The sequence below is a fragment of the Lycium ferocissimum genome, unplaced genomic scaffold (assembly GCF_029784015.1).
Source record: "Lycium ferocissimum isolate CSIRO_LF1 unplaced genomic scaffold, AGI_CSIRO_Lferr_CH_V1 ctg32, whole genome shotgun sequence".
Taxonomy (NCBI): Eukaryota; Viridiplantae; Streptophyta; class Magnoliopsida; order Solanales; family Solanaceae; genus Lycium; species Lycium ferocissimum.
This window is the reverse complement of record NW_026725363.1, coordinates 172,249-316,427: the sequence shown is the minus strand read 5'-3', so window position 1 is coordinate 316,427 and position 144,179 is coordinate 172,249. Positions and strand designations below refer to the sequence as shown.

The 144,179-nt window shown below is 34.5% G+C and overlaps 11 protein-coding genes across 19 annotated transcripts in view; 4 read left to right on the top strand and 7 right to left on the bottom strand.

Annotated features, from left to right (window-relative positions):
- The window catches only part of LOC132043992 (WUSCHEL-related homeobox 1), a gene marked incomplete at its 5' end in the record, with an annotated part of 2,208 nt that extends 500 nt beyond the window's left edge, over window positions 1-1,708 (top strand). Inside the window, 2 exons of the mRNA XM_059434473.1 lie at window positions 328-404; window positions 973-1,708. Of these exons, the coding sequence (XP_059290456.1) occupies window positions 328-404; window positions 973-1,521 (626 nt within the window). The remainder of the gene's footprint in view (window positions 1-327; window positions 405-972) is intronic.
- A 16,367-nt stretch (window positions 1,709-18,075) lies between these two features.
- Window positions 18,076-21,079, top strand: LOC132043987 (tubulin beta chain-like). Its single transcript, XM_059434468.1, has 3 exons — window positions 18,076-18,745; window positions 19,413-19,682; window positions 20,155-21,079. Exons 1-3 carry the CDS (start codon window positions 18,352-18,354, stop codon window positions 20,820-20,822), a joined length of 1,332 nt encoding a protein of 443 aa, XP_059290451.1. The 5' UTR covers window positions 18,076-18,351; the 3' UTR covers window positions 20,823-21,079.
- Window positions 21,080-21,255: 176 nt separating this feature from the next.
- On the bottom strand, window positions 21,256-27,949 carry LOC132043986 (phosphoethanolamine N-methyltransferase 3-like). Of its 2 annotated transcripts, XM_059434466.1 has the most exons (12): window positions 27,599-27,949; window positions 26,986-27,101; window positions 25,649-25,786; window positions 25,306-25,443; window positions 24,329-24,472; window positions 23,676-23,786; window positions 23,443-23,584; window positions 22,562-22,842; window positions 22,018-22,179; window positions 21,862-21,915; window positions 21,700-21,774; window positions 21,256-21,611 (listed from the first exon to the last, which is right to left on the bottom strand). In XM_059434466.1, the coding sequence occupies exons 1-12, from the start codon at window positions 27,612-27,614 to the stop codon at window positions 21,513-21,515; spliced, it is 1,476 nt and encodes a 491-aa protein (XP_059290449.1). In that variant the 5' UTR covers window positions 27,615-27,949; the 3' UTR covers window positions 21,256-21,512. The 2 variants fall into 2 exon arrangements, with proteins under 2 accessions (XP_059290449.1, XP_059290450.1); XM_059434467.1 differs by lacking the exons at window positions 26,986-27,101; window positions 27,599-27,949 and adding an exon at window positions 26,473-26,695.
- Window positions 27,950-37,389: 9,440 nt separating this feature from the next.
- On the bottom strand, window positions 37,390-38,275 carry LOC132043973 (uncharacterized). Its single transcript, XM_059434448.1, has 2 exons — window positions 38,125-38,275; window positions 37,390-37,804 (listed from the first exon to the last, which is right to left on the bottom strand). The coding sequence occupies exons 1-2, from the start codon at window positions 38,223-38,225 to the stop codon at window positions 37,642-37,644; spliced, it is 264 nt and encodes an 87-aa protein (XP_059290431.1). The 5' UTR covers window positions 38,226-38,275; the 3' UTR covers window positions 37,390-37,641.
- Window positions 38,276-44,536: 6,261 nt separating this feature from the next.
- Window positions 44,537-56,536, bottom strand: LOC132043963 (uncharacterized). Of its 5 annotated transcripts, none has more exons than XM_059434433.1 (19): window positions 56,384-56,478; window positions 54,787-54,832; window positions 54,566-54,651; window positions 54,345-54,434; window positions 54,156-54,267; window positions 53,926-53,953; window positions 53,080-53,178; window positions 52,915-52,984; window positions 52,793-52,827; window positions 52,619-52,693; window positions 52,444-52,539; window positions 50,450-50,513; window positions 49,895-49,948; window positions 47,015-47,100; window positions 46,866-46,926; window positions 46,725-46,789; window positions 46,471-46,576; window positions 45,267-45,355; window positions 44,537-44,946 (listed from the first exon to the last, which is right to left on the bottom strand). In XM_059434433.1, exons 3-19 carry the CDS (start codon window positions 54,629-54,631, stop codon window positions 44,784-44,786), a joined length of 1,359 nt encoding a protein of 452 aa, XP_059290416.1. In that variant the 5' UTR covers window positions 54,632-54,651; window positions 54,787-54,832; window positions 56,384-56,478; the 3' UTR covers window positions 44,537-44,783. The 5 variants fall into 5 exon arrangements, with proteins under 5 accessions (XP_059290416.1, XP_059290415.1, XP_059290413.1 ...); XM_059434432.1 differs by having other exon boundaries at window positions 54,566-54,645; XM_059434430.1 differs by lacking the exon at window positions 54,787-54,832 and having other exon boundaries at window positions 54,566-54,645; window positions 56,384-56,536.
- Window positions 56,537-72,660: 16,124 nt separating this feature from the next.
- On the bottom strand, window positions 72,661-77,310 carry LOC132043966 (probable auxin efflux carrier component 1c). The gene is made up of 6 exons (XM_059434435.1): window positions 75,617-77,310; window positions 75,159-75,384; window positions 74,984-75,069; window positions 73,991-74,148; window positions 73,196-73,272; window positions 72,661-73,082 (listed from the first exon to the last, which is right to left on the bottom strand). The coding sequence occupies exons 1-6, from the start codon at window positions 76,791-76,793 to the stop codon at window positions 73,016-73,018; spliced, it is 1,791 nt and encodes a 596-aa protein (XP_059290418.1). The 5' UTR covers window positions 76,794-77,310; the 3' UTR covers window positions 72,661-73,015.
- A 6,459-nt stretch (window positions 77,311-83,769) lies between these two features.
- On the bottom strand, window positions 83,770-86,744 carry LOC132043974 (protein C2-DOMAIN ABA-RELATED 4-like). The gene is made up of 3 exons (XM_059434449.1): window positions 86,562-86,744; window positions 84,491-84,586; window positions 83,770-84,342 (listed from the first exon to the last, which is right to left on the bottom strand). Exons 1-3 carry the CDS (start codon window positions 86,670-86,672, stop codon window positions 84,052-84,054), a joined length of 498 nt encoding a protein of 165 aa, XP_059290432.1. The 5' UTR covers window positions 86,673-86,744; the 3' UTR covers window positions 83,770-84,051.
- A 2,829-nt stretch (window positions 86,745-89,573) lies between these two features.
- On the top strand, window positions 89,574-94,053 carry LOC132043981 (uncharacterized). Its single transcript, XM_059434460.1, has 7 exons — window positions 89,574-90,143; window positions 90,414-90,490; window positions 91,521-91,583; window positions 91,663-91,764; window positions 92,030-92,095; window positions 93,242-93,320; window positions 93,455-94,053. The coding sequence occupies exons 1-7, from the start codon at window positions 89,747-89,749 to the stop codon at window positions 93,958-93,960; spliced, it is 1,290 nt and encodes a 429-aa protein (XP_059290443.1). The 5' UTR covers window positions 89,574-89,746; the 3' UTR covers window positions 93,961-94,053.
- An 860-nt stretch (window positions 94,054-94,913) lies between these two features.
- Window positions 94,914-110,016, bottom strand: LOC132043980 (outer envelope protein 64, chloroplastic). Of its 2 annotated transcripts, none has more exons than XM_059434458.1 (13): window positions 109,646-110,016; window positions 108,075-108,227; window positions 107,717-107,841; window positions 107,307-107,432; window positions 105,463-105,645; window positions 105,263-105,389; window positions 104,705-104,873; window positions 103,691-103,825; window positions 103,360-103,560; window positions 102,470-102,597; window positions 102,329-102,380; window positions 101,792-101,861; window positions 94,914-95,360 (listed from the first exon to the last, which is right to left on the bottom strand). In XM_059434458.1, exons 1-13 carry the CDS (start codon window positions 109,846-109,848, stop codon window positions 95,278-95,280), a joined length of 1,755 nt encoding a protein of 584 aa, XP_059290441.1. In that variant the 5' UTR covers window positions 109,849-110,016; the 3' UTR covers window positions 94,914-95,277. The 2 variants fall into 2 exon arrangements, with proteins under 2 accessions (XP_059290441.1, XP_059290442.1); XM_059434459.1 differs by lacking the exon at window positions 94,914-95,360 and adding an exon at window positions 101,015-101,474.
- Window positions 110,017-116,068: 6,052 nt separating this feature from the next.
- On the top strand, window positions 116,069-121,078 carry LOC132043971 (zinc finger protein VAR3, chloroplastic). Its single transcript, XM_059434447.1, has 7 exons — window positions 116,069-116,467; window positions 117,539-117,656; window positions 117,801-118,144; window positions 118,919-118,975; window positions 119,742-119,861; window positions 120,408-120,506; window positions 120,583-121,078. Exons 1-7 carry the CDS (start codon window positions 116,100-116,102, stop codon window positions 120,698-120,700), a joined length of 1,224 nt encoding a protein of 407 aa, XP_059290430.1. The 5' UTR covers window positions 116,069-116,099; the 3' UTR covers window positions 120,701-121,078.
- A 1,007-nt stretch (window positions 121,079-122,085) lies between these two features.
- LOC132043983 (ERAD-associated E3 ubiquitin-protein ligase component HRD3A) lies at window positions 122,086-131,888 on the bottom strand. 3 transcript variants are annotated; one of them, XM_059434462.1, is made up of 6 exons: window positions 131,340-131,888; window positions 127,227-127,715; window positions 126,688-126,903; window positions 123,720-124,043; window positions 123,271-123,513; window positions 122,086-122,614 (listed from the first exon to the last, which is right to left on the bottom strand). In XM_059434462.1, the coding sequence occupies exons 1-6, from the start codon at window positions 131,874-131,876 to the stop codon at window positions 122,396-122,398; spliced, it is 2,028 nt and encodes a 675-aa protein (XP_059290445.1). In that variant the 5' UTR covers window positions 131,877-131,888; the 3' UTR covers window positions 122,086-122,395. The 3 variants fall into 3 exon arrangements, with proteins under 3 accessions (XP_059290445.1, XP_059290447.1, XP_059290446.1); XM_059434463.1 differs by lacking the exon at window positions 122,086-122,614 and adding an exon at window positions 122,646-123,023; XM_059434464.1 differs by lacking the exon at window positions 126,688-126,903.
- Window positions 131,889-144,179: the final 12,291 nt, after the last annotated feature.

The window sequence follows — 144,179 nt, the reverse complement described above, 5'->3', positions numbered from 1 at the left end:
ATTACTAGTATGTTTTGATTTTTTTTTGGTTTTTTGTTTTTGTTTGAGGAATTCATCAGAACATGAGCATGCAAGTTAACAAAAGACGACATGGGATGAGAATGATGCAAGAAAGAAAGAAATTTGTTTGATAGCGTGTCCTGATACACTAAATATTCTCTTTTTTGCTTTCATGCCCACTCGTTTTTTGTTTGTTGTTATTTAAGATATTGTAAAGTTGCATTCTGTGTGTTTGGATTTGATATGCTTTTTCTTCCATTCCGATTGTTGCTTATTGAGATGTAAAAGTTTCTTTACTCTTTTTTGTTTTTGTGTTTGTCCGCACAGGAGCAAATAGAACAGTTTTTGAAATTGAACAGACCAAGCACTGGCCTTCCCCAACAACCTGCAGTACTCTTTCAGAGGTCCTCTCTCTCTCTCCTTAGACTCTTCAATCTCTTTTTCATAACCAAAAAGTAATTAAAATTCCTTAAACATGTCATTATGTCCTTATGATTTGCAAAATATAATCTAAGATGAAAAAAAAAGAAGCAAAAAAGCATTATTTCTTGGAAAATATAAAAGCGTCTAAAAGCTGTGGTTCTTCCTTTCTGTTGTGTATATATAAGTAGGTGTAAGAGATAGAATAGGGTTTTGGGATTTTGTGCTTTAGATTTCATTAGAAAAGTGATGGATATGGGCACAGGGCACCCATGATCCGATCCTCTGTAGTCTTATCACGAAAAGACATTTGCCGAACCTCTTCAGTGAAATTTGACTTTCCATTTAGACGTAGGTATATGCTCTATCAAATCAGGAAGTCATCACAATGTAGAGAAGCTATACGATTTTGCTGTGCCTATATGAACAACGGTCAAACTAGGGTTGTTACTTTTCACTAGACGTAAACAAAATGAAAATAAAACTTGCATGGAATAGTGTTAAAAAGGACGTTGATAATCTTTTTGAAATATTGCAATAAATATGATGCAGAAAACTGTAGCAACAACAAAGGCAGGAGTGGCAGAATGTAGAGGAGCAGAAAGATGGATACCATTCGATGAAGGAGAACAAAGAAGGACCCTATTAACAGAAAGCAATGCCCCGTGGCAGATGATGCATTTATCTTGTTCACCCCCCACCAACACCAACACCACCCATCTCATGAATGACAATTCTACAACAATTAGTAGTAATACTATTACTACTAATATTCCGTTAATAAGCAGCTGTCCATCAACACCAAGAACAATGGATCATCATCAGCCAAAGCGACTCCTAAAAGCCAAAGATCATCTTAACATCTTTATAGCACCTTTCGGAGTGGATGATCATAAGCACGAAAATATCGAAAACATTCTTGGAGATGAAGTCCATGGTGAATCACAGACACTAGAACTGTTTCCTCTCCGCAGCAGCAACGACAACAGCAACGAAAATAATTTTTCAGAGAAGGACGAAATAGAGGCCGCTGCAAATTCTAACAACAACTTTAGCGGTACTAATTACCAGTTTTTTGAGTTCCTTCCACTCAAGAACTAAGGAATTAGTTATGGTTGTTTGGCTATTTATGTAACTTAAAATTAATGATGGGATTTTTTCCCTATTAGTAATTAATGATGTGGTTAATTCAATAATGTATCGTTTCGCGAAATGAGAGATTAACTTAAAATGCATTTGGACCATGTTATTTGCATCCATGAAATCAATGTTTTACTCCCTCGGTTCATTTTTGCTTATCCACTACTAAAAATGAATGTGCACTTTTACTTGTCCAATTTGAAAATTGAATACAAAATTTATCACTTGATTTCTAATTTATCCTCATTATTAAATTTAATCATTTTCCAATGCATTTCCCAAAATATTGAATTTATTATATTCAAAGAGTTATATAGTAGTAAACTTATCATTTTATTAAAGGTTAAGGTTAAAAAGCACACCTTAAGTATCATCTTTTTTTGAGTTTCCTACCTAAACAATCACGAACTAGTTTGCAAAACACACCTCAACTATTACTTTTTCACTTTTTCTACCTGAACTGAACTATCACCAACTAGTTTGCAAAACACACCTCAACTATCAGTTTTGAGATGTGTTTTAAAAACTAGAGTTTCCTACCTAAATGAGACCAACTAGTTTTTAAAACACATCTCAAAACTAATAGTTGAGGTGTGTTTTGCAAACTAATTAGTGATAGTTTAGGTAGGAAACTCAAAAAAAGTTAATACTTGAGGTGTGTTTTGTCCATTATCTCTTTTATTAATTACTTATGTAAGTATCAAGTCCAAACATGTAAGTTAAAAGTGTTTGATTTATGGAGTACTAGTTATTTTTTATCAGTGGTAAGTAACAATCAGAAGAAAATCAGATGTTGAGAGCAGTTGGCCTCTTGTTTAGCCAGAAATGTCACTGCTCCGTCAAATTAATATTCTTTCAAATACGACTCTTATATAAGAAAAAAAAATATACAACTCTTATAAAGTTGATCTCTTTGTTGAAAGAAGATGAGTTTGACAATGACAAGAGGGCTCAAAAATGTTGAAAATTGAAATATGGATGAGAGATTAGGATGTTGATCGATGAAGTGACTCGGACATTAATAGTAACATTTTCACTTCACTCCTCCCCAGTATTTTTGACATACTTGTATATGGAATATACAGGATATGTTGAGTGTACATTCTATTCATGAATTACAAAGAAACAAATGACTTTATGCTTCAGTTTGTAAAGAAATGTGACTATGTGAACGAATCTTTTCTTAGCTTAACTCGAGATCGACCAATTAAGCAGAAGATGCAAGTCAATTTAACGCATTTAGATTATTTTTAATTAGACCAGTATCGGTGATCATTAATATGTGGCCTTACCAAAAGTTAATTAATGTGAAGATATTGAGATATATTCTTGCTTTTTCAAGCTAGGACCATTCAGCAGTTATGTGCGTAAAACCATTGGTCTCTCAAATTTGACATTGGATATAAATGAAAGTAGTTAGATAAAAAGTACCACCATATTTATAGAAGGAATGTACTATAGTCTCATATGATTTTTGACCACCCTTAATTATCGCACATAAGATAGCTTTGTTGAGTTAGGCATAAAGTTTCATTTTTTTAGATGATAAATTACTAGACACATCCTACTCTTTACTAATTTCCCCAATATTGGCTCAAATATTAAAATATTCAGGCTATATTGGGTGAGCGGAATGGTTGAAGAGATAATTATGCAAATAAAAATTTACTCTCTTTTGTAGTTAAAGTTTTAAATGATATGATTGCACAATTTAACATGGTTTTAGAGTAGAAAATTAGTTATTGACTGTTGTCCCTTATGTGTTCTTGAACAATTTTCACGGATGAGTTAACTTCTCAAAGTTAATGAAAAAAAAAAAAAAAAAAGTTAAACTTTTGAAGTCAAGTTAGTTACATACAAATTCATTATTTCAATAGAAATTACGAATTTCCACGTATCCTTTGAAAGCTAGCGCATGGAAGTACCATAGTTTCCAATAAATAGGTGCAGTTGCTTTCTAGACAAAGTTAGAAATGGCAGCACAAGGGTAATTAAGAAGAAGTTGACACGTCCATGCTGAGCTTGTACATGCAGATTCATTATTCGTGTCTTAAAGAAATCAGATGGGGCATTACACTTTGACAAAAGGAATTATACAATCAGAATGAGAGAAAAACTTTAGAATTAAACTCAAACTGAACTTGGTGAAGAAAAAGGCAAAATTTAAAGCCTGTGGGTTTGTTCCAGCTAGGGTTTTTTTTTTTTTTCCTTGCGGTCCTCGTTTTCTTTGGTCGTACAATTTTATCTTTGGCAGTGGTTAGCGCCTTTTTGTTGTCTAAGACAATTCGTGAATCTCCTTGGAAACTAAAGGAGACAACACTGTGGATTTCTAACCTCCGCTGAATTTTTTTTTTTTGTAAAATAACTTTTTTGACTTTTTCTACGTAAAGGATCAGGCATGACGGATAGATAGTACTTAGTAGTGTGGTTTTCAGAGTGTTTATAGCTTATGAACTCTTGTACTATCATGTATTCCACAACACCATGCTTTCAGATTTCATATACTATGCATGTCCTTTTTTGAGTTCAGCATCTTCACTGTTTTCCTATTCTTGGTTGTTTTGGGAGTTGGTAATAGCTTTTATCTGTTGTTTATTGTACTTGTTAATTTTGATGTTAGTCTTAACGAAGATAATATTTCAGTTAACAGTTCGTACATAGTTTCTTTCCTGTAGACTATAGTCCAGCTTAGGCGGCTTCACTTTTATTTTCTTGGGTCTTTGTCACTATTGTGATAATCAAGTAATCAACCAACCACTACTTTCTTTTTTTATTAAACAATTTATAATGAATTTTGCGAATGCATATTTCTTATACTTTAGGGGCGGTCAATGGATCGGATAAACTAAATTGGTTAATCAGGTACTCATAAACTAAGCTAGGTAAAGCTTTTTTGGACACAAACTATAGGAAATCAAAATATTTTCCTAAAACAAAGGGATACAATATTATTAGAAATCAATTGAGGCAGCATTTGGGCTTAAATCTTCGATGAATTTCAAGTTTGAGGATCTACGTACCAAGAGAAGCAAAGGAATATGCCTAATTTAAGGATCAGACAAGTCAGACAAAACAAAATACATATTTACTCAGAATATATAGATAGAACTTTTTTTTTTTTTTTTTTTTTAAACTCTAATGCAAAAAGAAGGAGTTCTTTCCAAAAAAATTTAATAGCTTACTCAGTTTATGTGTAAGTATGAAGAATCCTCCTAACTAAGGAAATTCAAATGAAGAATCCTCCTAACTAAGGAAATTCATCTTATGCTTATAGTATTATCACGAAAGGTATATTCTCCCCTTTTTAGAGGGAATGAAACATGTCCAATCCTCTCCATCTATGTACTACTCCTTTTTAAGCATTTATTAAAGAGAGGGAGTTACCGCGACCAAAGATATTTAAATATTAATATATGTATAAGCCAATACTTTTTATTTTTTTTATTTAAGCCATCCACCCAGGATATATCTCCCGTGGTAGTGGGCGGTTTGGCTTGGACCCTTACCATGTTAACAACTTAATCGCAAAAGTACAAATCAAGAGGGGGACATGGCAACCTTACCTCTTTTACATTGGCTAAAGCTTAAATGGAGTTATACTTCTTAACTAACTGGTCAAAGACTTAAGGAAGTTGTACATGAAGTACTAAGCAAAAGAAGAGAAACAACCCAAGAACAAAAAGACCAACTCAAACCAGTAGCATCACAAAAAAGTTGCCAGGCAGCCGGCCAAGAAAATTTTCAAGGTGAATTGTAGCACCAAGATGAGTGTTTTTTTTTTTTGATCTTCTCCTAAAGGAGGGGAGTTGCATTTTGTCCATCCGAAGGTACCCAATTGCTTCTCCAGGAAGGTCATTTTCTTGAAGGAAAACTTCTTCTTCGATGGTGGTAGCATATTTTGCAAAAGCATCCGCCACCCCATTACTTTCCCTGTGTGGCAGTGATTTATGTGGATGTTCCTATCATGAATCTTTTGTTGAATATCTTCAATATAGCTTTGTAGTCTCCAAGGAGGTCTGTTGATACCTTTGATCGTGTTGACTATGATTTGGGAATCCAGCTCCACTGTTAAGTCTAGAATGTTATTGTCACAACACCATGATATACCAATTAAAGCAACATGAGCTTCACTGAAGTTGTTATTGAAAAATTAGATTGGATAGGCAAAAGCCATAACCATATCCCCATTTCTGTTCCTAACAATTCCTCCAACCCCTGTCTTGTTTTGGCCTACCATGTAGCTTCCATCAATATTCAATTTCCATGTTCCTTCAGAAGGTTTTTGCTAAGTTATAAGCCACTATACATATATTATACGTCTATCGACTATTTATTTTTGAACGGGCAACGATTAGGTTAATTTTTCTTTATCTTATTAAATATACAAGATATGCATTAGTGTCAAACCCCTCATCACCACAAGATAGAATTTTATAGAGAAAAAATAATAGCAATAAATGTCAAGTTGTGACAAGTACAATATTATGAGTTGATTGACAAATTAATAAAAGTTTGAAGTTTCACTGTCATAATTAATTAGCATTAAATTTTGGAATCGGACGGTCAAAAGAAATCCTATTTAAGGATATAGAAAGTATGGAGGAACCTAATAAGGTTTCTAAAATGCTATCGATGATTACTTCCGTAAACTTAAAGAGATTTGATTCTTTTCGAGTTATATAGAAGAGGGATTGCAGTCGTCACATTATGAGATTTTACCAGATACTGTCGTGATTTCTTCTCTCACTTTTACTTTCTTTTTTGTACTAAATTCTAGGAGACTTATTCATCTTATCTGATCTGCATGCTAATCATAATTCAGGCAAAGCAACAGATCTGCCTATGGAAGCTGTTAGAAGAAAACACAATTACAACTGCAATAAGTAAAAAATAAAAATATAAGAAAGAAAAGAAGGGAAATAAAAGAAGTGTTGCAGGGTGGATGATTATGGAGAATCTTGTCCATGCCAAAGTGTACTTTTTGCCTCCTTGTTACCCTGACTTTTACCTTGACTTGGGAAAAAGGGATCTATCTTTTCTTCATAAAGTGACTTCCAAATCATTTTTGTCCACAAATCGTATAGTTTCTACATTGTTCCACTTAATATTTTGTTGTCTGCATACGTTTAAAAACACGCCTATGATAACGTAACCCACTCCTTTTGCTTTAATTTCTTCGAAATTAAAATGTGCGTACATGTATATGGACTAATCCTTCTTCTATAAATAATTTCCTTAGCCACTATTGTCGATATAGGTTTCATTTTCTGGCACAAAGTTCATCTTCCTAGTCAAGCATTACTTGCTAAAACCCTAAATTTCATGTTTAGTTAAGCACAATAACTATAGATGCCTTAAATTTTCTTTTCAATAAATTACCTAAGCTATAAACACGTTGAATTGAGAAACAAGTTCATGATTTGAACTTTATAAGTTCTAAGTTGCATGATTGGAACTTAGAACTCTAATTTAAAGCCTATTTCTGTCCCCTGGAAAAGTCTACTTGAGAGTTATTCTAATTGGTTTAACATATATTGATAATGTAAAAAAAAAATTTACACTGTTAAATTATTTGAAAGATAATTAAAGCTAACCTGCCATAAAAATATAGTAATTAACAATCTAAAAGAAATGGGAAATTCCCAATTGTAACAAGTTGAATACTCCGATTAATAATGCAAAGAACCTTTGCCCTACTAGTGTATAGAACTTTTACACTACTAGTGTGTAGAACTTTAAATCAATTATTAGACTCCACTTGATAAGTGTAATTAAGTAGCAGTATGACCGAACTAAATTAAAATTTCAAGATGAATAGAGATACTTCCTCTTTCCCAATTTATGTGATCCATGAATTTCGAGAGTCAAACTTATTTATTTTGATCATGAATACGACATGCAATCTTTAAGTTTTTGAAAAATAATTTACATATTTAGAAACTATATAAAAAGTAATATTAACTCATAATAATTAACAATTTAAAATATTTAAAGGGTGTGCGAATAAATCGCGGTAAATTTTTTTCTTGTTTGATTCTCGAAAAATGAAATGCATCACATAAATTGAGCCAAATGAAGTATAAAAATAAAGAATGCAGGAAGAGGATGGAATTGAGAAGAAATAGAAAAAAGAATAGAAAAATGGGGCAATAAATGGAGGAAAGATACAAAACTGGGAAGGAGAGGGACGTAACAAGGGAGGCAACTGGCAAAGGCAAAAATAGGGGCAGGCAAAGGGATGCAGAAGTTTCTCTATTGTAGTTAAAACAAGCGATCATGTCTTGTCTCTCTCTCTCTCAATCTATCATGAGATCATCATGTGAGTACTCATTCTGTCTCTCTCTAAGAAAACCCTAGTAGCTAATAGCTGTAAGAATGTTAAATGAAAGAATGCCACCATGCATACCACATAATCTGAAAACGATAGACCACTGCCAACCCTTGTTTTTATTGTACCACCTCATTCCTTTTGGACCATTCAGGGCCCCTCCTCCCCTTCCTGTTCTTCTCCTTTAATTTTTCACTATTACTCACCTTATTTTATTTTTACTCCCTAATTTATGTGGTACCTTTCTCTTCCCGAGAGTTGATTTGATTAATTTTTGAAGCTAAATTGGATTTGATCAACTTAATGTTTTAAAATCAAAATTAGATATTCAAAAACTATACGAAAAGTACTACAAGTTACAACTTTTCTCATGTCAATATGATGAAAAAACACATGACAAAATGTTGGTCAAAATTTACAATAGTTTGAATCTCGAAAAACGAAAGTGCCACATAAATTGAAACAAAGGGAAAGATAAAAATACACACACATGAAAGTATGCAGAATTTTCTTTAAAATATCGACATGCTATATGGAAATGAAAAAAATAAATATACTAAATGCAATACTTGAAGGAGCTCGAATTCAGAAAGTTGTTTTACGTAATCTATGCAGTCGCGTATTTGAGCCTTCAAAACAAACCACTAATGCTTGCGTTGGGGTAGGCCGTCTACATCACATTCCTTGTGGTGTGACCCTTTCCCGAACTCTGCTAACACGGATGCTCTGTGCACTGTACTGCCCTTTTACTAAATGCAATACTTCTTTCCCAAATTGGAGGAACCTTGGTGCATTGATTTTAGCTAAATGCTAGAAAATGTGTAGAATTCGATTCCACTCGACCTCAATTACTCCCTCTGTTTCAATTTTTTTCTTGTTTTGATTTGACACGGAGTTAGAAAATAAAGAAGACTTTTGAATCTTGTGGTGTTAAATTAAAGATATATAGAATGTACCAAAAACGTCCTTTCATCTTGTGGTCTTAAATATGCCATGTGGAAAATTAAAATTAAAGAGTTTTCAAAAAAATAGAAATAGACATTTTTTTTTAAAACGGACCCAAAAAAAAAAAGTAATACAAATAAACTAAAACATAAGGTATGTTTTTCTTTTAAAATAAGGCTCGCTTTTTCAATTTAATTGACCGAACAGACATCTAAGAGCTTGTGTACAGGTAGCATTTTGGACCACCTCGCTGCTTAATGGACTCTCCTACAAGTGAGGCCCAGTCTAAAGTTGGGAAGGCCCCTACTCACCATATCAGCCAGCTAGAGGTTTCATCACTTTAATTTGGGCCAGAATATTCACAGGCCCCAAAGGAAACGCCTAAAGGCAATAGTCGGGGATTTGGCACCGTGCGGTATCTCATACACAATATTGGCATATATTAGCGGGCAATTCAAATTGCCCTTCTTTTCAAAGTGAGTTTTAAATTTCGCTTCTTCATATTTGGCCTTTAAGTTTCTTGCCGATACGAGGTTGGTTCGAACTCCCACTCGTGGCATAAAATAAAAAAATAATTTCGCACACAGTACTTGGAGTGTATGCCGATCCGAAGATAAAGTCCTTAAGGAAAACTAAAATTATGCCGGAGGGGGCATAACTTTTCCTCAAGGCATAGTCTAGTTATGCCTTATGGGGCAAAAGTTTTCCTTAAGGAACTATGCCTTATGGGGTAGACTTTTAATTAAGGCATAACTAAAAGTATGCCCCATAAGACAGAACTTTTTCTTAAGGCATAGACTTTACGTTATAAGGCAAACTTTTAGTTATGCCTTAAGGAAAAGTTCCGTCTTATGGGGCATACTTTTAGTTATGTCTTATGGGCAAGACATTTTTAGTTAAGGCATCACTAAAAGTATGCCCCATAAGACGAAACTTTTCTTTAAGGCATAACTAAAAGTTTACCTTGAAAAGTAAAAAAATAAAATATATGCCTCAAGGCAAAGTCCGCCCTCCGCATAACTTTAGTTTTTCCTCGAGGATCAGTACGCTGATCCGCATACACTCCCGATACCGCTTCTTGCGAAATTTTTTTTTTTTTTTTTTTGCCTCGAGGGGTTCGAACCCGTAACCTCGGTATCCAAGCGGCTGAAAAACCTAAAGACCACAAATATGAGGGGTAAAATTTAAAAAGCACCCCAAAAGAAGGGCAATTCGTGCAAAAAAATGTATATTAGCCAAGTTTTGAGTAACTGGCATAAAATAGCCCATAATCACATTTTGGGTCAAAAGATTTTGTATCCACGTTCACAAAAATTCTGGAGTAAAAATAGCTCCTTTCTCTCATTCTCTCCACAATTTCTTCCTCTCTCTTCTTTCTTCCCGTAAAATCTCTTCAATGCTTCTCTCTCTTATTCTTTTATCTATACATTATTGTGTATCTGATCTCCTCCACTTGTGGGGTCCAGCCCCTATTTAAAGGAAGTTGTCTTTCTTCCTTTGGTATGTATTTTTCAAAGTTGCGGCTATTGTTGAAAATGGCAAAGTCAAAATCGTTGGTCATTACAGTTAACGTTTGCAAATTGCAAGTAATCAAGAATTCTCATTGGTTGAAGTTTGCAGCATTTTTCCTATAAATAAGAGTCTCAGTTCTCATTTCTAATACACCAGAAAAGAGAGAAAAAATTATAGAGAGCAAGGTATTCTATAGACTGTAAGAAAATAGTCTGTGAAGAAAAATAGAGTGTGAGGGATATTGTAGTGAGGTGAGAAAAATCAAAAGAGTGTTTTTTTCTTTTTGAGTGTGTAGTGGTCTTTGGAGTATTTATACTCGTGACTACACAGTGTAAAATTTCTTACTATAGTGATATCAGCTGCTTCTCTTGTCTGTGATTTTTTCCTTATTCAGAAGGGTTTTCACGTAAAATCTTGGTGTCATTATTGCTGAATTTTTATTCTTGCTGATTTAACCATAACTTAGTGTTCCGCGTTTATCACTAATACCGTGAATATTATTTTTGCGGGTCTATTTTGTTCCCAACAAGTGGTATCAGAGCCAAGGTTCTGTTTGAGTATGCTCTGTGGTTAAGTGATAGTCTGAACTTCTACATCAGAAAAGAATTACTTTGGTCTCCTAATAAATAGTAATTGTATTTGTGATAAACAATGGAAGCCAACACTAGTAGAATGGTTACTTTGAGTGGCGTAAATTATGTCATTTGGAAGAGCAAAATGGAAGATTTGCTCTATGTCAAGAATTTTCATCAACCTGTCTTTGCCACTAAAAAGCCTGATAATAAATCGACGAAGGTGGAATTTGTTACACAAAGTGTTTGCGGCTTTATCGAACAGCCGGGTTGACGATAATGTGTTGAACCATATTTCTCGGGAGACACATGCTCGGACACATGGGAGCATCTTGAAAGTTTGTATGCTCGAAAACCTGAAAACAACAAGATGTTTTTGATAAAGAAAACGGATGTTGGTTTAAAAATACCACGATGGTCTCGTTAATAACGATCATCCGAATATTTTTCGTGGGATCATGAACCGCTTATTCGCCATGGGCATTAATTTTGATGAAGAAATTCAAGGCTTGTTTCTACTTGGTTCCTTACCGTATTCTTGGGAAATTATTAGATCTTCATTATCATCAATCGCTCCGGATGGTGTGATCTACATGGATCTTGCACAAGCGCTCTTTTAAATGAAGAGATGAGAAGAAAATCTCAAGGTTCCTCCTCATCGATGTCCTAGTGACCGACTCACAGGGAGAGCAAGAATCATGGTTTTCAAAATGTAGAGAACATAATGTAAGCAAATCCGATAAAACACTTAAAGATATTGAGTGCTATCATTGCGGGAAGGAAGGGCACACAAAGAAGTTACGCCGGATTTTGAAAAAGGAGAATAGAGATAAGGAGGAAAGAAAGAACATGGCAATCGTGTTGCCGTGTCACTCTGATGAAAGATCTTGTTACCGTCCTTGATGCGGATCTAATAAATATTGCTTGTGATGAGTCAAGTCGGGGTCGTGGACAGTGGTGCCGCATCTCATGTGACATTAAGGAAGGAATTTTTCTCATCCTATACTCCGAGTGACTTTGGAACTTTGAGTATGGGTACGAGACCGTATCTAGGGTGGTCGGTGTTGAACGATTTGTTTGGAAACTAGTATTGGAATTAAACTAGTTTTAAACAATGTAAAGCATGCACCTCGATGTTCGTTTGCACTTGATCTCTTGTTGGTGTTTTGGACGATGAGGGATATGTTAGTACCAATGGTGTGGGAAAGTGGAAGCTCACTAAGGGTTCCGTAATTGTGGCTCGTGGCGAAAAGCGTCGTGGTCTGGGCGGACTACGGCCTCTACCTGTGTTGATACCGTGAATGCAGTTGAGAGCAATAGCTCTTCAACGTTATGCCATAAGAGGCTTAGCCACATTAGCGAGAAAGGACTAAATGTTCTGTCCAAGAAGAAATTGTTGTCAAATTTCGAAAGTGCCAAATTAGAAAAGTGTGAGCACTGCTTGGCTGGAAAATAAAATAGAGTTTCTTTCAAGTCTCATCCTCCTTTAAGAAAGACAGAGTTGCTGAGTTGTGCATTGCATTTATGTGGTCCAAACGAAGACAAGGACTTTCGGTGGTGCGCTTTATTTTGCTACTTTCGTTGATGATTGCTCAAGGAAACTTTGGGTCTACGTCTTGAAGACTAAAGACCATGTGTTCGGTGTCTTTGGGTTTCGGGCTCACGGTTGAAAGAGAAAAGAAGGTTCGTGTATTCGTGCGATAACGGTGGTGAATATTGTGGAACGTTTGACGAATGCGCAACACCGCGACGGTGGTATCGGTACACCAAAAGACTCTTCCGAAGACTCCACAGCTTAATGGCTTGGCGGAGAGGATGAACAGGACCCTAATGGAAAGAGTCGCATGTCACGTTTCTCGGCTGTGTTGCCGAATTCCTTTTGGGGTGAGGCTTTGTTGGCCGTTGCACATGTTATTAACCTATCTCGTGGCGAGCTTACTTTGCAAAGTGATGTTCCAAACGTAGTTTGGTATGGCAAGGATGTTTCCTATGACCAATTGAAAGTGTTTGGTTGTAAAGCTTTTGTACATGTGCCTAAAGATGAAAGGTCAAAACTAGCTGCCAAGACAAAGCAGTGCATCTTCATTGGTTATGGCCTTGATGAGTTTGGTTACAGGCTGTATAATCCAATTGAGAAGAAGGTCGTGAGAAGCCGTGATGTTATCTTCGTAGAGAATCAAACCATTGAAGATATTAACAAAGCGGAGAAGCTAAAATCTTCAAGTTCTGAAGGTTTAGTTAATCTTGATCAAGTCCCTCATACAAATATTGATGACGGACGGGCTCGATGACGATGATGATGCCCGAATCATGTTCCGTATCAAAGATATTGACGATGATAACAATATCGCTATCGAGGAGGTGAGATGCTCCTACCTCTGAAGTCGTGGATGAGTCGGATATTCCACTTAGAAGGTCTACTAGACAAGATGTTCCTTCTTCCCATTATTCACCTAATGAGTATGTATTACTCACCGACGGGGAGAACCCGAATGTTATGAGGAGGCCATGATGATGAGCACAAGGATCAACGGATTAAAGCCACGCAAGACGAGATGATATCTCCGCGAGAACCATACTTATGAGTTGGTGAAATTGCCTAAGGGCACGAGAGTTTTGAAAAACAAGTAGGTGTTCAAAGTTAAAGCCGATGAACACAAACAAGCTCGGATACAAAGCTAGATTGGTTGTTAAGGATTTGGTCAAAGGAAAGGTATTGACTTTGACGAAATATTTTCTCTTGTCGTGAAAATGTCCTTCATTCGGACAGTTCTTGGTTGATGCTAGTCTTGATTTGGAGATCGAGCGTATGGATGTGAAGACTGCTTTTCTTCACGGTGACTTAGAAGAGGAGATTTATATGGAACAACCTGAGGGCTTCAAGGCAAAAGGAAAAGAAAATCTTGTATGCAAACTTAATAAGAGTCTATGTGATCAAGCAAGCTCTAGACAAAGGGTACAAGAAGTTTGAGTCTGTTATGGGGGAGCAAGGCTACAAGAAGACTTCTTCAGATCACTGTGTTTTTGTACAAAGATTTTCTGATGATGACTTTATCATCCTCCTACTATATGTGGATGTTATGTTGATTGTAGGCAGGAATGCTTCCTAGATTGACGAGTTGAAGAAACAGTTGAGTAAGTCTTTTGCAATGAAAGACTTGGGTCATGCTAAACAGATTTTGGGCATGAGGATTACTCGTTCGAGAGACGAAAGGAAGCTTTATTTGTCACATTAAAGGTACATATAACGTGTACTGGAGCGCCTCAATATGAAGAGAGTTAAGTGGGTTAGCACACCTCTTCCTGGTCATCTGAAATTGAGCAAGAAGATATGTCGTACAATAACGGAGGAAAAAGAGAGAATGGCCAAGATTCCTTATTCCTCTACTGTCGGAAGTTTGATATATGCAATGGTATGCACTCGACCAGATATTGCTCAAGCAGTCGGTGTTGTTAGTAGATTTCTTGAAAATCCAGGAAAAGAGCATTGGGAAGCTGTGAAGTGGATACTCAGGTATCTAAGAGGAAGCTCACATGAATGCTTATGTTTTGGAGGATCAAATCCTATCTTGAAGGGCTATACAGATTCTAATATGGCAGGTGACCTTGATAATAGAAAATCCACTACTAGATATTTGTTTACTTTTTCAGGGGGAGCTATATCATGGCAGTTGAAGTTGCAGAAGTGTGTCGCATCGTCTACAATCGAAATGGAGTATATTGCGGGCCATCAAGCAATGCAAAGAGATGATATGGCTCAAGAGATTTCTTCAAGAACTTGGATTGCAACAGATGGAGTATGTCGTCTATTGCGACACTCAGAGTGCAATAGACCTGAGCAAGAACTCCATGTACCATGCGAGAACAAAACACATTGTCGTTAGATATCATTGGATTTGTGAGCAAGTGGAGAACGAATCATTTCAGGTCAAGAAGATACACACAAGTGAAAATCCTCCAGACATGCTGACCAAGGTGGTACCGAGAGACAAGTTCGAATTGTGCAAAGAACTTGTTGGCATGCACTCAAACTAGATGCTCGGTGTACCTTCTTTCAGGTGAATAAGTCTGGAGGGGGAGATTTTATGGGGTCTAGCCCCTATTTAAAGGAAGTTGTTTTTCTTCCTTTGGTATGTATTTTTCAAAGTTGCGGCTATTGTTGAAAATAGCAAAGTCAAAATTGTGAACGTTTGCAAATTGCAAGTAAACAAGAATTCTCTCATTGGTTGAAGTTTGCAGCATTTTTCCTATAAATAAAAGTCTCAGTTCTCATTTTTAATACACCAGAAAAGAGAGAAAAAATTATAGAGAGTAAGGTATTCCATAGACTGTAAGAAAATAGTCTGTAAAGAAAAATAGAGTATGAGGGATATTGTAGTGAGGTGGGAAAAATCAAAAGAGTGTTTTTTCTTTTTGAGTGTGTAGTGGTCTTTGGAGTATTTATACTCGTGACTACACAAAGGTAAAATTCCTTACTATAGCGATATCGTAGTTCCTCTTGTCCGTGGTTTTTCCCTTATTCAGAAGGGTTTCCACGTAAAATCTTGGTGTCATTGTTGCTGCATTTTTATTCTTGCTGATTTAACCATAACTTAGTGTTCCGCGTTTATCACTAATACCGTGAATATTATTTTTGCGGGTCTATTTCATTCCCAACACCACTTTCACACTCTTTCCTTTTTCTTATATTTCTCCAATCAAAATTGACAATCTACCATGATATATTGTGAAGTACCATGTATACATTCTGGGAATTCGATAGTGAAGAAGAGTACCATGTATACATTCTAATATATATATTGTGAAGTATCATGTATACATTCTAGGAATTCGATAGAGAAGAAGAGTACCATGTATACATTCTGGTATATATTGTGAAGTACCATGTATACATTCTGATATATATTTTTGAAGTACCATGTATACATTCTGAGATATATTGTGAAATACCATGTATACATTCTGTTATATATTGTAAAGTATCATGTATACATTCTGATATGCATTGTGAAGTACCATGGTATATATATTGTGAAGTACCATAGTATAATGTGTAATAGACAATAATATAAAGAATTAGTTCTACACAAATCATGATATAATCGTTATAAGTTAAAGATAAAACTTTAATTGACATGAAAAAACTTCAGTTCAGTGATGCTGCAAAAACATGAAATAAGGGAAACAAAACATTTGAATCCCTAAATTGAGGGATATCTCACGTAAAATAAGGGAAAAAAATAAATAGAGTATTTTAAACTAATACTTACTCCAAATAAAAGGGACAACATGAACAATTGGATCCCTAATTTTAGGGATTTCCAGTAACCAAATAAGAAAAAAAAATCCATACACGTTAAATAAGGAATAAAATAGTTACATCCTATTTTTTAGGCACCTCTTTCCTTAAGTTGGCTACTTAGTGCCAACTTTTTGGGGCTAAATTATGCCATCATGTTTTTGGTTAAAATTATGCCAATAATATCTAATAGTTGTATGAAAACATCAATTTCTTTAATTTGGTATCAGAGCTGCTACGATCCTGCTAGAGAATCAAATAGCTTCCGTTGCCGGCGGGCGACACTAACCAATGTGTGTCGCCCGTCTGGCCAAGAATTATGTAGGCAAACGTCATGGCCAATGATTATCTTGGTGCCGCCCGTCTGACCAATGATGATTACGTTGGCAGCGGGGCCAATGATATGCATAAAAGACAATCATGCTGAGAAGTACTGATAACAAGTGCCTAATGAGATCGAGGCTGTAGGTCAGTTTCACACTTTCCCTTCGCCAGTTAAAGGGATAGTCCATAAGAAAGATTTATTAGCAGTAGCAACCACATAGAAATTTCAATTTTCAAACCTGTAATTAAATAATAATCACTACCTAGAATTTCAACTTCTGCAAATGAAATTTTGCGCTAATGATTATTTTTCAAATATAGCGTTAAGAAGTGGCTAGTCCGCACTATTACTATATAGAAAAAACAATTTCTTAAAGGAAGCTCAAAGTTAACAATTTCAGCAATTCATATAAAAATTGTTGATTTTGTAAAAGTTTTGTTACATGATCAATCATTTTAATTTATGTCTATTACATATTACAACTAAACCGCTTATTATCCCACTATACTCCTTTTTGCAAAATCAGCTATTAGATGCAAAAAATCAGATGATGAAAGGGAGAAATGAAATGTTGAATTAAATTGCTGAAGTAGGGCTAAGACGAATAGATATGAATCTAGAAATGTGGTTTCCCCACCTTACCTGTTGCTAGTGTATATTTCTTTAAGCTTTCGTTTTATATTACTTGAATCCGTAAATTAATGATCCCCATTTGATAATTTCCTTTCCATTTGTATGCCTTGCAAGTTCCATCCTCTACTCCTTGTTATATTTCGCCATTAATCTTTTCTTCAAAATGAAGATAGCACACACCATCAAAAACTTTTGCCATAGACATTTTAATATGAATCATTCTTACTGGAGGAAGAAAAAAAAAAGAATCTAAGCGTAATGAATTAGGAAAAACTTCTCCGACAATATAATAATCTTTTAGAAGTTGGAAAAATCCAGTCCAATGACTTGGAAAAAAGAAAAAAGAGAGTTAAATGAACTCACGTCAGTAAAACAAAATTACCTAAGTAGTTAATTCATTCAGGATAAACCTTTTCTTTTCTGTTGCAATATCATCCTCATGAAGAAAAAAAATATCACACTCATGGATCAACTTGCTCATTCGTTGAGCAATAATTTATTCAGTATCTAAACAGTTCCAAGAATAGAGTTAAAGAGTCAGTCTCAAAAAATGATAAAAGAATGACGCGGCATACCTACTTACCTATACTGACATTATTAAATCACCAAAAATAAATTAAACTTTCATTTTAGAAATATGACGAAGTTGACTAACTTTAGCATTATGCAAGATGTGATTGAGATTAAATCATTCCGCCTTTAATTAAAGATTTCGAGTTTGAATCTAGAATTGCAGAACTCTTTAGTAGAAAGCGGAGTGCTTTACTCCTCTAGATGAACCAACTCAGTGCAAATTTGGATTAACCAAATGATTTTGAATCCGAATTTAAATAAAGAAAAAACATTAGGAAAGGACGGCACATCTCAAGAGAAAGAGACACAAATGGCAAACTTTGGTCATGAGAGGCCACCCATAAAATATCCATAGCTATATTTCAACAGGACGGACACTTTTTAACCGTTGGATCAAACTTAATCCTCACCCTTTATCTATCTCCAAGGCCATAAAAAAAAAAAAAAAAGAACTCCAAGGCTATTACTAGTTCAAACCATCATTACTTGTATATATACTTTACATAACCTAAGCAATAAACTCAAGCCCTTGGGAGAGTTACTCAAAGAAGTTGAAAAACTTGTACTTAAAAAAGTTCCTAGCCAACAAAAAGAATCTTGAAAAATGCGTGAGATTCTTCACATTCAAGCAGGACAATGTGGGAATCAAATAGGATCAAAATTCTGGGAAGTAGTATGTGACGAACATGGGATTGATCCAATTGGAAAATACTGTGGAGATTCTGAATTGCAGCTTGAAAGAGTGAATGTTTATTACAATGAAACTGGAAATGGACGTTACGTGCCACGAGCAGTGCTCATGGACCTTGAACCTGGTACTATGGACAGCATCAAAACTAGTCCTTTTGGACAGATTTTTCGGCCTGATAACTATGTTTTCGGACAATCTGGTGCTGGAAACAATTGGGCTAAAGGCCATTACACTGAGGGTGCTGAACTTATTGACTCTGTTCTTGATGTTGTCCGAAAAGAAGTTGAAAATTCTGACTGCTTACAAGGTTAGTGTACTAGTAGTTAATAAGAAAAAGGGTAAAGTCTCAAAAATACTAGTACTGTAATTTACTAAACGAAATATCTTCATTTTATCATCCTTTATATTTGAGGTCATTCATACCCTCATAGTTAGCAGGTCTATTATTTGCCTTTACTCTGAGGGATCTCCAATTCGAAGTATATAACATAAAGTAATTTTAAAGCATATGTAGTAAAAAATAAAAGGGTTAATTTGGATCTTTTCCGAAAGTATATCTTGTTTGGTAGAAATAGTGTTCACTAGCCACTTTTCGGCCCTGTTTTATAGAAGAGCCACTGTCAAACTCCATGATAATGTCCTGAAGTTTCACATGTGGAATTTTGAACCTACATGATAGTGCTTATTTTTCAATTACTGGGAGTGGCTATTTGTCAGTATTTTGACTCGTGGATCCACATAGACCATAGACCATGCTGGAGCTCCGTTAAATTTAAGAACAAACATAAAACAATTTGCTAATGATAAAGATTTGAAATTGCGAATGTTCCTAAAGTACAATATAAAAATAAATCAAGACATTTTGTATAGTAGAGAAGTAAATTTGAACATTTTCTGTACGAAAAAAACTACATTACTTTTTTCAGAGGAATATGTTCATGTTTTATGATAAAGCAAAAAATATCCAAGTGCAGGATTTCAGGTGTGTCACTCACTTGGAGGAGGGACAGGGTCAGGAATGGGGACACTGCTGATATCAAAGATAAGAGAAGAGTATCCAGATAGAATGATGCTTACTTTCTCTGTATTCCCATCTCCAAAGGTTTCGGACACAGTGGTGGAGCCTTACAATGCCACACTTTCAGTCCATCAACTGGTGGAAAATGCTGATGAGTGTATGGTTCTTGACAATGAAGCTCTCTATGACATCTGCTTCAGGACTCTCAAACTCTCCACTCCAAGTTGTAAGAACAAGCAAAACACCTACATAATTCTCTCATCACCATGACTAATCTTCAGTCGTAATTTCACGTATGGTCACTGAACTTAATCCACTATGACAATAAACTATTTTAGTCATAATAAAGTAACTGAACTTTACGACAAAATCTACCAATCAAGGTGACTTCTACTTTTATAGCGGAAAAGGCGACTTTACTATTGTGGATAAAAGTTCAGTTAAATGTGAAAACAAAATGATTTTGTGATTTTCCAAATAGAAACAATGTGGTCTGGCCCTTCTTGATACTCCACGCATATCAGGAACTTCGAGCTACCTTTTTTACTGTTATAGTGGATAAACTTCAGTTATTATTACGTGACAGAAACATAATTTTGTGACTTTTAATGTTATGGTAGAAAAAGTACAACGACATTAGATTAGCCAGTTATAATTTGATTTAAAATCTAATTTATCTGTGTTGTTGTTGTGATCAGTTGGAGACCTGAATCATCTGATTTCAGCAACAATGAGTGGGGTGACTTGTTGCCTGCGATTCCCAGGCCAGCTGAATTCTGATCTTCGTAAACTAGCTGTGAACTTAATCCCTTTCCCACGGCTTCACTTTTTCATGGTGGGATTTGCACCTCTAACATCAAGAGGATCTCAGCAATATCGAGCACTTACTGTCCCTGAACTGACACAACAAATGTGGGATTCAAAGAACATGATGTGTGCTGCTGATCCTCGACACGGTCGGTATCTCACTGCCTCAGCACTGTTTAGAGGCAAAATGAGCACAAAAGAAGTAGATGAACAAATGATGAATGTGCAGAACAAGAATTCTTCGTATTTTGTTGAATGGATTCCAAACAATGTGAAATCCAGTGTTTGTGACATACCACCTAGAGGGCTTTCGATGTCTTCGACATTTATTGGGAATTCAACTTCAATTCAAGAAATGTTTAGGAGAGTGAGTGAGCAGTTCACTGCTATGTTTAGGAGAAAGGCTTTCTTGCATTGGTACACTGGAGAAGGGATGGATGAAATGGAATTTACTGAAGCAGAGAGTAATATGAATGATCTTGTGGCGGAGTATCAGCAGTACCAGGACGCTACGGTTGAGGAAGATGGTGATTTTGAAGATGAAGCTGGAGAAGATTAAAGGTGTTTGACCAATTTGCTATTACGTATGTTAAGTGCTGCAATGAACCTGAACCGCAATTAGTTTTATATTTCTCTGTTTTGTGCTGCATTTATGCATTTCTGATTTTGGAAACCACTTTATCTTTTATGTCATACTGTTTGCCATTACTCCTTTTACAAGGTCTGAATGTCCTTGCCCAGACTTTGTACTAAAAGGATTTTACTCTACTTAGTAGAATCTAATTGCATGGTTACCTGATATATGTTGATACTTCTTATGATTGTGCCATGAATCTCACTGGCGGATGTTAATCCAAAATTAATAGTGAGCAGATAACTTTTCTTCAGAAGTCACCTGAAGTATGAAATTGGATCATATCACATGAACTTTTTCCATCCTCTCTTTCTTAATGGACGTTTAACGGAAGGGGAGGTTGCAACTTGCAACACAATTAAGAGCTTTAAACTGAAATGGTATAAATGTTTTAAGGGGGAAGTTATATTCTCGGATCAAATTGCATCCAAATGACAGCAAATGAAGAACAAATTCGTCCAAGAGGGAAAAAGCATACTAATATTTTTATCCTAACTAAAATCACAGGTACACAACCCGATTATTATGTGGAACATCAAACATAACATAAAATTACAGCATGGAATGTTCATCTTCAAGAACAACGGGAATGGATACACCGCACATTTGGATAAATCAGTTCTTCTTGGCAATGAACAAGCCCCACCTCTGCTCACCAGATGAACTCCTGACTAGCTTGGACTTCCAACCTCCAACTATTTCATTATAGTCTTGCTGTAATATTAAAATAAGAAAAAGTGAGGGAATCAGTCCACATAATTAACAAGAGGAGGCAAAGTGCACCATATAAGGAAGCACTCACTTCAGAGAACTCATGGATAAATGCCTCTCTTTCCTTCTCCACAGTATCTAACTCCTTTTGCAGAACCTCAATGAACTGCAATCCAAGTACAGAAATTAGGTTGTGCCTATATATTTGCTAGCTTTGCACACAAGTTTAAGACAATATTTGTAAAACACGTACCTGTCCAGTACGATCCTCGGCCACAACTTCATGAAAACCCGCATCTCTGAGCATCTATATCATTGGCCCAAAAAGAAAATTCAAAGAAGCTGTGTGTCAAATGATAAATATGAGGCGAAAAAAGAGGGGACCTATTACATGGAATGTAGTACATACCTGCCCGTATGCTTCGACATCATGTAAATCATAACCCCTTTTCTTAATATAACCTGCAAATTCTTCAGATGCTGGTCCTGCTCTTTTGCAGTAATCACTAATAAGGACTTTGCCTCCTGGTCTCAGCCACTTGTAGAAAGATCTGAACAATGCAGGTTTGTCCTGACAACACACCATTAAAACAACAAATAAATAAACCATGAAATAAGACGCTACAAAGAAATTGACTTCAACAGAGAACGATTCAAGGACAAAACCGAGGGATAATTTGGCATGTAAAGCCCATCCATCACTAAAGAGAAAAAACAAATGAGCAAAATACATTGGTTTCAGAGGAGTTGTAAGATGACCAAGAAGACGAGCTGACATGACACTGTGCCTAAGTTAGCGCAGAAGCATACATACAGAAAGGACATCTTACGGAGATTACAATTTACATGGTATAGCAATTGAAGAAGGAACCAAGAGGAATGAAAAAGAAGTAGAAATAAAGAAGATAATTAGTTGATAAAGATTTTGAAGCTCCACATAGAAGGTAAATTACCTGGATGTGAAGGATAGTATCCCGACTGTATATGACATCAAATGTACCATCAGGATATGTTTTCTTGGTGCAATCAGCAACCTCAAATTCAACAGCACACTTGAGACCAATAGCACGCTCAAGGGCAAAAGATATCATGTTGACAGACAAGTCAATGCCAACAACGTGAACGTCATACTTTTCAGCCATGTAGAAGTCACCTCCTCCAATGCCACAACCAACATCAAGTACCTTTTGGCCAGGCTGAAGATCCAACATGGCTACAAATTCTTTTGTAGTTTCTGCTCAAGAATATATACGGCTCAGAGAATATTTTGTAATTTCGGCTTAAGAACAAGTACTGCCCAGAAACTAAATAATTGGAAAAGAATAAAATAGGATTGCATCGAGCGAGAAGACGCTTGCAAGCAGATATCTCCACAGTACCAAGTGCACACTTTGCATAAAGGTTTAAGGTCTGAGGACATTATTGGAGAACCAATAAACTGGAAGGGGTTCATGGAGCCTCTGGACACTGAGGTTGTGATTGGGTTCTCCGATTAGATTTAAATAAATTGCAAAGGCATCTAAGGGAACAAATGCTTGTCCGGTGGCAAACGCATGGTTGGCTTATAGACATATATATAGTCTCTAGTATGATGAATGAAATAACTGGTATTATCTTCCTATGGTAATCATTGTAAATGTCGTATTAACGAACCCTCTATAGTAGACAAGACCAGAGTAAGATATGTAATCTGAAAGGCATACCAAGTCCTCCTGTGTATGATGAATGAAATAACTGGTATTATCTTCCTATGGTAATCATTGTAAATGTCACATTAACGAACCCTCTAATAGTAGACAAGACCAGAGTAAGATATGTAATCTGAAAGGCATACCAAGTCCTCCTGTGCTTACAAAACCTTGTCCAAAGACACGTTCATATCGCAGTATACCACTACATTTGTACTGAACAGTGTCCAAGAAGCGCTGAAATTCCATGTCATTCTCAGAACCAACCTTCTGCCACGTCCAGCAAATCTGCAAGGTGCAAGCAGCAAGAAAAGAGCGATTGGATAGTCAGGTTAATATTTAACTAACAAAAGGGTTGATGAGGTAAGCATAATTCTACCTGATTTTGATTCTTTTTGTTCCTCACATAAGCTCCGATGCACTTGCAACCAGCAAGAGAAAGTTCAAATGATTTTCCATTACCAGCATTTACATGACATTCTCTGAAAACCTGTGTTTGACAACTATGATTTCAGCTCTTACTATGCTTCCAACGAACAGTTAAGAGATGGGGACCAGAAAGGTCCGGTGTTGAGTAGGAAAGAAGAGTCCAGTCCAAGGAGTGATTTTCGGAGTGATAACTGATAAATGCATCAACTCAAGTCTTTTATACTTCCATTGTGTAAAGAAGGGATTTTGATATTATCTGATAGAAACAGTGGTAATCAAGAGTGCACAATAAAGTTTCAAAGCACTTTAATTTTTTTGGGTACGGTAGAGTTTTAGAGCACTTTATGACAGAAATGTAATCACTTTATTGTGCTCTGAAACCCTACCGTACCCAAAAAATGCCTCATCTTGGGCTCACCAAAGCGAACCACTTAAGCGTGAAAAAAAATAAATTAATAGGTGTAGACAAATAGTTAGTAAACACAGTAACATACTTCAGCCACTGTTGAATTGGATTCGAAGGATATAACAATTTTTCTTAAAAGAACGCAGTTCTGAGAACATCATGTGAGACGACAAAACAGTTCACAGTAAAGCTAAGACCTTTGTATAAAAGCTAGGGTCTCGATAGTGGGTTGGGTTGTTCTTTCGCCTGTGGTCTCCTGATTGATGGAAGCATGACTCTCTGAAAAATATGTAACCACCGATTTTCAACCATTTAACCATTCTCTCAGCAAGATCCTGAACCTGCAGCAACGGTAGAAAAAAGTTCGAATGTTAAAGCAGCAAAAAGTTATACGGCAATTCACTCAGACAAAGGTAATAGGTTGATGAGTGAGGAAGATCTAACACAGACATTTTAGCAACAAGCTATACAAAGGGAATTTTCTAATAGCCGTTTTACTAGTAAGCTAACACCCATTGTAGACGCTGATATCTAGTGGTGAATAAGTCATATAAAGTAGGCTCATTGATCGACAAAAGTAAATGCTGAGATTTAGTACTCAGCGTATCGTTCAAAATACGGTTGTTGAAGAAGTGCTCGAATTATAAATTGCCATATAGGGCTGAATGCAATAGTTTCAAGCTGGACCATTGTGGAAATTAAGGTTAAATACGCATGGCATTAAGTACTACTTTTCGGAGTCCGTGCTGTAAACCATGTTCTTGCAAAGAAAATACTTCATTTTGTTGAGGATCTTGGTATGTCACTTGTTGGAGAAAGACAACGATCTACAAATATTTGACCTGACCTCTAAGTGTAAAATCATATTGGTTTAAGCATGTGTAACTAACATTGTTTAACTTTGTGCCTGTATACTTCAAGATTTTCCTAACCGTGATCTCTCCCCACCACCGTTAAAATATATATTTCTAACAAAATTTTTTGGTTTTTGATAAGGGCCAACCAACAGGTTGAATATTAACTAATATCTAGCAACTGTGTCATAGTCATTCCGTCTTGCGTAATTCGATATCCAAGTTTGACACAATTAACTGGCAACCAATTCTTTGAATAGATGCAACTATAGTGGTTTTCTATGTGGAAGATATGGCAAAAAATAAAAGAGAGAATTTACCTCTTCATCAGAAAGATACATCAGTAACCAGTTAGAAAATATCAAGTCCACCGATTCAGGTGAAAAATTCAAATCTGGAGAAGTCACATCAGCACACATGAACTTGACATTCTTACGGTACCCATTTATGCTTTCATTCTGCAAGGAAGCACAATAAAAGATAAGGATATGCACAAACTTATTCAATAAGTTTATCATTACTAATCAATTGTGAAGAAATGACAAATTAATCTTCTAAACTAATCCTTCTTTTTTTCTTCATCCTAGTAACCCTCTTTATTCACAGCACATGTTGGACGGAGACAGAAAATGGAAATATCTAAAGGGTAAAACAGCCACAAACCTTCTTAATGGCGCCTTCAATAAAGTCCAATGCGATAAGCTGCCCAGATTTCTCGGCTAATTCGCCAGTGAAACGGCCAATACCAGCACCCAGTTCCAAGACAGTTTTCCCTTCATATGGCGGAAGCAGAGAGAGCACCTACATAACCATCCAAAAGTTTCAAATTTGGGGAGATATGTAAATCATTGTGCAGGTTATCATGTCCACCCACAAAACAAACCAATTAGAATATGTGGTTCTGAAACACAATTAAGAACTAAAAAAGTGTTCGTTTCCTCTCACAGCAGGAAACAGATTCCATGAACTCAAATAGGTTGGACAGCCAAAGAGGGAGAGGCTGTAAGGCATCAGTCTACATTATGAACAAAACCCCATATACTAGAATTGAACTTGTCCATGTGAGAAGTTTTAGGCCCAATTCTTACCCCTCATTACTGAATTTCATTACCAATTAAGTTACTTACTGAACGCTGGATCAGCAATACAACTTCCCATTAGACTTCACCAAAGACAATATATACATAGAAAGATGCCTGGAAGATGCTGGACAAATTACGAGCTGAAATAACTACAGGGGATAAAGTAGTAAATATTTCAACTATTTAGCCCGTGTGTCAGTCCCAGCTCCATCAGTCACTAAGAACCGATGACACTACTCATCGTGATTATGCTATATTGTCAATAATCCCACAAAAGAATTGCTATTTTTTTTTTTTTTTTTAATAACCAAAGAATTGCTGTTTTTTTCCCATCAGTCTTCAGCAACTACAATCCCTTGTCCCTGCATCTTATTGAAGTATGATGGAGTCTTTTTAAATTTGAACCTGATGTGCTGTGGATTTTAACTCCGCAAGTAAAATGAATATTTGAAAATCAAACAATAAATCCATATTATTGACTTTTCAGATGACAAACAGGGAATCTCAAAGGCTGCTGAGTTGATGAACCACGGCTAACATGTTATAGGGACTAGTTACCAAGTCAAGTTGATTTGTTAGATGGTCACTCAACTAATAGTTATTATCTCAGAAAGTCACTTTCTTTGTTGAAGAAAATTGGAATTAAGAAGAAAGGTGACTTTCTGCGATAATAATTAGTTGACGACCATCCGAAGAATCCACCCTTACCAATTAACATTTCCTAATATCATTCAAAACAAAAATACCAAAAGGGTATATTCCAAAATGGGATATCAGGGAAAATGACTTGGAGAAACAGTAATTCATAATCAAGACGATCTTAAAAAATATTTACTACTTTACTAATTTATATGTCCAAACAAGATAAATCTAATAAAGTAACAGATCATACAAAGAATCATGAAGTTATATATATACCTCAGGCCTCTCTTCTTTGTCGAGATCGGCAGCTTTGGAGTCGAGCATCATGGCCTCCACAGTAAGTTCCGCAGTGTGCTCTATCCAATAACTCTTCTGAACCTCACGCTCTTGTCCTACACACACATCACATTCACTATCAAAACCTTAACAACAGTCAAATTCAAACAAAGTAATCTCTATGTCCTAATTTATGTCACACTTTTCCCTTATCGAGAGGCAGTTTGACTAATTTTCAAAGATAAATTGGATTAAATCAACTCAATATTTTAAAATTAAAATTTAGATATTAAAAAACTATACGAAAAGTAATATAACATGCAATTCTTCTGTACAGATACAATAATATACAATCCAGCATAAAATATTATATCCACGTAGCCATATTTTTTATTTACATCCACATACATAACCAACTTCCTTTTGCAACAATGTTTAAACACACGGTATACAACATTATACACTTACTGGAGACCATTTCGCGTAAATATTTTCTACAAATAGATATAGAGTGTTATTTTCCCTTTTAGTCAAAGTTGACATTAATTTGAATCTCGAAAAGCGAAAGGAATGAAACAGAGGGAGTAAGAGATAAGTGATAGGTCAACATTACCTGAAGCAGCAGCCATAGTTGTTGTGTAATGATAGACGAATTCGATGAGTTTATTTGAATAGTGTGGATTGATTGGGTATTAATTAGTATGGTATGGGAGAGATAGAGAAGCTAAAAACCCTCAATGGCAAGACGAGATCTAGAGAAGCTCCTGGATCTACGGTTATTGTTTCTACCTTTCTGCTGCATCAGCTAGTTGTCAAACAATGGAAATGAAAATGGGGGAAAACAAACAGGCTGTGTATGTCTTTGATGAATGATATTTATTGGGTTATATAGAGAGAGATATTAGATGGCCAAAATGAGAGAATCGGCGACATGGCTGGTGAAGGTGAAGATATAGAATGTATAGACGATTAATGGGACTGTGCCACGTGAAGTTACTCTAGATTCTCCTAGGCAACTGGACAGTTGTCTACTTTGGAACCGCTATTATAATAATAATAATAATAATAATAATAATAATAATAACAATAATAACAATAATAACAATGGCTCCGTCCACTTTTATTTGTACATAGACAGTCCCTAAACTTTTCTACAAATTTCTCGTAGCCATCTAAACTTAGACTTGTTCCGATTGAACACCATTAGTGTTAAAATAGTGTACCTATTAAATACTTTTGGCTGACATGGCAAAAGAAATGTTCTCCAATCTCCTTAAGTGCGTGAAACAAGTCCAAAATGATTTTTTTTCCAACTTATACACCTAAACTAGTGTCATCTGGCCTAGACCAATATTAAAATTCATTTTGTAGATATTTTTTTAAAAAAATTATGCTCTTGGTTCTCTATTTTTTAACATCAGTTTGACACTTTCGAAAGACTTCTAAAATATTAAAGTACAGAAACGTATCTAAAAGTTAATTAAAAATATTTTCTTAATTTATATATTATTTTTTAAATAAAACAATTGAAAGCTCTTCTAATTTCTATTTTACTAAAAAAAATTAAGATTAAAGTCTTGATGATCCAAATCAATCTTTTTATATGTTAACTTAATCTCATTTGTTTCTTCGACTTGACCCATATTTGGCAAACTTATTTTTTACCAAAAGATATTACAGTACCCAATTAATATAAAAAATATTAAATGCGAAAATATTGTCTTATGATGATATCAATAAAGTTAACTTATAAATAAATATAAATAATTAAAAACTTTGATACTGCAAGTACTTTTGTAGATGTTCTTTTCAAATTAAACCACACAAAAAATATTTAAAAGTCAATGAAATTAAGTTTTTTATATTTTAAGCTTTCTTTTTTACTTCCAAAACATGCATGTTAAAAAATAACTTTTTTTTCTCTTTCTTATTTTTAATTAACTATTTTTGGAAATAGTCGAACTTAAATATTTTGTCCTAAATTATACAAAATATTGATTATCCGATATTTTAAAAAATAATTTTATAAGTAAAAAAAAATATACTTTTTGCAATTGTCTAGTTTTATTATTTTGAGATCTAATTCTATTTTCTTTAATTACGAAATTTCTTAAACTTTTTCAAATATATATATATATATATATATATATATATATATATATATATTAAATTATTTTTTTATAGTTCCTCTTTTAATATAGTCATTTATTAGATGAATTTTATGTTAAAAGTGTGCTATCAGACTAATGAACTATCTTTTTCTATTGAGATGGAAGGACTATAATTTGTATGTTTGATACATTTTAAAAGTATTTAACAATTATAAGTTATTTGTGTTTATGTTTTAATTTAATAGTTAATCCTACTTGAAGTGAAATCTTTGTTAATTACTTATGTTTGCTTGCGTAATGGAAATTTAAAAATAAAAAATGATACATTTAATCGGTCAATGAAAATTTAAAATAGAAAATGATAAATGGTAAATAAAATCAATAAATAATATATAATATTATAATTCAATAATTAAGCCTATATTAAGATATAATTTGAATGACATCATAATTCTTTACATGTCTATAATAATTTTTAAGGAAAAACATTAGTTAAAATAAATTAATAATATTTCCACAAAAAGACTCAAATATGTATGAGTGTGGAGACCACTATAATCTTATTAATGCCATCATTTTAGTGGCATTAAAAAGGCCCTTAAAGTTCTTAAAAATTACAAAAATGTGTGAACATTTACAAAATCATAAAAACTTCAATTAAGGATAAAAAAAAAGGTCAAAAAAAATTACTTGAGGACTATAAAAAATGAAAATTCTCCCTTATATATAATAGTAAAATATCTATAATCTAAATAATTTAAAAAAATTAAATAAAAAAAGACGTCTGTACGTCTTCCTCCCCATCTTCTCCATCACATTCTCCTTATCTCTTCTCCATCACATTCTCCTCATCTCTTTTCCATCTCTTATCTCTCTGTCAGCCATTCTTCTTTTTGTTTTTTTAAACATTTCTTTGAATTCATTCAATTTTTAGTGTAGTTCTTTTAGGATTTTTTTTTTTTCCTTCAACTTGTAGCCAGAAAAAATGGAGATCTACTACAGCCACCTTTGCCACACCACTGTCTTTCTCTCTCCCTCCCTCTCTTCTACCAAAATAAATTATATTCAAAATTAAAAAAATCAGATCTAAAAGAAAAACAGAATCAGATCTAAAAAAGAAAAGAAAAAAATTGGCTTTAGATTTTTATTTTTTCAGAGAGGGGCCGTTTTGGGTTTTGTGGGGTATTTAAAAGTGGTGTTTGGACGGAAAAACAGGGCGGTGAGGTGGTTGAGGGGTCTGTTTTGTGGAGGAGATGAACGTGGCGATGGGGTGGTGTTATAGTGGTGTGACCTGATGGTGTGACGGAGGTGGTAACGGGGTGGTTTATGGATGGAGAAAAAATGGTGGTTTTAATTTTTTGTGAAAAGAGGAAGAAGATAAAGATGGAGATGAGGAAGAAGATTGGTGGTGGAGAAAGGATGGGCAATGACGGGTGGAGGAAAGTAATGGGTGTTTTTTTTTGTGGTTGGGCGGCGGTCAGACGGAGGTGGTGGGGGCTGGCTAAAGTTTACATTTTTTTTTATTTTTTTTTTACTTTTAAGTTCTTTTTTTAATAATTTTTTAACCTCTCTGCCGCATGTTATTTTTTAATTGGTTATTTTGCCACGTCACCGTGAGTGTAATACACACATTTTATATTTTTTGCCGATTGTAAAAAAGGTGTTTAAATGGTACAAATTCGAAGGGGTTTAGGTGTTCAATCCGAACAAGTCTAAGTTTAGGTGGCTACGAGAAATTTGTGAAAAAGTTTAGGGGGCTGTCTATGACTTTGGCCTAAAATAAATTTTTATTTTTATGTGTTTACTTTAGCATATCAAGAAGAGAAAGATAATTTTATTTTTCTATTTTACCCTTAATATTAACTATTCATTTCTCAAAATATTTTCCAAGTCCATTGGAACTATACATTATTAATATGGATATTATAGTAAAATAGGCACTTCATTTACTGATTCTTAAGGGTATACAAATTTCATTGTGGACAAGTAAATATGAGTGAAGGGAGTAAAAGTATAGTAAAATGAAAATAAAAAAAACTACTCTGTTTCATGACAAAGGGGTGTAAGGGCCAAACATACCCATGTATTATTGGAAAAGTGTCAAATATATCCCTCGTTATAATTTAAGTTCAAATATACTCTTATCGTTATACTATTGATTCAAATATACCCTTTTTCCATTAAAATCGTCCACCCTGTGATATTCTATCCTACGGAGATAATATTTAATGAATTATGCGCACGGATTACCACTCATCACCCCTCACTCATTTTACTCCTCTCTTCTTTCACCACTAAAAAAATTCACCCCCTCCATCACCATTAAAAAAGCGAAAAAGGACCTAAAATACCACTGACGTTAACCTTAAAAATATTTTCTTAATTTTTTGGGGCCTAAAATATATTATTTTTTTATTTTTAACAATTTCAAGACAATTAATAATTTCATTTATTACGTGGCGGTTTCTATTTTAATAAAATAATGAAGGTAAACAAAGTCTACCTGATTTTTGGATCCCAAAATATCAGTCCCGAATTTTGACTTAAAGAAACTCCTTAAAGCTTTTCAAATGTTTCTTGGATGGAAATTTAAAAAATAACCTAAAATTATTTTTTAAACACCTCCATCATTTAAACCCGACCTCCAACTAAATAATATTCATTTCCCCTTATTCCCCCAATTAAACTTCAAATCTAGAAATAAATACTTAAAATATTTATTTATGATCTGATTATATATAAAGGTTTAAAAACTTATAATTTTGGGATATTTCAAATAATTATTTAAAAACTTTAAGGACGGAGGGGTATTTTTGACTCAAAATAAGTTCGAGGATATTTACTTTTTTCCAAAGTAGAGTATTTTTGACCCTTTTCCCTAAAATAATTAACTTAAAATAATTAATCTCCCATTTAACATGATCCAACTAAAATTAATTAAATCCCCCCTTTTATCTATATCAAATACCTGAACCGAACCCATTCAACTAATAAGCCCGACCTCGAACGGTATTTACATTTGGAAGATTTAACCAATACATGAAACACTAAAATAACACCATGAAAATGTAAATACACTATTTCTATTTTATTTTTAATTCAAACTTTCAAAGAAATTAGTCAAACTTACCCAAAAAGTAATATTTTTTCTACTTTCTTTTTTTGCATTGCTATATATTGCTTATACATTCATGATTCACCAATAAATAACTCAACATAAAAAGGATCAGTTAAATTGATAAACTTTTTCATAAACACTTGAAGACTTGCCGAATTCATGAGGCATACGTTTCTTGTTAAAGCAAAATTAAATACGTAATTTTCAAATCGAAATTACAACCGTTTAAACACTGTAAGAAACAAACCATGAAACAGAAACACACCGTTTCTTTCAGTGTTTCATGTATTGGTTGAATCACCATCCAAATATCTGCACCGTTCGAGGGCCGAGCTTATTACTTGAATGGGTTTGAGGATTTCTTTTATATGGATAAAAGGAATTTAAAAACAAAATTAGTTGATCGTTAAATGGGGATTAATTAGTTTACGTTAATTATTTTATTAACCAACGAGAAGTTACATAATAAATGAAATCGTTAATTGGGTTTTAAAATGGGTCCGTTAAAAAGTAAGGGTATTTTAAAAGGTTAACACAAGGACTATTCTTTACAAGGTCTATAATAATTTTAAATTTAATAGTTCATGGTATTTTAGGGCCCTTTTCGTGAAAAAGAAACAACAACGGTAAGCATTAAGCACTCAAATATGTATGGTTTTTGTCATTTTTGCACTAAATTCGTTGTACTTTCCACCGTATTTTGCAACCCAAAACGTAGGAGAAATAAAAACGGTAAACGTGAAGACCTTCAAGCTAGCTCAAGATCGTTGCCTAGATTGAAAGATTCAACCCTTAAAATGAAGTGAACGTGTTAAAATTGGCAATTGAATCGTTAAAACTGCCGGTTAAGGATTACAAAGTTCCCAAAAAATTTTATACTTGTCTCTAGAGATGGTTCTCAGATGAATTATCTAGATATATCTACAAAATATATAGTTAGCCTTATCTTCTAACACTACTTAGAATATCTTGATTTTTCGTTAAGATAATTATCCAAGATCCTACACTCTATTCTCCTCGATAACATATCTAATTATTTCTTTACCTCCAAAAATCAACTTTACATTCTTCACTCTCTTAAAGTGATTTTTTAAAACTACTCTCTATGTTGTGTATGAACTCAAACCTTTTTGGGAGTTCCTAAGATCTAAGGAAGATTTTGAATCTTTTTCAATTCAACGAATGAAGATTTTATTAATTTGTCGATACATATAACATCTTTTATGCCAATTTCACGTAGTTTTTTTTTCTTAACAATTGTGTTATCCGGAGAAGCAACCGAGTCGGACGATCTCGACCACCTTTCCTTCGAAGCCTCAATACCAAAGATAGAGCCACCACTAGATTTCCTTTCCAACTCCTCGATAAACCTCGCCCTTCGCAGCTTTCAAAAATCATACTACTTGTATCTCCATACTGAATTGAGCTCTTCAAGGTCAACCTCTTCATTTATTTGACCTGATCTTCTCCAATTTGATCCGAGCTAGTGATTGACTCGATACTAAAAAAACCGAAGACTTCAAAACAACTTCAATGCTTTAAATTTACTATATATAGTTTAAGACACCGTTCGTGTTCTACTTCACCATCTTCACATCCGTATTTTATTACCGCCAGGTGTTGATTTCGGAAAAACCTACCACGTCACTAGTCCGGTCTGAACCCACTGCTTTTTTGTTGACGACACCAATGCGTTCTTTCTCCGTGATGGACCGTATTATCTGGAATCCACGCATCCGCTTTTGTCGAAATGGTAGCAGGTTTAAGGCATCTACTACTCGAGTCTCCCGCCAATGCTTGACCTTCCCCGCCATTATATTTCTTGTTTAGCAACTTTCTAACTTCGATCCATATTGAGATTTTTTGTTCGGCAATATCTTTACGTGGTCCTGGATTTTACCACACCTATAACATTTGAGAGTCTTTTTATAGTTATTAGTAGACTCTCCCTTCTTTTTTGGCGAATTGGAAACACTTTGAGATCGAGAGTGTGGTCTATCTCTAAATGTTTTTCCTTTGAAGTTCCTCTTGTCACATTAAGTTCCCCTTCTTTAAAACATACACTAGCCATTTTAGGCCAGCTCCCGTGTATGACAACAAATTCTCAAACTCCTGGATGGTAGTTGAGCCATCCTTCAATTGATGTAACAAAAGGAATATATTCGCTTCAAACCACAATGATATTTCTTCTCACTCGTGCTTGTAGATAGCCTCGTCGGGGTTTAATAAAGAGATCTCGAACATAAATTCTTAATCTTCAAAAAGTACTCTAACAGATAGATTACCTTGAGTCGTAAGAACAAATTCATTCTCTAAGATCTCGTAGTCGCGCTTTATCCTTCTTATTGAACAAACGATCAAGGGTCCTCATATTTCATTTTATTTACGCCTTATAATATGATCAAACAAGTTGTGAGAGATGGACCTCTTCGATGAACTCGCCTTCGCATTAATTTGCTTCCATTTTCTATTTTTCGATCCGTCAATAGAGGACTTGTGTAACTACTCACTAACATCCCACAAATCCTCTCTCACGTATGCTCCCATGTCTTCCATACCTTGTAATTAGGATTCAACAACTCCATCCCACCCATTAACACGGCCAAAATCCATTTAGAGAAACTAGTTGAATCTACCACTAACTCAATCTTGAAATAAAATCCAGAAGCCAACTACGGCTATGGCTCTGATACCATGTAGAGAAATATAGCAGAAGAAACGGTAAATCGGGAAGACCTTCTACTAACCCAAGATCGTTACTAAGATTGGAAGATTCAACTAAAGAAGAGGAAGCTTTGGAAAAGGAAGTGTTTACTTTAATTGGCTTGAATTGCTTTGAAGTGGGTTGTGTTGGGTTAACTTGAAATTACAATGTTCAAGGCCGCCATTATTTATACTTGTCTAGGGATGGTTCTAGATAGAATTATCTAGATATATCTACAAAATATCTAGTTAGCCTTATCTTCTAACACTACTCTAGAATATCTAGATTTTTCTTTAAGATAATTATCCAAGATCCTACACTAGACTATTCTAGATCCTTGATTAAATATCTAGGATTTTTTGTACCTCCAAAAAATCAACTTTACTTCTTCACACAAAACTCCAAGAAAAAAGGTAAGAGATCAGATGTACCCAGAAAAGAAAAGAAATTATAGTAGGAGATATTGTGCACCCATTTTAGAGTTTAGTGTCCAACTCTTTTTTTTTTTTTAGCGGGGGGGGGGGGGGGAGGGGTGAATCTTTCAATAAATGAAATTGTGTCAATTGAACTTCCGACTCTTCATGGTTGAACAAAGATCAAATGTACTTAAAATGACAATTAACGGTGGTAATGGAAAAGGGTGAAATTTTTGGGGGTGAAAATAAGAGTAAAATGATTTAGAGTGTTGAGGTGACACTACCACGTGACATCCACCTCATTAAATGTCACCGCCACGTAGGATAACGTCCAAGTGGACAACTTTAACGGAAGAAGAGTATATTTAAGCCAATAGTTTAACGGTAGATGAATATTTAGATCAAAAGTATAACGGGGGTATATTTCACCTTTTTCCAACAGTACAAAGATATATTTGACCCTTTTCCGTTTTATCTTTCCATAGAGGTGTTTTTATCTATTTATTTTATTTTAAAATAAGTGTGTTTCACTCAATCAAGAAGACATTAATTTTTTCTGTCAATTTTATTTAATTTTTTCTGTCAATTTTACTTTTATTTAAATAAATGTACGTTTACATAATCATAAACTTCCTTCTCATAATATTTGATTAAGGGTAATCTAATAGAAACACTTCTTATTTTCTAGAACAGGCTAAAAAAGCTGTCACTTATTATGAAATGACATTGAAAATGGGAAAAGAGGCACGTGTGTTTGATGAATGATATTTTTGGGTTTGTGTGTTAGATAATTATAGGAGGGTGATTGGCGTTAAGAGATAATCGGGGCACAGAGACGTTAATAATTAGGGGTGGCTGATGGCGATGAATATGATATATCGCCATTAATGGAATTGTGCCACGTGAAGTTACTCAGGATTCTCCTGTGCAAGTGGACAGATAAAGCTATTTTGGAACCACTATTTACACCATAATAAATACAGGAGTATAGTAAAATAAAAATAAAAAACTATACTTGAACATTCCTCCGAAAAAAGCAAAAAGAGTTTCTCATTTTTCTTACTTGAAAGAACTCATTGTTTCATTGAATTGTGTTTGGCACAAACAAAGTCCAAATTATTAATTTAACTTATGTCATATACTGAGGGAATGATCACTTATGGCCACTTACAAATTAAATTAAAAAAATAGCTTTACAATTTTTTTATATGTAAAAATGAAAAACTTTTGTAAAAGAATATAAAATGACAAATAATTTATTAAGGACTACCACCAGGTGAAAGTTTTTCTTATAAAAGAACATCACATAACTATTTAGAATTAAAAAATAGAACCTGAATCTGACTTAAAAAGCTGTGCACACGTGTTAAATAATGTAAATGATGGTACCAATCATTTTAAAATGAAAAGAGTTTCATATCAGCACAAAAAGAATGAATTGTTGTTAGGGACAGACAAAGCTTGAAAGTAGTTATTCCAATGAATGGTAGAATGAATTGTTGTTAGGGACAGACAAAGCTTGAAAGTAGTTATTCCAATGAATGGTGGAGTGGAACAAGAAAGAGTAGCCTCTTGTGATAAAACTTTAAGACAAAGGTTATTAGACAACCTTCTCTTGATATCTTTTTATTATACACATACTTTTTAGTAGTATTTTTTTACAGAAGGGGAAGGAGCTATTGATAAGGTTTGAACACTCCACCTCAACTTTTAAGGTAGAAAGCTCACCAAGTGAGCTTGTGATCTTCTGTGTACTCTAAAAACAGGCAATTGATCATTTATATAAACAAAATAGATTTGGTTACACATTACTCAAAACAAGGGAATATTTATAGTATCCAAGATCATAGACGGGCGGAACCACAATGGTGGCTATAGTTCCAATGTAACCTAAGTATTTTGGTCTCAAACCTCGTATTTGCGTTAAAAAAATCATCTAATATGTACAAATAATCTATCAAGAACCCAATAAGAAAGATAATTGTGATCGAGAACCCATAACCAAACATCGTGGCTCCGCCCTCGACCATGAAGGAAGTAAATATTTCTAAAGAGAACCACATGGAAAATATATGCAATTAACCCGGAAGATGAAGAAAGATTAGAGTAACATAAGTTTAACAGAAGTAACCACCAGTCCACCACTATATCTCGATCGTTGAAATGTAAGACCTTTTCCTCTGATAAAAAAATATACTATCCCATGGGCCTTCCAACAACTGTGAAAATAGGTAATTAATAACTTTCTAAACCGGTTCAAATTTGGCCTAGTTAACATGCATTAGCAGATCAAGACAACCACACTTTTCATTCAGCTTCTGTGATAATTCTTTGCGTCCGCAATGGCTTATTTTGAATGCTTCCTGGGGCACTGTGAGCTTTCCTCCTCTCCTCTCTTCGCCTCTCAGATTCAGTGATCTCACGTATTTGTTTGGTTGCCTTGTAGATTGGTTTTGGCAAGTGCCTGTGTCTGCAAAATCATAACAAAGGGGAATGAAGATAGCCTCTTTTGGGCTCACGGGGAGTCTTATCAGATATCTCCAAAGTAGCAAATATATGTACACAGAATTGACCATGATAATCATCTTCTTCTGAACTTCTCACTTAAGCTTAACCATGCAGCTTTTGTTTAGGCTTGTGAGTTAGAATAATATAGGTCTCAGTGTAACAAGCTTTTCACACTGGGTGAACATGATCTTACATGCCAGTTAGCAAAATGATTAACTATGATTTGCTACCAACGGCCTAAAGGCCCTAAGACAAGAATATTAGTCATAGTTGAACAGTTACCTGACAATGCGCTTGACTTCAGGAAGATGTTTGTAACGATTCTTGACAGCCTCCAAATACTCATGTTTTTTCCGTTCTCTTGGCAAAATCTGCAAGAACATAATTTTCAGCTTTTACATCCAGATTGATGCGAAGAAAAAGAAAAACAGAATTACAGAACAATCAAGGAAGCTTAAATCAAATAGCATTCTCTTTTCCATTTTCTTTCAAAACAATAGTACGATATTCACACTCCAGAAATAGTTGGGCCCAGATTATTTTGTTCATTAATGAAGGCAAAAGTACAGTGATGCACATTAAGAAGCTTCAAAGGGAAAAGGCAGAGATAATTGGCTAGTTGTCCTAAATATTGTCAGAAGCCAAACTTACAAGAAAAGGTTTTGGGACAATCAAAAAGCTATACCTGAACAACTCAATATAAAGGCAACGTATAAGGATCTTATTAGTTATTATTTAGTTGGGTCTTTAAATGATGGAATGTGTTTAAAAAATAATTTTAGGTTATTTTGGGAGATAATTTCGGTCAAGACAAGGGTACATTTGAAAACTTTAAGGATGAGAGGGGTATTTTTGACCCAAAATAAGTTCGGAGGATATTTTTAGCCCTTTTTCCAAAGTAGAGGGGTATTTTTGACCCTTTTCCCTAAAATAATTAACTTAAAATAATTAATCTCCCATTTAACATGATCCAACTAATAAGCCCTACCCGCCCAATTAAATCCCCTTTTATCTATATCAAAAGATACCCTCGAACCCATTCAACTAATAAGCCCGACCCTCGAACGGTGCCGACATTTGGATGGTGATTTAACCAATACATGAAACACTAAAAGAAACGAACCATGAAACAGAAATACACTATTTCTATTTTATTTTAATTCAAACTTTCAAAGTAGAATTAGTCAAACACCACCCAGTAAAAGTAATATTCTTTTCTACTTTCTTTTTTGCATTGCTATATATGTTGCTTCATACATTCATGATTCACCAATAAATAACTCAACATAAAAAGGATCAGTTAAATTGATAAACTTTTTCATTGAAACACTTGAAGACTTGCCAGAATTTGACTACAGGAGATTTCTTGTTAAAGCAAAATTAAATACGTAATTTTCAACTGAAATTACAACCATGAAACACTGTAAGAAACAAACCATGAAACAGAAACACACCGTTTCTTTCAGTGTTTCATGTATTGGTTGAATCACCATCCAAATATCTGCACCGTTCGAGGGCCGAGCTTATTACTTGAATGGGTTTGAGGATTTCTTTTGATATGGATAAAAGGGAATTTAATTGGGCGGATAGGGCTAATTAGTTGGATCGAGTTAAATGGGGGATTAATTAGTTTACGTTAATTATTTTATTAACTAATGAGAAGCTGCCACGAAATAAATGAAATCGTTAATTGAGTTTTGAAATGGATCCGTTAAAAATAAGGGTATTTTAGGCCCCAAAGGTTAACACAAGGACTATTTTAGGCCCCAAAGGTGGATGGAGGGTATTTTTGCTCCAAATTTAATAGTTCAAGGGTATTTTAGGCCCTTTTCGTGAAAAAAGAAACAACAACGGTAAGCATTAAGCAATCTCAGCAATGTTTGTGGGTTTTTGTCATTTTTGCACTAAATTCGTTGTACTTTCTGACCAGATTTTGCATACCCAAAATGTAGAGAAATATAGCAGAAGAAACGGTAAATCGGGAAGACCTTCTGCTAGCTCAAGATCGTTACTAAGATTGAAAGATTCAACTAAAGAAGAGGAAGCTTTGAAAAAGGAAGTGTTTAATTTAATTGGCTTGAATTGCTTTGAAGTGGGTTGTGTTGGGTTAACTTGGTTGATTACAAATGTTCAAGGCCACCCCTATTTATACTTGTCTAGAGATGGTTCTAGATAGAATTATCTAGATATATCTACAAAATATCTAGTTAGCCTTATCTTCTAACACTCTAGAATATCTAGATTTTTCTTTAAGATAATTATCCAAGATCCTACACTAGACTATTCTAGATCCTTGACTAAATATCTAGGATTTTTTGTACCTCCAAAAATCAACTTTACTTCTTCACACTCCCCCCGCAAGTGATTTTTTGAAACTACCCCAGCTTGTTGTGAAGAACTCAAACGAAGCTTTTGGGAGTGCCTTGGTGAAGATCTCAACAGTATTTTCTTGACTCTTTTTTCTTCTTCAAATGATGAAGATTTTTCGTCATTAATTTGTCGACATGAATAATCTCCATGCTGAGTTTCACGTTCTAGAGTTTCCAGACTCCCCCTTTCTCTTAGCTCCTTAACAATTGTGTTATCTGGAGAAGCACCTGAGTCGGTGACGATCTGACCACGAATTTCCTTCGAAGCCTCAATACCAGCATAGGAGCCACCACTAGATTTCCTTTCCAACTCCTCGATAAACTGTTTGGCAGCTTCAGAGCTTTCAAAAATCATACTACTTGTATCTCCATATGAAATTGAGCCTTCAAGGTCAACCTCTTCATTTATTTGACCGTGAGCTTCTCCATCCGCTTTCGCATTTGATCCGAATAGTGATTGACTCTGATACGGTAAATAATTGACCAGAGACTTCAACTTTCACTACAACTCTCTCAATGCTTTCTCCGAAATAGCCACCATTACTATATATAGTTTAAGACACTGCTTGCTCAGGTTCTACTTCACCATCTCTCACATCCAGACTTTTATTACCGAGCTTGGTTTAAAACGATGGGTTTAGTTGATTTCCTCTGCAGTTAAAACGTCTACCACGTCACTAGTCTGAACGTCTTTGGAATCTACTTGCTTTTTGTTGATGACACCAATGCGTTCTTTCTCCAGGTGATGGACTGTATTATCTCCTGAATCCATGATCCAGTCTTTTTCGAAATTGAGGGAAGCTAAGGCATCTACTACTCGAGTCTCAGCTACGAAGCACCTTCCCCAGTCTTCTTCTTGTTTAGCAACTTTCTCAACTTGATCCATATTGCTCTCTTTTGTTCGGCAATATCTTTTTATGTGTCCTATTTTACCACACCTATAACATTTGAGAGTCTTTTTATAGTTATTAGTAGACTCTCCCTTCTTTTTCATACGTTCAATCTAAACACTTTCGAGATCGAGAGCGTGGTCTATCTCTAAATGTTTTTCCTTTGAAGTTCCTCTTGTCGGCTACAAGAGTATTTCCTTCCTTTAAAACATACACTAGCCATCCGTTAGGCTAGTAATCTCCCGTGTCATATGACAACATCATTCTCAAACTCTCCGGACGGTAGTTGAGCCCATCCTTCAATTGATGTAACAAAAGGAATATATTCTGGCTTCAAACCACGAATGATAATTCTTCTCACTCGTGCTTCAGAGATAGCCTCGTCGGGGTTTAATAAAGAGATCTCTGAACATAAATTCTTAATCTTCAAAAAGTACTCAGCAATAGATAGATTACCTTGAGTCATGTTAGCCAATTCATTCTCTAAGATCTGTAGTCGCGCTTTATCCTTCTTATTGAACAAACGATCAAGGGTCCTCTATATTTCCATAAGCATTTACACCTTTATAATAATGATCAAAAGTTAGAGACGGACCTCTTTCTTATGCCTTAACTGGGCAGACTTGGCATTAATTTGCTTCCACTTCTTGTACGCGCTCTGCTATTTTTCTTCCGGAATAGGAGGACTTCAGTAACTACTATTAATAACATCCCACAAATCCTCTCCATACAAGGAATTATACATGTCTTCCATACCTTTCGTAATTATACTGATTCAACAACTCCATCCCCCATTAACACGCCGCTAAATCCATTTAGAGAAACTATTGAATCTACCACTAACTCAATCTTGAAATAAAATCCGAAGCCAACCACGCTACGTATGGCTCGATACCAGCCTGTAGAGAATATTTTTTCAGTAAAACGGGGTAAGAATTGAAGACCTTCTACTAACCCAAGATCGTTACTAAGATTGGCAAGATTCAACTAAAGAAGATAAGCTTTGGAAAAGACCACAAATTTACTTTAATTGGCTTGAATTTAAAGTTTTTGTGTTGGGTTAAGCTTAACTTGGTTGATTACAAATGTTCAAGTGCCACCCCTATTTATACTTGTTGCAGGATGGTTCTAGATAGAATTATCTAGATATATCTACAAAATATCTAGTTAGCCTTATCTTCTAACACTACTCTAGAATATTAGATTTTTCTTTAAGATAATTATCCAAGATCCTACACTGTACTATTCTAGATCCTTGATTAAATATCTCAGGATTTTTGTACCTCCAAAAATCAACTTTACTTCTTCACACAAAACTCCAAGAAAAAAGGTAAGAGATCAGATGTACCCAGAAAAGAAAAGAAATTATAGTAGGAGATATTGTGCACCCATTTTAGAGTTTAGTTGGTCTGCTCCTTTTTTTTTGGCGGGGTTGGGGGGGGTGGGGGGTGGGGGGTGAATGTTTCAGTTGAAATGAAGTTGTGTCAATTGAACTTCCAGCTCTTCATGGTTGGAACAAAGATCAAATGTACTTCTAAAATGACAATTAACGGTGGTAATGGAAGCAACGTGGAGGGGGTGAAATTTTTGGCGGTGAAAAGTGGAAGAGTAAAATGATTTAGGAGTGTTGAGGTGACACTACCACGTGACATCCACCTCATTAAATGTCACTGCCACGTAGGATAGAATGTCCAAGGTGGACAACTTTAACGAAAGAAGAGTATATTTAAGCCAATAGTTTAACGGTAGATGAATATTTAGATCAAAAGTATAACGGGGGTATATTTCACCTTTTTCCAATAGTACAGAGATATATTTGACCCTTTTCCGTTTTATCTTTCCATAGAGGTGTTTTTATCTATTTATTTTATTTTAAAATAAGTGTGTTTCACTCAATCAAGAAGACATTGATTTTTTCTGTCAATTTTATTTTATTTTTTCTATCAATTTTACTTTTATTTAAATAAATGTACGTTTACATAATCATAAACTTCTTTCTCAGAATATTTGATTAAGGGGAATCTAATAGAAACACTTCTTATTTTCTGGAACAGGCTAAAAAAGCCCCCACTTATTATGAAATGACATTGAAAATGGGAAAACAGGCATGTGTGTTTGATGAATGATATTTTTGGGTTTATGTGTTAGATATACATTGGCGTTAAGAGAAAGTCAGCGAGACAACACAGAGACGTTAATAATTAGGGGTGGCTGGTGACGATGAATATGATATATCACCATTAATGGGATTGTGCCACGTGAAGTTACTCAGGATTCTCCTGGGCAAGTGGACAGATAAAGCTATTTTGGAACCACTATTTACACCATAATAAATACAGGAGTATAGCAAAGTAAAAATGAAAAACTGTACTTGAACATTTCTCCGAAAAAAGGAAAAAGAGTTTCTCATTTTTCTTACTTAAAAGAACTCATTGTTTCATTGAATTGTGTTTGGCACAAACAAAGTCCAAAATATTAATTTAACTTATGTCATATACTGAGGGAATGATCACTTATGGCCACGTACAAATTAAATTAAAAAAAGTAGCTTTACAATTTTTTTATATGTAAAAAGGACATAAAATGAAAAATAAATTTATTAAGGACTACCACCAGGTGAAAGTTTTTCTTATAAAAGAACATCACATAACTATTTAGAATTTAAAAATAGAACCTGAATCTGACTTAAAAAGCTGTGCCCACGTGTTAAATAATATAAATGATGGTACCAAACATTTTAAAATGAAAAGAGTTTCATATCAGCACAAAAAGAATGAATTGTTATTAGGGACAGGCAAAGCTTGAAAGTAGTTATTCAATGAATGGTAGAATGAATTGTTATTAGGGACAGGCAAAGCTTGAAAGTAGTTATTCCAATAAATGGTGGAGTGGAACAAAAAAGAGTAGCCTCTTATGATAAAACTTTAAAATAAAGGTTATTAGACGACCTTCTCTTGATATCTTTTTATTATACACATACTTTTTAGTAGTTTTTTTTTTTTTTACAAAGGGGAAGGAGCTATTGATAAGGTTTGAACACTCCACCTCAACATTTTAATTTTTTTTTTTTTTGTTTAAGGTAGAAAGCTCACCAAGTGAGCTTGTGATCTTCTGTGTTCTCTAAAAACAGGCAATTGATCATTTATATAAACAAAATAGATTTTTTTTGGTTACACATAAAAAATAAAAAAACAAGGGAATATTTATAGTATCCAAGATCATAGACGGGCGGAACCACAATGGTGGCTATAGTTCCACAGAACCTAGTACTTTTGGTTCAAACCTTGTATTTGCGTTAAAAAAATCATCTAATATGTACAAATAATCTATCAAGAACCCAATAAGCAAAGATAATTGTGATCCAGAACCCATAACCAAATATCGTGGCTCCGCCTCTGACCATGAAGGAAGTAAATATTTCTAAAGAGAACCACATGGAAAATATATGCAATTAACCCGGAAGATGAAGAAAGATTAGAGTAACATAAGTTTAACAGAAGTAACCACCAGTCCACCACTATATCTCGATCGTTGAAATGTAAGACCTTTTCCCTCTGATAAAAAAATATACTATCCCATGGGCCTTCCAACAACTGTGAAAATAGGTAATTAATAACTTTCTAAACCGGTTCAAATTTGGCCTAGTTAACATGCATTAGCAGATCAAGACAACCACACTTTTTCATTCAGCTTCTGTGATAATTCTTTGCGTCCGCAATGGCTTATTTTGAATGCTTCCTGGGGCACTGTGAGCTTTCCTCCTCTCCTCTCTTCGCCTCTCAGATTCAGTGATCTCACGTATTTGTTTGGTTGCCTTGTAGATTGGTTTTGGCAAGTGCCTGTGTCTGCAAAATCATAACAAAGGGGAATGAAGATAGCCTCTTTTGGGCTCACGGGGAGTCTTATCAGATATCTCCAAAGTAGCAAATATATGTACACAGAATTGACCATGATAATCATCTTCTTCTGAACTTCTCACTTAAGCTTAACCATGCAGCTTTTGTTTAGGCTTGTGAGTTAGAATAATATAGGTCTCAGTGTAACAAGCTTTTCACACTGGGTGAACATGATCTTACATGCCAGTTAGCAAAATGATTAACTATGATTTGCTACCAACGGCCTAAAGGCCCTAAGACAAGAATATTAGTCATAGTTGAACAGTTACCTGACAATGCGCTTGACTTCAGGAAGATGTTTGTAACGATTCTTGACAGCCTCCAAATACTCATGTTTTTTCCGTTCTCTTGGCAAAATCTGCAAGAACATAATTTTCAGCTTTTACATCCAGATTGATGCGAAGAAAAAGAAAAACAGAATTACAGAACAATCAAGGAAGCTTAAATCAAATAGCATTCTCTTTCCATTTTCTTTCAAAACAATAGTACGATATTCACACTCCAGAAATAGTTGGGCCCAGATTATTTTGTTCATTAATGAAGGCAAAAGTACAGTGATGCACATTAAGAAGCTTCAAAGGGAAAAGGCAGAGATAATTGGCTAGTTGTCCTAAATATTGTCAGAAGCCAAACTTACAAGAAAAGGTTTTGGGACAATCAAAAAGCTATACCTGAACAACTCAATATAAAGGCAACAGAATATATCAAAAAGTCCTTTCAAGAGAAGTTCCCAGACAAAATCGAATTTTTTTTGTTTTTGCACAACAGTTCCTGCACACTCAAATGTTAATCATTTCACAGGTTATATCTTTCTCCCCTTTTCCTTTCCAAACTTTTTGTTTACTGGCAAGGATTTATATATCTTCATATTCGGGTGTTTTAAGGATTTATATCTCTTCATGTTTGGGGTGTCTTAAGAATTTCCTTTTCATATATGCACTTACAGCTATATCTCTTCCCGTTCTTTTTCTTCTTCTTTTTTTTTTTTTTTTTTTTTTTTTTTTTTTTTTTTTTTTTACTAATCATACTACTAACTTGTGCAACAATTCTAATGAAGAACCATAAAGTTTTTTCAAGTTTCGGAATCTCCTTTTCATGTACATGCTCACAGCACTCTAATTAACAAACTCTAGTAACTCATTATTCTGTGAGTCTAAGAGTTCTACTGAAGAAATGTAAAGTTTTTCTTTGTTTGTTTCCAAAAACTAAAACCGGAAATCTCTCCACACTAAGCAGCCCAATAAACTAGAACGGATGGAATATAAAAACTTGCGACCTCTTGATCTCATTTTTTTTCAATCATAACCACCGTGTTGAACCCAAATCCACAATTAAAAAGGAACAAGAGAGAGATTAAGAAAAATCTCAGATAGATTCAAACCCATAATGCATCAAAAACAGAAGTGGAACATGTACACACATTCCCAGAAAACAGTATATAAACAAAAAGAATCAAGCAGTGTAGGTACATACAACTCCCAATTGTTCAGATGCTTTTGATTTCCAAAGACGAAGGTTGGTATCATCACTTCCTGAGATAATATAACTTGCATCGCAACTGAACTTGACACAGAATACCCTGAGTTGATGACAGATGTCAGGAAAACACATTCACTTGAAAGTATTGAGCAGCTTTGATAAGCAGCCAAGACGGTCAATTATTATTGGGGATGATAACTAATAATAAAACAGAAAAGATGCTTCCTTATCAAGATATGAAGTGAAACCTCTGCATCCTCTTAGTGTGATACATTTCCCTGCTGTGACCGCCATTATATTGGAAAATTCTCACCTACAAAGTATGGTAATTCGGTCAAAGTGCTTAGGACACTAGACTAGGTGAAAAAATAAACTTGACAGGAACTTACTGATCTATCATAAGATCCAGTCACAAATTCTCGACCGGTTGGTGAATAATCTATATCCATCCTGCAAATAAACCACAAACATTAGCAACAAACCCTGCTTGTCAAATCCCAACGCATAAACTATGGTAAATAAAGAGATGATGCCTTACACTGAAGAGACATGATCTTTATGCACACATTTGGCTTCGTTTAATTTTCTAACATCATAACTGTAGCACTTGCCATCGTCATTAGCCTACATCGACGGGAAAAGTGAGGATTCATTGCAAAGAAAGCACCTAATATATAAAATCCATACTGAAAAGTGAAAACAACCACTAAAGATTAAGAAATCAACACTACGTGAGACTCAAGCCCTTATATTATGCATGCACTCAACCTCCAGAAATACAGCTAAAATGTATTCATTACTAAGTGTTCGCAGCTCCTTAATATCACTATCATGGTAACAAGCAGAATACTGAAGCAAAACAAGTGGTGCACCAGATACACCTCACATTTTGATAGAAGCGAAGTTAAATACAGTTATAGCAACATTTACACAAAGACAGTGAATTATCTCACTAAGAAAAGACCTTCCAAAAAAACATTCCCCTTTTGGTCCTATCTAATTTTGCAAGTTTGCGTTCATATTTAAGATGATTAAATTCTACATTCATATAACAATCAGGGATAAGGTGGGAGTGGCAATGGGAATATTGATGATGATGTCACACATCGTATTGGTGCAGGGTGGATGAAATGGAGGCTCGCTTCAGGAGTGCTGTGTGATAAGAAGGTGCCACCAAAACTTAAAGGCAAGTTCTACAAAGTGGTAGTGAGACCGACTTTGTTGTACGGGACGGAGTGTTAGGCAGTCAAGAACTCTCACGTCCAAAAGATGAAAGTTGTTGCGATGGATGTGTGGGCATACCAGGTGAGATAGGATTAGGAATGAAGATACCCGGGATAAGGTGGGAGTGGCATCGGTGGAGGACAAGATGCAGGAAGGGAGGCAAAGATGGTTTGGGCATGTGAAGAGGAAAGACACAGATGCCCCAGTGCGGAGGTGTGAGAGGTTGGCTATAGACGATTTCAGAAGAGGTAGAAGTAGGCTGAAGAAGTATTGGGGAGAGGTGCTTAGACAGGACATGGCGCAGTTCCGGCTACCAAGGACATGACCTTAGATAGGAGAGTATGGAGGACTCGGATTAGGTTAGAAAGCTAGTAGATAGTCCCGCGTATCCCTTCGTACTAGTAGTCACAGTTTTGATCCGTAGTCTATTGTCCTTTGATTCCTGATACTATATGTTGTTTCTTGTACTTCGATTATCTTATTTACTAGTGGTAGCTACTGCTTCTTTTTCTCAGACTGCTTTATCATGACTTTTTCGCTTTCGTTAATTTCATTTTCATATTGCTTTGAACTGTTTGTGCTTATCTGACCTTTTCTCATAATGTTGTCTCTTGAGCCGAGGGTCTTTCGAAAACAACCTCCCTATCTCGGAAGATAGGGGTAAGGTCTGCATACACTTTACCCTCCCCTGACCCCACATTGTGGGATTTCACTAGGTATGTTGTTGTTGTTGTATTCATATAACAATCAGAATTGTTTTAGCAATCGAAAAAGGACTGGAAGCAGGCTATTATTATCCACCTTACTCCATGTTAAGTTTAAAACATCACCAAAATTTGGGCACATACTTTTCCAAGGTCTATTCTTCAAAGAATTATAACATAATTTGCTAAAAACTTTACAATGGACTATCTAGTTTCTTTTAATTACCTTAACCAAAATTTCTAAATCTTATAAGCGTATATGTTATAGATTTATAAGGGTATATGTTATAGATTTTAGATATAGAAAATCAGGTCTTTCCTTGGCAAACAAAAAATCAGGTCTTATATTTTTTCTCAAAAGAACTTAATCCCCTCCACACCAGAAGTCCTCCCTCAAAGGAAAAATTAGCGCGCACGAGATGTCAACTAGAAGAATCCTTTTTTGTTCTTTCAGACAAACGTCATAGAATCTTTTTAGCTTCCTAGATATGACTTCATAAAGGAGCAGTTCTATTCACGGTCAGCTTCAAGTTTCCAACTCAATTTTAACCAGGACAAAGTAGCCAAACAGTGATCGTGAGCTAATTGGAAAAGAAATCCAGTGATCCAGTAGCTTTCCATAATCTTAGTGGTTATGCCAGGCAGATGTAAATTTCCAACTTAGACTAGAAAATACAGAGTTAAACATTTTTACACATATATCTATACTACGTCTGTAAATTTCCACAAAGAAGTCATGGATGCACCGATACTCTGCATCCATGAATTTCTTCACGTTTCTTTTTAATAAGCATTTAAATCATAACCCTCTTGACTAAGCTCAGGCCCCTGGGAAGACTTCCAGTAGAGACCAATCTCCTTTGATTTTCTTCACATTTGTAGTGTCAAAGTCCAGTTTGGATTAGGACATCATTGTTGTTTTTGTTGTTGTAGCAGTAGTAGCAGTTGTAATAGTAATGTCAAAGTCTGTTTTCAGGCCTATATTTTAGCCAAATTAAGCGGCTTTACTGCTAATCCGTTTCCCAGGAGTCAAAACTCTCATCTTATTGAACCTCTAGCATGACCTACCACTTATTCAGATGACGACATAAGCTACATTTTTTATCATATAATTATCTCAAAAAAGTAACATGCTAACATAAACACGTATTCTTGTCAACTCTATATCAATACGCACGCAAATATCAATTAAAGGGAAATACACAAAATTTAAAGTTGATCATTGACTAACAAGTTGTTCCTCCCATTTCATTTTAGTTCCAGTTAAAATCAAATCTCATAGTACCTTATCCCCCCAAAAAAAAATCAATATTCAAATTCACGTTTAAGTGGCTAAGACCTGCCACCTGTAATCTACATTTAGGTTACAGGTAACAACATAATATAATAACAAAACCATTTCTTGGTAAGAGGAATCAGGAGGTGATGAAGGAACTGAAAGCAAAAGTAAGATACAGGAAACGAGAACAAAGTTCTCATGTTGCACTCACGGCAGTAAAATTCATTGGCTCCATGGGATTCCATGCTATAGCATTAGTTTTTGTCTGCAAAAAAGAGATATTAAGTCAGAAATACATTTTTGAGAAAATACAAAGCAGATATATATTAAAATTGTTATCAAAGATATTTGGCTTAAAGATACGGAGGCTTCCCTTCCCATCCCTAATATGGAAGACTTTTTATCTTTGCTCTAGCAAAAGCTCTCTGTGCAAGTGTCCTAAAATGCGAAAAGCAAGAAAAAATGACAAGGCCACCTGAGCTTGCAGTGAGAAGGGACAAGGTAAGTGCAAGTTTATTAGTTTGCTTATTGAATAGTAACATGGGCTTGTTTTTTACATCAGCTGAATTATTCAAAAGCAGGTCCCAGCAGTTCTTTTAACATGACCACTGAACAAGTCATTCACTAAAAAGATATTCAGTGCCTAAAAGAAATGGATCGCCTCAATCACTCACACATTATCAAAATAAGTAGCTTATGGGCCAGCATTTTACCAAAACGAGACATTCGTTGGCAGTAATTTTTACAAGACAGTTATGCTGCTTACCGTCATAATAACCTTTCTAGCTGGCGTAGAAAGCCGTAAATCATAGATGCTTATGCTACGATCACTGCAAGAAAGATTAAATACGATACAATAAGTAGCTACATGCCAAAAATCGGATAACACTTGGAAATATTGCGAGCATCAATTCTGATGTAGTCACTGAGCAGCCACTGAAGTTACAATAACATTTTAGAATTAACAAGCATGGCATCTGCTATTCTAGCAGCCCATTCATGAGTACCAGAAAAAGAGCACAAAGCTCTAACTAATCAAGCACTCGAAGCAAAACTGATCATTTTTCAGAACACCTTTACAGAAGCAATAAGTTATTGATTTTAGCATAAATGTTGGGAAGATTCAGTACTGCCACTAATTAAATTTTTTAAGTTGATTTGACGATACAGAAGCTGCAACTACTGCATATATGTTTGTCCAAGACATTAACAACACAGATGCACACAATAGTGAATTTTCAAAAGGATAAGAGACATTTAATATGAAAAAGGTTATATCCAAAAAATGGGTTCTATTTTCGGCAAAAGACATAAATTTACCCTTAAACTATACCCCAAAAGTCATTTTCACACTTAAACTATCCTGGCGACCAATTAGACACCTAATATACGAAAAAGTGATATTTTTTACTCCCTGATACAATATGACCAGTTGCACTAAGGGAGAGTGTACACACTCTCTCCCCACATCAATGCCACGTCAGTGCCAAGTCAAAAAATCCTCTAATTTTTAATTTTATATTTTTTTCCTTTCCCCTCCTCCCCCACCCTCCCTTTCTTCTTCATCCCTACTCCCTTTCTTATTGCATAACCACCATTGTTTCCAATGAGCTTCAATATTTTCCGGTGAGCTTCCATTTTTTCCGATCTTCTTCATTTTCCGGTCACCAAATTTGCATCGAATCTACCTATAAAATAATAATGAGCTTCAATATTTCCGGAGAGCTTCAATATTTTCCGGTGAGCTTCCATTTTTTCCGATATTCTTCATTTTCCGGTCACCAAATTTGCATCGAATCTACCTATAAAATAATAATGAGCTTCAATATTTTCCGAAGAGCTTCAATATTTTCCAGTGAGCTTCCATTTTTTCCGATCTTCATTTTCCGGTCACCAAATTTGCATCTAATCTACCTATAAAATAAAATGGGAAATATTGAAGAAATTTGCATCAAATGGGAAGAAATTTTCTTGGGCAATGGAGAAATTGTTTCAAATGGGCAATGAAGAAATTGCACGAACTGCCCTTCAAATGGGCAATGAAGAAATTGCACGGACTGCCCTTCAAATGGGCAATGAAGAAATTGCACGAACTGCCCTTCAAATGGGCAACAATGAAGAAATTGCACGAACTGCCCTTTGGGGGGTGGCGGGAAGGTGGAGGAGAAGGGGGTGGGGTTGGGGGTGGCGGGAATGTGGAGGAGAAGGGGGAGGGGTTGGGGGGATAGTTGAATACAGAAGAAGAAGTTGCAAACTTTCTTTTTATAATAATTTTAAAAAAAAAAAAAAAAAATGGACCTCACTCTCCTATTACTTAAATATAATTTTTTTTATGCCACATCAGCTCTGGAGGGGTAAAAAATATCACTTTTAAATATATTAGGTGTGTAACGGGTCGCCGGGATAGTTTAAGTGTGAAAAATGACTTTTGGGGTATAGTTTAAGGGTCAATTTATGTCTTTTGCCTTCTATTTAAACATGCATACTACATGATCGGAAGATACAGATACCCACGCAAGTGTCAGAAGAAAAAGAAAAGAGCATGGAAACAACCTAGGCTTTAATCACCTTAAAGAAAAGGAGCATCACATATGAAAATATGAACCACAACGATAGCTTGATTACCTTGGGTAAAAGCAATTTGCAATAAGTTAAAACACAAGAGTCAGTTATGCATCTGGGCAGGAAACTTATAAGGTCTTCAATCCTTTCCCAACAAACAACAAAGAAAAAGAAGAAAAGAAGGCTCTAGATGAAAACCTTGCTGATGTTGCCAAAAGATTAGGTTCCCCTGGATTAAACCGAACAGACGTAACTGTGTCATTCCCCCATTTAAAACTATTAACTGGCTGAGACCTGGTTGACAAGATGAGTAAAATGTGTTAAAAACTGCATATAGCTGGGCAGAAAAGATATGAGAAGTAAGCGAGCAAACCTGTTATGGTTCCAAATGTCGACTTGAGCACCAGCTGTGGCAAAAAGATCACCATCCCATTGGTGGTCAACACCCCTGAGAAACGACAACATCAATAACAGTTTGAAGATATGAAGCTATCATGATATACTTGAGTTAATCATCTTGCAAGTGCAATAATACCAAATAACATACCAGAATGCATTCTTCGAGACATGAACAGCCAATGGCTGAGAATAAAAGAATTCAGTTTGTTAGACAATCTGGCACACCAAGTTCATGCATGGAAAAGAACAGAAATCTTGAAACGCATTTACCTGGGATGAGTGATCAGATCCATCATCTGACTCCATTAGAGTAGCAACAGGAACTTTCCAGAGCCTAACACTATAGCAAAGTAGCCCAAAGCACAGTGGGTTAGATATAGTACAGGTATATTTTCAGTAATAAATTTTGTATCCGCAGTTCACGTGAAGCCTTACGTGCAATCAGTTCCACATGATACAAGAATACGGCCATCCGTGGACACTGTCAAACCACGTACTGCACCCTGGTGACCTGGAAACTGACGTACTGTCCGCCTATTGTTTTCAAAAAAAAAAAAAAAAAAAATTGGGCACACAATCATTATAAGGTTCATGACTGGGATCAAAAGTAATTTCAAAAGAATACCCATGACCCGTTTATCAAGTACAAATGGGAACTGAAAAATTCACTAACATGTTTCTATTTGCTGGTTACAGATGAAAAACTACATATAAGTTCAAGTTAAGAATTTAAATAAGTGACTAACGTACCCCTCAAAGATAAAAGAAAAGAAAATGCAAACGGAGAAGAATCCCCCATCAGATTGATCTAAAGACAGAAAAGAGAGTTTCCATTTTTCAACCCCTTTATACTCCAACGATGAAACATTTAAAAGAAGTGCAAAACGTGACCAAATTGGAGATAAAGATATCCCATAAAGCTTGTGTCATATACCAGAAGTAACATGGAATTAAAGAATCTAAGTGCATTGTGAATCGGTAGAAGTAATGGGAAAAGAAATACTTACATTTAGTAATCCAAAATAATTAACCTTCTCAGGATCAGAATTTCAAGTATATCACATCCATACTTCAGAGTAATGTAATTAAAAGATATTTTCGAGTTCCAAATGCGTTTTAACTGAAAACGATGCTACAGGTCTAAGAGATTCTTACCTTACAAAACTGCATAATAGGGATATAAGATCACGCTTGTTGTAATAAAATACCAAGTAATAAAACACTTGACAGCCAAGTAATAAAATACCAATTGGTAACTGAAACAATTGCATTCATATCTACCTGGTAGCCAAATCCCATAGGCGAACATCTGCAAGAACACAAAAGAATCAGAAGCCTTACGTAATTAACAGCTATAATTGTAATATTCTCAGCCAGCAATACCTTGACGCATTATTTGTCAAGTTTAAAGTTTTAATATTTATTAAACTAGGTATATCACCAAAATGCTAACACAATTTGAAGCTATGCAAGAAAAATATAAACAAAAAAGACACTGAACAAAATCATACCTCCGTCCATGGAGCCAGAAAATATTCCTTTCAAGTGATTAGGATTCTTTGCCATGCAAGAGACAGCATCAATGTGCCCATCCATTGCTCCAACAAATGGCCTTGCAAATATCTAAAAATAAACAAAACTTGATTGACACACTCAAACAAAATAACACAATAAAAATTAAACACGGAAAGAGGAATAACCTTCTCTAGTTTTGCTGCATTCAGGGCGCGAACATATTCCACTGCCTTCTCTTGAGGTCGAAGGTTGGGATCGAAGTTCCGAAAAACTCTCTGATCAGCGTAGATCACTATACGAGTTAATATTTTCAAGACAACGAGGACATACATGATGCATGGTGTGAAAGCACAATTCCCCAACACAAAGTAAAAATATGATATGTAAGAGAAAAGAGTGGCCAAACCTGGAGATCCTGACTACGTTCACGAGTAAATTCATCTGTAGACCGAGATATCACTTTCAACCGCATATTGATCTCTTCACCTGCAGCTTCAAATTCAGAGTAACCAGAATTGAGCTCAGTTCGCACTCTGACGACTTATAACTCAAATAGCCCAGAACATATAATTAAGTAGTGGAGACATTGACTATCACCTAGAGATTGATTTTGGTGTTCCAAGTCACCTTATTGAATCCCTAATCAAAAGCAATTTGACTCTTTGTTCTTGGTCTGAGGAAAAAAAAGTTAAGGGTAAGAAATTCTGTTGACCGGGGATAGGTATTACTCACCCCCAAGTCTCATGGTTTTAGCATGGTCGCTTTATCCACGTGTATATGGCTTAAATTAATCTTGGATAAATTATATTTATTAGTATACCTATGATTCGCTTAATATTGTTGAGCTTTTATTACTCTTAACTAAAACGCATTACCGAGAACTTAGCTTTGACATACATCCGTCAAGACGCGTAACCGCGACCTTGACTTGTGTAGCACCTAAAAATTGAGCCTACTCGTCTTGATTAATTCATGATGATTCTTTTATTAAAGTGTTTAGGCCAAGACGCGCAACCACGACCTTGCAATTCTATTTACGTGTCCTTACTCGAGACGCGTAGCCGCGACCCCAGTCAAGACGATATGTTATTCATGCCATCGTTATGGCTTATCATTTGAAGTAAATCACTTTTTTACTAATTCGAGACGATTATTTTTGCCTTCTTTTTCACTCTTTCCTTTCTTCTTTGCAATGGTAAACTAAATTCATGTGTCAACTCACTCCCTTACAATTGTTCTTTCCACCCACTCTTTCTCTTTTATTTTTTGTCACGGGGCTTGAAATAAATCCGCACTCATCTCTCTCTTTCTCACATTTAATTATTAATCTAGGTCTTAAAGTTTTTATTTAGACCCATTCAATTCCACTCAATAGGCCTCGATTTACCTCTCCGAACCCAGTATAATACGCCAAATTTGCACTACAGAGTTCCAAAGCATTAAACCAAACAACTGATAAGCATAACTAAATTAAAACATCATTGAATCTAACAAAGTTTTCATCCCCAAACTCATCTAATCAACATCTTGTTTTTCAGGAATTGATGTTAAGGCCATTTACTAACAAACTCGTTGAATATTTTCTCAAAAGATGACAATGAAATTAGTTAGATACCAAAGCATATGAAACCTCCCACGTTAAATTTCAAAGCTTCCAAACCTTTAAAGTTTAAACCTTAAACCACTAGATTAAACTATGTTGGCTCATTTTTTGAAATTGGTAACTGTAAAACTATGTTGGCTCATTAACACACTTGACCAGCCCTCAGATTGATAAGCATGAAAAAAAAAAAAACACGTGATTAAAACATTGTAATGGATCTAAAAGCATACCTAATTGAAACTTCTCCAGAAACAGTGATGCTTAAGCTTAGCTAACTCTCTATATTGAACCATTTACCAATTCATGTTTCGTGAGTCGTGACTCAAATTCAGATGCTTCATTTTTTTTTTTAATAATGAATATGTATGCAAATATTTCACCAAGACATGCTTATATATATTGCTTAGCTCGAATTAAATCTGCAATCTAATTAACAACACCAAAATCCTAAGGACATTTGAGGAAAAATACTTCATATTTGAATAGGAAAAAGGAAAATTTCACTTGAAGTGCTATGAAGACAATTAAACACGCAGCATTTTTAAGGGCATACAACAACAACAAAAAAGAGATAATAACAGAGATAAGATAAAATATTGGACCTGAATGGAGTAAACTTACTTCACTGTGTTAATAAAGAGTCTTCAAGCTTGGTTTACAGAAAACAAAACCTCGCCGAAAAACTCGAGTCTCTTCAGAAAAGAAAACTGGGGTTCTCAAGGTGAGTTATGGTGGTAAAGGGTAGAGGCGGTAATTAGTTTGCTTTTGTGGTTAGTTATGTACTTTTCGCATAAATAAAAATGAAAATGGGCCTAAGAGTTGGAGTTTGCAAAGGGCCAAACAAATCTAAAGAGGAAAAAAAAGGGTAGCCCAACAAGCCGGTGTTGCGAAGTGGGCAATTTGCACGATTGACCTTCGTTGGGGGTGGTCTTTAGTTTTTGTCCCTCAAATTGCTGGTCTTTCATTTTTGTCCTTCGTCTAAAATTCCTTGAAGTTCTGGGTTCGAATCCCGACTTTGTCATAAAAATAAAAATAAAATTCGCAAGGCAAGACTTTGCAAAAAGTTCTGCCTTATGCGCCAGACTTTGCCTTGAGGCATAACTGCCGAAGAGGGAAGAACTTTGCCTTATAAGGCAAACTTTTAGTTATGTCTTAAGGAAAAGTTTTGTCTTATAGGGCAGACTTTGCCTTAAGGCATAACTAAAAATCTACCCCATAAGGCGGGGTACAATTTTCAGCATAACTAAAAGTTTGCCTTATAAAGCAAAGTCTATGCTTTAAAGAAAAGTTCTGCTTTATGGGGTAGACTTATAGTTATGCCTCAAGGCAGAAATTTTTGCAAAGCCTTGCCTTGCGTGTTTTTTTTTTTTTAACTGAGCGGGGAATCTAACCCAGAAGCTCAGGGTATTTTCAGCCACTTTTTCAAAAGAAGGACAAAACTTAAAGACCAGCAATTTTAGGGACAAAAATTAAAGACTAGAAGGAAATCCGCGCAAAAAAAATGTTGCGAAGTACCTATTTGTGAGGTCTAGAGCGGGCAAAAGTAGCCCAACAACCATCAACAGGCCCAAAATCAGCACTTAGTGGGCTATTTTCAACTGTTACACGGGAAAAATGGTGATTTATGGCTTTAGGTATCAAACATTTTAATATCGTTCCATTCGGTATTTTTATTTTGTTTCAATAGTGTGACGAAGAATAAATAGGTAAAACTTTTGATTTTTGACCTCAAAGATTTGGTCACGGGGAGAGTGGGGATCAAACATTTAATATCTCTTTTCAAGGTAATTGCGTGTAATTTCATGGAAAAAATTGTCTACACGACCCAGCCGCACATGCATCGTGCGTGAGCTGTTATTAATTTTAGTATGTATGAATTAAATATTAAATACTTAAAATGGCGGCCGAGTTGGTTGAGCACGAGATCTCCCAAACGGGGTTTCAAGTTCGAAACTCCCTGCATGCTTCAGTCGAGCTCGTCGCATGGGGTTTGCCTAGTAAAGTTTATCTCTCCTCTGTGATTTGCGGTTATTACACTGGAGGCTGGAGCATGATAAATATATTCTATGGATAATTGTACATATAACCAATTATGTAAAGAAAAGCATTTATTTCTATATGTATAGCATTATTATGTAACCATAAATTTGGGAGTTTCTGCTGTGTTCTAAAGACAATGTATATCATACCTTTCGGTTATGACTTTGCAAACTGGTTTATTTTGAAATGAGAAGTTTATAACTTAAAATCACATAACGAACTCTGTCTAAATAAAGTTTAAATAATTTCGTAAAATTAAGAAAAATAAAAAGGATAGGGAACACAAATATAGAGTGATGGTCTCTATCCGTTTAAAATTGAGTATTCTTTTTTCATTAACAATGTGTTTTTTTTTTATATAAGAAACTGGTCAAACATGTTATTGTTTGCAAAAAGTTACTTGAGATGACATTTGTTCTTTCTCATACTTTTTTGGCCTCCTAGAATTTTGCAACTCTTAACTTTTTCATGCTCGTTTTTAAATTTAATTTTTGGAAAAATGGATTAAAATTTAATACATCTTTACTATGCGAATATCTCAATTATTTTATTTGTCATAATTTGAATTATTTATACTATTACGTTAGCAAATATCGTCTTATATTTACCCTTGAATTTGTTGAAAGAAACTAGCGGATATCTCAAAACGGAATGTCTACCTTATTGATTAGGAAGAACTTATTTTTCACTTTACAGAGAATTGTAGTTGGCTAAAAAGGAGTAAGAAAAGGAATTGGGCTTGCGCGTACAAGAGAATTGGACTGCAAGGCAAAATGAGTTGATTCTCTCTCCCTCCACTCAACGCGAAATGGATTTTTGTCTTTCTTTAGATTTTGTTAATAAAAAATTCTAGTTTATAAATGAATAAGCTTGTTGAATTCTAAGGAATACACCAAATTATATTATACATTGAATGGATGAAAAGTTCTTAAAAACACTATCACTAACGCGTCACAACCTAAATTATATTCTCCATATTTTTCTAACAAAAAGTTAACATGACAATTGCATTGGCCAATATGGTTAACTAATAGTGGTCAATAAATTTGATATTTGACAAATATAATGTCCTCAAATAAATGATGATGTGAAGTAATTGGGGGAAAAAAAAAAGTAAAAAAAAAAAAAGGCACTATCATACATGATAATTTTCTCTAGAAGTTGCATACTGTAGTCGTATGTCTTTGTGCATGGGAAATTCGGCATTGCACATGTCTCAATCTACTGTATTTATATAACCACAAATTGAAAGTGAAGGGCACGGCAGCCAGCATAATCTTGGCTAGAATTGGGCCATGTCATCATCTACTTGATTCATGAATATATAATAAACTATTTATAGTCTTTTTTCTTCTTCCTGGTTATGAATGAAATACTTAATAAATAACTATTAATATTAGAATAAACATTCTATGGATTTGGATATAAAATCCGACTACTTGCAATTTTTAATTCACTCCTCACGTGCAACAAGTACTTTTCTTTTCTATTCTTTTTTCATCCTCTAAAAATTCCATCTTGATTGGTGAAAGGAGTCACGAAGCAAGAGTACAAGGAACTTTAAAGAAAATCCCAGAAGATAAAAAGGCTGCAAAATTAACCACAGGGAGAAGGATATTTTTAAACTATTTTTCTTCTTGAGAGCATATTTTCAAAAAGAGTGTTCGATGGGAATCAATGACTAAAAATAAATATAAAATATAAATAAAAGATGGTAGAAAACAAAAACACGCATGCACGCAATATTTGTATAAAAATATAAATAACATTTAATTTGGTACATATCGACAGGACAAAACCACAAAGGTTTGTCTAGGGAAAGGCCGACCCAACAAAAGTTAGTGGGAGACATGGAAATAAAATCCCTTTAATTTCATTTCTCTCACTATTATCTCTTTGTGCAATTACATATATAGTTTTCTCACTCTTTTTGAATTTGTTTGCTTATAAAATCTCTCTTTCTGAAATTTCTATGGACCCAATGCGATAAGGACGAGACGGACGTCTTGCTATTGCCATTTCTGTGATGTTCTCCTTGATTTTATGTGTGTCTATGAGACTATGCTCTCCCCACATAAGAAAAACTGAAATAAGCTACAATAGTGCTAAATAGTATATAGCTAATATGATTTTCTTAATAATTTAGCATTAATATGTTATTAAATAGAATTAGCCATAAATTTTACTGTTTACTAACAAAATTGTCCATCGCTTGAACCCCTTTTTTAGCAGGGTATATAACAAGTTTTATTATTTACCTTGGTTTAGTCAAGTGTCTTACATTCCTTTTGATTTGTTTAAAGTATTCTTTTAGTGACCTTTATTTAAGGAATGATGTGATATATTTAAGATCACAATTCAAAAGAATATTTCGGATAGATATTATGTATACGCATTCCTAGTTTCAGATCACGAGATTTAAAAAATCTTATTTATATTTTTAATTTTTGTGTTCAATTAACATAAGAGATACATAAAATAAAAAAAAAAGAAAATAATATCTATTTCCCACTAGCCACTTGGGGAGAAGTTTTTCTTAAAAAACAAAGAATGAAAAGAAATATCCTGCATACAAGTGCGTGCCTAATTCACCTTCCATATTTCAACAGACCATAATAATATACTCCTAATAATTTCATGTATGTATATAATGCATGGCAGCCCTTATATAGCCCCTATCTTTTTAATCAGTTAGCATTTGTTTTGTAGCCACCATCTTACATTCTTTTCTTCAAAATCTTGCACTGACGTGCTTCACAGTTTACAATTCACAAGTCCTCTCACTTGACAAGAAGCGACGCTGCTCTTTTAATTTAGGGAAAATAACCTAATAATACCACTTAAGATTCTATATTACAAAACATAAGGATATTTTTTCTTATTTACAAAATATATCAACTTAATTACAAAATATAACGGATCTGAAAAAAAATAAAAGTCCACCTTTTCCTTCCCTTTTTCCCCATTCTCTGTTTCATCCAAAACAGAGCCACCCACCCTTCCTTTCCCTTTCTTCCCATTTTCCGTTTCCTCCAAAAATTTCACCGCCCACCCTTCTCTTTCCCTTCTTCTCTTCTCTAACGTCTTCTTTGGCGAGTTCAGGCCACGCTTCGGTGGCAAATCTAAACAAACATGATTTGGAAAACCGCAGATCTAGAAAAAATATTGAGAGAATGAAGCCATTCTTCAAAATTAGCAACAATATATATACCAAATCATATATATAGACAATGCAGATCCAGGAATTCAGAATTTAGGTTCAGTTTGTTCAGATCCCGTTTGTACCATTACGAAAGTTCCCTTTATGTGGCAAATACCTCCGTCTTGTCAACCCACTTGAATTCCTCTTATTTTTTATTCTTGTTTTTTGTTTTCTACTTGTTGTTTTCTGTCTCTGTTATTTGAATATGAGACATTAGGAATTCCCATTTCTACTTCCTTTTTTCAAATTATAATTTCCTCTTTGGTCTTAGATACAGGCAAAAAGTAGTATTAAGCACTGGTCTCAAAGGACCGGAAACAACTCCAAACATCGCAAAAATAATTAAACTACTCGAAAATTCAACTATCATATTGGGAAATTTCACGAATATGAAACTTTCTGTTAATCTCAAATTCGATTATCGCACTATGCGGATTCAAAACTTAGAAAAATTAGCGGACTAATTTTGGATCTGATGAGATTTGGTTTCTCTTCAAATTTCGAAGTGAGACTCAAATTGTATTAAAGTTGTATGATAATTATATGTTGAGTTTGTATGAAATTTATTTTTTAAGTTTTATATTTTGTTGTAGTTGTATTAAATTTGTATTAGTATTGCATGAAAGTTATATACACTGTTGCTCTAGTCATATTAAATTTCCAAAAACCTAACATGAACTTTTTACAAATTTTATACAGTTATATAGATATTCCATACTATTTCTATACAGTTTTCATACACGAAAAATATGAGAATTCTAAGCCTTGAGCGAAATATACATATTTCATACAGTTTTTATACACAAAAATTGAGCGAAATTTTTAACCCTTGAATGAGATATACATATCTCATACAGTTTTCATACACAAAATTTTGAGAGAAAATTTTAAACTTTGAGCGATATATACACATTACATACACAAATTTTAGTACATGTTTTGTAAGAAATTTATTGGTATATTTTGTAAATAAAAGTCATCCATATTTTGTAAATATCTTTTTCTTTACGTATATATAGGTTATTCTTTAATTTATCCTTACGATAATGAACATCGATCCATTATCATTCCTTTTAATTTGTCCGACATTATGCAGATTTTCAGGTGGTAATAATCGTTTATACATTAGAGTGATTTATAATAATCAAAATTTAGAATTATCTGTCAAGAGTTTTGCGTGTTGTAGTATTAAGCAATACTCATTATTGAGATCATAAAAGTATGATAAAAGCAGGAAATATCTGATACGTTATCAGGACTTTAAGAGGAATAATTTACTAAGCAACTTGGCAAATAGCAGTTGGACCCCATTCTCTCGTTTTCCCGATTAAAGTTTTAAACACTAAAAAAGCAGTTGTAAACACTTAATGCAAGGTTGCAATCTTAAGGGTCATGAGTATCAAGCTATCAACCTAGAAAAAGAAAAGTTGCAATATCACTAGTTCATCTTTCTTTTATCTTATCCTCTCTCGCTACTTTTTACATGTCTGTCTCAAATACCAGAAAAGTATTTAACACGAAAAAAAAAAAAAAAAAGGTAACTTAGCAGCAGCTAATGTAGACCAAAATCCCAAGTTGACCAACTTTACACCTTAGTTGCACCCTTGATCATTTTCGAAAACGAGGCCATCAAGGAAATCAAGAGGTACGAGGTTAAATTCTATCAACCGAAAGCTAATTTTCCACTTTGGCTGCCACATAAAACGGCAGAAAATTTTAGAGCAGCCACAAAAAGAAAAAATTGGAAAAAAAAAAAAAAGAATAATAAAGAGAGCCAAAATGTAACGCAAATATTAATCGAAAGAAAAAAAAAATTCTTAGTCATGTTTCCTTTTAAAGAGCTAGCCATTTGATTTCTACTGGTAGTTCACAATGTGGTTGGTTATTATACACGAATATCTTTTCTCAATTTGTTACTCGAACTTAATTTCATGAAGTGCTACGTCAATTAGTACACTTCAAAAGTTAGTATTTTTTGATGGGCTATCCCAACAAGTGTGATTGACGTATAGTTTCTACCTTTTCGTGGGAGAGATAATAGAGTATAAATTGACTTGGCCAATAAAAGACTAGAGTTAAACCAAATGAGAACGTTGGTGATTTAATTATGAACAAAGAGCCAAAAGCATTGAGATTTTGAGAAGTAGGCTTTGTGTCCTACCAATAAGGCAGAAAGTGGGAAACCAATCCCATCAACATTAGAGAAAATAGGTTGGCGGGGAACAGTTGCACACAATTCTCATAATTTTTTGGGTTGAAAGTTGAAATAACATGTCAAAAAATTGATAATAGGCATGCTAATATGTAAATTGAATTAACTTTTTGTATTTAAGAATAACAATCATGGCACGAGATTGACTAACTAGCTGGCTAGCCCACATTCATATAAACATACTAGTCCCCCAAGGCCCATGTTAAGTCCGGGCCTGAACTCAAAATATAAAAATAATGCGTAAGTTTTATCAAATAAGTATAAATTGTGTCACTTTTTTTAATACATAATTAATTTAAGGTAATTGCAAGTTAATCATATTTTGTTTATAAATTTTCATAATTATTAAAGTTGGTTCGTCAAATAATTGGATAGTTTTTTTTCTTAGCAAATACCAAAAGGGCCCAAGTAATTCAAAAGATTCTATAAACTAACACGATAAAGTATAATAATTACAACTCATCGAAGATCATAAAATGGAAATTATTTTGTATTTTTATGAATTTGTCAGCATGCGATTGTTATTTATTGATAGAAATAGATTTCTTTTAATAGTTATTAATTTTTCACTCATATTTTATGTGTCAAGGCTTTATGCTAGTCAAATGTGTTTTTTAACCTTAGTTTTAGACGAAATTTAATAAATAACTAAATTCATAAAATGAACCTCAACAATCAATTTAGTTATTTATATATGCTTCATGCTTCAAAAAAGTAATTTTTGGTTAAACAAACAAGAGAACTTAAAGATAATCTAATCTTGACTAACAACTCCACCTTCATTTTCAACATTAAACAATTATCTTTACTAATAACTCTACCTTCATTTGCAACATTAAACAATGCCATTCAATAATTTTTCACTTCCTTTACTTGTAAGCACATATGATACTACTAAAGAAGTAAAATGTTGGATGTTTAATAGAAAGAAGCATATGGAGAGAAACATATGACGCAGGATATGTTTAAATGTAAAGTAAGACCTGATAAATGCTTTAGTTGGAAAAAAAATTGGCTCTAACAAATCACTCATACCTAGAAATTGAGAAGTCTTTTTACTAAATTATCCTTAATTAATAATATCAATTTTATATGATTTTTTGATATACATAAAAATTAAATTATCTAAATGAGGATACATGGAGCCCTTAACTTTTGGGAAAAAAATCTTGATAGTTGCCAAATGTCCTCCACATTTTTTTCTTTTTTTGGAATATAATTGCCATCAAACTTTTCAAAATGTAACTACATAAATAAAGGCCAAAATAGGGTAAAAATGAAAGTTTTGAGGTTGTGAGGACTACAAAACTCATGAATCCTCACTTACATATATATATATATATATATATATACTAGATGGTGTATGCCCGTGCGCACAATTTGGATTATAATGTATCTATGTGTATGTAGTTGTGTTTGGGTAGTGATAATATATATATTTTATATTGCTAGTAAACATACATAATTTTGCAATGTTTTTATGCATGCATATATATATATATATATATATACACATACTATGTTCAAAACACGATTAATATAACATTGTAGTTGGTGCTCCGTATCCAAAACTTTATTATATTAGTGTTTGCTATGAATACAAAGTTTGCAAAAATTTATTAATACTTTTTAAAAGAAAAGACTTGTTTAAAAGGAAACTATTTTCCTCTCTTTGAGATAAAACAATAGCAATATTTAAGCATCAGTTGATACTTTGAATTTAAATTTGATTAATTTAAAGGTGTAAAATATTCTATTGTTAATGTACGTAGATTGGACCTAAACAATACTTATTATTTTTGGATAATTCTAATTCAAATTATTAAATTAATTTTACATGTTTAAAATGAAATAAAGTAGGAATTTGAGTTTGTATTTAAACGAAGATAGAACAGCCTTCCTAAGCAAGCAAATGATTGAACAGCTCTATTCTGTTGTACCAAAAGTAATAGAAATTGTACAAATAATAAAGCAGATAGAACAACCTTCCTAAGCAAGCAAATGATTGAACAGCTCTATTTTGTTGTACCAAAATTAATAGAAACTGTACAAAGGAAATTGCAGAGGTAATTTGTTCATTTTCTTAAAAAAGTTGTATTGTACCGGCACGTGTCCTTGTAGCCCCTGACCTACTGCCTCTTTCTTTTCTAATAATTTCGCCATGACGGACGACGAACCTGCCCCAAACCCACATTTCTATTTAAACGAAGAACTACTATTTTTTAATTTTTGGTGAATATTCTTGGTTTAGCTCATTTTACTTGTCGTGTCGTCTTTTGCATGTTTTTTAAGGAAACGTCAATTAGAATTAGAATTTGACTAATTTGCTTTATTTATTATTTGATCTCCATTAATATTATTTTTTCTTTTACGACATTAATCTCTTTTCACATTTATTAGAGTAAGAATAAAAATGAAAAATTAATTAAATTCTATCTTATTTTAAAATATAAATATTTTAAGTATATTTATTTTAGTAAACATAACAAATAAATGACATGGCGGAATAGCAAATACAACTTAAATATCTAGATTAGATCTCGGTCTAATATAAGAAAAGAAAAGGAAATTGTATGGTTTACTTAACCTTCTTAACCTTACAAAAAAGAATAATATGGGGTCCACATTTTTTGCTGTACAATGATTTCATTTGCCTTGGTTTTATTTTTTTATTTTTTATGTATTGGTTGTTTTTTTAATATGTGGTCCACTTTTTTTTTTTTTTTTTTTTTTTGTACATGAGTCGGAGGACGGACGACGATCCTCCTCTAAACTCATGTTTCTATAGTAGTAAAAATATATATACTAATCTCTATGAACGTGTCTCGCACGTTATTCCCTGTCAGTCATAACAAATGTTAGATAATGTTATTTGACATTACATATTATTTATTTTATGAGCTACATAAATATTATTTGATCAACTCAATATTATTCGGCAACTGAATATGTAACATATGGAATATATATTAATAAAATAAAGACTTGGGAAAGACAATATCGTTTAAACAATAAGATTATATGTTGTATTATCCCAAAAGGAATCAAATATTTGATAAAAATCTTTCCACTTTTCAATATGTTCGTTGAAAATTACCCTATGGGTCTATTTAAAAATAATTTGATATTAATAAAATAACAAGGCCAAATAAAAAAATGAATAAGTAAGATATATAATACAAATACACAAAAGAATATTACCTCTTAGTCCACAAATGTCAACTGCAAAAGAAATAAATTAGTATTTTAAAAAATGGGAAGAAATAGGATTGAGTTCTTAGTAGCAATAGGATTAAGTATTACCAATTAGGAATGCTCTTCGAGATTTTTAGGTTTTAGAAGTATAAATATTAATTGGCTTAATGATATCAATTCCAACAATTACCATTTGACATAATACTTTGGAATTATCTTCGTATAGATACATTTGTGTTTCATCGTCTATTGAGCACGTCTTGAAATACTCGATGAATGTTGTTCTTCACCAATAGTCTGATGCTCTAATACATTGAAAACTTTGTCTTTTTTTCTTGTAGTACACGCATTTAACTATATTTAGTTATTTAAAAAAAGTTAAAAACAATTTTTTTGTCATGAAAATTAAAATTGACTTTGGGATATAAATATTTTACCTTATTATTCATCAAAGGGATGTTACTAAATTAAGAGAAAAGGGTCAAAAATACCCTCGAACTATTGAAAATAGATCACTTTTATCCTTTGTTAAGTTTTGGGATTAATTTTAACCCTGTCGTCTAAATTTGGGACCACATATACCGTTATATTTAACAGACCTCCACAGAATCTGCGAACATGGAAGAAATAATGACGTGGCTGCCAACGTGCCACCTAATTTCGATAGTTCAAGGGTAAACTGAAAGCCTCTGACTTTACGACATACACCTACAAATAACTTTTTTATTTCAAGTTAACAAAATGTAAATAGCTTATAGTTAGATTTTTGTTGTCAAAAACCTCATTAAACATGTATAAAGATAGAGATTCATCTTTTCAACGAATTTAGTAGATACAAAGATAAAGATTATATAGCCAAGTTTTTCTAACCTTCAAAAATACCTTCAGAGGACTATTACGTTTTCCAAAGCAAATTACATCACCGTCTATAAATTTCTATAACGTTATTGTTATTTTCTCCTTGTAATCCGTCTTGTCTTTTAGGATTTTATAGGTTTAAGAAGTATGTTGAATAACGTTCTTTTAGGTTTTTAGGTTTGAGAATTATTTTCCAAAAAAAATAGGATTAGAAAAGCAAGATAAGCTAGTTACGTTACCTCATAAAAAACTTTAAGGGCCTGTTTGGAAAGCCACCTGGTAACTGGAATTGGTGTAATTACTAGGGTAGTAATTACACAGCCTAGTAATTACACAAAGTGTAATTACAACGCACTGTTTGTTTGTCATAACGTAATTACGGTGTAATTACAAGCGTCTTGTTTGGTTGCACAAGTGTAATTACACAAATCACTTTAATTTAAAAATAACATTTAATTATAAAAAATTTAAAATTAATATTTAAAAAATATTGCCTTTATAAATGATATTAAATTAGTTATTTAATAACACATTGTTTCTTGAAAATATATTAATTAATAATCATATATTTGTAACAAAAATAATTGATATATATTTTTCAAATTAATATTTAATTTTAATTAATTATAAAACTTAAAAGAAGACTTTTTTTGTGAGAACGTCATGGATTGGATGTTTGACAAAAAAATAATATTAATAAATATAATGCCATAACATTATTCAAATGTTTGACACAAAAAATCCATCAAATGTAAGTGAAAAATAAACAACACGCAATGTGAAAGCAAATAACTTAAAATTGAAAATATAACCTAAATTCAAAATGCAAAAGAAAAAGTTCAACATAATACTCTTATGTCAAATTCCAACATTACATAAGTAAGTTCCAACGTAACTTAAGTAAATAATTCAAAAGAAAGGAAAAATATAAGTCTATAACCCCATTCACAATGAAATTCTACTTTAATAACGTCACCCGTTATATGTCAAGTTTGTTAATAACTCATTCTTTCCAATATTAAGAGGTGTAGTTTCAAATATTAGAATAATAACACGGTTATGCTAAATGAATAAAATAAAAAAATAAAAAAAATACGAGCAATTACATGGAATTACAAGAAGTAAAGGTTGGGAATGAAAAGAAAGAAAATGAAAAATAAATAATATAAAAAGAAAAATACATTTTAAAAAATAAAAATAATAAAAAAGTAAAAATAAAAAAAGAAATTAAAATAATAGAAATAAAAAATATTAAAAATCAAAAAAATTAAAATAATAGAAATAAAATAAATTAAAAATAAAAATAAATTAAAGTAAAAAAATAAACAAACTAAAAAGTAACCCTGTAATTACAGGGTGTAATTACACCCAATTCTCAGCCCCCCCTTGAGAATTGGAGAGTGTAATTACACCCTGTCAATTACACCCAATTCCACCTAACTGTGTAATTACTTGGTCAAACAAACAGGCCAAACTATGTAATTACACCCAATTACACCCAATTCCAATTACCTGGGTGGCTTTTCAAACAGGCCCAACAAATCTGTGCATAGCATATGTGAACAATAATACAATAGCAACCTATTTTGCCAAAGAAGATAGAAGTCCACTGTAAAAATTGAGAAACTCTATCAAATTTGTTGAGATAAAACCATAGCCGCCTATTTTTCTGTGCAAGATCAAACCCAAAACACAATTATCCACATAATTTATATCATAAGCAATAAACAAGCAAAAAGTGAAGGGAAAAGGGTCTTAGGCATGAATGAGATCTCATGTACTATAAGGAAAAGAAAGTTACCAGTGATCAAATTTTATCAGATATGCCCAAAGGGACACCACCGATTCAAACTCTAACAAAGAGATGTCCTGCCATGAAAATTAAACAGTCAAAGTTGTCAAAGTTAAAATCTGAAATGGGAGAGAACTAAATAAGGTCTAATTCTTGTTTTCCGGAAACAAAGTCAAATCCATAAGGAATTGCTAATAATTGGGTTGTTAAGGATATCACAATGCTAGTAATATTAGAACTCTATGTTGTGTTAAGAAATTAATATCTTACCAAGTGAAAAGAGAGGATCCCAATTTTACCATGAATCATTATACCTTCAAAATTCTAATATAAAACAGTTTTGAATTACAAATATTACAATTTTGTCTAACAATTGCTTCCGTAAAGAAATTATTTAATTTTAGAAGAGTATAAAAGTCGTTCAATATTTGAAGGCTATTTTGGTTAACCAACATTTATATTCATGCTTTTATAAATACAGATATATATAGTTATAATAATGTGTGAAACACTAAAGACATTTTGAATTTATGTATGTGAAACACTAAAGACATTTTGAATTTATGTTCGTCGATCTCTTCAATGCCTTGTCCAAATAGCACGCTGAATTAAAGCCTTGATTAGACAACAAAACAAAACCTGTTAACTTGATTTATGTTTTCATTTTTTGCTGCTTAATTCTGTAATCGCTTATGTTAATATATACTCATTGGATTTCCAAAAATCTCTTTAATTTACATTTCCAAACGTTACATAATCACATAGATATGGATATTATAAACAAGCAATTCCTTCACTAGAAAAGTACACTATTACAACACCACTCTCACTAAAGACGGATCTACCACACAATGGATTATGTGAGTTCAACAAAATTTATTATTTTCGATCAAACTACATACATATGTTTGAAAAACTAAAGGATTGCCATCCTTAGTTTTTTCATAGAGACCGTCTATAAGAAAAAGGAAAGTGGGAAAAGCTGCCCAATTCTATAATTAGCTCATGACAAAAGCTTTAATATTGCATGCTGACGATTTTATTGGGACACAATATTCCCTCATTGCTTGCTCACTCAGTGTACCACTCATCATATATCCAACTACTCATGAGTCCTATTCCTATAAATTTCAGTATCACCTCTTCATCGTTTCAAAAACTATTTACAGGATTCAACAAGTTCTTCAATGGGCATTATGGTTACGTTTGCATAGGTATAATCGATCTTCAATTATAGCTGGACTCTCACAATTTCTAATTCCGAACTCACGCACAGTTAAATTTCTTTACATTTAATTTTATAATAAATTTTTATTCTGTATTTTAATTTGAGGATCTCGCTTTTTGATCGATTTAGTCAATCAGAAACTAATTAAGTTTCGTTTTTAGCTTTAGCAAACATGTGAATACCAGAAAGTGGTTAGTTTTGTGACGTTCAACCTTATATCTAAGTGGCGCAAAGTAAAGTCAGTTAGGTAAAATCGCACATTGCTCCTTTGGTTTTAAGAATTTGTGATAATTAATTGGCTTATTGAAAACATCTTGTTGGCTGTTAAGAAGGCACTGAGGTTGTTAGTTAAACATTAGATTATGTTCCAAAGGTCTTAATTTTAGCATTTGGGATGATCACGTACGTGCGATGTTTAATTAAACTTTATTTTGTGTTTGAAAAGGAAATTTAACTACGTTAGAGATTATAGATGCTGTCAGCAAATCAAGGCTAATGGGTTGGTAAAAACGTCGTCTTCCCATTAATCATTATATATTACTGATAATGCCAAAAAAATATATTATATAGTACTGATAAATAGGATATCTTTAATTAGTGGTAGGCACCAGGACAGCATGACTTTGTTATGATTTTACCTTTTCCTTTATTCACAGTGATGTGTTTGAGATTATATTAAATCATTTAACTACAGAATTTTGTGTCCTAAGTTACGTATGGATAGTTACTATCTTAATCATGGCGGTCAAATTCAGGCTTGTCCACCATATTATTACCAAAGGAAGCAAAAAAAAGAAAAAAAGAAAAAAAGTTAAACAAGAAGCAAGGAGAGTTTACTTACACTGACGCACTTTCTACTTTCAACTTTTTACCCAAAGAAACTTAAGTAAGATAAGATATTGAAACAATTATTTTTTCCGATTTTCCACATAATTAACACTGTTACATGATTTTAGTAATATCATAATGATTTATAGTGCCGTGGGCGTCGTGAGAATTGTCACACTAGCAAAGGTTGCGGCGTGGTGAATACCGTACCACTGTATATAAATGGCAATGATTAGGAGCACTTTATCACCAAGTGAGAATTTCGGGTGCGAATCCGAATTAGTCGAGTCCCAAAATAAGTATTAAATACCGAATGTGATATAAATATTGAATCGTGCATGTGACACCACCAAAGGTGTGGTGAAGTTGTACTCCTCCATCCTAACCTAAAAGTCTCAAGTTCGAGCCGTGAAAACGAAGTCATCATTGATAAGGAGCATTTTGTCCTCAAGTAAAATTTTCTTAAGCGAATTCATATTAATCGAACACCAACAGATACTGGAGACTGGCTAGGAAACAAATCTTTTGCAATTCACTGGTGACCATATATGCATGTCACTTAATTAGATGTTCCTCATTTCATTACTTTTGTCTGGGATTGGAGATAATATTAATCTAAGTAAATGTTAGATTACTTATTTAGACCCAAAGTATTGCCACGATCCTAATATTTATTCTGATTGAAGAATCAAATTACACGGGTGCATTATTCTGATTGTTTTTTATGCATGTATTAAATATATAGTGATATTTGTAAGGTCCCTCCAATAACCTAGCTAGGTGCTCGATTTGATGTAGATCCCATCTAATTCTTTGTTTACATTTCCTTATGAATCATAGAACACTATACGTCTTCATCATTTCCTTGTTTTTTTCTTTAATTTCAATCTGGTCACTCGTGTGTAAAAAACGGATAAATTTATTTTCTTTTCTAACATACAGCATCTATTTTTTTTTCTTCTATTCTCAATATAGCATCTATTATTTTAGCAAAAGAATAACATCAACACGGTTGTAAAGGGCGAATTTTGTAGCCGTCTATTGCTTTCTTCTTCCTTTAGCCAAATATTCTGCCTCACATGTCATTTGTGAAGAATATGCTCCTAGTGAACTTTCGAAAACTTTTATAAACCACCCAAACTAAGATTCCATGTCTTACCGAGGCAGATTTAGAATTTAAAATTTATGAATATTATAGTGATTTAAGTTAGTACTATAATAATAATTGAATTCATATATATATATATATATATATATATATATATATATATATTGTAGTAGATTTTTAATATTTAATATATATACAACATCTAGGCAAAAGCTACTGAGTTTACATGAACCTATAACTTGACCTCTAAATCCGCCCCTCACAAGTGAATTATTTTAATGTATATAAAATATATGTTAAATCCCCTTTAAAAGGAATAAATTATATTTTGACTCATTAATGAAATTATTGACTTCGCCACTTACCCTACAACAAAAACTCTTCTCTTATAGGAAAAAAAGAAAGGCAAAAAAAGGCCACCCTAAATTTTATAGAAGAAAAAAAAAGAAAGCAAATTCTTTTTACGAGTAGGAAGTCATAAAATAACAGTAGTAGCTAACAAATTTCATAAACAACTAGGAATTAAATTTCTTTTTTCCTGCTAACCAATAGACTACAGATTAAACATGATTTTACAACTTGTACTACGTACCAAAGACAATCCACTAAGACATTTGAATGAGGAGGAGTTAATTACGTTTGAACTAAGCACAGAACCTTTTTTTTTTCTCTCTCTTCCCTCTGCTTGATTTTTCGTCATCACGTTGTTACAACTCTTTTCATTACACAAAAGCTGTAAGCTTTTTTTTCTCCATGCCAACGGCTGCACTAATATTAATTAAGCCGCTCTTCAAAGTCCCATTAAAATGTAGTACACCAGTGTAATCGGCAAGGCAATCAACATCCCAAAAATGACACTGCAAATTTGTTTTACAAATAAAAGAAATGAAAAAAAACAAATCAATCATGAAATTACAAAAAAAAATAAAAAATAAATTAAACACAATAAAAGATGTTAATTTATACTTACGCTGTGCTAAGAATGTCAGGATGAACGTTGTATTCCTTGGCGAAGACAAAGGGGACAATTCCTTGGGGTAGAGCTGCCTGTTTTCATGTTCATTTTATAATTTATTAGTAGGAGAACACACAAAATATAAATAATGCATGCAAAATTGCAAATTGTGAAACATTCCCTTTTGATAATAATTGTCGCAGCCCAAATCTTTTACAGTATTTTATATTTTTTGTACATCCTGAATTGAGTAGGTCTGCATCATGCACGCTGCACCTTATTTAGTTTTCTTCTAATTTTAATGAAGGAATATTTTATATAAGAATAAAGGAAGTTGTTGAAGATAATATAATAATGCAATTTATCAGCTCAAATTGAAGATGGTCAAAAAATGAAGATGACTAAGGGGTATTATTTTTAGAGCTCAAAAACTTAATTTATGATGGGTTCTGTAATGTATTCAATTGAATCTATTGATTTCGGCTCGAATTATGTATATAAACAAGAAAATAAACATATCATACTCATATAAGTTTACTGATTCTAAATTCTGAATTCGTTTATGTTACTTGGTTAGGTGCATGTTGTTCAAGCACAACTAGAATTTAAATTAATGAGTTTTGAAACTGTATGGGCTCCAAGCAGCAGGTTGGTTTAATTTATTTTAGTGGTAGGTCTAGTGGAGAGTTTGAAATAAAATAATTAACATAGCCATATCAGTTTTATGCTTTTAATAAATCAACAACATTTAATAGTGAAGGTATATATATAATAAGGAAGAAATGGAAGAGCAAAAGATTTGATGATGACCTGTACAATTGCCACGTGTAAGAGAGTTCCCCGGAGACCAACAGCAATGGAAGCAGCTGCCATAACAGCTGGACCTGTAAGGAATCTCACAGCCGCAGCAAAAGCTGCTACAGAATTCCCACATGCTATGATCCTTGGTTGCAAAGCCATGAACAGACCTGTCATCCATCAACTCTAACATTTCTTACATGGAAAATTATACTTCTGTACTTCCACTATATAACATATGCAATAGCAAATTGGAAAAAAAATAGTGAAAAGTAGCAATAACCCTTCTCTTTTAAGTGCATGGCATGCACCAAGGGGACCATGAGGTTTTACTTCTATTTTTAGTGAAAGCAATAATACTTAGTGATTGCTTCACGTTTGTCCAAATATTAGTGGACCGAGTTACCCATTATCTATGCTAATGAAAGATTACAAATGTTTCCTGAAATTAGTCGAGGTGTGCACAACTGGTTACTAAAAGGTAAAAAAGATCCCGTAAAATTAATCGAGATGAGCACAATTGATTATCTATGCTGATGAGAGGAAGCAAATAGCTAGTAAAATTAGTCGAGATGCGCACCACTAGCTATCTATGTTGATGAAAGGTAGTAAATATCCTGTAAAAATTAGTCGAGGTGAGCACAAACTGATTCGAACACTATCATTATTTAAAAAGAGGTGCGTGGCATCATCACTTCCACTTGTGGGAGTTTACTACTTGTAGTTATCATGATTGCAGCCATTGAGAGAGAAAAAGGGAGGTTTGAGAAATGAGAAAACATTGAGATGGGGTAAAGAAGACTTAATTAAAGAAATAAAGAGAGATATGATATGATGATGACCATACTGTTGGCTTACTTTGCTTTTTAGCACGCTCCTCTTCTAAACAGGTAATTTAATAATGTAAAGTTATGATATCTTAGAGGGACATTAAAATAAAAGAGACATATAATGTGTGTGCACACACTAATGTCTTCCTTGTGGAAAAATAATGAAAGTACTCACCAAGACTGAACATTGCCATGCCAAGTCCTGCATCTGACAGTATAGATATGGACTGTGCAATTATAGCAGGCATCTTCAAATTCCACCTACATTATTATAATAAAAAAGCTCTAATCAGAATATATACCAAAACCAAGAAAGAAAAAAGAATATTAATGGAAATTTGCAAATTAACCTGAATGAAACTAGAGACCAAGTGAGGCCAAACAAGCTTGAATAAGTGTTTGGGTTCCTAATAAGTTTCCTCCAAACCATGATCAGTATGAGCCTAGTCATTACACTTGTTGGTGGCATAACCTTTGCTTTGTTTTCTCCACATTTTTCACCTTCTTGATTGTTCATTGGATCAGCTCCATCTCTATTTGCAAAGCTGAAATCATCCCTCTCTATTTGCCCCTCAACTGTAAATTAAATCCAATTCATAATACATTAATTAAGCATAAATAAGGTGCACTTATACAATGTTCAAATCAAAGTGACAAAATTAGGAATAACTAATTACCAAAAAATAATAACCAGCAAATGTATAAATATTCTTATATAATATACATATGAGTGTATATGTCTCGTATATTTTAGCTAACGCTCGTAATCAATTTCGGACGACGGGCCAAAAATGTAAAAAGCCCTTACCTTTTCCAGGAGAGATAGGTACCCTAACATCCTTAGGTGCAGGCTGGTCTAAATTAGCAGCATAATCATGGCCTCCACCAAAAACATCAGAAACAGGAGAGGCACTTGAACTCCAAACAAACATATGAAGATCTTTGCCACCTTCCTCTCCCTTGTTAGCTTTCTTAGTAGTGCTTTTGTTGGCATTACTAGAAGGTGAAAACATGCCAGGATTTGGAGCTGGATAATTACTTTGTGCTGCTCCATGGTAATTATTGAATCTTGATTTCCCACTTTGATCTTCTTCATAATTTGAAGGTCTTGGAGTTGGCCCTCTTGAATTATTAGACATGCCATAAACATCATTCGCACCAAAGTTTGAGTTCCTCCCCGCAGTACCACCAGCCACCATTGAGTAAAAATCAGTATGGTTAAAACTAGACCCTCTTGGGGTTGGATTTCTTGAAGATTGCAAAGAGTAAATCTCTGCATTAGTCAAATTTGATGGCCTTGGAGTAGTAGAAGAAAAACCTTGTGACCTTCTTGAATATATATCAGACCTTGAAGCATTTGATTTTCTAACAGTAACATGAAGTTTCCCATCTTCTTTTAATTCTGCTTCAGTTTCCAAAACTTGTCTTCCATCTAATGACATGACATCAGAATCAACATGGATAGAGACAATTGATCCAGCAGTATCTGGAAACTGCTCAGAAATTAACATCCTTGCACCTCTAAACTCAAACATAAAAAGCATCAAAGTGTACCAAATAATACACTGAAGTACAACTATTTGCACCATCAAACTCCCAGAAAATTCACCATACATTCCTTTTAACAAAGGAATGCCCATAACTAAAGTATTTGGAAGAGTTGATAATGAAAAGAGTGTTATACTCCATTCTAAACTACCCCTTTTGCTTAAATTAGCCCAAACAGCAAGAGCCCCAAGAACAATGAGTTTCTGCAAAGTGTCAGCAGCAATGAACCTTAAGTTCATTTTGTATGGATTATTAGCAGCAATAAAATGGAAGGACAAAAGAGGAACAGCAAAAAGTGCAACAAATCTGTTAATTCCAGAACACTGGTCTGGTGAGAAAATTTTCCACCATTTAACAGAACCATAAGCTAGTATCATGGCCACATAAAGTGGCACAACAGCAGTCATAACATGGTAGAAATCAGCTAAAGTTATCATCTTTACTAAGTTCTTGAAATACCCAAATCAAGAAAACATACAAGGAAGGTTAAAGAAGTTGAGAAATAGAAGAAACTTTAGTAGAAATGAGGAAGTGGGGTTGGTAAATATAAGCAAAGTTATGTAAGAATAAGAAGGGAAGCATGTGTTTTGGTTTATGGGGTTGTGGGGATTTTGCAGAAAGGAGCAATATTTTTTGGCATTAGAGAATAGAGATTACAGAAAGAATACAGCTTTGAGAGTTGCGAGCAAAGCTTGCAGTCTCCAAAGCAAAGGGGGGATTTTTCTAATTATATTTTTTTGCCTATTACTCCCTTTGTTTTTTTGCTCTTTGTTTTGAGCTGTGTTTGGATTTGAAAGGAAAAAAAAAAAAAAAAAGGAGGGGTACTACGAAATTGGTATAATCTGGTATGGTAAGTTGGTATATGGCTCTATCTTCAATGGTTCACAGAGTTGTGTAGAGAAAAAGCATTTTGGTTGGAGGTGGTGTCCCTATAAGTACTTGTTTGCCGGAGCTTCTTTTTTAAAGTCATTTTCTTCTTGTTTTTGGCTTTTTGGCTCGTGGGCTGTTGATGGGCTACGCCTGTTCCTCTGGTGTTTATTTTTATCCCTATTTTTCTCAATATGTAGATTAACACAATACAGAACAGTTGGACCTTTTTATACCTGTCATCCTTTATAATAATATTTCACTATAATGATCATAATTTTTTTTTTGAGTCTATATTTCGTGTTATGTATATTACAATATTTCATTATAGCAGTAAAAAAAAAAAAAACTGAATAAACGATATTGTCATAGAAAGGTTTGATTGTGTTTCGTTTGCCTTTTGCCAAGGCAACATTCTCATGCAGGTGAAAATGATATAAAGCAGTATTGCCCCCTCACTGTTAAGTTCTTTATTAATGTAAAAAGAAATATCTTCTATTTATGTTCTGGAAATGGTGAATGTCCAAGGCCTGATTGAGGCCTTGATGGGGCATTGTGACAAGAACAGGAGCTAAGCAACAAGAAGGCTATGGTGAAATTAAAGGTGCATTTTTGTTGTGGGCCGCTTTGGTTTGTCCATTCCTAGTTCGATTTTTTATAGCCATTATTCTCAAGGGTGTGCTCTCTATGATCAAAATGTTAAGGGTTGTTTGGTTGGAGGTATTGAAAAAATTATTTTAACATAAAATCTCGCATAAAATAATTGTGTTTTATTAGAGGGATGAAGAAAAATAATATCTACTTAACTTATGCAATATTTGATTAAACGTGTAGCAAAAAATAGTTCCTACATAATCTTATATTGGAGAAAAAAAGTAACTGAAGACAACAATGTTCTTAAAAATCCCTATATAACATTTCCTATAGTGTTATTCCCCATATAACAATTAGTATATTATTAATCACCGTATAATAATCATTCGTTGTTATCCACTCCACACTGCATTATAATTCTCGCTAAACTAGCATGTGAACAGGTGGAGAGAATAAACGGGCTCTTTTGAAGACTACTTAAGTCATTTTAGTGCAAATCAGAAGAACTAAAGTTGTTGAATATAATTCTGCTATAACTCAACAACCAAAAAGCTCTGCGTTGAATTTCTGCCCCTTCGACTTGGCCACAAGGTAACAACCTCTAATACCCCCACATACCAATACACCATTGCAACGCGAGGGGGCTTTCCCATCATCCTACTTTGCTAAGAGGTGGTAGAAGCGCAATGACTGTAATTCAAACTTACTTTAATTAAACAGATTAAAGATTGGCCAACAAATACCCAAGATATAGCGGCATAACAGTTGTTACTATACCATCATGTAAATATATAGTTTTTTGTAGTTCTAGATAATTAGTATATAATCCTTTATTACAACATTTCTTGAGATGGAAACTCCTTATAGTTTAACTTTTAACTCAAAGAGGATGTAGAAAGGTGATTGGCGGCTTTGGAATAGTAAATATTATTCTTAGGGGGAAGATAGAGATAGAGATATGGTAAAATAATGTCCTAGAAGTGATAAAAGCCTACAGTCCACAGGGAAGCATGCGTTGAAATGAATGATGGATAGAAGTGGCGAATGAGAAAAATGGGAGCAAAGATTGGCGTGTCAGGGCAAGGGTCACAACTCTCTTGGACTCCCAAAAACAAACATTATGTTTAATTTGCACAAACTGCTATATATTGGTCCTAGGAAAATGGTTATGTTTCCCTAGGACTACAAAAGGGCATGCATTTCTTTATGCATTTCTTTACTCCCTCCGTCCCATGCTACTGGTCGTTAAAGTTATTAAAAATATTTGTCTCAAAATACTTGTCATTTTACAAAATTAAGATAGTATTAATATTTTTATCGCATTTTAACATCAGTTGAATTCATTGATAACCTCTTAAATTTGTTAGTAAATTTCATTTAGATATTCGAACTATGACTTGTTTCAATTGAACGTATGATAATGTGTTCCTATTAGACACTTTCGCCACAAATTTTAAAAACTTTTTGGTGCCCAAGCGCCCATTACTTTTAATATAGCGAACAAGTAACAACGAATGTGTGAGAAATATTAAGTTTGTTACTTCACACAAAAAATGAGGTGGCGGTATCACTTGAATTTAGTCGAGGTGGAGGTACAAACTAAATTTAGTCGAACACGACGATTATTAAAAAAAAAAAAAATTGAGTCATGTTAGTGGGAAAAGAATAGAGTATATTTTAGACCAATCTTTTGGGATTTTTCTACTAACTTAAGTGAAGATGAAAGCTTTGAATTTCCCAAATTTTTTGTCCTCTACCTCTAGTAGACCACTAGGTCTATTCCTCCTCTCATATTACTGATATCTATGTGTCACATTCAAATACACATTCATTGAAACATACTCATACATATGTGTATGGTTACTGTATAAGAGTTCTGGTCCAAGATGTAGTAGTAAAGAAAGAAAGAAAAAATGAGGGGGGGCGGGGAGGGGGAGGTTCTCTGAATCCTTTAATTAATTAGCAAAAAAAGAACTTTAAACCCAAATTAAGCAATTTGTGAATAAATAACGACTTCTTTGCTTATGGTGTGTGGCAATCAAATGAAAACTTGAAATTACTAATGGAACTGGCAATAAATGAACTATAGTTCATTCTACATTTAGGGAAAGGTGAAAAAGATCGAACTCAACCACTTTTTTAAGCGAAGGCAAATATTAAAGACCACCCCAAAAGAAGACAATCCGTGCAAAAAAATGGTATAGTACATGTAAAATTAACATGGGCAATTCGCAGGAATGCCCCTTATTCGGGGTGGTCTTTAATTTTTGTCCCTCAAATTGCTGGTCTTTAATTTTATCCTTCGCTTAAAAAAGTGGCCGAAAATACCCTGAGGTTCTGGGTTTGAACCCTGCTCAGTAAAAGAAAAGAAAAATTGCAAGGCAAGGTTTTGGGAAAAGTCTGTCTTATGCGGCATAGGTTGCCTTAAGGCATAACTAAAATTATGCCGGATCCGACATATGTTGTCTTAAGGCATAACTAAAAGTCTGTCGTATAATAAGGCAACCTATGCCGCATAAGACAGAACTAAAAGTCTACCTTATAAGGTAACCTTTGCCGGATCCGGCAGAACTTTAGTTATGCCTTAAGGCATCCTATGCTGCATAAGGCAGACTTTTCGAAAAATCCTGCCTTGCGATTTTTTTATTTTTATGCCTAACCCGAGGTTCAAACCCAGATGCTCGGGTCATTCTAGGCGAAGGGCAAAAATTAAAGACCAGCAATTTGGGGGCAAAAAATAAAGACCACCTCGAATGAGGGGCATTCCTGCGAATTGCCGATGTTAATTACATGTGATATACCATTTTTTTGCTCGGATTGTCCTTCTTTTGGGGCGGTCTTTAATTTTTGTCCTTCGCTTAAAAAAGTGGTTGAAAATACTAGGGTTGCCAATGGTTTTCAAAAAACCGACTTAACCGACCAAACCGTACCGTATCGAACCGATTTTTATGTTTTTTTAATAAAATCGACGATTTTTATATAAATTTATAATTGTACCGAATAATTAGATAGGCTTTTTATTTCATAAAAATAAATCAAAAAAATACCGAACCGAACCAAATAAGTTTATATGTGTAAAATATATTTTATATATTAAATTTAAATATAATAAAATAATAAAATTTTCACTTTGGGTTTGGGATGATGAAAATGATTACAAGCCAGCAATATAATTAAGGGCAAAAAACATATATGTACATAGTAAGAGGGTATATTTACAGAACACGACGATACTTTTCAGTTTACAAAATATATCAATAGATTTGTTACAAAATCTATACGAATTAGGTATATTAAAAAGAAGCAAATAAAACACATTAAATAAATTACTTTCCTTATTTTATCCACTTTTCTCTCTCCATTCAAAATTAAGAGATATTGTTCCCTGATTTTCTCCAACTTTTGTTTTTTTATTTCATCCACTTTTCTCTCCCCATTCAAAATTAAGAGATATTGTTCTCTAATTTTCTCCAACTTTTACTCAAAAAGTCCATTCTAATTGGTAATTTTTATGTACAAAGTTCATACATCAGAAAACATATATGTATAATTTTGTATGCAATATGTATAAACTGTATAAATTCGTTATAATTTTTATATATGAAACATGTATAAAAATCATATGTGTATTTTGATTATGATAGATTACATTTAAATTGCTTAAAATATAATCAAAGTATGTATAAATTTTGAGAAAATATATATAATAAATTTATAATTGATATAAACCAGATTCCATACAAAGTTCATACACCAGAAAATAGATATGTATAAATTTTTGTATGCAATATGTATAACTGTAGAAATTCATTATAATTTTCATGTATGAAATATATATAAAAGTTGTATGTATATTTTGATTATAATAAAGTATATATAAATTTTATAAAATCTGATCAAAGCATGTATAGATTATGAGAAAGTATATATGTATAATAAGTTTTCTGATTGATACAAACCAGATTCCATACACATATCATTTCAACATTTTTAAGACTAATTAATATCGAATTTATTCGCATTTCCTACACATTGTACCACATATATCTAATGATATATAGTAGATTCCATACACATTTCATACATATATTAGTTTTCAACATTTTTGAAAACTACAGTTTATATAATATATAAAGATTTCAAACACACAATGATCACACATACCTCAGAACGATACAAACCAATTTCTATATACAATTAATACACAAGTCGGTAATAAAAAATACTTTGTAATATTGGTTTGAAAATTTATTCTAGGAGAGAAGATGAATTTTAGGTCTGGAAATGGTGTCTATCATATAAGGAGAGAGAGAGAGAGAGAGAGAGAGAATTAGGTCTGGTAACTATCCTAAAATTAAGCCCACATTTAAAACCAGATTCTTTTCCTTAAAAAAAGCCTAAAATCATGAGTATCCCATTAAAACCAAATCTGGTATACTTTGTAATTTTGTTGGTATGTTTTGTAAATAAGGAAAAATATCCTTATGTTTTGTAATAGAGAGTCTTTAAATAGTATTGTAAGGTCATTTTCCCTATAATTAACACCTCAAGTTCCAGCTCTGAAACCTATTATATTACTCCTATTGAAATTAAATTAGCTCTAGCATCTCGAGCAGTAACTAGTAAGCTACAAGGTATTCCAACGATCTGAAAGTTACAAAGTACTATTAGATACCTTTCCTCTCGTATGATTTTAAATTCTCTTATTGGATACTTAATCTTAGTAGTCTCAGTTCTTGAGTTTCATCTTGATTGATTTTTTCCCCTCGTGCGATCTAAAATATATTTTTTTGTTTTTGCTTAGCATTATTTTACACCGCCGTAAAATAGTGAGATCAATCTCTGTTCTTGTTCTTTCATGTTTTCTTGATTCATAACCTTTTAATCAGTAAAAATATCTAAGGAGTTTTTATCAAAATCCTATAGAAGTATGTATGATCCTATGTCTTAACTTTTACTAGTGACTGTAATATGATGTTCTTTAAAAAAATTGAAAATTAACCGAGTCGTACCGGTACCAAGAGAAACCGACATGATGGGACGGTTTTAAAAAGTCCAATTTTGGTTCTACAAAATAAAATAACCGAAAAATTGGTATGGTATAAATTTTCTAAAATGACCACCCGAACTGTACCATTGACACCCCTAGAAAATACCCTGAGGTTCTGGATTCGAATCCTCGCTCCGTCAAAAAAGAAAAAATCGCAAGGCAAGGCTTTGGGAAAAGTCTGTCTTATGCGGCATAGGTTATCTTAAGGAATAACTAAAGGTATGCCGGATCCGGCATAGGTTGCCTTAAGGCATAACTAAAAGTCTGCCTTATAAGACAACCTATGCCGTCTCCGACAGAGGTTGCCTTAAGGCATAACTAAAAGTCTACCTTATAAGGCAACCTCTGCCGGATCCGGCAGAACTTTAGTTATGCCGCATAAGGCAGACTTTTCCAAAAGCCTTGCCTTGAGATTTTTTTTTTTCATGCTTGAGCCGGGGTTCGAACTTAGAACCTAAGGTATTCTAAGCGAAGGGCAAAAATTAAAAACCATCAATTTGAGGGACAAAAATTAAAGACCACCCTCAATAAGGTGCATTCCTGCTAATTGCCCGTAATATACATGTTAATGAAAAGGACTAAATAATGGATTAAAAGCTAATTTTCCAAGAGAAAAAAAAAAAAAAAACATTGAACGCCTTAAAATCAACAAAGAGTCATATATATTGGGAGGAAAAGAATGGAGTACCATTTTAGTTGTGGCAAATGTTGACTTTCATTGTTCTTAACTAAAACTGCATTTGTTAAGGCAATGGCATGATCTCCTTAAAACTTTCATATCTCTTAGTTAACATGCTTAATTTATGTTTACGGGTATTGAGAATATATGGTTGATGATATTATGTCTTGGATAATAAGGGCAAGCATGAAAAATATTAAATACCATAATATGCGCACAAAAGTAATAAAAAGGTTTGCACTTATCTGCAAACCTGTATATTGAGTATTTCCCATATACTACAGCAATTCCAGTGAAATACAAGAAAATTTGAAAAGAATATTCAAACCACATATTCAGTAAGCTAGAAACCTTGCACAACAGATTGGTGCAGTATTGCTGCAGTTTAATCGAACTTCTATATAAAAAGCTCCATTTATCACAACCAGAGATCAATTGTAGGATCACAAACCCATTCATAGACAGCAGCCAAACTGAAACCATCTATATACAGACACTCTGTGTTCTATAAACCCTTGGAGCCAGGAAGGTCGATCCATTGAAGTTGAAGTTCGACCTCTCCACATTCCACATTTCTCAATCTTAGGCACATATCTTGCACAACCTGGCCATCTTTCCAAATCACATTAGACTCTTCTGCTAGACAGTTAGATCTGCACGGTGGTATTCTTGTAATAATGGTGCCACCTGGGAGGCCACTTAAGTTCATTTTGACAGCCTCTAGAAATGGTTTGATGTCAAATTCGGCATCTCCCATTTTGTCATCTTTGCTGAATATATCGTGATCATAGACAGTCTGGAAACAGAGACAAAAATACGTAAACAAGAAATACAAACACCGGAAAGTGTATACATTAGCACATTAAGGAGCATAAATATTGATCAATTTTTTCTGCTTAACAGATAGGTCTCTCATATAATAACCAGCAAGCAAGAAACTATACCAGCTTAACAGGAAGATTGGGATCTGCAACAGAAAGAGTTAAATCTTCATTCCACTCAGGATTAACATCCTTCTTTATAACTCGGGTCTTGAATTTCTGCGCTCAATATGTAAAACATGAAAGTCAAGAACTTCGGTGAGAGCAATTAACAATATACATATAAGGAGGAAGAATTCACAATTTACTACACATCCCAAATCTGCGGCTTACCATCTTCCATGCAGTTAATAACAAAATAACATAGTAGCCAGAACATTGAACGAAAAGAAGAACCAAGTATTGGAGTCCTCATGTTTTTTTCTTTTGTTAGTAAGACAATAGCTGTCATATCACCCGCTATTTTGGGAAGCTCAAAGTACCAATTGAGTCATGCATTATGGCAAAGAATGCAGATATTTACAAGTCACAGATTTTTTTTTTTTTTGTGATAATCGTAGTGTCTGGGCCAGCTTGAGGGCACCTCGACTAATTCCACGGGGATCTGCTGCCTCCCACCAACATAGACGCTGGGTAACTCTGTCCACCAAGGATTGGACACTGGGAAGAAATCACCTAGTTTTTTTTTTCTCCCATTAGGATTTGAATAGGTCACATAGTATAACAGACATTGTTATCTTTTAGGATTTGAATAGGTCACATAGTATAACAGACATTGTTATCTTCTGACCTTAATTTAGAACACGAAACAGGTAAAAAAAATGCTGCTCTTTTTGTAAACTCCGAGCAGTATTCTTCCCTTAGATTATAGTACTTCAACAAATCAAAGGATTTGGCAACAAGGTCACAGATATATCGTCTTCTTGAAGCAGCTTTCCAAATCCTATAAAATACATGGACAAGTTCCAAAAAGATTCTCAAAAGCTTTTCTGAGTAATGCAATAGTGCAAACACCTGGGGTATGTAAGTTTCTCCATACCAATCCACCAAAGTCAATAAACTATCACCTACTCCTACCTTTCTTATACCCCAGTCGAAACAGAGCAACAACTCCACCCATTGTACTTTTCATAACCTGGAAAACCCGAATGGCCAAGCTTTCTAAACCTAGCATTTATCATGCCATAAACTTCACAAATCTGCATCAGCCAAAAGGGTTTATAGCTCCGGACTCAACACATAGAACGCCGAAATTCAGAAACCTCCAGAAAACAAGAATTACATCACACCTTACACATTCTATGCCTCCTTATTATAGACAAAACCTACTAAAAGCATATGTCTTTCTCGATGAGACTACAATCCATTTCTACAAGCCAAGACTAAAAATATGATTGAACTGCGAAAAATAGATAAATTTCAACACCCCTTCCCCAGCCTCATTCGGAAAGTAATGACTTCAAAAGGGCATCTGAAAAGAACTTTAATAACTTGAGATAATCAATTTGACTTAGATTTTACCATAAGAAGACTCCCAAACATAGATTGTAATCAGAACTTCCACAAAAATGAAAAATTAAACCCTATGAATTTAATTATAAACTGCATGGGTTAAGAAAAGGAAAAACGGGCGGTGTCTTTTTTTCTGATTTTAAATCCAATAAAACGGGGCCCATTGTCAAAAATGAACTGGTAACGCTAAAGATAACACCTTTTTAGCGTAATTTCCACATAAAAATTTAGATAAATCCTTCAGATGTCAAGTTAATTGACTACAAACCTCATGCACAAATTCTAGAAAAAAGATTACAGACAGTGGGTCGGGGGCGGAGCCACATAGGGCCGAGGGGTTGAACCCCTTCGGCGGAAAAAGACACTATTTATGCATGGTTAAAATTATTTTCATATATATATATATAGTAGACGTTGTTTAATTTTTAATATTTTGAACCTCTTAGTAAAAATTCTGGCTCCGCCAGTGCAGTGGGTGATCAATACTCATAGACTTAAAATGTGGACTTTACTTACATGAAAACTGAAAATTCCTCCACCCTATAAATGATTTTACCCGCAAATGTTTAAAATCACAGTAGTACACGAAAAACTCAACCAAAAACCAGACAAAAAAATCTGAAACAGTTTTAAAAAAAAAAAAAAAAAGAGAGAGAGAGAAGAATTTGATGGAACTTCGAACCTGTTTACCCATCTTGAGGACGAGGTAGGGATCACTGCTACGAACATCACGAACAGCGAGATTCACACCTTTCTTGACTCGTACTCTCAGTAGACCCAAAAGGTTTTCCATTTCAGACTCTTGCTGATGTTTTTGGTAATTGATACGATACTCCTTTAATTAAGCCCCGTCTCTTTCCCTTTCACCATACTTGCTAATTCTTTCTTTTTCATCCCCTTTCTTCCAAAATATAAAATAAAAATATATACATAGGAATTATTTTATGCGGTGTTTGGTTATAGTTATTAATTAGTCTCGAGAATCATTTTATATTAAAATGGTAGGATTAGCTGTCATATAGAAGCTGAGATAGCTAACTCCGTGGGATATCCTCATCTATCCCATTCTGGTGAACAAATGACCCCTTACGTCTTATTCGGATGATTGTAACATATGATTTCATAATATATCATATATTGTATTATACTATATTAGTTTGATAAATATAACATTTGAATAGATTGTATCATTTTTTGTTATTTTATAATGTCAAGCAACATCAATATGAACAATAAAGTTATAATATTACTCCCTCCGTTTCAATTTATGTCACGTTTTTTTTTCCCTTTTAAGCAGTCCAAAAAAAAAAGATATATTTCTATATTTAGTAACAAGTTTAAACCTTTTATTTTATCTCTAATGAGTAGATCTATAGCCATAAAAATTCTATAGCTTGTTTTAGATTACAAATTTCAAGAAAATTTCTTTTTTTAATCTTAAACTCAACACCAAGCCAAACCACTCTACATAAATTGAAACGAAGGAGTACAAAGAAAAAAAAAAGAATCTGAGAAGAGTTATTATAAAAAGATGAAGGGTAAAGGATAAAATAAAATTATTAAATAATAAATAAAAGCAAGATGAGAAAATAGAGAGGTCATTATGCGATCACACTAAATCGTCGTTACATATCATTACACCGTTTCTTTACTAACAACAAATTTGACAATAAATATAATTTAAATAAAAACAAAAACAAACGTTATACTTAAAGTAACAACACGATACAATATACAGAGTAATAGGTAACAACCATCCAAATAAGTTGTTAGTTTTATGTTCATTTTATCTTTGTATAAGTAAAGTATTATCCGGTTGCAATTTGCTTCGGATTTAGATTTAGTTATGTCATTGTTATTGACTTTTCGCTTACAACCTCCCCACCAAGTCAAATAAAGTATTCCCGTTGGCCGTTACAAAGACAGAAGTTTTTGTTTTTTTCTTCTTCTTTTTTGTTGAGAAAATATGAGTTCTTCTATAACAAGTCAAGTAGTCAATTTATCGGAGAATAATACGAAAATGATCGATAATCAATCAAGAACTTTAGGAGCTGTTTGGACATAATTTGAAATCATGAGATGAATCATGATTTGAAACCATGTTTGGACATACAATTTGAATTTCTTAAGTTGTATTTTTTCTTATAGATCTGAAAACTCTACAAGTTGTGAAAACTATCAAAATTTCTCAATTCTTATACAATTTTATCAAAATTTCCCAATTCTTATGGATAAGTTTATATTACTACATAGAAGGAAATGATGGACATTTGGTTACTCATTTTACAGAAATTCTTACGGATAAGTTTATATTACTACATAGATATACTATATTACTACATAGAAGGAAATGATGGGCATTTGGTTACTCATTTTACAGAGGTTGGGCTGATTGTTACTGAACATAAAGCCAGCTAATTTATTAATGTGGTAATGTCTTTGGAAACACATAGAACATAAACAAAGGTTGGTAGAAGTTAATAGGCTAGTAAATGGTTGGGGGAGCAATTGTTAAAAATATCTACCAAATTATGGGTCTTTTTTTACAAAATATAAACTTATGAGTTAAGTTTTACATTTAAAATTTTTGAAATCATGACTTGAAAATTCTAAATCATGGCTTTTTAAATAATTTGAAATTTTATCTCATGACATGAAATCGCATGTCCAAACGCCTATTTAGAGAAAAGGAATAAAAATCGAAGGATACAATTATACAATACGCTCATCAACTGGAAAAGGCAGTTTCAGAAAGATTCAATTTAAAACGAAATTATTGTTGATAAATTGATTTTTCTCTGATAAGTACGTGTTACAGCTAACAAACAATCAAGCAAATCGGCCCCACATTATCGTACGTAGTTGGACCTATACTGCACAGGGCCACCACTACTTTGCACATTATTGGATAATATGTTGGCGTTTTGACTAATTTTAGGTGGGGTTGCCACCAATAGCCAGCCGCGTGTAACTTTCTTTATCAATAGAAAACGAGCCAATTGATTACTTTATCTCTAATGAAGTTGAATTAAGCATCCCAATCCGATCAATGGTAGTTCAAAATTCAAATCAGAAAGCAACATAACAGAAGAAAATAAAGAAATAGTTGCTATATATGCATGTTACTGATTATAACTGATGGCGTAAACATATTTTTACATTATCAACATATGTGAGTTGAGTCATTTTCACAAATCTAGTCATCGGTATTCTTGGATTGAGTTGAGTCAATTTTTCATTCCCTTCGTTTTTTTTAGTTATCCAATTTGCATTTTGAGCTCCCTTAGTGTTTATTTTACTAAGTTGCCTTATTAATCAGGCTTACAAAATTTCAAATTTGATTATGACTACTTCAATAAGTTTGAAAAATAGTTACTTCAAAATATGAGTAAAATTTAAGAAATAATTATTTTTCTCTTAATTTGCTAAAATGAACAAGTAAAAGAAAAATATTATTTTTATATATTGAAAAAATAAAATAGAACCGGAATTACGTACTTATGGATTGACTTGCAACCGTCATACAAGAAATTGCACAGTTTGTCCTTCAAATGGGCTGGTATTTAATTTTTGCTATTCAAAATCAAACTCATGCCTAGCGGGTCATAAGGTTTTTTTAAGGATGAGGGAATAAAATTTATGTCCCGCGAAAAATTTATTTGGCTTGAGGACAAAAATTAAAGACCAGCACAAAATAGAGACAAAAGTGCAAGTGACCCCTTGCAACCGTCATAGCCTATTGGGCTATCCTTCACCGGGCCAATTAGACTCAATTCCATGGGCCAAAATCCAATCCAATTCAAAGAAAACCCATCCCGTTAAGCCTTTACAGATTTTCCCTCCAAAAGAAGAAGACACTCCAAAAAAATGGAGCCATGGGAAGCACTGGATGTAGACGATTCCGATCTCCACTCTCTTCTCCGCCCTTGTAAACGACGACTCCACCAAAACCCTAATCTCTCCACCTCCACGTCATCTTCTCCGCCGCCTTCTCAGACACTCGAAATCTCACAGTCAGAAAATTCTCATAATAATCAGTTACAATCGCCGCCACAACAACGCATAATTCCCGGACCAGCAGGTGCGGTACAAGCTGCAATGCAACAACGTACACACGATCGTCAATCTCATAATTCAATGTCTTCTTCTCAAGGAGATAATACGATACCTACTCAAGAGTATGTTAGGAGAGCTGTTGAAAAATCGTCCCATTTTGACTACGATTTTCAATCCAATCCATGGCTTTGTGCTCTTGAATTTGTTGGTATGGATGTTAGGGTTTTTAGCTTTTGCTTGTAGGTATTAATGCGTCAGTTCACTTGTACGCTCTCGAGAGTCAATTTGACTAATCTTCAATGTTTTAATTAAAATTTAGATGTTCTAAAACTATATAAAAATACTATAAATGTTGGTCAAAATTCATGTACTAATTGACTCTTGAGAAGCAAAGCTTGACAAGTAGAAGTGAACGGAGGGAGTACTATTGTTTTTTGTTTTTTATTCATGGATAAGGTGTACATTGATGTTTATTCAGGTGAGGAGAACGGGAAAATACAATGTACGCCTTTGAGCTCTGTTAATAAATGCCTAAAAGCTGATAGGGTTGATCAGGTATTGTCACTTTTTTTCATACTCGATTCATGGATAAAGGCATCACTAGAAAATATAGGTAACTACCCAGCTTGAGTACATAGGAGGGTAGCCGGGATTTTAAGTTTATGGGTTCTGGATTTTAGAATGAAGATTTCTAGTGCTAATTACTTGTTTCTAAATCTAAGATGTATGCATATTTAATGAATTTCGTAACATAAATAAACCATTTGAGCAAAAGCTGTTGATTTCAGTTGAACCAGTATCTGAGCTTCTACCTCCGCCCCTTCTCGAGTATGAGGTTAAACTAATCAATTTTCAGTCTCAGTTTGGAGACATTCATTTCATTTTATTTCTCAAAATAAAATTTACAGGCTTAGAAACTGAATAAAAGGTTTCTAAACCCCTGCCTACGAAAGTAGGGGATTGCCTTCTGGGTCGAACTCGTCGCACATGGCTTGCCTAGTGCGGGTTACCTCTCCTATGTGGTTTGCAGGCTATTGCACAGGAGTGTTAGCACTCAAAGGGCAGCAGCTGCGGGTTCCCTTGTCATAAAAAAAAAAAAACTGAATAAAAGGTTATGTGCTAGCCTTTTATAACTAATTATTTTCGAAAGACGTACAGAAATAGTTGTCAAAGAAAAACATATTTGACCCCCAAATATTACTAGTGTCTATCAAGGAACAAAGGGAGTATTAGAAAAGTGAATACAAGAACGATCTTTTCCAGAAAGAACTGAGACAATAGTTGAAATACTAGGTCCCTCAGACCGTATCACTACACAAGTTTCTGATAATCTAAAGGAACTAAGGAAGTCTTAATTTAAGCAATTTTACGCTTGACCCAATGCGTAACAGTGGGAACTACCAAATATAGATGGTTAAGTTGTTGTGATTACTTATTTTTCATTTTGGGAGTGGCAAAAATATATGATGAGATAAAAGTTAGTAAACCATAAAGAGTTCAGAAGTCTTTTTGGCTTCTATTATTCAGTACGATTAACTACTTTTCGGCGATTGGCTCTTAATCCTGGCAATTATTGTTTTCATAGGTTGTGGCAGTTGTTAAGTCTTGCACACAGAATGGTCTTGGTGGTCTGATGGTGACTTTGAAGGTATAGTTCTTTTGAGCATAATGTTGATAACAGTGAAAAGTGTGCAAGTTGCAACTGATTTTCTTAGTTCCAAATTTAGGATCCTACAGGTTCAATTGGTGCTAGCATTCATCAAAAAGTACTTAGCGAAAGTCCGCACGGAAAGGATATTTGCATTGGTTCAGTTTTGATACTGCAAAAGGTTCTTCCTGTTACTATCCATCCTCTTTTTGACATGTTCAAACCCACCTCTAAACTCCTTCCCGGGAGTCAACAGTTTTGGCCTTATCCCACTGGGCTCTCTTTTACTCGAGGCCTAGAACTCTTTGTTGAAGGTGGAGGGTCCTTCCCACATTATTTTCTCTCACTTGTCTTCTCTCTGTTATATCTTCTAAGATCTCCAAAACATAATTGACGTGTAATATTTTCACATACTTAAAAACCATTGACCTAATATTGGAATCCAGGTTGCAGTGTTTAGCCCTTCAAGCTCAGCATATTATCTTAACATAACACTGGGGAACCTGACAAAGGTGTGCATGCTTTGCTTGTTATTTTTTATAAGACACATGCTTAGCCTACTATTGTGAAACAGCAACCATTACATCAGTTTCAATCATTACATCCATGTATTGCTATCATTGACTTCAATCTTTCAGGAACAAGATTAAATAAATGTGAGCATTTTTTTCAATTTGTTTCTTGAAGTTATATACCTGTTCTAACTAGCTGAACCAGCTACTTCCCCTTCATGCACCGTGTACCTGAGAAGTTTTTGTAACTGCAAAGCTGAGATTCCTGTAGTTCTAAGTCAAAAGTTGTGTTTTAGGGATGAAAAACATGGTTCCATTAGGAATGCTTTTCGTAAAATGTCCATCTCCTGCATGTTGACCCTTAAATGATCATAGACTTGGTTAATTTCATTTTATGAAACATCAATCACTGCCAAAAATGTTATATAGGTGCTTCTCATCAGGTCCCTATGTTGCCAATCATTTATTATCGCTCAACATGCTTTATGTGGATAATGCTGTGTTTGTAAATTCAAGTTAAACAAACACTGAAAACTTCATGTCTTCAATGTCAATTGAGCTCATTTCTTCTTAGTGCAACTTGCATAATTGGATACAGTCGAAGTCGATGTAGAAAAGGATTTGGTGGAAATGACACTATCACCATTTATTTGTTTGTAATCTCCATACACCTGCGTGCTTGAATTGTCTGCATATGTGGTTTTGTTACTTTGTCCGTGTAATGGATGTAGTTGCCTGAGACATGACTCTGTCAATATGTATATGATTATATCTCCCTTCATCGTGAGCTAGCATTCTCTAGTGCTCTCTCTGTCTCTGCTTTGCTCTTAGATACTACAATAACTCAATATAAAACATCTACAAGTAACAAAGGAATTGTATGCAAGAGTTTTAGATCTTTCACTTGCCCGTAAGGCTATCAGACGAAGACTACTGGAAGTTGGTGTTATTTATCTTGTATCCTCTAATTTGATATTGTACAGTGAGCACTTTAGACTCATATGCATTTCCACTGGGTACCATATAAGGTTCATAATCTTGTAAGGACATAAGAACGCTGTAAAAAAATTGTCAATCTTGTATCATGATTCATGATTGATAAAGCTTTGAGTATAATCCTAAGAGCTTTAAGTGCACTACCTGCAGGTTTTCTGCAAAGAAAGTGGACCTCCATTAGCGAACAGCCTAGCAGCATATGAAGTCAATTACAGTGATCCTGAAAGTGGTAGGTTGATATTTCTTTTTTATTATGAACTATGACAAGTCTGTATATTAGGAACATTTTCTTTAGACTGTTGCACTATCAATGGTTTATAAGAAAGGTTTCTAGTATCCTGGCTAATTATTCATATAAAATTACAGCATCAGCCTCTGCTGGAAAAGCTAGCGCACTGCAGAGGATTTCCTTTCCAGACAAAGAAACAATTGAAGAAATCCTAGACGATAGGACCATGGAGTGCATGTCTGCAGGTGGAAGTTTGCATAACGAGATTCAAATGGAGAAGGAAAATCTAGCTCCAAATAGCTACCTATGCAACAATAGTAGTGCCTTTACAAAGACCTCCGCGGTAAGCAGAGAATGTCTCGATCAGAGACGGACTAGTGCGACAGAATTTGATGGAGCAGTTATAAATAGAGGCACTCTTAATGAAAATAATGACCAGCAAATGGGAGAGTATTCTGAGGGTATCCTCATGCCGGGGAACAAAAGAGATAGTCCAACAAAGAACCACTTTGATCCAGAAATTCCGGTACCTGATGAAGTCAAGGATCATAGACAACCAATTGCTTCGAAGGTGTCACTGCCTCAATGGACAGATGATCAACTTGATGAACTGTTTGCCTGCGATGACGATGATGAATGAACTGTACTTTAAAAAGATTTTGGTCACTTTTTGTTTACGTTAGTTTTATATCCAGTTAACTCTAATGAAAGTAGTTCTCAAAATTCCTGTAAAGTGTGATCTAGTCCTTTCTATTTTTGACATCCCTATTTTTTCATCATCGTCAGTTGGAAAGCATAATAACGTACTCCACTTTATACTATTTTGACGTACCTAGTTCATGGTAACCCTAAGTTTCAATTTTTTCTCTTAACACATCAGGAAAAGGATTTTATCATAACGTGGCAAGTGAACTCACACAACTTTGTCAGAGCTTATATAATTGTGTGAATAAAGCATAGATTTTGTAAAACTCATGAGTGCAACAAAAAACATGAATTTATCTCCTCTTACACCACAGGATATACAAATTTTAGGTCATTTTTTTCTCTCACAAAATAGAGCTTCACACAACTACTGTTAGTTGTGTGTGACACATTAAAAAAATTCTATTTATGTATCATACTTTTCTTTTTTAATTTATTCCAGAAATTATCCTACTTATCTAACATTAATTAAACCTAAAAATTTCTTGTTTTACCCTCCTATACAAATGTCTATGACCGGTTTTAAACCATAAGTTTCAATTTTTTTCTCTTAACACCACAGCCAATCAAACATTGCGTTATAAATTAGGATAGAGTAGTGCACTGACATCTTATAACGCTGGCAAGTGAACGCTCACACACACGTTTGTCGGAGCTTATATAATTTTTTTTCCTCAATAAAGCATAGATGCCTATTAAAACTCATGTCCTCAAACCACTTCATTGTGCAACACCCAACCATAACATTGGCCCAGTTGAATTTATCTCTCTTTTCTCCTGAGACCACAGGAATATATTGTTCTGCCCAAAAGCCCATCTTTCAGGATAGTTATCAGCTAGAAGTTGTAGGAACGAGAAGATGACCTTGCTTCCCATGCATACCTCAAGAGTGCTTTAATTTGGGTTTAGTACTTCAGAATAACGTTTATTCCAAAAAAAATGAATTTGGTTATGCTGAACGATGAAGTAATAGCCAACGTTACAATTTGAATGCAGTATCTACTAGACAAAACTGCACTACACTTCAAAACTCCTAGTATATTTTTAAGCTGCAGCCACCAAAATATGCCGATATCTAAGGAGTCGCTCCTCATCTTCAAAGTACCATGTGCAAGGAAGAATTTCAACGCCTTTCCTTCATTTCTCGTACTTTCAATCATCCAATTCATCATATTCCTGCTGAGATCACCCGTTTCGACACAGAAAGGGCTCTGCAACAGCAATCATTCTAAACATGTTTCCTTCTAAAGACCTATGGAAACAACTTCTTCAGCCTGTCAGCAGACTGAGATGCTCTTTTGTTGGTTGGTTCAAGAACAAGTGCGTATCTGAAATCTGCAAAAGATAATAAGGAAACTATAGTGTAAGAGAACACTGCAAACACAAGTTTTAGGATGGACACGTCGGTCATCTCTGAGTTCCGGCTATCAGTTTTGCTCCCAGGATTGGGTACAATTTCTTTCGAGCCAACCAATCTTTAGCACATGTTTTTCTTAATTCAGAATCCAACTAAAGTGCTCTAGGTATTAGTCCTAGTTGAAGTAGCCCGTTTGATAGACCATCTTCAGAGTACTTTTCTCCACAGATGTGATTCAGCTGTAAAGTTTGCTTATGAAGAAAATAGGAATTAACAGCTGCAGTTACTGAGACTCACCTTCAATAGCCTCTTTGTTGGTATGGATGTTAGGGTTTTTAGCTTTTGCTTGTAGGTATTAATGCGTCAGTTCACTTGTACGCTCTCGAGAGTCAATTTGACTAATCTTTAATGTTTTAATTAAAATTTAGATGTTCTAAAACTATATAAAAAGTTGAAACTCTTCTCATATTAATATGATGAAAAAAATACATCTTAAAATGTTGGTCAAAATTCACGTAGTAATTGACTCTCGAGAAGCAAAGCTTGACAAGTAGAAGTGAACGGAGGGAGTACTATTGTTTTTCGTTTTTTATTCATGGATTAGGTGTACATTTATGTTTATTCAGGTGAGGAGAACGGGAAAATACAATGTACGCCTTTGAGCTCTGTTAATAAATGCCTAAATGCTGCTAGGGTTGATCAGGTATTGTCACTTTTTTTCATACTCGATTCATGGATAAAGGCATCACTAGAAAATATAGGTAACTACCCAGCTTGAGTACATAGGAGGGTAGCCGGGATTTTAAGTTTATGGGTTAAGGATTTTAGAATGAAGATTTCTAGTGCTAATTACTTGTTTCTAAATCTAAGATGTATGCATATTTAATGAATTTCGTAACATAAATAAACCATTTGAGCAAAAAGCTGTTGATTTCGATTGAACCGATATCCGAGCTTCTACCTCCGCCCCTTCTCGAGTATGAGGTTAAACTAATCAATTTTCAGTCTCAGTTTGGAGACATTCATTTCATTTTATTTCTCAAAATAAAATTTACATGCTTAGAAACAGAATAAAAGGTTTCTAAACCCCCTGCCTACGAAAGTGGGGGATTTGCCTTTTGGGTCGAGCTCGTCGCACATGGCTTGCTTAGTGCGAGTTACCTCTCCTGCGTGATTTGTGGGCTATTGCACAGGAGCGGGGCTTACAGTGTGCTGACCCAAAGGGCAGCAAGAATCGCGGGTTACCTTGTCATAAAAAAAAAAAATTAAAAAAAAAAAAAAAACTGAATAAAAGGTATGTGCTAGCCTTTTATAACTAATTTTTTTCAAAAGATGTACAGAAATAGTAGTCAAAGAAAAACGTATTTGACCCCCCAAATATTACTAGTGTCTATCAAGGAACAAAGGGAGTATTAGAAAAGTGAATACAAGAACGATATTTTCCAGAAAGAACTGAGACAATAGTTGAAATACCAGGTCCCTCAGACTGTATCACTACACAAGTTTCTGATAATCTAAAGGAAGTTTTAATTTAAGCAATTTTACGCTTGACACAATGCGTAACAGTGGGAACTACCAACTATAGATGGTTAAGTTCTTGTGATAACTTATTTTTCATTTTGGGAGTGGCAAAAATATATGATGAGATAAATGTTAGTGAGCCATAAAGAATTCAAAAGTCTTTTTGACTTCTATTATTCAGTACAATTCAGTGGCGGATCCAGGATTTATATGTTGTAGGTGCTTAAATAATTTTAGTATAAATTTCACAGTTATAATGGGTGCTCATGGCCATTTTATAGACCTTTTAAGTATTATCTATGGATAAACATAGTGATTTGGCCAAAGTCAATGGGTGCTGAAGCACCTATATCCCCACACGTAGGTCCGCCACTGTCAGAGGCGGACCGAAATGGGTGGGTGGGAGTGCACGTCTTCGGAAAAAATTATGTATGTGTATATGTGTATATACCTTGATAAATTATTATATATTTAATTGTGCACTCTAACAAATGAAATTGTCTTTGGGGTACGTTGGTTGCAATTATTGTTTCCTTTACTTGTCACCTCAGATCGAACCCGAATGTCACTTTTAATTATTTTTTTGAGCCTATTTTTAGGAAAACAATAAGCGTTAAATGAGCTTACCCAGATTTGAACCTGCACTGTCACCACATGTTGCACAACCTTAGCCACTGAGCTATCTCTTTCATTTGCTTCACTGTATTAAATTTTATTTATTACACATATTTGACCTATATACTTGTATTTTCGCCACTGCTACGCTATTAATGACCGGTCCGATACGGTATTATCCCTCAGTCGTCATTAAATTTTTTGTTGGAGTTTATGTCAAGATAATGGTGCCGCCGCTATCTTAAAATCCTGGGTCCGCCTCTGTTTAGTATGGTTAACTACTTTTCTGCAATGGCTCTTACTCCTGGCAATTATTGTTTTCATAGGTTGTGGCAGTTGTTAAGTCTTGCACACAGAATGGTCTTGGTGGTCTGATGGTGACTTTGAAGGTATAGTTCTTTTTAGCATAATGTTGATATCAGTTAAAAGAAGTTTGCAAGTTGCAACTGATTTGATTAGTTCCAAATTTAGGATCCTACAGGTTCAATTGGTTCTAGTATTCATCACAAAGTACTTAGCGAAAGTCAGTATGGAAAGGACATTTGCATTGGCTCAGTTTTGATACTGCAAAAGGTTCTTCCTGCTACAATCCTTTTTTTCCTTTGACATGTTCAAGACTCGAAGCCTCAAACTCCTGGTTGAAGGTGGAGGGTCATTCCCACATTATTATCTCTCACTTGTCTTCTCCCTGTTATATCTTCCAAGATCTCCAAAACATAATTGACGTGTAATATTTTCACATTACTTTAAAACCATTCACCTAATATTGGAATCCAGGTTGCAGTGTTTTGCCCTTCAAGCTCAGCATATTATCTTAACATAACACTGGGGAACCTGACAAAGGCGTGCATGCTTTGCCTCTTATTTTTTATAAGACACATGCTTAGCCTACTATTGTGAAACAGCAATCATTACATCCATACATTGCTATCATTGACTTCAATCTTTCAGGAACAAGATTAAATAAAAGTGAGATTATTTTATTTTTATTTTTTCAATTTGTTTCTTGAAGTTATATGCCTGTTCTAATTAGCTGAACCAGCTGCTTCCCCTTCATGCACCGTGTACCTGAGAAGTTTTTGTAACTGCAAAGCTGAGATTACTGTAGTTCTAAGTCAAAAGTTGTGTTTTAGGGATGAAAAACGTGGTTCCATTAGGAATGCTTTTCGTAAAATGTCCATCTCCTGCATGTTGACCCTTAAATGATCATAGACTTGGTTAATTTCATTTTACGAAACATCAATCACTGCCAAAAATGTTATATAGGTGCTTCTCATCATATGTAGCCAATCATTTATTATCGCTCCACATGCTTTATGTGGATAATGTTGTGTTTGGCAATTGAGCTCATTTCTTCTTAGTGCAACTTGCATAATTGGATACAGTAGATGTAGAAAAGGATTTGGTGGAAATGACATTATCACCATTTATTTTTTTGTAATCTCCATACATCTGCGTGCTTGAATTGTCTGCATATGTGGTTATGTTACTTTGTCCATGTAATGGATGTAGTTGCCTGAGACATGACTCTGTCAATATGTATATATCTCCCTTCATCCTGAGCATTCTCTAGTGCTCTCTCTCTCTCTCTCTCTCTCTCTCTCTGCTTTGCTCTTAGATACTACAATAACTCAATATAAAACATCTGCAAGTAACAAAGGAATTGTATGCAAGAGTTTTAGATCTTTCACTTGCCCGCAAGGCTATCAGATGAAGACTACTGGAAGTTGGTGTTATTTGTCTTGTATCCTCTAATTTGATATTGTACAGTGAGCACTTTAGCCTCATATGCACTTCCACCGGGTACCATACAAGGTTCATAATCTTGTAAGTACATAAGAACGCTGTAAAAAATTGTCAATCTTGTATCATGATTGATAAAGCTTTGAGTATACTCCTAAGAGCTTTAAGTGCCCTACCTGCAGGTTTTCTGCAAAGAAAGTGGACCTCCATTTGCGAACAGCCTAGCAGCATATGAAGTCAATTACAGTGATCCTGAAAGTGGTAAGGGTTGATATTTCTTTTTATTATGAACTATGACAAGTCTCTAAATTAGGAACATTTTCTTTAGACTGTTGCACTATCAATGGTTTATAAGAAAGGTTTCTAGTATCCTGTCTAATTATTATCACATAAAATTAGCAGCATCAGCCTCTGCTGGAAAAGCTAGCGCACCGCAGAGGATTTCCATTCCAGACAAAGAAACAATTGAAGAAATCCTAGACGATAGGACCATAGAGTGCGTGTCTGCAGGTGGAAGTTTGCATAACGAGATTCAAATGGAGAAGGAAAATCTAGCTCCAACTAGCTACCTATGCAACAATAGTAGTGCCTTTACAAAGACCTCCGTGGTAAACAGAGAATGTCTCGATCAGAGACAGAGTAGTGCGAAAGGATTTGCTGGAACAGTTAGAAATAGAGGCACTCTTAATGAAAATAATGATCAGCAAATGGGAGAGTATTCTCAGGGTATCCTACAAAGAACCACTTTGATCCAGAAATTCCGGCACCTGATGAATTCAAGGATCATAGACAACCAATTGCTTCGAAGGTGTCACTGCCTCAATGGACAGATGATCAACTTGATGAACTGTTTGCCTGCGATGACGATGATGAATGAACTGTACTTAAAAAGATTTTGGTCACTTTTTGTTTACGTTGGTTTTATATCCAGTTAACTCTAATAAAAGTAGTTCTCAAAATTCCTGTCAAGTGTGATCTAAGTCCTTTCTATTTTTGACATCCCTATTTTTTCATTATCGTCAGTTGGAATGCATAGTAAAGTACTCCACTTTATACTATTTTGACGTACCTAGTTCATGATAACCACCACCATCAACATTATCAATGAATTATTTTAGAAATAACTTCGTTTGAAGATATTCTATCGAACATCGGATCTCGACATCTGGTCGTGACTTAGATTGCTGGTGAGACTGCAATGATCACCAGCTGGGGTCACAAAAGTCGATTTTGGTTTCAAGAATGGTTTGGTATCTTTTATAATACTCCATATGTCCCAATTTATGTATCATACTTTCTTTTTTAATTTATCCCAGAAAATATCCCACTTATCTAACAATAATTAAACCTTAAATTTCTTGTTTTACCCTCCTATACAAATGTCTATGGCCTGTTTTAAACCATACGCTTCAATTTTTTTCTCTTACACCACAGCCAATCAAACATTGCGTTATAAATTAGAATAGAGTAGTGCACTAACATCAAAAGCCTTATAACGCTGGCAAGTGAACGCTCGCACACACATTTGTCGGGGCTTATATAATTTTTTATTCAATAAAGCATAGAAGCCTATTAAAACTCAAATGTCCTCAAACCACTTCATTGTGCAACACCCAACAACAACATTGACCCAGTTGAATTTATCCTTCTTTTCTGACCACAGGAATACATTGTTCTGCCCAAAAGCCCATATTTCAGGACAGTTATCCACTAGAAGTTCTAGGAACGAGAAGGCGACCTTGCTTCCCATGCATACCTCAAGAGTGCTTTAATTCCGTGTTTAGTACCTCAGAATAATGTTTGTTCCCACTAAAATGAATTTGGTTATGCTGAACGCTGAAGTAATAGCTCGCAACGTTACAATTTGAATGCAATATCTACTAAACAAAATTGCACTAGACTTCAAAACTCCTAGTATATTTTTAAGCTGCAGCCACCAAACTATGCCAAGATCTAAGGGTTCTCTCCTCAGCTTCAAAGTACCATGTGCAAGGAAGAATTTCAACGCTTTTCCTTCATTTCTCGTACTTTCAATCATTCAATTCATCATATTCCTGCTGAGATCACCCATTTCGACACAAAAAGGGCTCTGCAACAGCAATCATTCTAAACATGTTTCCTTCTAAAGACCTATGGAAACAACTTCTTCAGCCTGTCAGCAGACTGAGATGCTCTTTTGTTGGTTGGTTCAAGAACAAGTGCGTATCCGAAATCTGCAAAAGATAATGAGGAAACTAGAGTGTAAGAGAACACTGCAAACACAAGTTTTAGGATGGACATGTCGGTCATCTATGAGTTCCGGCTATCAGTTTTGCTCCCAGGATTGGGTACAATTTCTTTCGAGCCAACCAATCTTTAGCACATGTTTTTCTTATTCAGAATCCAACTAAAGTGCTCTAGGTATTAGTCCTAGTTGAAGTATCCCGTTTGACAGATCATCTTAGAGTACTTTTCTCCACAAATGTGATTCAGCTGTAAAGTTTGCTTATGAAGAAAATAGGAATTAACAGCTGAAGTTACTGAGACTCACCTTCAATAGCCTCTTTATAGTAGCCCAGCATTTCCCGTGCTGTGCCCCTTCTTAAGTAAGCCTTGACATTCTGTGGGGAAGAAAAGCAAGAACGTTCTCCTCAGAAAAGCATAAGAAACGTGAGCAAGAGCAAGAACAAAGCAAATAAGAATCAAAAGCTTCAAAAAGAAAACACATTTATATGGCATACTAGCTTACCATGAATGTAGAATACGCAAGTCCACTACTAATAAATCTTATTTCTCAAACTTAAGCGCAGTACCCAAAACCTTCTTCCCCAATCCCCCAAACCCAAACAAATAAAGTCGACCAATAATTAACTCTGTTTCTACCTCACAACAACCTTTTACAGGATCACTAAGGCAATAAGTTTCTAAAGAGAACTAGAACTCAATCACACGATATGCTGAAGAAATAAAGGCCGCCCCATGAGAAAACAAATTGAGTTTTTCTGTAATATGTTACTAGGTAACAATGGATTACACTGAAACCTATACTAGCTAAACACATGGGAGCTGGTGAGGTACGAGAGAGCACCTTTTTATCAAGATCAATGGCTTTACTGCTATCGGCTTCAGCTTGAAGGAAACTGGATGGAGAATTAAAAATTAAAAATTAAAAGAAAAGAATTTGACAAGCACAGTAATAGAAAGAGGGGGACATGGAGAAACAAATTACTTTCTCATCTCCAACTGAGCTGCAGCCCTGTTGCTAAAGTATGTCGCACTGTTACCATTGAGTTTGATAGCCTCTGTGTAGAAGCCAATTGCTTTCTGCCACTGTTTCTCTTTGAAGGCTTGGTTACCCTGTGAAAAATTATATATAGTATAAGGGCCAAATCTGTGAATATTAAGGGGAGCTCCAAAATAACCCAAAAATTGATGAAACAAAGCAATAGTGAAGGTGTCATTAGCCGAAAAGCTAGCTTGTCACTTCCACTAAATAATTATATTTATAAGTTTCTCACTCCTCAGCTCTAGTGTCACTTCAAATTTGTCAATCAAGGTCTGACTGCTGGGCTCGAAATTGCTCCAAGCTCAACACCACTGAGCTCCCGCTGTAAGGCTTATGACTCCATACTATAATTCTTTCAGTCTGCTCAATGGCTGAAGAAACTTGGTCACTTCAGAGAGGATATACATCACTGATTTACTAATGTTCCCTAATTGAGGAAGTGGCAATGAAGAGGTAGGATGAACCACGTAACTGACATAGCATGCTAAGGGGATCTTCGATCCGCCTACAAATTCGATTACTTTGTTTGCTAAGGACCCACCTACAAATTCTTGTCCTGATAAACAGTTTCAGCACTGGTAAAAAAAAAAAAAAACTAATGGCCATCATGAAAATGCTAATCACTTGTTTAAGTATCGAGCATATTGGACACCAAGAGAGAAAGCCTGATGTCTAAAAGTGGGAGAGGTCAGGAAAATGCAACAAGTGATAGGGTCAAATTAAAAAAAAAACTCACACATAAAACACAGAAAATAGATGGTTATGGCAAACTCGACAATTTAAGAAACCGACACCGATGTCCATCGGAAATCCACAGCAAGTTATCTGTGTACCTTCTCTTTAGCCATTTCGGCAGATGTTTCCTTGCTCAAGGCGTTACCAGACGCTGATGATTTTGTGGCTAATTCTGCTTGTTCCTGGAGAGATGCATACATGGTCTGTATGGTGTCGAGCAAAAATCTGTCACCTCCCTGCCTTGCTACAAAGGACACAGAAATTGGGCATTTACCATGAAATCCCATTGGTACACAGACCTACAATAGGGAGGCATATAGGATTAGAGACGTCTGATTGAACGCTGGGTTGATCAACTACCTAAGGCCAATATAAATTTCTGTGTTTGGGGTCCAGAAGCACCAGAGAGAGAGAGAGGGAGATATTCACCTGACAGCCACCTGACATGCTAGCTATGCTTGAAAATGAGCATGACCTAATCTGATAGTCCTCGGATTGAATCTCCTTTGCACCAACCTTTGGGGGAGTCTCAGCAACTGTGGGGATGACCAGAATTCCATCATCCTATTGAAACAATTATTTCAAAAGTAAGATGACAGCATAACACAAGAGATATCAAGATATTATTTTCAGCAAATTTACTTCAACATAATAATAGCAGAGATATAACAGCAGCAAGGTATGGGATATTATTTTCATCCAATTAGCTGAGATAGAGATATTAGTTAGGTAGATGAGAGGCTCTACTATATAAAACAGGTATTCAGATCATGCATGTCTCAATGTTTTATTCTCAAAAAGAGTTTCATTGAACAAAAAGCACATGAAACAGTTCTTTTTATTTTTTCTAAGGAGGTGCTGGAATATTTACATTAGGTTCAGCAGCAAAAAGCAAAAAGGCAACACTCTGGTAGGCCTATGCTATAAATATCACCTATCCAATGATTCTACCATGTCTAGCAGAGATTCAGCCTCATTAAATACTCTGTTTTTTATGACTTCTTTTATAATCACCAATAGCAAGCCTGATGTTATGTGTTCAGTAAGCAGATATGTCAAACCAGCCAGTAAACTTCTCATTTATATTCACATAGCTACAGCCACATTAGTATACTCTAGTTCACATTGTATTTATTTTTTACCATGAAATACCTAATACAGAGGGAAATAGCAAAGAAATTTTCACCAATTGATGGTCAAAAGGGGTCTTAAAATATACCAACCTTCACAGTATGATATGATAAAGTACTAGCTGAAAGTCATAAATCCACATAGACAAGCATTTGTGAGAGGTTTGATCCTCCAAATCAAAAGGTAGTTTGAAAAGAAATCAGGCATAAAAAGAAACATCCAACTAAATGAATATTAATAATACTTTGGACAGATATTTAGCAACCCATTGCAAGAAACAGCATCAACTAAATGAACTCCAATACTACTTACTTTCAAAAGATTATTTAGAGCTGAGCGTATTTCGTTCCTAATTGTATGGCAGTTATCAATATTTGTATCTGTGATTTCCAGCGCTCCTTTCATTTGGGCAGAAATAACAGGGTCCAGATTGGGCTTTGCGGCATTTATCCATTCCAGATGATTTTGTTTGAACTCGTGTCTGTGCACAAATGATAAAAACTAAATTTAGATAGGTAAACTACCACACTCAAAAGAAACACCAGGAAGATCACTTGTGTGTAACATTAGAAGCTCCGAAAATAGATGCGAAAGAGTAGGAACTAGGCCGGAAATTCAATAGCAATTTCTTGTGGTCAAAAGCTCATACCATGTACAGGAACCCCCCCCCCCTAAAAAAAAAAACCCCCAAACCAAGCTACGCAAGAAGTAAGACTCAAATATATGCTTTAAAAATGTGGCCAAAACTAACACAAACAAACCTAAAAAGTCACAACTACTTTTGCAAGCTTCTATCAGACAACATGCTAGAGGCTTCAAACCAGTAATAAATGTGTCTAGTGACATCTGTGGCATCAACCTACATCTCACCTCCTAAGTATATGCATAGCATATGCTAGCAAGTTTGTTGATGAAGACTTTTTGCCAGCAAACTGTTTTAAGCTTGGAACTTTTGATTTTAAATAGTCTTCCAGATTCTCACGTCTTAGGATTTGTCCTGCAAGAGGTGATTCTCAGAAGGTGTGTGAGAAAAAAAAATCTTATAGGATGCAGAGACTACAAACACATACTTCCAAACAGCTTTTCGACAGCTTTAGTCACTGCTTGACTGATGCGATCACCAGGGAAATTTAGTGACTGAAAGCAATCATCAGCTATCACAACATTTCTGGGATTACGCTGAGCAGCAAATGGAACCTGCAGCAGCACATGACCAACACGGCGCAATATGCTGGGATCTCTTGCAAACCATCCTGCAGTTTATCCAAATACACTAAAAGCTAAGCATAGAACACCATATAAAACAAAACACGGCATTCAACTTAATTATTTTGCAAATCCATAAATACCTAAATTATATTCATGACTTAGCAATAGCAGTATAAGATTGTTCATCAAGAGAAATTCTGACATGGTAACCTACATCCCTTCCACCTTCAACCCTATTTCAAGAAGTTAATGGCCCTTCCCATACTGCTTCTTCGGGTTGGAGGTGGCGGGTGCTTTTCATTTGAGCTGTCCTCTGTTGTCTGGCCATAAAGAGCAACTTACGGGAGTATAAAATCAAGGACTTGTTGGAAACCTTTGCCAGCATTCTCATGCTAATGCAATTACCTTCAGCTATTACTACCCTCTAGACAAAAAAATCAGCTATGAAGTCCTTATGGTATGTCAGTTTTTTTTAAAAAAAAAAAGTCCTTTCGGTATGAAAAAGATCACAATTATCCCCTTGTGCGGGAGTCATTTTCAGTTGGAAAAAAAAAAATAAGTTCAGTCTAGATGAATATATGTGCAGCCAGTAGAGATAACCATCATTTGAGCAATACTGTATGGAATTCCAATATAAGGAAAGAAAATAGCTTGCAACAAGATGATGCAAGAAACTTTAGCCAACTTGAAGTTGAGAAAACCCCAATCTGCATGTGAAGAAATTATATCTAAATACACAGATTCCTCCCCGTTCTTAAAATTTAATTAGCTACAGTTTTGCCAAAGTAAATCATCCTTGGTGCCCCAACAACATACCCAGTGGAATCCCACAATGTGGGGTCTGGGGAGGGTAAAGTGTACGCAGACCTTACCCCTACCTTGGAAGATAGGGAGGCCATTTCCGAAAGACATCCTTGGTAACCCATGTTCTCAAAAATAAGATTTGTCAAATAGGTGACCATGATTTCCCCAGTCTACTTTCTTGCAAGTTTTTGTAACATGGAATTTGCCATGGTACAGAAATAATGGTCTGGCTCATATTTATGAAAATTTAAATATTTAGGGACGCAGATAGGAATAAGGGTACACGGATACTACGAAGTACAAGTACGGGTAGAAGAAGATTTGGAGTGAGTAGACATGACTAAGTTTCTTTCTCTCTCTAGATCTCTAATCTTTATTTTCATCCTCTTCTCACACCACCAATATTTGCCATTCTCCATCTTTCATTCAGTCAGAGCACCCCACTTTTGACCATATCTGGTACAAATCCTGTAGTGTGTCAGATTGACACCAGTATTCCGGGGGTGAAGGATCCAAGAAACATAGATGCCGACATATCCAAAGGCCACAAAGAACTAGAATAAAACCTACTGGGCTTTTAGTTTAAGTCACCCACATCCCGTTCTAAATTCTTATTTTAAAGTAAAGTGAACATTCTAATTTAAATCATTAACAATCAATCTTGTTGTTTCAACCAAAATGACTCGAGAACTCATAACGTTCATGTCATTCACTGGTGGCTTATAAAGAAAATTTACACAGCAACTAGCACTGGAAGAACCATGAGGAATATATATATATATATATATAACAAAAGACATCCAGATTATTCAAGCGCCCCCCTCCCCCCCAAAAAAAAAACCCCAAAACTTTTCGGTGAAAAATGTCAAGCTGAATGGAAGATGTCATTGACAATACATACCAACTGTGTCCAGACTGGCTGAAACAGGAATTATGCCGGTGTGAGAAACAGTCCCATGAGATGGCCGAAACCCTAAAACTCCACAATATGCAGCAGGTACTCTCACACCTCCAACAGCATCAGTACCTGGATAACATATGGTACTTCGTCAAAATAGAAGTTAGACCATCTGAATCGAGATTGAGTTAGAAGCTTGATTAGATAGCCTGTCCAAATGAATGGAAAGTAATTGTTCTAACAACAACTACAAGATGTTGCGATTTCAAATGTTCAAGAGAATGTACACTAGCCAAAGTCCAAGGAGCTCGTTCTTTACATTATGACTCAAAATTACCTACAATGCAATGAATGCTCAAGCCACGAAATGACAACAGATTGACAAAGTGAGTTTGAGATGCAAAAGAACTCACCCAAAGAAAAATCCACAAAATTTGCAGCCACAGCAACAGCAGCCCCACTAGATGACCCTCCTGGCATCCGTGCAGGAGCAGCAGGATTTGTTGGAGTATCAAAATGTCTCTGTTCACCACTAATACTGTACAGTAAAGATGACAAAAATGATCAACAACACGAGAAAGATTCTAAAATGCAAAAGAAATATGTGTAACACGGCATAAAAGGGAATTGTCACTTGCCAAAGAATTAACAAATAGAAACTAGAACTTCCAGACATATTTTCAAATTTCAAATCCAGGATCCTGCTTCATGTTGCCTACCAATTTTAGAAAACAGTTTTAACTTTAACCAGTGAAAAGTTCAGGAACAAACCCAAATGCCATGTCATCTACAACAGTTCTTCCAGTACATGTGGCTCCTCCTTCAACAAGCACGGAGACCACGGCAGACGTCTGACTAGCAGGTTCATGAGTCCTTGACCAGTCTGGGTTCCCAAACCCTGTCACAAATCCATCGATATCGAATCTGGGCAATCAAAATTCAATATGACTTCAGTAGTTCCAACATATTATAATTTCAAGAAATAGAGAGTTGTTTCCCACAAATAAACAAATGAATTTCGAATAGAGCTCCAAATTCGGATAGCAATGAGACAAGTAAAAAACATGAGAAAAGAAGTTGGGACAGCAGAAACTGCTGCAACAACGAGAATCTACTTTCCAGATAGAGTTAGCTTTTTAGAAACCTTATCAAGAAAGTTAAGAAGGCCCCTAATTAGGCTCTCCACCCATCATATAAATCAGTAATATTAACTCAAAACCGATGACGACAAAATTGTCAGCATACAGAACTATGTAATTTCCAGAATCTAATTGAAACAAGACTATTCATTTCAGTCATCAAGGGCGGAACGCAATCTCATACTCAAGGAAGAGTGATTATATAGTTACTCAAACATCATTAGGAAATAGTTGACTTTGGCTATCTAAATTCTCTTTTTTCGTATTCAAAATCCTCTTTACTCATTCTACCATATTTGAGCATAAAAATTTAATCTTTTTCTTCAGGTCGAGTTTCCCAACAAGTCTAATAGTAACAAGAGAAAGTTACAGATAAAAGAACCAGTAACAAGAGCAAAAACTAGTGCTCCCAACATCAACTGCGCCTCAATCTCAAATTATGTAATAATTGACTCAACAATCCAAATCCTCTTCATTGATTCTGCCATATTTGAGGATAAAAATTTAATCTTTTCTTTTTCAGGTCGAGTACTACAACAAGTATAAAAGTAACAACAGAAAGTTATAGATAAAAGAAACAGTAACAACAACATAAATTAGTGCTTTAAATCCTATTCATTCATTCTGCCATATTTGAGGATAAAATTAAATCTTTTTTTTTAATTTTTTATGGTCGAGTTTAACAAGAAGTCTAATAGTCACGACAGAAAGTTATAGATAGAAAGAAACAGTAACAAGAACAAAAATTAGAGCTTTAAATCCTCTTCATTCATTCTGCCATATTTGAGGATAAAAATTAAATCATTTTTTTGTACAGTAACAACAGAAAGTTATAGATAAAAGAAACAGTAACAAGCACAAAAGTTAGTGCTTTAAATCCTCTTCATTCATTCTGCCATATTTGAGGATAATAGTACCAAAGTAAAGTTACAGATAAAAGAAACAGTAACAATAACAACAACTAGTGTCCTCAAATTCAGAGCATATCACTCAATTCTCAAGATTCTCTTCATTCATTCTGCCGTATTTGAGGATAAAAAATAATCTTTTTTTGGCCAGAGTTTTACAACAAGTCTAATACTGACAAAAGAAAGTTACAAATAAAAGCAACAGTAACAAGAACAAAACTAGTGCTCCCAATTCTCAGACCATATCAGTAAATTCTCTGGAAATAACTATAAGGATAAGATTAAAGAAGCTTACACATCAGAGATGGCAAAAGAAAGACCAGTAAGAAGATGAGGAGCTTTAGGTGGAGGTGGCTGAGGGGGTGGCAAAAGCTTAAGCCTTTCAACAAAAGCTCCAAAATCAGCTTTAACAGCTTTCTTAAGCTTTCTTGTCATTATGAGTATTCCAGCCAATCCTAATCCCAACAATACCCACAAATTTGCTGCCTGAGACGCCATTTATTCACCAAATAAAACTAACTCTCTATTGGATTACTGTATTTCCTCAAAGATTGAATTTTTATGATAATACTGATTTGTGTATTGAGTTTAAAGGGTTTGTTTTTAGTACTTTGTTTGGATTGTTATGCTGGTGTGGTGGGTTCGAGGGGGGGTGGGGGGGTTCAGGATAGAACAGTGGAAACCTAGAAAGAAGGAAACGGAGAGGTGGGGAATGGTATTCAAGAAGTTGATGGGGGTATGTGAACCTTTTACTTATCCTTCTATTATTATAATAATTTATATTATTTTGAAAGCACGAATATAGATATTAGTTTGATCAAAATATTCTTTAAATATTAAATGTATTTTATATTCTTTCAAAGCTTAAATAATATTAAAAGTAATTATTTGTTGGACAATATCATAATTTTCGAAATCTCTTCCCAATATGAATTTGCATCAAACTCGAATACTGCGTAACTAATGCCAACGGACTCCAAGTCAGAATATTAAAAGATTAATTAAACACCCAACAAATTAAAGTACACTTCTTTTTGTGCATTTAACACCTTTAAATTTATACATATCAAATTCTTGAATTCATTAATGATTTTGCTACTTGAAAGCAGGTCTTCGAGTATATAAAAGATGTTGGCTTCCTACGTGTCCTCTGTGGATGATATTCACTTGACAAGACGTTACACGCTCTCTCTTCTTTCTTTTTTAGATGCAATTACCAATTTATCTTTATCATTATAACTCTGTAAGTCCAATATCAAGCCATATTTTCTCACCACAATCCTATTACCACTAGGAACGTTACTCAAACATACGTTAGCTAGGAATATAGTATTAGATCTTATTTCTTTAAAGGGTAACTATACTGTGTAAATCTTAACAAATTTCTACAAAATGAAATCAAAATATATAATAGAAGATGCTGCGCTCTATAAGATGGATTATTCAGAATTCGACTTAATGATTCTCGAGCAGTAATCTTTTGTACATATTTATTTCTTTTCCATATACAAATAAAATACTTTCTCATGTTCACAATTTTATAATGATTTACATAGTATAGCGTGCAACACAACGAAACGGATTTTCAACACTTTTGTATCTGTAAATGATAATGAACAAATATATGGTCACTTAATCTCTAATAGCAAACTATATGAGTCATAACATGTTTTCTATATGAGGAAAAAGAAGAAAAAAATAGATATCGATAACATCAATTTCAAAGAAGTATTAAGTAGATACAATCATATTCTATAGTAAATTTTTTTATTACTCATAAAATAAATATATATAATTACAAATGATATTATTTAATATTTTTTACTATGATTGAAATTTATTGAAAATAACGTGTAACTGCACGTTTATAGAGACTAGTAAAATCTATATATTATTAAAAAGAGGATAGTTTTAGGACAAAAAGTAGTTAATTAGTTAGTTGTTAGTTAATGTTTTGAATTTAAAATAATTACATATCAATATTTAATTTCACGTGAATCTTCTTTTGTACGTGCGTTTTTTTTTTTTAAATGTGGTAACTAACAAATTCCCTAAACTCCCATTAGCATATGCATAGGAAAAACTAACCCCAGTGGTCCACGTACTCCCAAAACCTAAAACTCCCTATCACGGTATCACCCACGTTCTTATTTTGTTTTTCCTCACAAATAAAAAAACGAAACCATCTTAACAAAAACTGCTTCGAATTTTCAATGCAAAATCATTAGCAAAAACTCTACTACCATAATTCCAAGACTTCCATTTCTTTTCTTTTTTTATAGTGAAGGATGATGTGGGGAAAAGAACTTTCATCTTCATTGATCACTCATGTTTTCCCTGTTTCTGGGCTGTCAAAATTCAAGCAAAAGAAGGATGTCAAAAGCATCTAGAATATTGGTGTGAGATGAAATTTTATGTAATTTAAACCATCAAGTATATATTTTCTGTTTCATTATAACAAAACAAAAAAATTGTTAAGGAGTTCAATATTTATCCTCTAAGTAATTTTGCTGCAGACGATCAGGCTCTGAAACATGTTCTTTAATTTTTAATTTACTTTTATGTAAAGATTAAATTGGCAATATATATTCGTGAAATCATTTCATAAATTCTTTCGTAGTAGATCTTCTATCTCAGTGCAAGTCACAATTTGGTTTAGACTTAAAACTTAAGCTGTGAAGAGAAGTTACTTATATTAACTTGAAATTGTATCCATCTCTATTAGTAATATTTTAAAATTATTTTTGTATGATTTGCTTGATGTATATCCTGTTATAATTGTGTGGTTGCAATTATCTTTTTAATCAATTTGAATTAAAACTTCCACAGGTAACTGTGTTACCACTTTAAGTTTAGTTGAAAAGTATCTGACAGATGTTGACGAAATGCCCCAAAGAAATGTTGCGTTAATTACAAGAAAACAATGAAGGATGCGATAGCTGATTACATGCTTAAAACTCACGGGACGAGCGTTATCGAGCCTTCGTGCAAGAGTGAGTAACTGTGCATGTTCTTTGTTGTTTTTAGCCGTTGTGGAAATAGTGGATGATTACGGCATAGTAATATTTTCTTTCCCTCCTTAGCATCAAAATGCTAGATCTAAGAGGGAATTGCACATTATTCATAATTTAATTTGGCACCATTCAGTGTACTGCTTTAATTTGTAACCTTTCTATTCTCATCTCCTTTCTCCATCATATATGAGCAGGTCATTGTTGACGATGTGATATACATTGAAACAAATAGTGGAGCAGTTAACAGTGAGTGGGTAGGAGTGATGCTTTTTGCTACAGAATTTGATCTCGAGGCAGGATATGTTCCACTTCCTAAAGGAGAGGTTCAAAAAAGAAGGAGATAGTCCGGTTACTATTCGATGAAAAAAATTAAGCCATTTTGTTCTATCCACTTAGTTATGAAATGCACTTCGGTAAAAAACGCTACCTTTTTTTTGTTCAATGCTTAAACCTTTTTTGTATTAAGCATTTTTTCCAATGAAAAAATCGATTTAATCTGGTTTGAGTATTATTAAGATGTTTTATGTTTCTGAATTAAAGAAGAGGAAAAAGCTGTAGAGTTTTCTTGCTTTGAATTGATCAAGAATATTGAGTGGAATTACAGTGTTATGCTCTTTCAATTTCACTTTTTCCTTTATTTGCCTCTTTTGAAATGGATGTGGACTTTTGCAAGTTTCATTTTTATCTACATTAGAAGTTTTCTCCCTTTGCTACCTGAAAGTTTTCATCTATGTTGTGAATATCTTCATTTATATGATGTGTTTTCCGTGAGCAGTAATCCATTATTACCTTCACCTAGAATTTGATCATATTGGCAACACCGAGCGGGGAATTAATGACAATAAAATAGTAATTGCACCTCCTGCTTCTTCATTGATGGTAATAGAATAGCAACTTGACCTTTTAAGGTATCATCTATTTCTTGGTTGCTTATACAATTTTTGGTCATATGTATATATTTGTTTTGGGTAGATTTATGAAATGACAAAATTGAAGCAATTAAAGGATTTAAGAAACTTATTTCTGACTATTGTTAGTGATGGTGTAAGAATTAAAACTCAAAGTTGGAACAACAGAAGTCATGAATGTAAAGGGAATATAAGTTTCTTCTTCTTTTTGGGACGTTTTTGGTTTTAAAAAATATTTCCTTTATCGTTAATGTGATTGATTATTGATTGAACAAAAAAAAAAAAAAAAAAAAAAAATCAATTGATCCCTAACTACGACTTCTCATAATATTTGATGGAAGTTGCATGTTGCCCGCTCCCCATACATGGTGGAATCCATTGTATTCGTTGGTAAAGCACACGATTATGGCCTCAACATGTCATCATTTGTTGTTGGTTTTGTTCAAGTACATTCTCAAGGTAAAGAAAAAGGAGGGAGGTGTATTTTTCCTTTACATTTAATGTGATTTTGAAATTACTAGCATGGAACTATGACAATTATAGCGTAAAATGGTAATATGCAAACGAGTAGCTTGAGGCCGAACCTATGTATATGTACAGAACAATTTGGAAAGTTGAAAATCCTAGATCATGTTTCATGTCTATCATGGAAAACTGAGTAGCAAACCCACTATCTCATTTTAGTAACTAATGTGTTGGTAGAATAGTTCTAATTTGTTTAGTGATGCGTTATTACTCATTAAAACAATCTAAAGCTTTGATCTACTCTGTAAATAAGAAGAAGGAAAAGAGGATGATGATTCATTTACATTACGAGTTCTATTACATTCAATTGAAAGGTTAACAAGCTTAGAACTTCGTGATATGTTGAAATATTTAGGGACCGTGCATGAGCCATTTTAAAGCTTATGAAGTTTTTAAAGGAAGCTATTGCAAAATAGAGGTGGGTAAACTTTAGGACATAGAACTATAGATGTTGTTCCTTTGTACTATGGATGTTGTCAACTGTTTATGTTCATATGGAGGATCAAGAATTGGACAAATTTTAAAAATATTTGAATGGCGGCAATAAAAGGGAAAATCAAAGCCCTTTGAATTTAGACCGAAATCTGTGAATGTTCCAAGAGGGATTCCACCATTGAGTTACTTTTTACTTAAGAGTTTCAACTTTCGGGGAAGAAGACATTTCTCAATAACAAGGTTTTGGGTTCTTAGGCATCAAGAGGTACGTTGAATCTCAAAACTCTCGGTTTCTTTATATAATTTGATATGGATAAGATAGATTATGGATGGTTACAGTATATTTGGTTAGATTCGAATTTATGAAAATCTAGGATTAATTAAAATTCTTCATATACAAATGAAGAGTAGGAAATCTATCTATTATTAAAAGGAGAGAAAAAAGAATTAACCGTGCATATAGCGGCGACACTAAAAAATCACCACAATTTGTATTATATGTTGATTGGGAAATTTTCTACAATATTATCTTTAAGGTAAAACTATAGTATACGAAATAACTGAAGATGGAGACATGCAAAATAAATATGAAATACCTTTGGTGCTGTTTCTACCATAACTGTATTCTTGCTAACTAATGAACTTTATGAGGCATTGAAAAAGGATATTATGGTGACTCAACGTCGAACTTAAGAGGTTTTTATTAGACAAATCTAACATGATTTTGCTCATGACTTATTGCCTCCACTGTAATCGCATATTTGCCTCCACTGTAATCGCATAACTATCAACCGCGCATGGCGCGGGTACTTATACTAGTAATAATTAGTAATAGTAAAAGGTAGGAGAATTTTCGCAATTCTTACAAGATGGCCCCGTAAGTTTTGCCTGTTTCTAGATAAGCCTCGTATCTTTGGAAAATGCAAAAAATTACCAAACTACAATGGGAAATTGATTAGACAAAATCAAGCACCGCCTTTTAATTATTATAACATGAGTAATTATATTTACATTGATTATTTTCTCACTTTGGGCATATCACTCTTACAGAAATCACAAGAGAAATAATGGGGATAGATTAACTATTATAATAACTTGTATAAAAATCAATGATGATATATAAACTAGTACTAATAGTTATTTGTATTTGTTTCAATCACTGCTTCGAATGAAATCATTGCAAGTTAGATATTTAATTAATATTTTGATTTTTTAAAATGTGTTTAGCAACATTAAAGATAATTTATTACACAAACTATTAATGTATCATCAAATACTCACAAAAACTCAAAAGAATAAATTGTTAATTCCTTCATGAAACTTTTTTATAATAAAGTTTCAAAATAATTTTTGGTATGATAGAAGTGATTTTTTGTTTTTGTTTTGAAAAGATACTTTTAATGGGAAAGTTATTTTATAGTGCTCGGATAGAAGAAAATATTGTCCAATGTAAACATTTTCCATCAAGAAGAGTAAAATGACTTTCATCTTAGGTATGCAAATTATTTTTGTTACACCATTAATATATCATATTAGTTATTCCAATTAATATCCCAACACTATTATTAATCTCTAATACTAAAACTCTTATCAAAATATTTCTATGATTTGATATTCATTAAAAAATATTTTTCCATCCATTAGACAAACACTTTTAAGTTCTAACAATACTGTTGTCCGATGAAACATGCATGAAAAATTTCAAGAGGGACGAAAGTGCTTATCTAATGAATTTTCATGGACTGCAGGTGCAAACTCCTTTTCTGTTTTTTTCACCCCCTTAATTTTTCTCATTTGCTACCGATGCCCTGCCAAAACCCTATCAAAAACCCTTTACTACTTTCTTCAACCTTAAAAAACCTTAAAAATGTCAGCTTCAAGATTGTTCTTTCTCATTGGATCCTGTGTTATCCGCAACTGTAACAAACCCACAAACATCTCTTATCCATTCACTGAAATTCGCTTCACAAAACCATTGCTTTCCCCTGTTGTACGTTACCGCAGTTACAATTGTACCTCAGCTACACTTGAAACCAATACAGTTGAACCTTTGGTTAGTCCTAAAAATCATCCATGGCCAGAATGGGTTGCTTTTGTTGACCGTTTGAAAAGCAAAGGATACTTTCCAGAAAGTACGAAAATAAGTGAAGATGGTGATGACAGTATTTATACTGATATGACTTTGTTGAAAGATGCTTGTCTTAATTTCTCTCGTGACCGGTCCAACATTTTCAAGTGAGAAAGCTTATACTCCCTCTCTTTCAATTTATGTGAAACCATTTGACTGGAACGAGAGTTTAAGATAGAAGAGAAAGACTTTTAAACTTGTTAAATAAATCATTGCATAAAGATAAATTATTTCCAAATATAGAAATGAGTCATTCTTTAATAGGTTCACATAAATTGAAAAAGAGGGATTAGTTTTTATTACTCCCTCCATCCCATAATATGTGTCACCTTAACTAAAAACACATATATTAAGAAACCAATAATGCAATGAGAAGTTTACTAAATTATCTCTATATAATAAAAATAAATTATTTTTTTCTCTTGATTAGAGCATGCACAAGTAGTAATTCTTTTCATATTGGGAATCCAACAATACTAAGTTACTATGTGGCTTTTTCAATCATCATTTAGATGTTACTTTAACTTGTCATTTTTGTCTAAGGGTAGAGTTAGAAAAACCTAGCCAATTTACGTCTTGATTTCCTAAGGCAACACTTATTATGGGACAATTTTTTTTGGCTAGGATGACACCAATTATGGGACGGAGGGAGTAATACTTTAGCAGTTATAGTACACAACTTGTTCTTTCAATGAAATTAAGTAGAAGGGAAAGGAATAATAGTGTTACAGTCTTGAAACGTTTACTATTGCAAATAAAGAGTCTTATGGGCTCAAAGATTGAAACTTTCTTTCAATTAACAACAACAACAACATGCCCAGTGCAATCTCACAATTGTGGGGTTTGGGTTTCTTTCAATTGTTAAATGATAATATACTTTTTTTGTCTGCAGCACTTAATATTTATGGCCATTGGAATAATATGGGAAAGATGATGAGAATCCATATCCTGGGATCAGTTTTCCAAATTTACATAAAAAAAAATAAAAGGATAATGATGATAATAATGGAAAGCCCATGAAATAACTCATTTTGCTGGGAAAATGTATGTATGGTTGTCAGACACCTTCTAAATGTTTGCTTCTCGAGGAATGGCATAGACCTATATATCTGCTGAGACTATGTATTGCAATTTCCACCTCACCTGAGATTATGAAAGAACTTGAGTTTACATTGCAGAAAGTTGTCCACCCAAGATATGCAGAGAGTTGTGGAAAAGGGTTGCCCTAATCTATTCAGGAAGGTTGTTAACTCAGGGAAAAGGCTAAGGATGCATCTAAACCTTGAAGAAGCAGAGGTGAGTTGCCTTTTAAATTGTTAGAAGTCCTTGCTTTTGAATTTCTTTTTCCAGGACAAGTTAGATTCATTGCAGTTCAAGGGTCATTTGACTTCTCTATGTGAACATATTCTTTGACAGTTTACGTAAGGAGCTTACTTGCAGGTATGTGGTGTTTGCAATCTCCGTGGATCATGTGATAGGGCTTACGTGATACTAAAGGATTCTGAGGGTGTCGCACGTACAGTAGATATTATGCGAGTCTTGCTTCATTATGCATTTGATCCTTCGGTTATATCAAGTGGAGCAATGTCTCCTGGTAGCGAGCTTATCGAGGTATCTGCAAGACATTTGCTCTCAGAGTTGGTTGAATTAAGTGAGATACCTGTTGATCCTGAACTTCCAAAAACTGCCCCCAAGGCTTCTCCAAGAAAGAAACAATCTGTTAGCTCAGGAAAAGATGGTTCAGAACATGTTGGAATGAAAAGAAGAGATTCAAGTGGTCTTGAGTAAGTTTTCTTGGAGGTTATTATGATTTTTTTTCCTTAAAGAGAAAACACTGGACTTCTTGCAAAGTAGAATGAAACTTATATGCCTAACTTTAGATGCCTTGATATCAATATCATACGAGTTCTCTTGATATAACATATCTTGTACGTCCCTTATTCTGGACTACAATGGTCTAAGCAGGACAACATTAACTCTATCTAAACATTGATTAACCATTGCATGCACGCATTGTTGAAATTTTGTGCTAAATGTATGAAGAGACTAACTATTAACTATCGGTGGTCAGCTTTTTATATTATAATCATACCCCAAAGGAAAACCCAATCCTCCAGTAGAACTTCTTGATGCTTTTCCTGTAAAATTTCCCCTCCATCCATAAGCTCCAATTCATCAACGTATTCAAAAAAATGTTTGGTCTTTTATGTTCTACTATATGTATATCAAACTTCAAATGTTCGTGGTCTAACTGTCAACTAATACATACAAATTGCACATTCAGCTTAAACTCTAAGCTGACCGAGGATAAGATATAGTAAGTTGAGAAAATTAGGACCATATCAGTGTGGAGTGCAGATATAGCGGTTACTGTTACTTTTGTGGTCAGTGGCTGCTCATACTGATTTACTCAAGCGAATAATTGTACTTCTTGTAAGAGGTTTTGAGTTCTCATTTATAGTTCTGAAATGCATTGGGATGGGATATTCATTTTTCATTATTATATTCTAAGATGAAAAGTTTGATGCTCACTGGAAATGTACCATGCTTCTCTGTAGGGGAGAAATGCCTACAAAAGGTTTTGAGATGAAGCCAGGAGATTGGGCCTGTTCGCAGTAAGTTCTCATTAACTTTCGGCATTCATGATACTGAAGATTGTGTCGCATTGTCTGCTTTTGTATTTGTGTCTTCCTGTTTATTTGATATATGCACTCTATAACTTTACACAACTATTTGGGGACTACAAAGTACAAAATGAAGCTTTCCATCTAATGAATGGTGTAGAATCCCCCCAAATGGTTTTTTTTTTTTTTTCTTTTTCAATTTAATAAGCTCTTCACCTGTTTGCTGTTTCCCACAAAAAATGTCTTCTTAGACCATTTAGGCAATTAAGCTTTCTTTCCTTTTATAAATGATGGAAATTTCAACTTAGATAAGCAGACATTAGAGGGGCTCAGTGAGTTGACTTCTCTATGCATTAGCTGTTAATGTTTTTTTCTAGTGCCATGGACTTTTTCTGATGCAAGTAAATGGATTTGGAAAAAGAAAAAGCATTTTTGACTTGCCTAACTGTGCTTTTCACAAACAGCTGTGTCAGTCTTTCCATTTATTGGATTATCAGAGTCATTTCGTTTTCCTTTTTTTATTTGATTTGTTAACCTTTTTTTCAGCCACAACCAAAACCTCCACCCCGTTTCCTGGGAAACAGTGTTTTTTTCCACTTCCCCACCCCCTTTGGTGACTTGAACCCCCAAGCTAATGGTTGAAGTCAAGAACTCTACCACTAAAGCAACCCTCCCTCGTTTCCTTTTCTTTCCCTTTCTTTAATGTTACTTACCTATGCTCATGTTCCTGGCATATCCTGACATTGACTTGCTACAGATGCAACTTTATGAACTTCTCCCGTAATGCACAATGCCTGAGATGCAAAGCAGAAGGACCTGGTCAAGATGCTCGTGTACCAGTTCAAGAAATGAAAAAGGGAGATTGGAATTGCCCACAGTATGTTACTACGTCATATGATTTACCAGCTACTAAATATACCATAGTTTTTTCCTTTTCTTCTTAATGAAAACTAAATATTGCACAGTTTATCAAAATAAAAAAATCGTACAGTTATGATGCGGATCTATTCTTTAAACTTCACTTGGCGAATTATATTGTTACATAGATTATTATGACTTCACTATGGATATCAATGGCTCCATCTTGCTTTTCTAACTCTAGTACGAGCTATCGAGTTCACTGGCCTACTATAAGTATAACCGGCTACTAACAGCTTAAAAAGTGACTTTGAAATATAATGATTTTCTTTCTCTTTATAAACTGACATCAGTTTGCTCTATACATGCGCATGTACCCACTGCAATATCACATTGTACGCTTACGATGAGAAAACACTCACCTTGTTTAATCTACGAACGATATTAAAATGTCATTGTTCTGCACACGTTGTTTTTGTCTTTATGGCTCCTTCCAACTTGTTTTCCCTTTTCCTTTTCAATTGTATGGGTTCTCAATTCTCATTTTTTTGGGGGGTCTCTGTAGATGTAACTTCATGAATTTCGCTGGCAACACCAAATGTAAACGCTGCCAAGAGCTGCGTCCTAAGAGACAGCTGAATCCTGGAGAGTGGGAGTGCCTCTCGTGAGTAATTTTTCATTGATTCTGCATGGTTTTGTTTTGTGGATTCAACTCATTGTACTTTTGGATTCTTGCACAGATGTGACTTCTTGAACTTCAGAAACAACATGGTCTGCAAGAAATGCAACTGTGAACGTCCCAAGGATGCAAAAATGCAGTCAAAATACGAGCAGCAACTTTGGACAAAGCCATACTAACATAGCTAAAGATCAGCTCCTACAGTTGATAGAGGATATCATCAACAAAAAATATAGAAGATGTAGTTTTTTGGTGCTTCAGGTGAGTGGATATGGAAACGGGAATAACATACATATGCATACATTTCTTCCTCTCGATGTTACTTTAGCAACTAAGAGATGTTTGTGTCTTAATTCATTTTTTCCTGTAATAGTTTTGTAATTATATCATGCTGTAGAATCTAAACAGTGTTTCATGGCCACTTTTTTAATAACATTCTGTAGAATCTATTCTTTTGGATTCAGGTGTTTGTCTTGCATAACCAGGAGACTACTGAATTTAAACAAGAAAGTTGTCTGGAAATTAGCTGTATGAAATTTCCTGTTTCAGTTTGTTCACTTTGTCCTCATGTGATGATTAAGAGCCTGTTTGGATGGGCTTAAAAAAAAGCAGCTTATAAGCTGCTTTAGATAAGCTAAGCCAAACGGGGCCGATTACTTTTTTGAGCTTATTTTAAGCACAAAATGACTTTAAGCTGGCCAGCCAAACACTCAAAAAAAGCTGAAAACAGCTTATAAGCCAATCCAAACGGGCTCTAAGAGAGAAACTATGTTTGTGGGGTATATATTTCTAACTTCTCTTAAAAGAAAATGCGAACAGATTAGAGGATAGATTCAATTGATAATAGGTAATAAAAAGAGAATTATATAAATACTTTCTGTGGCGTTCAGAACGTCTTAAAGCTTATGTTGATTGAATAGAAATGAGTAACATCTGTGGGACAATTTAAAAAGAAAACGGACAAGGCTAGACATGCTACACGAAGTCATGAACCAGGACCAGTGAACTTCATTTAGGCAATTTAACTGCCTTTAGCGTAACACATAATCTCTGACCTAATTAGGCAATTCAGAAGTTAAGATAGCTTGTGATTTTTTTTTTTTTTTTTTTGGTCAGTGATATCCCTGTAAACCTCATTTCACCGGGTATCACTTACCACCCGTCCACATAAGTAGAGTTTGCATAAGTACAGAATAACTCTATCCACCAAACTTAAATCACCTAATGGTAGGACAAAACTTAGACAAATGGAAAAGAATCTCCTAGTTTTTTTGAGTAACATAGCTCAAGAATTTGCCAAGCGGATTATCAAATTTGACATTTTGTGAAGTTGGTATCTAGGAGTGTCAACATAGAGGTTGTCACCATAAATACTACTCGTATAATAGCACTCCTGATATTAACAAACTTCACGTCCTACAAGAGGGGTTAAAACTCTTTCTCATTACGTTTCAGAAAATAATTTCCCGCGACATGCAAGAACAATGAAGATCTAGTAAGTATACAAATATCGTAGTTAAAGAGGGGAAATGCTCTCACAAATTTCCCCGCCCCAAAACAAACGAGAGAAAATGGAGTAGATTTTTTTTATTGTACTGTATGGTAGAACCAGCAATACTTAAATAAGCTACAACAAGGATAATAAAGTACTGAAATCTCTACTGTACTACAAACGAGCAAAAGAAAACACGTTGTGACGATCTTCCACTATATCCTATTAGTCAATGTGTATGACAAATATATGACATTGCCCAAAACAAAAAGGCAGCTCTCTATGACCAAAACAAGAAAAAATTTCTACATATTTTTCTGCAAAAGAATTCATCTGTTCCACTTGGAGAGGACATGAGAATGGAATCTATCTGGAAGCAGATTTAGTTGCCTACAGGCACACCTTGATCACCAAGTTGATGAGGGAAGGCAACCTCTCCAGCAGCAGCTACATTCCTGCGTTGTCTCTCACGAAGATAAAGCACCGTTAGAAGGCATACAAAGAGGGTCAGAATTGTTGCATTTCCTTCTTCCATTAGGACATCCTCCACCCACGCTTCCACTTTGGGATAAACTTCTGGTAAAGAATCAATAACGTGAACCTAAAAAAAAAAAAAAAAAAAAAAAAAAAAAAAAAAACCAAAAATGGGCCGATATCAATCAAAATATCAATGTAAAAAGAAAAAGATCAATATTTCTACTATTTCTTTCTGTCAAACTTGAGAACAGTTACTACAGCCCCTCCACTTCGCAAGTAAGGGGCCAATAAAAATTGGAGTATGATTAGGTTTTGGATTGTGCTTTGTCTTCTTCCCGACTCTAAAAAGTCTCCTGTATTACATTCAGTTCATCCACACTCGATACACATGCAAAACCCAATTAGGGTGATTATTAGAACCACCATTCCCCAGTAAGCAAATGTGGAAAATGGTCTGCATTTCATAGCTCCCGCAAACTTTGGTTCAATACGACTCAAGGTTTTTCTATACTCCAAGGGAATCCAATCATATTCTGCAAATGCCAAAGGCAAGTGCCACAGACAATCAGAGAAGCCTCATATTTCTGAACCTAAGTACTGGTGAAATTAACTGATTAGTCTTCTCTTTGTCACAGTTTTAACCAGGGAAACAAGGGACCATCCAACGAGTATATGAGCGCAAAGTAGCTAGAGGTACTGAAACAGAAAATGAACAATCAAGTATGTGTGTGCATGTGTACACATTTGTATGCGGGTGAGAGAAATGGAGGAAAGATTTACCAGGATACCATCGGCGTAGTTTTTCCTTATCCACAAGCTTGCAAGGGCCAATGTTACAGGCAACTTTGCAGCACGATCAACTTCTAATGCTTGATCATAGTAACGTTTGGCAAGATGAAGATCAAAAGGCAGTCCTTGGCCATGCTCATGCATGTAACCCAGATTAAACATAGCTTGAGCATTAGATTGTGATTTTGCATGCATATATGCCTCAGCTGCACGGTCATAGTCCCGCTCAGTACCCTATAAAAAGAAACAGACGAACAGTCTTGCATCACTTCATTAATGAGCAAGTCAAGCCAAGGAAAGAAGAGATTACAACAAAGACAAACAACACAAGGCTACTACTACTGAATGTAAACAAACATACCTGACCATAGTAATATGTGAAGATATTAGAATAGGATAAACAACTTAAGGCTACTTCTACTGAATATAACGTAACGTACCCGACCATAGTAATATGCATCTCCAATAAGCAACGCAGCATGTTCATTACCCTGCTCTGAAGCTTGCCACCACAGGGCATGCGAGCGTTGATGCCTCTCTTCATCACTGCAAATTCCAGATTCTCCCAAACACATGCTTTTTTCTCCATATTTGTCAAGGATCCATGCAGCATTACTTTGTGCGATCTCATAGCCTAACTCTGCCATTCTCGAATATAGAAGGAAAGCCCTGCCCACATCTCCTCTCAAATACGACTCTAGTGCCCATCTAGACAAAGAACTCCATGGCCCACGTTCTGCAACTAGTTTGTACAAGGCAGATGCCTGAAACAATGGAGGGCATGTTAAAAGGGGGAAGGGCCACAAAAGGGCAAAAAGGAAAAAAAAAAAAAAATCATCCTTATTTTATGCAACTTAAGAAGACAAATACACTTCTTAGAAATTATCAGTGTACACATAGAAGCTTCAGCAACTATTATATCATGCTTCTCTCCTTTTTTCTCAGATAAAGGAGTATAGCCTTGAAAGCTATGTGAGGTCGCACCTTTACAGAATCCATCCACGACTCTACACAGGGCTATCTCCACTTTACCAAAAAAAAAAGGAACAAAAGATATGACGGAATATTTCTCAGTAGAGAACATTTACTCAGTACATTCCATTTTATATGCCAGTTTTGATAGGACATAGAATTTAAGAATTTACTTTAATTGTTCGTTATATTAGTCGTAATAGAAGAAAAAAATATTACTCGCTCCGTTTCAATTTGTTTGTCTTACTTTCCTTTTTAGTCCGTTTCAAAAAGAATGCCTCTTCCCTTTTTTGCCAGCTCTCTAATTCAACTTTCCATATGGGATGTTTAAGACCACAAGACTAAAAGGCATTTTAGGACATTCTACATATTTTTAGTTTAAGACTACACGATTCAAAAGTCTTCTTTACTTTGTTAAACTCCGTGCCAAGTCAAAACCAGACAAACAAATTGAAAGGAGTAACATATATGATACATAGTTAGTTTCATATAGAAAGCCTCACATCAAAGTTTTAGATAGTGAAGAGTTGAATGGAATAAAATTCTTGGAAGTTGTCAGTTGTACCAAAATATTATCAATATATTGGTATCAAATAGTTTGGAAGGTCTCAAATGAGAAGTGACATATAAATTGGATTGGAGAAGATATATTTCCACTCCACTCTATCGAGCTATTCTCGTCAAAATGATCATGATGAATACATGGCTAAGAGACTCTACTTCGGGATTTGAAACCAGTTTTCAAATAAGGTCATTTAGCACAACTAGCCACCAAACCCGAGGCACACGCAAAGGTCCATATATACCCCTCAACTATTCGAAATTGCACGTATTTGCCCGTCGTTTAAAGGTCGGTTCACTCATGCCCTTAACGTTACGTTTTGGTTCACCCATGCCCTTGAGTTAACGGAAATCTGACAAAATATTGGAGCGCAAATTTGTGCAGTTCCGCATAGTATAAGGGCATAGTTGATCCACTGAAATTCCTAACTATTATGGCACAAAAACAACAATATGGCACAAAATATCACTGCATTCGAAAACATAAAAAACATTTGCAATTATAATCCATGCATCCACCATTACATCTAAATTATACAACTAAAAGATCAAATGCAATTACAACCATCTTTTAAAGATTGTTTTCACAAACAAGAGCACCATTTTACCTTTTCAAAAGATTTGTTCTACTAATGATAATATCTTCTTCTTTTTTCAATATGTTGATGACATGGATAGTTCTTTCTAGATATTTTTCGTCTTCCCAGTCCCAATATCTACACGATAATGCATGCAACAACTGCATATTGTACCAATAGTTCTTAGATTTTTTTTGTAGTGCACTTTATGCTAGCCAATGATTTTTTGGTACTGCATTTTGAAACTCACACTTATCGTGCAACCTACACTTTGCTCTCTTATTCTTTCACTTGTTTATGAAATGTCGGAAGCTTCGAGTTCTTCAAATAGTTGTGGAAGGGTTCGTCACTCCATCTCACATCATGGACTGCAAATAATTCTACTAAATTTATGTTATGCGTGGAATTCGCGAAAGGGCCAGACCACATTAAATTTTATGTAAGACCATATAAATCCCTAAAATGTAATATTCTCTCTATTATTGCTATCAAAATTTCAGCACTATGGGAGACGTTTTTTCAGGTGTCATAAGTCTAATGTAAGTTATCTCTTTTTCCTTGTGATTTTTTTATGGCAGATCTGTAATGAAATTTTTTTATGTTTATGTTTTGTGCAGCAGTTGTTGCATGCATTATCGTATAGATATTGGGACTGGGAAGACGAAAAATATCTAGAAAGAACTATCCAGGTCATCACCATATTGAAAAAAGAAGAAGATATTATCATTAGTAAAACAAATCTTTTGAAATGGTAAAATGGTGCTCTTGTTTGTGAAAACAAATCTTTAAAAGATGGTTGTAATTGCATTTCATCTTTTAGTTGTATAATTTAGATGTAATGTAATGGTGGATGCATGGATTGTAATTGCAAATGTTTGCTATGTTTAGGAATGCAGTGATATTTTGTGCCATATTGTTGTTTTTGTGCCATAATATTTAGGAATTTCAATGGATCAAATATGCCCCTATACTATGTGGAACTGCACAAATTTGCTCTCCAATATTTTTGTCAGGTTTCCGTTAACTCAAGGGCATGGGTGAACCAAAACGTAACGTTAAGGGCATGAGTGAACCGACCTTTAAACGACGGGCAAATACGTGCAATTTCGACTAGTTGAGGGGCATATATGGACCTTTTCCCTTTTTTTTTTTTAATAAGTGCCATAAAGCAAACAAGTCTTGTATGTTGCAACCAACAACCAAGTTCATTCATGAGAAAGTAAAACATAAGATACTGATATAAGGTCAATAAATCCCAGTAAATGTATGAGTAGATGACAAACTGCATTTGACTCACCAGAGGAACATTCTTCTTAAGACCTACACCAGTATGGAACATTTTCGCCAGTTGATAAAATGCTTTTGGTTGACCAGCATCAAAAGCCGTTATAAAATATTTGGACGCTACTTTCACATCCCTCTTCACCCCAATTCCTTTAAGATACATTACTCCAAGGTTGTAGAATCCACCAGCCTCTTCATTGTCTGCAGCCTTCTCAAAATACTCTTTTGCCTGCAACAGAGAGCTACCGACATACTGAATACTAGACGAAGTTTTCGATAGAGGCTATAGCAAACATAAAAGAGTAATCCTCGTGAAAAAGTTAGAGAAGAAAATCAGTACTCTAAAACGGTGAATAGATACAAGCAGCAATCACATGAAAATGAACAAATCAGCAAGCTAAGAACAGTATGGTGTTAAAGGTTAAGGCAAACTCTATGGATAGAGAAAAGGAGATCCAAGTTTATGCTATTATTTATATGGGGAACAAAAGATGAAAAACCCTCTGTGCATTGACCTTGTCCAAAAACAGCAACGAAAGAATGGAGTTTTACCTTAGTGTAGTTCTTTTCCACTCCATATCCTTTGACATAGAGATAGCCCAAACCATTGTAAGCAGAATAAAGTTGTTGCTTGGATGCAAGAGTAAGCCACTCTAATGCCTTGGTAAAGTTCCTTTCAACTCCAGCTCCTCTTGCATATATTTCCCCAAGAAGTTCCATAGATCTTGCCTCACCCTTCTCCACTGCCTTCAGAAACCATGATAACGCCTTGGTGTGATCACGTCGTACTCCCCTTAATCCAAAGTAGTAGAATATCCCAATTCTATACATCGCGCCAGCGTTCCCTTTTTGTGCCTGGTATTCCAAAATCTGGAAGTCCTCATCCTCCTCACCTCGCGACTTCCTCAAGGCTTCCTTATTTTCCTCCGCTCCACTGTGTATCCTCACTGGTTCAATCACAGGTGAGTCCTTTGATATCAGGAAACTGTTAATGGCTACCTCTGCCAATTCGGCATACAACTTTACAGCTTTCTCATGCATCTGCCACAAACAAACAATCAGCATAGATGAGAAAATATAATCTTTTCTATTAACTGCAACAGAAAATAGAACAACCCACACTCAAACATAAGAATATATATATATATATATATATATAATTGCAGGACATTGGCCCCGCAGATGATCTCTGGTATCAACTGGTCTATTCCTCAGAATGCCAAAGAAGCAGTGGAAAGTTGGAACCTAAAAGAAGTTGATAGTTCCATCAAGAAGACCTGGCAGATGATTCCTGCAGGTATCTTTTGGAGTATTTGGAAGGAAAGGAATTGCAGATGTTTTGATGGTATCTCAACTCCAAGCCGTAGTCTAAAATCTTTCTGTCTTTTTAATCTTTTCAGTTGGAGCAATCTATCCCCTGTAAATGACATATTACCCCTTTTAGACTTCATTAGCTCCATCAATATGGCTTAGAGACCATATTTTTGCTTTCTGGTTAACTCCCTGATTTAGATTTGAAGTTTTTGTTCTCAGGAATTAACCATGATTCTTTTGTGTGTGTAACATGCATCTACTTGATGCCTTCCTAATACAACATCTTATTTCATCAACAAAAAAAAATAAAAAAAATTGGCCCAGTGACGTGGCAAGCCCGCAGACCAGGAATTCTATTTATCTATTTTTTTTTTTTGCCTTTTTCTCCTCTTTTTTCATTTATTATCTATTTCTCAATCGGTTTCTTTTCCCACCCTAACAGTCGCATCCGGTATTTGTTCATTCTCAACAGTCACTTTAAGCACAGAACAGTTGCTTCTTCTATTTATCCCGTCCTCAAAAAGGCACTTCCTCAAAGCGAGAGATCTGACGGGGAGGAAATTGCGGAGGATCAGATAAAGAACTTAGAACTTTTTGAGACCAACTGCCTGATCGTCACGGTCATTTTCAAGAAACACGAATGCCGTCAACAAGTAGTTCTCTTCCAACAGGACATTCTCCACGCACTTGCAGAGGGACGATTTCTCCATGTCCATTTGATCGGGTCTCCTATCTTTAACTGTACATATATATTTTGTTTCAAATTTGATCAATACACTGACATCGGTGGAGGGCAGTGCAACCAAACTGTACAACGAGCGTTGAGAGGAGAAGGGTGTTACACACACCTCTTTCGGTTTGATCCACTTTTTCGTAAGCATTATGTTCTTCATTTTGCCAAATAGTTTTAATAGCTCGTTATTAACCCCATTTCTTTATTCAGGTTTGAAACCGCTAATGTGAGTAAACTCCCACGCGGAGGTATAATCGACAAAATGTACATTTTGCATCGTCAATTTGCTAAAAGATGACCCTCTAATTCTCTAATCCTAAGAAAGAGAAGGGTAAAGGAGCCATTATGTCATAGAATGCATGTGACTATAGCATGCACTGATCATTAATTGTCCATTACCTTCTGATGTTTGGCTCAAATTCTATTGAAGTAGTTGCAAGAAAAACAGGTCAAATAATTCCCAATTAATATTGTGTTGGCCCAGGACCTTAATTAGTCAATTTTTGCTTTTGCCTCCAAAGAGATTGAAGCCATTAGATCATGAAGAATTCCTAGCAGTTCTCATTACCAATACACTCTATCAAAGAATGTAAGTTGGACTAGCATAGTTCCCCCGGAGCATTGGAGCAGCCCGTCTGCAATGGTCATCGGAGATTACCACTTAACCCTGTTTGTGGAGAACCGATTAATATAGTTGATAGTAAACCTTGAGTGAAGAGGGTGCGGCTGTTCCACACTCTTGAATATTTTGTTAGAGTTTGTTAGTTCTGAATAAAGACAGGGCAAGCATGATATTCTCTCTACTCAGTTTTTTTTTTTTTTTTTTAATTGCACTTAGCTTACCTAAATGAGCGGAAGATTGTTTAACTTTTCTGTAAGGGTAGATGAATTGTGAAGTTCAGCAAAAGGGAAGAAAGAACTTGAGCTTGAAGCAATACCAAAAAAATTACATGTTTTTTTGCAAAGTGTATAACCGAGTGTCACATTATTTCTCTTATGTTAGTTGAACTATATAGTTTTTACTATTCATCTACAAACCTTAACACAATTTAAATCAAAACTGGTCAACAATTGCAAAAATAAGAAACAAAAATAAAAAAGAAGTATATATATGACGGTAAATAATATTTTCATGAAAAGTTAGTAGAAAGTTGGCAAATGAATTCTCAAAGCACCAAATAAATTTGAGAAGGGATGTATTACTACTCACACCTTTATGAACTTACAAGTTACAACTTATACTGTCCCGCAAAAATTGAGGCTAAGTTTTATGTGTCGATCTTTATCACAATGTGTTCACCTTTTTCTTCTAAGTCGTGGATTAGATGATAATCATATTTTGTTTTGGGATTTAAATGAAATTGGTTATGATTCCCATTTTTATATCTAAAGAAAGTGATATTTTGAGTGGGGGAGGGTTTTGGGATTAGCGAAGTTCATAACCATGAAAAACACAATCGTTAGAGAGTTATCATTTACTGTAATTCAGATTTAAATAAAAACAGTCTTGAATTTGATAGTATAGAAAGTTTTGGAATCAAAAGGAGCCTCATCTATGGAAGGTGCCACATAAATTTTACTATTACCTAAATTTTATATATATAAATTTTGTCGAAGCTTCTAGATTAGTTGAAATATTTAAGGACAAAAGAGCTATTTAGCAATCTACAAGTTCTTAAAGAAAGACATTGCAGAATAGAGGTTTATTCCCTTTTGTATTATGAATTTATTATTTTTTTATGGCCGTACGAAGCGCCGTCATATTAACTAGTGTTATATAAATGCAAGTTCGTGTCCCCACAGCAGAGCTCCAAATTCACCAGAACTAGAACCTGCTCATACCCATTTAAATGTTTTTGGTGTGAAGAACAATATGTAGAAGAGGAAGTTCAGTTAGTGGACTTTTTAGGATGACTGTAAGTATTTCTTTTTCAGTAAAGTGTAAATTTTTTGTGGTGGCCAGCATACCCTTAATGCTGAGGAATACAAAGTTACCAGTTTCAAAAAAAAAAAAAGAACCTGCTCATGCTTTGCTAACATCTCTTTTTCTTTCTTTTTACGCATCACCTTGCAACCAAGAAACCAAAGCCAACTATCAGATCTACAACAACATACCCAGTGTAATCCCACAACTGGGGTTGCGGGGAGGTTAAGATGTACGCAGACCTTACCCCTACCTTTTGTGGGGTAGGGAGGCTGTTCTGGTAAGCCCTCGGCCCAACTATAAAATCTCTCGACACAAAATTCACAATTGTCCCCGAGGAAAACTACTACATTTTTTCCTTGATGACCAAGAACCAAAAACAAATTAGAGCTCTGGAGCTCACTATGCATAAGTAACATTGATTGTTTCAAAAGCGCAAAAAGCAAGGTTTTTACATATTACAGACAAAATTTGATCATTCCTAAGTTGAAATCTCATTAGGTCATACCACATTATACTTGGGGAGAGAGAATTATACATAATGTATCAACCTTGTATAAAGTGTATAACGGAGTAGTGTATAAAAACACAAATATGAGCTAAATCGAATAACAAACTCAAAGTATGAGCTACGTGGCATCAATATTTTAAAAAAAAATAGACATAAAGCGTAATTTAGCCACAAAAAACTGACCTCTTGGCGAGAATAAGTGTAAGCAAGTGTCATTTTAGATTGCATATTACCACCTTCAGCAGCAAAATGATGATACAAAAAAGCCTTAGCTTTATTCCTTTCTCTTCCAATGCCCATTCCATACAAAAACCCTAAAATACTCTGCGCGTGGGGGTGCCCACTCGCGGCAGCCGTTTCAATCTCACGCGCCGCTTCTTCCATCGCTCTTTCATCACCTCTACTATACGCCTTAACTATCTTACTAACCGCGTTATAGTACGCGCCTTCAAGTTGATCGCTCGGGGAAATAGCGGGTTCGAATATGGGGCTCCATGACCCGGGATCGAGTACGTAATCGGGTTTCGCTTCCGAATCAATGAAATCGTCGAATCCAGTATCTGACACGTCATCTGTTAGGGTTGTGGAATCAACGGTTGCTGCTTCTTTTAAGTCGTCTTGAGAGAGGACGAGAACTAATTGACGACCGAGTGTAGAAATTGGGAGAAGCGTGAGAAGTAGGAGAACGAAGCTTATCTTTCTGGTTCTTCGATTTCTCATCGGATTTCTATTGAATTTATATAGTTATTGGAGGCCGGAGATGTTCGTCGGCAGTAATTAGTTAGATTTTCCGGTGAAGGGGTTGAAGAAGACGGGAAGATAAAGGTATTATCGTGTGTTTCGATTGCCACGTCGGAGGTCGTCACCTGCACCATTCAGAACCTGCCACGTAAGAGAAAGGAAAGAAAAACAAAGTCTACACCCAGGAATTTTAATTTCACGACGTCAAATAGTTTTGTTTATTTTCTCTATTTTTGACCTTACTAGTCTCGCGAAACGTGGGTTGCACGTTAGATTCCGTATTACTTACTCCGTATGTCCCAAAACATTTATATGTTTCACTTTTTTAAAGTCAATTTGACTCATTTTTAGAGCCAATGTGGATTAAATTAATTCACTATTTTAAGATTAATTAGCTATTAAAAAATTATACGAAAAATACTAAAGTTGCAATTCTCTCTTATTAATATGGTAAAAATTCATCTAAAAAATATTGATCAAAATTCGTTTATTTTGACTCTCAAGAAGGAAAACGTGACAAATATTCTGGGATAGGGGGAATATTAAGTATAAAAATTTTATTCATAAAATATTTCTATAAGAATTTAATAAAATATGTGATGATTCTGAAGAACTTCTCCTCAGGCATATTGTTTGACCGACTCTATGACGTTCTTCTAGTCCGCATGCTACTATCCAGTGAACTTTGGTGTATATCTTTTCTGAATTTGATTGTTGTAACAACATTTCCTGATCACCTTTATTTTTTCTGTATCATTCCACCATAGCAATATCAATTGAGTATTGGTATAATTATCTTTTTATGCTTTTTCTAAAATAACATTCAAGCATCACTTTTTCTGTTATAACTTTAGTACAAAAAAGAAAAATCGTTGTCAAAGAAAATAATTATGTAACTCACAAAAAGTTATATGAAACTCCATCACCACGATTTATTTGGCATAGGTTGAAATATGTGACGTTTCTGAAGAACGTCTCCGCTTGTTTCGAAGAACGACTCCTCAGGCATATTCTTTGACCGACTCTATGACGTTCTTCTAGTCAGCATGCTATCGAGTAAACTTTGGTTTATCTCTTTTCTAAATTTGATTGCTCTAACAACATTTGCTGATCACCTTTATTTTTTTTTGTATCATTCCGCCATAGCAATATCAATTGCGTATTTGTATAATTATCTTCTCATGATTGTATGCTCTTTCTAAAATAACATTCAAGCATCGCTTTTTCTGTTATAACTTTAGTACAAAAAAAAAATTGTTGTCAAAGAAAATAATTATTTAACTCACAAAAAGTTATATAAAACTTCATCGCCGCGATTTATTTATCATAGGTTGATTAACTTAAGCCGAACAGTAGTTTCATCACTGAGTAAATCTTATAAAGAAGATCTTGATGGGTGAATTAATTTTTCTAGTGTAAATCTATACAATTTATTCTAACAATTGAACATTCATATCTTCAGGAAGAAAAAGCAAATTAAATTCGAAGATCCCTCTTCAGTAATTTAACTTTTTGGCTGCACATTTATAATGTGCATATCCCATTCTCTCAATTGATCTTTCGGACTCTTCTATCCTTTGATTGTTTAATAGACGTGCCTCTATAAATATTTTACAAGATTCGATACAAAAGGGATGTCCACGACCTATTTCATTACTGAGAGGATAATCTCAAAAGCAAATCCTCAAGTTCTCATAAGTTTTAATGGAGGTTGGACTTAAAAGGGTTCATTATTTATTTGAATGGCATTATTCAACTATATCTTCTTTTCGAAGTTGATCAATTAGTTATTAATGGACCAATGCAAGATTAGTAAAACATTAATTTCTTCGTCAAGATTGAAGATTTCTTCAAGGGAAAAAAAATCAGAAATATCAAAATTAAAATTATTGATTTTTAACAAAAAATAAATAATTTGAGGGATGCCAAGAGATTAAAATAAGTAATGTGCACTTATATCATCAATTCAATAAGACAAAGATGTATATGAATTGAAAAATTATATTAAAACTCACATCTTACTAAGATATAGAAGGTTTATTTTCTAGGGAAGAAAGGACTTACAATTCAAACATCCATCCACAGTGAGATATGAAGATTGGACATCTTACTTGGGAATGCATGCACAGTAATAATGGTCTTTAAATAAGGAGAAGTCATGTCCGTCAGCAATGTCTCTAATTGCGAAAGTTTCCAGTTGAGGACATTTAGTTGTTAGGAGCATTTATTTAAAAGACACAACTGTTTAGAAATGACACTTCAGATTAGATTTATTTTCTTTTTCTAAATAATAATTAATTAGTAAGAGGGGTATTTTCATAATTTGACCTTTCCATTAGGGGTTTCATGCTTTAAATATAGTATAGATTAGGACTTAAGTAGAAAAAAATGTACCAAAAGAACATTAAGTAGAAAAAATACTCCCTCTTTTTCTTTTGTTTTTTTGCTTTTTCCTCTCTTTTCTTCGTTTTATATTTCTTCCTTTGGTCTTAAAGTAGTGGGTGAAGCTTTTATCTTCAAACTAAATTATAAAATACACTTTGAGTAATTCATAGTTTAGAAACATAACTTTTATATTATTTGCAAAATTGTTGAGATTTCACCATCATATTTTCTGTCACCATTTCTTATCTCTATAAATCAATTAAATTACAATACACTTTGAGTAATTCATAGTTTAGAAACATCTTTATATTAAATAAAAAATACCATCATATTTTCTGTCATTTTACTTTCTCTATAAATCAATTACCATTACAATAACTCACTTATATTAAATAAAAAATACCATTCAAGACTATTTTACATTAAAAAAAAAAAAAAAAAAAAAAAAAAAAGAGACAAGGTTTTCGTGAGGAAAAAAGCCAGCCCATCCAAACAATAGAGTATGTCTTTAGCACTTTCTCACATCACCATTTTACTTCCCTCAAAAGATCATATTCTCTCAACCACTACAATCTCACATCTTGATGGGTCACAGTATATACTTGAAGTTGTTTATCGTTAGGAGGTTAATATGGAGTTCTGATATCTCTCTATGTGATGAACTTGTGTCTGTGGAATTACATAGAGGTGTAAATTTCAATTTCATATTGGTTGTGCAATTAATCATTGTTTCAATTTAATTCAGGTTAATTTGAGACTCGAAGAAAGTTAATTTGGACATGAAAGATAAAGATCTGACTGTAAGAGATTCTAATTGGCGAAGAAGATGATAGTGTCGTTGAAACAATGATCCTATTATTCAAAATTCATTGACAAATCTAAAGGATTTTACATGGTTTAAAACATATTAGACCACTTTCGGCTGTACAAAAGGTTCACGTGTTAAAAATCTTCTTCCATTAGTTAATAAGTAACAACAAATTGCATTGACTATATCACTACAATATATTGAGGAGAAAATGGCCAAATGCCCCACCCACCACCCGCCCACCTCAACGTATGAACAGATTACCTGTTACAGACTTTATCTTTGCTGGATCCTATTACCTTGAACATTTTTAAAATGAAATTATTTACTCCCTGATGTGGCAGGAGAGAATATCACACTCTCTCAAAAAGAGTGAGAAGCTAAAAAAAAAATGTTAAGAAATTATTTTTCTATTAACATATATTTTTTTTCATTTTTTCTCTCTCTTTTTATCATCACCTGCGCCGCCACCTCCTCCACCATCGATATTTTCTCCAGATCTGCTCAGTTCACGTTCTATACCAGCGTTGCTCCGGCAAAATTCGTTGAAACAACATCGTGACTGTCTTACCACAACTTTATCTCATTTTCTCCAACAAATCTCTTAACATTTTTAGGCGAAAGCCATTAAAATTGATTGTTTCTTGTTTGTTGTTGCTCTCGCTTGTATATCTGCTGTTGTCTTTGTTATTTTCAGGTTAGCTAAAAAAGTAATTCGACGACCATTAGAAAATAAGAACTCCGGCAGCCCCTGCTCGTTTCTCGGTCATTCCGGCGTTTACGCTGTGAAAGTGACATCCCCAACTACCCCTTGATTATTTTTCTGTTATTGTTCAGTTTTTGCTACTTTTCGCTGTCTGATTAATTGATTGAATATTTTCAATTGAGCATTGAACTTGCAACTGGAAAATCCTTTCAACATTGAAATTGGGGAGGCAAAGAAATAAATAGTGGAAAAATCAAACCGTGAACTACGTTACCCGAAATATCAAATACTCAGAAAGCTTTCAGCCAACTATGTCTCCATTTCCAACTGTTTCTTAATACCCATTTTATCTTCATCGTCAATGTTTTTCAAGGTGAACTAAATGGGTTTGTTAGCAAATACACGAAATATGTCGCCAGTCGCCATTTTCCATCTCGCCTCTTTCAAACTTTCTAAAAGTTCGGATCTTACCATTGTTTTAATGGTTAAAAAAAAAAACTCTGAAATAGTTTTAATGGTGCAAAAATGGTGGAAGCTGATGGAAAGAATAAGAATAAGGGAAAAAGTAATAAAAAATAAATTTAAATGAAAAATATATGTAGAAAATATGTCAAATTTGGGCTGGCGCGTGTATTTCACAACATATTTCAAATAAGGGTATAGCGTTTCAGGGAGTAAATAATTCCACTTTAAAATTATTTAGAGGATGATAGAACCCTGCAAGATAAAGTGTGTAGTTGATAATCCGGTCATACCTTGGGGGTATTTGGCCATTTTCTCATACATTAATTATCCATGTTATTCCTTAAACTTATGAATTGATACATATTTAGAATTAAAAAAATTTAACAAATTAACATGTTAGTTGTTAATTTACATGGAATCAACTTTTTTCATTTTTAATTGCAATTTGAATTGTAACTCAAACCAACTTTTTTCTGATATTGGTAATTGGATATTCAAATATTGAATAATGGCCTAGCTGAGATCCAGTAACATATGCGGGAGTCTCGGGTTTCTTTCGTTCGGGACTCTTGGTTAAAAGGCCCATTTAAGTCTTCTATCTAATTAAAAGGGTTCCTAGTTTTTTTTCTTAGTGAAATGATCCACTTCTAAGATTAGGTAAAAAAACTCTAATTTATTTGTGATTTAGAATTTAATTATTATGTCAGATTAGTTCCCATCTTTTAAGAATTACAAATTGGTCCAAAATCAACAATCAAAAACAAAAACAATCAACACTCCAAAATCTCTTTCAACGTCTTTTCTTCTTCTTTCTTCTACTGTTCTTCTTCCACTCTCAATCTACCCTCTATGCACATGACTGTGTGTTACTGAGGTCCCAAAGCTCTTCTCTTTTTGGTGAAGTTGATTTCAACAAGCTATATTTGGAGAAAGATGGTGTTAAAGTTTTAAAAAAATAGTCAAGCTCAATTTAAATCCGATTAAAGACTGTTTTGGAGTAGCATTAGCCTGGGCTTCTGTTAAAACATTGTATCAAGACCTCAGTTTGAAGGTACACAAATTAATTTTATATATTTTTAGAGTTATTATGCGAGATGGAATGATGCCAGATGGACTGATTGACCATCGATCTGACCGATTATATATCAGTCCTCTATGTTATTCAATAGCTGACCGATCATAGCAATTAGTCGGACAGATTCATTATCGATTTTTAAAATTTTTGATTTCCATGTTTGTAATAATGTTTCATTTTACTAGTTTCTAATAACGTTACATTATTTATTGTAGGTACAAAATCATGACAGGAGTTGTCTTACTTGTTGATTATTTTGGAAAGTGGGTGGATGACAAGAAATCGTGGAGATGGAATTCTCAAAATGATACAGTTAGAACAATGCTTGTGAGCAGTGATGTTACCTTTGATAAACTCATGGAAACTATCATTAGAAGAGGTGAATTGAGTTGCGGACATGATCCTATTTGTGTCAAGCATATGACTAATGCAGGTGCTTTTTCGAGGGACAAAGCACCGCCAGTTGAACTAAAGAATGATGAAGATGTTCAAATCTATTTGAATGATATAAATGGTGAACGTGGTAGGCCAATGTTACGGGTTTCCTTGATTGATTTTTTTTTGGAAAGCGGTTGTGGTTTGAACAACCAGCAATTTGAGAATGAAAATGTTTGCACGCACAATGATGATTTTCATGGGGGGTGGGGGGAGACAAATACTTTTATTGAAACTAATGAGCGTGTAATAGAAGATGTTCTCCCTTGTCAAGTGGAGAAATTTATGGAAACCAATGAGCGTATAATAGAATATGTTTTCCCTTGACAAGTTGAGAAATTTATGGAAACTAATGAGCATATAATAGAAGATGTTCTCCCTTGCCAAGTTGAGAAAGAGGTTCCACTACATAACGAAGATGATGATGTTCAGTTGCCTGAACAATTGGAGGATGCAATGATTAGAACACATCATAGCTATATTTTTTCTGATGGCTCGGGTTTTCATAAAGGATATAGATTTATGAACAAAGAAGTCGTAGTGAACAAACTAAAACTTGTCGCAATCAGAAAGGGTTTTGAGTTTGCTACAAAGAAGTCTAACAAATCATTGGTAAGTGTCGTATGTGTTGAAAAAAGCTACAAGTGGAGGGTTCGCGTTATTAAGTATATTAGCTCAAATGCCTTTTGTATCACCAAGTATGAGCTTAATCACTCTTGTGACTTGAGATCTATATTTGGTAGACATAGGCAAGCTTCTGCCAGCGTTATTGCAGAATTTATCAAAGAGAGGTTTAGAGAAGGAAAATGTCCTATACCGAAGGAAATAATGAACATTGTGAGTATAGAGTTGGGATGTGATGTTAGTTACTTGGACATCTTTGGAAGGCTACGAGCAACTTTACAAAATATGATATGGGGAACACGGGAACACGGATACGCGGCATTGGAAGCATATCGGTACGAGATTGAAAAAGCAAATGAAGATAGCTTTACGGCTTTGGAGGTTCAAGATGGCAGATTTTTATATTTTTTTTTGTTGCACATGGGGCCATGCATAAGAGGATTTAAGAACATAAGAAATGTCCTGTTTGTGGATGGGACTTTTTAACGAGCCATTTGGTGGTGTAATGCTAATTGCAATTGGACAAGATAGTGAAAACCAAATATATCATATAGCTTGGGCTGTGGTTAACTCAAAGAATGATCTTTCTTGGACTTGGTTTTTTCGTCAATTACTCAATATAGTGCCAAATACAAATGAGTTATCCATCATATTAGACAGAAATGCGAGCATAAAGAAAGCAATTGCTACAGTTTACGATCAAGCTCATCACGGAGTATGTACCAGGCACCGTGGGGAAAATATTCGTACAAACTACCATGTTGGTTCTTCAATCCTTGGTCTATACTATGACGCATCGAATGCGTATCGAGTCGAAGAGTTCAATGAGTATTTAGAATGATGTTGGTTTCGAACGGTGGAGTAGAGTTCATTTTCCTGGAAGAAGGTATGATGTCATGACCTCCAATTTTCGTTGTAGTACATATTTTCGCAAATTTGACAGCTTCATCTTTGTCAACCATATTGCTTCCTTCCTCTTCAAGCTCAACAATTACCTTCTTTTCCAACATGTATGGTTGTTCATCACCCACCTTAAAATTTTCATCATCATACTCTTTTTTGCTTAATTTTTCTACCTGGACATGCAAACCACCCACTATACCACTCAAGTGGTCTACTTTAGCATCGAGACATCCATTCTTTTATTCAACTTCTTGTTCATATCCTTCATCTCATCAAACATATTTGCACATAATTCAATAAGTTGAGAAAATTTGTCACGGTGAATCACTCAAATTAATATTTTCGACCCTCGATCGTTGTCTTCTAATATCAATTTCATGTCCGTCGTGATCCATAGCTACCAGAATCTTATGCCTTTCGAGAGGAGAGTTAACTAATCGTGTCACACCACTAACTGCTTTTGTCAACCGATCTATATTCTCATCCACGTCATCTTTCAAATCCTCCCAATTAATCAAATATAAATTTTTTGACTCGAAAGAGTAGGAACCAAAGTAGGATGCACCACAACCTATAAAAAAATAAATTGTTAAATAAAACTACAATAATAAAAACTTCTAAAATGAAATATTGCACCAAACAGACTTAAGTATTCACCGCTTTATTTTGTATTGTTAATAACACTGTTTTATAATCTGAGGATGTCTTCTTTTATCGTACCATCGAAGCAATCTTGAAAGTGGCAAGGGAGATTCTGTCAATGGTTGTCCAAAAGCCTCTCCTAGTATAGATTGCTTCGAAAGCCCACACCTATATTGAAAACTAAAAAGTATTAAATAATTTTAGTATATAATTTTCAGATCGATACATAACCTGTCATGACCAATTAAATTTCAGATCGATACATAATCTATCATGACCAATTCAATATCTATCTCACCATAAATTATTTAAACTTACCATAAAAGCCCAAGGGAATCCTTGCAAGCTGTAACCTTTAGATGTGGAATTATTTTCCTTCCATTCTGCAGACTTTTTCTTTAAGTTAACATTTATGAGGAACTCAACCATCATCTCAAAAGAATGGCTACCCCAAGGATATGCATTAAAGCAATCCAAGTTTGTCACCATTTTCATATTCTTTATATCAACAACTCGCTTTTGATCACCAGCCCATAAAAAAGACTCAACAAACCACACCATAGCGATCTTCAACTTTGTTTGCGCATCAAATCTGTCACTCTTTAATATTTCCTTTAAATCATTTCCCGTTAGACTACTATTTTTGTTCAACACTAGATCTAAAAAATCTTTTGCCTTCTCTTCATCATATAAAATCTTACCAGTGGGAATTTTCCACAATTCAGTCCGGTAATCATAGCAAACTCCTTCATTGTCACGCCCCGAACCATGGCCTAGGCGAAACACGGCACTCGGTGCCATACTGCATGTGACCGAGCGAACCACGTGGCTTGCTAAATCATCATGAGGCATACATGAGCTGAAATATAACGTGAATGCATGATGAGCCTTTATAAAACGTAGTAAGTCATAATACTTAATAAAAATACTTGTTTAAATATGAGTGCAGAAATAACATGAATGAGCCAAAATGGCTATACGACTCCGAATGTCGACATAACATAACCGACTTATCTAGTCTATGAAACCTCTATCATGAGTCCGATGGAAAACATACTTATCGGGACAAGGCCCCCGGTATACCTTAGATGCATAACTAATCATAAAATAAAGAGTTGACTAAACCCCGAATGAGATGGGGCTCACCAATAAGCGATACGAATGCGTCCCCTCCGAGCGTGTGTCGTCCCGTATATCAATACCGTCGTGAAATGCGGGCCCCGGCAATAAAGGGGACGTCGCACATTGAATGTCTTGGTATGTAAAGCAACCGAATGAAATAACATGGGACATAAAGTAACAAAGATAAGAGCGAACGTGAAACCGAAACCCGATTATAAGCATGAACATGAATACATATATAATATAAATATATAAAACATGGTAGGTAGGGAGAGCATTTCATAACCGACAATATAATATCACCACGTGGGTACGCGGAGTCCGGTCCTCGCCGCGACCGGCGAGCCCCATACCTTGCCGGGGTATAAGATGGTATCGTGCCCTAAAGGATCCATTCGGTGTAAAATTAAGGTATCGTCCTATATGGGGAGCGATCCTTGTCCTACGGTGGCTACGTAGTTTCAGGCTATCTGAGCCTTCTCGGTAATTTGTGCAACTCCCAAAAACATGAACATAATATAGTTGGCTAAGAAGCCCATGATTTTCGTGAATTAACTTGTACTTGTCTTGTAATCATGATTTCACGAAATAACTTGTAAACATGGTTTCATGAAATAAATTGTATTTTAGTATGTATGTATCTTGTATCATAGCATGAAAGTAATTATATAATACAGTTGCATGAAAACTTGTAGATATGTAGGATATTCATGAAATAATCATCTTATTTAAAAACATGCATGCAAGAGCCCATGGAATACAAGATATGGGTTTTCATAGATTACGGACGGATTCTCAATAATCATAAAGAAATATTAAGAACTCAATGATGGAATTATAACAATTCATACATAATATAATCATGGACATGGACCTAGGGTTATCATGAGCATGGTATAGAAACCCTAGTTTTAGTAGAGAATCATAATTTATGGGTTATGAGGCGTGGGGAAGAAACAATGATGTTCCCACACGTAGATAGTATCTCTACATACCTGGTAATGCCTCAAACTTGAATTAAATACTTTAACTTTGAAGAGGATTTCCAAAATCTTGAACTCTTGAACCTTGAGATGGGTTTACTCGAAGTTAGAAAGAGATTAGGGACTTGAATTCAACCTAAAATCATGATAAAACTTACCTTGTAGGGTTCTTGAGGCTTGGGACTTGTTCTTCTTGATCTTAGGTTAATTTTTCGTGAATGGGGTCTGCCGGGAAAGAAACCCCAAACCTTAAATATAACTTAAAACGCGTAAACCCGACCTTTTGACCCGAAACCGACCCGTTTCGCGATGGTTCCGCGATGCGGGTGCATCGCGCAACATTCGAAGCTAAAAACTCAGAGTTGTGCGATCTCTCCGCGAAGCGGGGCCATGGAGCGCTCTCTCAAGCGCCCTCACGCGCCCCGAGAAGCGACGGGTGTCGATTTTGCACAGTGTTCGGTAAAATGGGCATAACTTCTCGTACATAACTCTGTTCAAGACACATAATATACCGTTGGAAATATATTTCAAAGGGCTACAACTTTTATCAAGGAAGGTTCCTCAAATTCCCAACGGATTTGCACGAAATTTGGCTGGAAGTCAGACGTATTGAAAACTTAGCCGATTCTATAGGATTTCAAGTGCCTTACTATTAGCCATATTGAGATGATCATATCTCCTTGATCCGATCTCTGATTGGCTTGGTCCTTATATCGTTAGAAAGGTATTTCTACGTACTATAACTTTCATTGAGGGTACTTTTCCTAAATTCCCAACTAATCAAAGAGTTATCACTGCCCGAAGTAGGCTTATCAACCATTTTCGCAAAACGCTCAAACCTTCATTTTTTTTTTCCGCTAAAACTCTAATGATATGAGTCTAACCTTAGTTCTAAGATACGGGGTGTTACAATATCTCCCCCTTGGGATCATTCGTCCTCGAATGATGGGTCTTGGTTAGGTATGGGACAGGACATGGCATGAATACATAAACGTGATGAAAATGACATGAAACATAAGAGCTTGACATGATTACATGAAAACATGGTCATGGATCATGAGAACTGAATACGTGAATACATTTAGACATGTACATGGGAACATGAAACTGAGTACCGCCTACATGAATGAGAATCATGAAACATTTGTCCTCGATTTATGACTAGTGGTTAAGAATCGCTACTAACTCTGGAATCTACAAAATTTATGGCAGGACTTCCTTCATAATTCGGACTCTCACGACATTTTTCAGACGCCTGTCAGCTAACTAAAGTATCAACATAAACCTCACAGGGTATCTTAATACGTGTGATGTGGTATAATCTTGATTGTTGAATCTTGAATGTGGCTAACATAAATATTGAGCTGGCCTGAACACATGATTATTGGTTGAATGATTACATGATTACTATACACGTGGTTTGGAAGAAAATCCGTAGGCATGAATGACGTGAGTACTGGAAATAGGCACGAGCATGACATGATTAACTGGGCATGAGACGCATGACGTGGTACATAAATACATGAAACTGGATGACAGGAATACATGAGTGCTGAACCGCTATGAGGTACGGATACGTGTAAACATGGATATCGCAACATGGGATCTGAATGTCGAAAACATGATTGTTACAACATGAGGGTTGAATACTAAGCGCGGGTAGGATTTGGATACTTAGAGACTTGATCATAGATGTTCATGTGTTACCACAATAGACATACGAGATAAGAGTACGAGTTAGGCTCTGAATGTAAGTGCAACTCCGTACGAATGCGATAGGATTAAGTCATATACTAGGAATATGATTCTAACATAGGTATTCATAAAGCTCTAGCGTAGGCATGACATGATACATCAAATCTGAGTAGAATACTTTTGAGATAAGTACCATAGGGTACATGAAAAGATATCTATTTGAATATAGGAATGCACCTTACTTCTGATTATCTTGCTAGCTGTTAATCAAGATTATGAATACCTTAGCTCATCTTGCTCATTCGCGTGAGCGAATTATAAAGGACTGAGAGAAAAGGAATTATTGGCACTATTCACATGAGATACTTTGCTTTGAGAACGAGACATGACATGGTGCATTGTTCATGGAGGACGTAACGTGGAACATGCGTACATAGGA

Bases quoted from the DNA above. Each gene is read 5' to 3' on its own strand.
- LOC132043973 (XM_059434448.1), bottom strand. From the start codon at position 38,225: ATGTTCTTGCAGATTTTGCCAAGAGAACGGAAAAAACATGAGTATTTG. The intron at 37,805-38,124 runs GTAACTGTTCAA...ATGATTTTGCAG, and splicing joins GAAGTCAAGCGCATTGTCAG to ACACAGGCACTTGCCAAAAC.
- LOC132043986 (XM_059434466.1), bottom strand. The intron at 25,787-26,985 runs GTATATATATAA...ATGGTTATGTAG, and splicing joins ACAAAGAAGAGAGGCCTGAG to GTGCTCTCTCTGCTTCCGCC. The intron at 22,843-23,442 runs GTATGCCTTTCA...ATTCTTGAGCAG, and splicing joins TGTAAGCACAGGAGGACTTG to AAACTACAAAAGAATTTGTA.
- LOC132043966 (XM_059434435.1), bottom strand. From the start codon at position 76,793: ATGATAACTTTAGCTGATTTCTACCATGTTATGACTGCTGTTGTGCCA. The intron at 74,149-74,983 runs GTGAGTACTTTC...GATGGATGACAG, and splicing joins CATGGCAATGTTCAGTCTTG to GTCTGTTCATGGCTTTGCAA. The intron at 73,273-73,990 runs GTCATCATCAAA...ACATGAAAACAG, and splicing joins TACACGTGGCAATTGTACAG to GCAGCTCTACCCCAAGGAAT.
- LOC132043983 (XM_059434462.1), bottom strand. From the start codon at position 131,876: ATGAGAAATCGAAGAACCAGAAAGATAAGCTTCGTTCTCCTACTTCTC. The intron at 127,716-131,339 runs GTCAGTTTTTTG...TGTTTGTGGCAG, and splicing joins ACACTTATTCTCGCCAAGAG to ATGCATGAGAAAGCTGTAAA. The intron at 126,904-127,226 runs GTAAAACTCCAT...TCTCTGTTGCAG, and splicing joins TGGAAAAGAACTACACTAAG to GCAAAAGAGTATTTTGAGAA.
- LOC132043987 (XM_059434468.1), top strand. From the start codon at position 18,352: ATGCGTGAGATTCTTCACATTCAAGCAGGACAATGTGGGAATCAAATA. The intron at 18,746-19,412 runs GTTAGTGTACTA...ATCCAAGTGCAG, and splicing joins AAATTCTGACTGCTTACAAG to GATTTCAGGTGTGTCACTCA. The intron at 19,683-20,154 runs GTAAGAACAAGC...TGTTGTGATCAG, and splicing joins CAAACTCTCCACTCCAAGTT to TTGGAGACCTGAATCATCTG.
- LOC132043981 (XM_059434460.1), top strand. From the start codon at position 89,747: ATGGAGCCATGGGAAGCACTGGATGTAGACGATTCCGATCTCCACTCT. The intron at 91,765-92,029 runs GTTCTTCCTGTT...ATTGGAATCCAG, and splicing joins CAGTTTTGATACTGCAAAAG to GTTGCAGTGTTTAGCCCTTC. The intron at 93,321-93,454 runs GTAGGTTGATAT...CATATAAAATTA, and splicing joins TTACAGTGATCCTGAAAGTG to CAGCATCAGCCTCTGCTGGA.
- LOC132043963 (XM_059434430.1), bottom strand. From the start codon at position 54,631: ATGCGGTTGAAAGTGATATCTCGGTCTACAGATGAATTTACTCGTGAA. The intron at 52,985-53,079 runs GTAAGGCTTCAC...ACTTTGCTATAG, and splicing joins TCATGTGGAACTGATTGCAC to TGTTAGGCTCTGGAAAGTTC. The intron at 44,947-45,266 runs GTAACTGTTCAA...ATGATTTTGCAG, and splicing joins GAAGTCAAGCGCATTGTCAG to ACACAGGCACTTGCCAAAAC.
- LOC132043980 (XM_059434458.1), bottom strand. From the start codon at position 109,848: ATGGCGTCTCAGGCAGCAAATTTGTGGGTATTGTTGGGATTAGGATTG. The intron at 104,874-105,262 runs GTGAGATGTAGG...ATTTGTGCACAG, and splicing joins GCTATGCATATACTTAGGAG to ACACGAGTTCAAACAAAATC. The intron at 103,826-104,704 runs GTAAGTAGTATT...TTGTTTCAATAG, and splicing joins CTCTAAATAATCTTTTGAAA to GATGATGGAATTCTGGTCAT.
- LOC132043974 (XM_059434449.1), bottom strand. From the start codon at position 86,672: ATGGAAAACCTTTTGGGTCTACTGAGAGTACGAGTCAAGAAAGGTGTG. The intron at 84,587-86,561 runs GTTCGAAGTTCC...TATTGAGCGCAG, and splicing joins TCCTCAAGATGGGTAAACAG to AAATTCAAGACCCGAGTTAT. The intron at 84,343-84,490 runs GTATAGTTTCTT...CTCTGTTTCCAG, and splicing joins CCAATCTTCCTGTTAAGCTG to ACTGTCTATGATCACGATAT.
- LOC132043971 (XM_059434447.1), top strand. From the start codon at position 116,100: ATGTCAGCTTCAAGATTGTTCTTTCTCATTGGATCCTGTGTTATCCGC. The intron at 118,145-118,918 runs GTAAGTTTTCTT...GCTTCTCTGTAG, and splicing joins AGAGATTCAAGTGGTCTTGA to GGGAGAAATGCCTACAAAAG. The intron at 119,862-120,407 runs GTATGTTACTAC...GGGTCTCTGTAG, and splicing joins GGAGATTGGAATTGCCCACA to ATGTAACTTCATGAATTTCG.